This window comes from Chlorocebus sabaeus, chromosome 21 (assembly GCF_047675955.1).
Source record: "Chlorocebus sabaeus isolate Y175 chromosome 21, mChlSab1.0.hap1, whole genome shotgun sequence".
Taxonomy (NCBI): Eukaryota; Metazoa; Chordata; class Mammalia; order Primates; family Cercopithecidae; genus Chlorocebus; species Chlorocebus sabaeus.
In genome coordinates this window covers 77142560-77264793 of record NC_132924.1, presented here as the reverse complement: position 1 = coordinate 77264793, position 122234 = coordinate 77142560, and the positions used below count along the sequence as shown (strand labels likewise).

General features: G+C 37.4%; 1 protein-coding gene across 1 annotated transcript; it reads left to right on the top strand.

Moving 5' to 3' along the window:
* The first annotated feature begins 632 nt into the window (after window positions 1-632).
* Window positions 633-66742, top strand: ORC5 (origin recognition complex subunit 5). Its single transcript, XM_007982480.3, has 14 exons — window positions 633-813; window positions 4466-4558; window positions 7725-7925; window positions 9325-9399; window positions 11841-11952; window positions 18717-18847; window positions 22930-22978; window positions 23068-23158; window positions 25779-25831; window positions 27469-27581; window positions 29070-29117; window positions 33510-33620; window positions 56403-56515; window positions 66192-66742. The coding sequence occupies exons 1-14, from the start codon at window positions 742-744 to the stop codon at window positions 66235-66237; spliced, it is 1308 nt and encodes a 435-aa protein (XP_007980671.3). The 5' UTR covers window positions 633-741; the 3' UTR covers window positions 66238-66742.
* The last annotated feature ends 55492 nt before the right edge of the window (window positions 66743-122234 follow it).

The window sequence follows — 122234 nt, the reverse complement described above, 5'->3', positions numbered from 1 at the left end:
AAATACACGTGAAAGCCTAATGCTAAAAGTACCATTTTTACTATCACCCTCACCAACACACGCTACGACTTCCTCCCATTAGGAATGAGAGGCCTTCCACATCTGGTTTCAAGCTTGCACGAAAAACAGTTAATTCCAAGCTGTGCTTTTAAACCCCATTACACCCTGTTTTGTACTCAATGCCACTAATTTCCCACAACGACGTCAGGGGGAAAAAAAAAAAAAAAAACATCTTTTGACAACATTAGTCTTCTAAGTCCGCCTTCCACGTCCCTCTAAGGGGCGCAGCTCCCGGTCCGTCTTCTTAGGCACTCAAGGTGTCTAAACTTGGGGCTTCCAGCCGGGAAAACTAAAGGCACGGGGCTCACAGGTCATTGGAGGCCCACAGGACCCCCTTAACCCCTTCCACCCCTTCCCCATTCGCCCATCTCCACGTCGTCTTCTTGGCCTTTGAGTGGAAAATGCTGCAGCCCGAAATCCTCACCAAGCAGAACAATCCGCAAAGCCGCGGAGGCCACAGGACCAGCGAGAAGACGATGGTTCCGGCCGTGAGACTAGAGCGGCGGCGACGCTCGGCGTACGCGCTGTCGTCCCTCCGCAGCGGGGCAGCACCGGCTCCTCCCACGACGCTGCGGGTCCGGTTTCCGGCGGGAGAGTGGGCTGCCAGACCCGGGAAAGGGTCCCGCTTGTGCTAGGGACCTGTGGGCTGGCTGCACTGGCCACTGCGGGGTGCCCGCCAGAATGTCCCACTTGGAAAACGTGGTGCTTTGTCGCGAGTCTCAAGTGTCCACCTTGCAGTCCTTGTTTGGAGAGGTATTGTAGTTAAACTGTCTTCCAGATCCTGGAGGCAGACGTTTCGGTAGTCTTACGACCTGTTCCAATATTTTTTTTTTTTTTCGTGTTTGGATTGAGAGCCAAAAGGCCGTTTTTACGTTAAATAGGGGTGTTGTGGTTCTGTACTGCACCTTCACCCACAGTCTCTTCCGATTATTGAAGAGGAGACTGTCTAAGAAGAACCGGCCTGCACTACAGAACGTTGCCTAAGACGTGGTTGACACACGCCACACTTTTGAGAAGTTTGCCCACATTAGCTCCTAGAAGTTGCTTATCTTACCCCAGCCCAATGACATTTATGTAACAGATGTGTTTGCAGAGTGTTGTTTATTCAAATATAAGTTCACACGTTTCTGTGTGGTAGTTGGAGTGAGTCAAGTGTAGAGAGGTGGTTGCTTTCAAGGCCACTAAGGGGCAAAGCAGTGCTTCAGATTTAAAAATTCACTGGCTTTTCCAGAATTGTAACAGTCCCGAAGAGGTCTAGTGTAAACTTTTCTCCTTAACTGATAGTTCACAGGATGCCCTAGAGAAGAGTTTGTCTTCTCTGGATGAACATAGTTACATAGGGAGTCCTTTCAATAGACAGAGGGTAGCATTCACCAATTCAAAATTTAACCTATTTTTGACGATTTTCTGGTGGTCTTTGATGTACTTTTTGATTCAGACTCATTAATCAGAATTGGAATTAATCAAACTTGGATCTTACCTGTGAAGAAAGTGAATGAGAATATAGAGTCATACTATATCCCCATCTTCTGGTTTGCTTTTTTAACTACAGTCATGTGTTGCTGTCACTTAGGGGGATATGTCCTGAGAAATGCATTGTTAGGCAATTTAATCCCTGTGAATATCATAAAGTGTATTTACACAAACCTAGGTGGTGTAGCCTGCTATACACCTAGGCTGTATGGTGTAGCCTATTCCTCCTAGGCTATAAACCTCTACAGCGGTGCAACTCTACTGAATACCGTAGGCAGTTGTAACACAGTGATAAGTCTGCATCTAAATGTATCTAAACATAGAAAAGGTACAGCAAAAACAGGGTATTATAATCTTATGAGACCACTGTTGTATATGTGGTCCATCTTTGAACACGTGACAGTACTTTCATCCAACTAGAAGTACTGCATGGCAGTTTGAGGTGGCCTGTGAAGCATTAGTGGAAAAGTACTCCCCTTGTCTAAAGGGGCACATTATTAAGGGAAGTTAGAGGTCAACAACTGCATCTTCAATTAATTTTCTATTTATAATGCTTTCAATTATAGTTATATTATTACTGGAGCATTTTCTTGATTATGTTCTCTGCATTTCATCTCTGGAACGCAGAACATTCCAACCAGAAATGCTCCTGCTGAAAAAGAACAATTGGCAAATAGGGATGAGTAGTATTGACTTAGTGGTGGATCACAGAAGGGTTTTTGACCTTTGCTCTTAATGAAAATTATGTTTTACAATATTTTATTATCAGTTTTCTGCAAAGTGCTGTACATGTGGGAAATACAAAGAACTAATAGGAAAGAAATGTAAAAAATTGGTTCATGTTTTTAAGAAGACTCATTTATTTGTTCAATAAATAAATATTTACTGAGCACCTTTTCTGTGGCAGGCACTAGCTTATTGCAGTTTACGTTAGTGAGATTTATAAAGGTAAAAGGTTAAATAACAGTGGAACAGTTCAATATAATTCCAGGTCACAATAAGAAAGATGTTATAAGGTATTATTAGGCAACAACAACATGTAATGGATAGCAGAGATACTCAGCAACATGCATTTAATTCTTGAGACAGAATTTTTTGCTTTTGTTTTTTGAGACAGAGTTTGACTCTCTTTCCCAGGCTGGAGTGGCATGATCTTGGCTCACTGCAGCCTCTGCCTCCCAGGCTCAAGCAATCCTCCCACCTCAGCCTCCGAGTAGCTGGAACCACAGGTGTGTGCCACCAAGCCTGGCTATTTTTGTATTTTTCATAGAGATGGGGTTTCACTGTTTCCCAGACGAACTCCTAAACTCAAGTGATCTGCCTGCCTTGCCCTCCCAAAGTGTAGGGATCACAGGCGTGAGCCACCGCACCCTGCTGAGACAGGATTTTTGAGCCAGTTAATTTATATGATTGTTACATATAGACTTTAGAAAAGGGTTCATGTATTACATTACCTATTCATTTCCAGTAGATTTTTAGTTTATTTTTAGAAGTTGAGCTGCTTTTGCCATAGCTGTATGCCATTTAGAGTCTTTTTCCTGTGTAAATCTGAGTTCCTGATTTGTCTTGTAAAAGGAAATGTTTAACTTAGTGACTAGAATGTAATAAATGTTTGTGACTGTTGCTGTAATCGATGATAATTGAGACCCAACTTCCTCATGGAAATTGCATAATCCCATTTTCTTGTAATTATTTAAAAAAAAATGTATTATTGAAAAATAGGCCGGGCGCAGTGGCTCACACCTGTAATCCCAGCACTTTGGGAGGCCAAGGCAGGTGGATCACAAGGTCAGGAGTTCGAGACCAGCCTGACCAAAATGGTGAAACCCCATTGTAACTAAAAATACAAAAATTAGCTGGGCCCGGTGGCACGCACCTGTAATCCCAGCTACTCAGGAGGTTGAGGCAGGAGAATCACTTGAACCCAGGAGGCAGAGATTGAAGTGAGCCGAGATCGCGCCATTGCACTCCAGCCTGAATGAGAGTGAGACTCCATCTCAAAAAAAAAAGTATTATTTTTAAAAATCCAGTTTTCCTGTAATTATTTTAAAAATGTAATCCAGTTTTCCTATAATTATTTTAAAAATGTGATCCAATTTTCCTATAATTATTTAAAAATGTAGACTGTAATTTCCTCCAAAGTAGATAACGTCTTTTACTGATATTTGTACTTTTCAGTACCCCTTGGTTTTCAGCATTTAGTAGGTATCTAATGAAAGTGTTTATTTAAGTAATGAAGTATAAGTATTTGTAGTATTAACTAGACCAGAGAGACCATTGACACTGTTTACTTTTATCTAGCTGCTAACTTAATGTACTGCAGAAAGGTCTTGCTTGTATGTATTTTAAAATAAATGCTATGCAGATTTTATTAGTGTTTTATGTGATCTAATGTATGCATTTGTGCCAGCATTAGTGAGTGTGCATAGTTCAGAAGTAGTCTGTAAGTTTTCCTAAGAATGAGGACCCTTGAAATCCCTTTTAATCTTTTGATTATATGTACTTAATTTCATAGCATTAAAATGTACAGTGAAGTTGTGGCATCCCAGGAGATAAGAGTCTTTAAGAAGGAGTAATGTAAAAATGGAGTATGAACAAAATTATCCTTGAAAACTCTCTTAAATGTCCTATAAAGTTGAAAATACAAGTTTGTATATGTAAACCTGTACAATAATAAAAAATATAAATATATAGTACATAATAAAATATGCCAAATATGTTACAGAAATTTTAATTTCATAACAAAGAAAGTGCTTAGAGTTGAATTCAAGTAAGTTCAAAGTGTGTTGATGCATCCACAATATGCTCACTGTTAGGAATTTGGATTGAATATTTTACTTTTCCACATACAACTTTCTCACAAGTTGATAAGTCTTTATTTTTTATTTTGCATGTGCAGCCTCATATTTGTCTTTGTCTTTTCTCCCCTTAGAGACATCATTTTAGCTTTCCATCCATTTTTATTTATGGACATACTGCCAGTGGAAAGACCTATGTAACACAAACGTTGTTGAAAACTTTAGAGGTAAGAATAAAAATATTAAGTATTTCTTTGCCATTCTTTAATGTATAATATTGGTACTGAAGATTGTGAATCTCCACAAATACAAAATTGAACATACCACTTTTACATTGCTCTTCTTCCCATATTATCTTTCTCTATGAGTGAGCTACTGTAATTGACACAGTTGTCCAAACTTACACTTTCTTAACTGTTTCCTCATCTTCCCTCATTTAGTAAATCACATCAATAAACTTGATCTGTTGCTTCACATTCTTAAAATCGTTTCTCCATCTACCTTTAATCCTAGCCATTGCTGCTAGGATTTACATTTACCATTGTTTTTTTCCACGTATTTCTGTAAGCCTCTTATTTGCAGTCTTCACCCAGCAGCCAGGCCTTGCAAATCTTAAGATCTTCAGGACAGTGTTCAAGTAATTTGCCCAATGTATAAGACCTTTCCTGAGCTGAATTTATCTTTCATAACACAGCGGTTAAGTGGGCTGTAGAGTCTGGCAGACTCATGTTCCTTTTTGGATTCACCAGTTAGTGCTTTCTCCATCTGCAAAGTTGGCTCATAGTGACAACATCTGGGATTAAGAGAATAAAATGTTAGTACATGGAAAGTGCTTTCTGCAATACATAGCGCGTAGTAAGCACTCAATAAACGTTAGCTGCTATTACTGATGAGTATTGCCATACTCCCTTTCATATCCTAAACCAGAGATGGGCAGTATTTTTCTTAAGGGGCAGATAAGTAACATTTTGTACTTGTGGACCATGTAGTTTCTATCTCACCTACTTGACTCTGCTGTATTGTGAAAGCACCCATGGACATTCTCTGTGTGAATGGGCATGACTGTGTTTCAAAGCAACAGTATGTAGAAAAACAGGTGGCTAGCCCACAGGCTTTGGCTTGCTAACCCTGTCCTCTAGCTCTAAGGATGTGTGTTGAGGATGGCATACTGAACTGTGTATAGTTCCTGCTCTCTTACTTTCAAGCCATGGCACATGCTGGTCCCCTACTTGGAATGGGTTTCCTGTACTTGCTCTTCCTGTTACTTGGCAAATGCTTATTTATTTTGCCAGGTTTTCTTCTACTTATATTCTACAAGGTCTTTCCTGATCCTCTAGGCTGTATCAGATGCTCCCCTGTTTTGCAGCCTTAGCACCTTGTGCTTAATTCTGTCATAATATTTAGCCCTCTCAGCTATGATTTTGTGTTTGTGTTTCCCTGGCTTTAGATTGTGAGTTTCTTGAAATTATCCCCAGCACTAAGCACACTACTTGGCACATACTAATTTGTGGATTTTAGCTTATTAACTTGTGGATTTCAGCTTTTGATCCCAAAGATCAGCTGTGCATTTTAAAAGCACATATACCTGGGCTGTATACTAGACTTCAGAATCTGAGTGTACAAGGTCTTGGTCCAGGTATTTGCATTTCAGAACCCGTTGAATGAAGTGCCCCCAAAATATGTGTTGAATAAAAGCAATAAAACCCAATAAGGAAGTTTTATATTTAAGGGCTGCTTTCCATTTTTTTTTTTTAATCACATTGTAGTTTCTGCTGCTACTTAATCAGTATAATATATGATTATTGTTACTACTTCTGATACAGGGACTCAGACAGGCACTTAGAATATGCTGCCTTTAAAGGTCATGGATAGCACAAATGTCGTAAGCGAGACACTATTCATAACAGAGATATTGTGGACTGTTGTTTGTAAAGAAGTGAGAGTGAAGTGAGTTAGCAAATGCTGGTGAAACTGTCCCCAAGTAAGTTTAATGTGGCTTTAGTGACACTGTTATTCAGAGAACGAAAAGCTTCCTTATTGGATACAAGTTTATAAAATCACTAAAAATAGTTACAAATTCCATTATTTGTGCCAAATGCCACAAGTTATCTTCCTCAGAATGAATCTGCTTTTGTGATCTTATTTTGAGGATAGACTGTATTTGTGAGCAAATCTCGTTTGTGTCCTTATTACTTCTGGAGTTACCTCATTTTGATATTTTGATAGTTTTTTAAATGAAGGGCTAGTTGTTTGTTTGTTTGTTTGTTTTTTGAAATGGAGTCTTGCTCTATTGCCCAAGTTGGAGTACAGTGGTATGATCACAGCTCATTGCAGCCGTGAATTCCTGGGCTCAAGTGATACTCCCACCTCAGCCTCCCAAGTAGCTGGGACTTACAGACATACTCCACCAGGCCTGTCTAATTTTTTTTATTTTTTGAAGACGGAGTCTCACTGTGTTTCCCAGGCTGATCTTGAACTCATGGGGTCAAGTGATCCTCCCACCCCTCCTAAAGCACTGAGATTACAGGCAGGAGCAATATGCCTAGTAAAGAGCTAGTGCTTACAGTCCTTATAGGAGGATTGCTATGGTTTCTAACTCTTAAAATTCTTTTTTTTTTTTTGACTTGTTTATTCAAGGATATTATATTAAAGTTACAAGTGTGAAATTCCTATTAAGAATTTTAACATTCAAATATACTTAGATTTCTTTTTTTTTAAAACGAAGACAGAGTCTCGCTATATTGCCCAGGCTGGTCTTGAACTCTTGACCTCAAAGCCTTGGGATTACAGACATGAGCCACCATTCCTGGCTGATTTCTTTATAAGAATTCTTTATAGGATAAAGTGCAAGTTTGCTTTGAATTTCCATAAGAAAGAAATGGCAAACTGAAAGAAATAATTGAAGACAGTTTAATGAAGAGACAATTTTATAAAGGTTGAGGACATTTTATGGGAATCACTAAGGGATGATGGTACACCAGGGCCTTTACCACCTCTAGGCCTGAAGGGACCATAGAAAGGAACTGTTACTGGAACCCTACAAGAGGTGTAACCTTAGAAGAGGGGCTGTCCAACTTGATCTTTGGTAAAAGAGTATCGACTGCCAAGCTAGGGCCACTGAGGGGTCATGGTGGGAGTCAAGGAAATCAATATCCAGACTTCTGTCCCACCATTCTCCCTTAGTCTCCTGCTGGTTCTTTCTATTGGCTTCTCCATCCACAGCCAGAAAGTAAGAGAGTCTGGGTGATGTAATTCTGTAGCTGTCAGGCTCTTGGGGCATGGGGTGGGTTTGGTGGGATGTAGATTTAGAAAGGCAAATGGAGAATATCAGCAGAGCCATTATTGTGTCTGTGTTTTCTTCTTTTCTTATACTGTTTTGGTTTTCGTTTTCAGCTCCCACATGTCTTTGTGAATTGCGTTGAATGCTTTACCTTGAGGCTGCTTTTGGAACAAATTTTAAACAAATTGAATCATCTTAGTTCTTCAGAGGATGGATGTTCTACTGAAATAACCTGTGAAACATTTAATGATTTTGTTCGCTTGTTTAAACAAGTAACCGCAGCTGAAAATCTCAAGGATCAGACTGTATATATTGTAAGTAATTTCATTTGATTAGATCATCTCTTATGTTGAAAACCAATAATTTATTAGATCAATTTTAATGTATTTGTTTTGAGTCTCATTATGTACAGTGCTCTGTGCCAGATGCTTTTGTATACAGAAATGTGTTAAACATATTCCTTATCCAAGGGAAGCTTCATTTAATAGAAAAGGTATGACACATACATGTGACTACATGTAGAATGTGATAAGTGATTGTCACCAGATGCAAAGTATTGACTGTGTGTATCCAATACAGCTTCATGAGGTATTAGCATTTGAGACAGACCTAAATGAATCAGAGTATTCTAGGAAAAAATTGAAGTAGAGGATTTTCAGAGAGAATTATATAAGTAAAGGCATGCAGCTGAAAATGGAGACCAGAGAATACCAAATAGTCTAGTTTTAGTGGGTTATAAAGTATGAAAGAAGAAAAAGAAGACTGGAAGATGTGTTGGGGCAGATCATGGAAGGTCTAGAAAACTATGCTAAAGCATTTTATTTAATTTCTTAGGGAGTGGATAGAAGGTAGTGAAGACTTTAGAGCAACAAATATGCCTGATTACTCTGAAGATATGTTAAAATGATCATCTTTGGAATTGGATAAGAACTAACCAAGACTGGATAGTTTATAAAGGAAAGAGGTTAATTGGCTTACAGTTCAGGATGGCTGGGGAGGCCTCAGGAAACTTATAATCAGCAGAAAGCAAAGGGGAAGCAAGGCGTCTGCTTCACAAAGTGGGAGGAAGGAGAAGCTCCTTATAAAATCGTCAGATCTCATGATAACTCACTATCACAAGAACAGTATGGGGGAACCACCCCCATGATTCATTTACCTCCACCTGGTCTCTCCCTTAACACATGGGGATTATGGAGATTACAATTTAAGATGAGATTTGGATGGGGACACAAAGCCTGACCACACCATTCCACCCTTGGCCCCTCCCAAATCTCATGTCGGTTTCACATTTCAAAGCCAGTTGTGCTGGGTAATTTATAAAGAAAAGACATTTATTTCTCACAGTTCTGGAGGTTAGGAAGTCAAAGGTTGAGGTCCCCACATCTGGCAAGGTCCTTCTTGCTGCCTCCTCTCATGATGAATGGTAGAAGTACAAGAGAGGACAAGGGTGAGAGCAAGAGGTGGCAGAAGTCCCTTTTATAACAAAGCCATTCTTTCAATAAGCCATTCCTTTGATAACAATATTAATTCATTGATGAGGACAGAGCCCTCATGACTTAATTGTCTTTTATGCAGCTCTACTTCCCAATACTGCCGCACTGGGGATTAAGTTCCAACACATGAACTTTGGGGGACATAATCAAATTATGTCATTTTGTAAAGGCTCTGTAAATGCATTTCTTCTTCTTTTTTTTTTTTTTTTTTTTTTTAAAGGTTCTAGATAAAGCAGAGTATCTAAGAGATATGGAAGCAAATCTTTTGCCTGGATTTCTTAGATTACAAGAATTGGTAAGTAATGTGAGAGAGTGCTTTTTCCCCACAACTTAATCAATGGGTTGTGTTGTAAAATTTTTTCATTTTGCTATATGATAGGTGAGAATTAGTATTTTAATATAATTGTAGTTTGCATTTCTCTTATCAGTAAAGCTCAGTATTTTTTTCATAGTAAAATCAGTTAGTGATTTCATAGCATTTATTCTTCAATTATTTTAGCTTTTCCTCTCTACTTATGAAGCTACTGCTTTCTATTAAAAGTTTTTAGATCTTGCTAGAATAAATGGCAGAGGGCCAGACTTTAAAATCTCAAGGATTTTAAAATTTTCTTTGCATTTCAAAATAAGGATAATCTAAAATAAGAATAGCATGGCTATTCTGGCTCATCTGGATTTGTATCTTATAACCTCAATGTCAGAGTTTACTTTTGTATTTCAGTTTACTCTTGTGTTGGCTTCACAAAGTACAGTAAGTCTTCACTTAACATCTCAGGAGATTCTTGGAAACTGCGACTTTAAGTGAAACAGCCTACAATAGGTTCTTCCTTACCTTCAGCATCATTTCATTATAACATTGTTGAGGAAAAAAATTGGTTTCATTATATGTTGCGCTTAAAGTCAGTTTCCCAGAACCTATCAACAACATTAAGTGAAGGGTTACTAATTAATACTGCTGTGATTGTCGTGGCCCAATAAGAAAAGAATAGGGGCGGACTTACTAGGCATTTGCGTCAGGTGAAAGCCAAATAATATCACAGATAAAACAGGGTTTTGTAATAGTTTGAATAAGGACAATTGGTGAGAGAAATAGCTGTGGTTGTTTCCAGGTGGAACCATATTCACTGTATTCACAAAGGGAATAAAGATTTAGTTTGAGCGAAACAATACTGTTCAATATATTCAGTTAATATTAATTTAAATTTTATTGGTTTTATGGTTTGTATTTATAAATTTATTTTGGTTTTATAATTTTATAAGTGCTTTGAGCATAAGCAGTTTATACCTACCTAATTTTATGTTTGTATGTGTTAAAGTATTAAGTAATATTATAATAAATACTTGGGAAGAAGTGCTTAAAGCATATCTACCTTTCAAAGTTAAATACATTATTCAAATTTGAGAATCTGCTAGAAGTTTAGAGAGGCCACTGAAATCATTGTGTGCCCAAGGCCGACTCCTGAAGTTTACTTTTAGTAATAGTTGAGGGGGGGGAGGTATAGAGAGGACAGGATAATAAGCGTAGCTATTGGTGGCCTATTCTGGAAGTTAACCTCACACAGTCTTGCTTTTCTTGGTTTCATTAACTCGACATTTTATTACTGAGACTCAAGACCTGTCTTCTTTGAGTAGATGTCTCCTATTTCCTTTCCTTTTATTTGTTTGTTTCATTTGTATTTGCGGGTTTTTGCATATGCATCCACTATTTCCTGTTGCTTTGCTCTAGAACTCACCATCTAGTATCCAGAGTGCATTGTTGTCTTCTTGCCTTGTCAGTATAGATCACCCTATTTTTTCCTCCTTATGTCTAGTAATGGTGGTCATACATCCCTTCACAACAATTAGGACTTTTGACCATTTTTTAGTTTCAATTATAGAAATTATTTGAAGAAAATTAAAAGATTTAATCTCAGCTGAACTGGGAAAGAGAATTGTTTTGACATTTCTGGAACCATGCTTGATTTTTAAAAATGTATTTCATTTAAGAGAAATCTGGCAAAAGCATTTCTCGTTTTTTTATATTAAGTATTTAAGTAAAAGGAAGTTTAAAATATGATGAATATCATATATACTGAAAGTACTTATCAGATGAATAGATAAGAACATTACCAATTCAAAATCTTTCAGGTCGATAAATATCCTCTTCTTTTTAGCCTCTCAATGTATTTAAACTGATTTTGTAAAATGCTTTTAGGTAATCATATTTTTATAGCAAAAACAATTCAGTAATTTGTTATCAGGATTGTGATTAGTCCATGTTATTTTACCGCTATAGAAATAAATTCAGAGATTCTTAAAAAAATCAGACCCAATGTGATGGCTAATGCCTGTAATTTCAGCTCTTTGAGAGGCTGAGGCAGGAAGATCACTTGAGTCCAGGAGTTCAAGAGCAGCCTGGGTAACTTACAGAGACCGTGTCTTTACAAAAGATACAGAATTTAGTCAGGTATGGTGGCACATGTCTCAGCTACTTGAGAGGTATAGGAGGATCGCTTATGCCTGGGAGGTTGAGGCCACAGTGAGCTGTGATTATGCCACTGCACTCCAGCTTGGGTGTGTGACAGTTTGCAAATGGATGAGCTCCTTGATTAGGTTTTCTAAATAAGGTTTATTAATATGCAAATAATTTGTTATAGGTTAGAACTTTGGGGGATTTATTTGAAAGAAAAATCCAAATGGAAATACTGCTCTGATTAAGATTTTTAAATGCAAAGTTACTTTTATTTCTTTCTTTTACAGGCTGACAGAAATGTGACTGTTCTCTTTCTCAGTGAAATTGTTTGGGAAAAGTTTCGTCCAAATACTGGATGCTTTGAGCCATTTGTCTTGTATTTCCCTGATTACAGCATAGGTAAACCTTAAAACATTGTTTTGGCAAATGTTATGCAGGAGAATAGTTTTTGTTGTTTGAAAGATTAAACTAGCATATTCAAATGGAAATACTTTGATATTCAAAGTATTTTGATATTCAAAGTATTTGAATATCAAATGGGAATATCAAAGTTATATTAAACTGTTAAAGTTTGCTGCCAATCTCAAATAAGATGTTTGTATTTCTGCACTTATAAAATTTACTTTGGAACTGTGAGAGATTATTGTATAATTACTAATTTTTTTTGGATGAGCAACTCTTGTATCTGTGCTAATGTATCTTCATTTTTTTAGTCAGTACATTAAGATGTATATGTAGTGTGATTATGACATCTGTACGAATAATCAGACTAGACTTGTAAAGCATACTAAGAGTGTGTTGAAATCTTCATTTACTGTATACTTGGGTTAAGTACCATGTTGCACTTACATCTTTTGATTTTATAAATCTCATTTTCTTTACTGTAACTCATACGGTACCAATTACTAGCCCTTGTGTTTCTTAGTTTCTTGGGGACTGCATTTAATCTTAAATTTCATAGATGCTGATGCTTTTGGTCTTTGAAAGAACACAGTAGCTTTTTGTGTTGCTGAATAGCTTTGTGGATTAATACTGGGCTGTCATACAGAGATGATACTTGGGATTCAGAGATTATAACTGTGAAGTATAAGATGGTTAGCAGTCTATAAAAAAATAGCATTCCATGACCTTGGCCTCATTAACACTATCCCTCTGAACTAATCAGCTGTAAACATACATTAAGATTAACACATTTTTGTGTTTTCACCAGAACAGCAGTCAAATAACACCTTCTGTCTTAGCTAATTAGCTGAATTTTTTTTTTTTAAACAGCAACCCAAAATAGATGGAGTCCTTATTGTCATTCATTTCTCATCCTTAAAAATCCCAAAATAAAGGATAGGAGGAAAAGTGATAAAGGATTTTATTTAAAAAAAAAAAAAAAATTCTGTACCTATGTCAGCCCTGTTCTTCATAGTTCAGTTTTTTAATGACCCGTTTTAAGTACTGAAAAACTATTTAGAATTTAAGAAAATTATTTAAAAAGTTGATTTTATACATTTTAGTCAAGTTGAATTAATAATGTAAGTAATTATAGAATTAAATTTTAAAAATTCTATAATTTAAATTTATAGATTTAAAAATTTAAAAAGTAAAGATACAAAGCAGCATAGATAGAGGGTTTGAAGACAAAAGTAAATAAAATGATCTTAGTAATTTTAGTGAGTATAGGATAATAGATTTTTGCAAAGTATATAATAATGGAGCCAAGTTAAATTCTGATTATTAAATTGTAGGGCCTTTTTCATATTCAGTTTTTTTTTGTTTTTAAAGCAGAAACACTGTAGTCAGACAAAAAGCCATTCAGAAGGGGAACGTTAATAGATAAGTTGAAATTATGGTTAAGTGTGGAACCAGGGCAAAGAGATTATCTAAGTGGTTAGTGTTATCCTGTCACAATAACTTGAAACATGTCATTTTCAGGAATATGGTGTCTGATTTTAAGGACAACTGTCCTCTTAACAGTTATGGCTAGGAGCCCAGTTTGGAAGTCTTGTTTTCTGGTCTTTACCTCATGCAGACTACTCATCTTTTGGTGGATATTTTTTCTTTAGAGAGATTATAATGTACTTGATTAGGTTTTTGGTTTAGTTATTGTGTCAGTTTGGATAGATTAAGTTATGTTCTGATAACAATCTGAAATTTCAGTGATTACAGTTTCCTACCTAAGAACATTTGTACTGCTGTTGTCTTACATTTTACTTCTATATTTATTATAAACCGTGTAATACTATATTATAAACCTCAACTATTATTATAAACCTCAGATGTTAAATATTATTATTTTGGCTTTAAAAAAATAACAGGACAAGAAAGAAAATAACTTTTATTGTTTATCCTGCTGAGGATTTGTTGAGTTCTTAAGTCTGTGGGTGTATAGTTTCATCAGCTTTGGAAAAATTTCAGACAGTATTTCTTCAAATATTTTGTCTGCCCCCTCACCTTTTCTTCTCTATCTTTTTTGTGTGGGATTGTATTATAGGTATGTTAGAGCACTTTATATTGTCCTACTGAAAGTCTGTTTATTTAAATTTTAAATCTTTGTGTGTGTGTGTGTGTGTTTTATTTGGGTTTTTTTTTGTTTGTATGTCTTTCAGTTCACTGGCTTTTTTTTTTTTTTTTAACAAGTGTCTAGTGGGCAGCCAATCTCATCCTGTAGAATTTTCATTACTGATCTCATTATGCTTTTGTTTTCTTTTATATCCTTGAGCATATGAGCATATTTATAACAGTTGTTTTAATTTTCTTGTTTACTAATTCAATTACCTCTTTTGTTTTGGGTTTGTTCCCTCCAACTAATTTTTCTCCATCTTGGGTATCCATTATGCTTCTTCATGTGTCTAGTAGTTTTTTATTGAATTATAGACATTGTGTTTTTTATTGTGTTTTGGACTTTTTTCTTATTAGCATATTTAATTACTTACAGATACAGTTGACTCTTTTAAGGCTATTTTTAAACTTTTTTTGGAGAGATGATCCAGAGTAGCCATTATACCAGGGCTAATTTTAGCTCTACTTCTAAGACATAGTTTTTCTGGAAATCTCTACTGAATGCCTTGTGTGTTTAGCATGGTCTCTGCCTTCTGACTAGTGGCAATATGAAAAACTCACAGCCCTGTGTGAATTCTGGGAATTGACATATAGCTCTCCAATGATTGTTTTTTCCCTAAAAATTGTTCTTGCATGGCTTTATAGGGTTTTACCCTATGCATACACAGATTGGTATTAAGCTAAGACTTGAGGGGAACCCCTGTACAGATTTCTGGAGCTCTTTTTTGGCACAGCTTCCTCGTCTCAGATACGCTGCCCTGCAAATTATATCTATCTCAGCTCCCTCGGCCCTGGTCTCTGTCTCCTCAACTCAGTAGGATAAATGAGCTCCTTTTGGAAGTCTCCTTGCACCACAGTCTTAAAATTACCTCTTGTTAGAAGGCTTGGCTGATGGTAGGACTCACCTTATTTGTTTACCTTTTCTAAGGTATACGGTCCGTTACTGCCATTTGTTTGATATTTGAAAATAGTTGTTTTCTATAGTGTGTCCAGTTTTTAATTGATTATTAGAGGAGGGTATTTCTGGATGCTCCTACTCCCTCACAACTGGAAGCAGAAGTCTCTCTGCAAGTTAGGAATGGCTTTTCTTTGCACATTAGCCTATACTTGGAGAGTGAAATTTTAAGACCCAAGGAGACCAACCAGTGGGTTTCTCCTACCGTTTGTTTACTACCCAATGATATACTGTTTTCAGCTTTCTGATATAGATGGGATTTTTTTTTTTTTCATGAATTTGAATAGTCCTAGACTGTTAGAGCTGGCATGACTTGCTTATTATAGAGTTATACTCTTAAGAGTTTTGTCTGCAGTCTATAAACAAGTTGCTAGGTTACTTTTACAGCAACACAGTGAGGATTCCGATTCTTATAAGACTTTCATCAGGGCTGAAATGGGCCAGTGATAACGTCTAATCAACTTTCTTGTGGGATACAGAGGGCTACCTATAAGGAATAACATCTAATCAACTTTCTTATGGGATACAGAGGGCTACCTATAAGGAAGATAGAGATGTTCAGGGGGTACTTAGAAGTGCAATCTGAGCTGGAGACTCAACTTGTTTTCCAAATTTTTTTACCCATTCATTTATGGAAGTTTTTTCTTGTTGTTGTTGTTTGTTTCCCCCCCCCCCCCCCCCCCCCGCTTGTTCATCTCTGTGATCATTTATCTCTTCCCTCTGTCTCTCTTTTCTTACATCCATCCAGTTATTTGGTAGGTTTTATAGGTAGATATCTTTGTTTCTAAGTTTTTTGGTACCTTTTAGAAATTTTCAATATATTAGCTATTTCCCCATGCCTAGTTAAAATAACTTAGTAACATTGTATTTCAAGTTTGCTGTTAGAATGTAAAAGTACATAGACTCCAAAGGGAAGTTTTGGCTTTTATTTTTATTTTTTCAGCAGTTTTGAAATAAAAAAGCAAATTCAGTAACAGTGTTTCATCTAGTATCCATTCGGGATAATATTCTAAGTATAAAACTAGGCTTTGAAGTTTTTTTTTTGTCAACTTCTGTGTTTAAATATTCCTTAATAGAGCTATTTTTAAACTTCTGTTTGTAAATTTTCAGATAGTTTACATATATTTTTTGATCTTGTACCTGTGTCTAATTGATTTGCAGGCGCAAAAGTGATTAAAATCAATGGTAAATGGCCTTACTAAAAATACTAACTTATTGGGAACCTTAAACAAAAGGAAATTGACATGATTAGAATATCCTGGAAGAGTTTTTACCTGTAATTTTTGCAAAAAACATGAGCCTTCTGAAGTAGGTTTAAAGTTCTAGTCATATGCAGAGAGCTCTTAACTAAGAAGTCTAAGGAGACCATTGCACCAAGAAGTCAGAGGATCTTACGATAAGGAATGAATGTCTAATTGATTCCTGTATTATGACTGGGAAATTTTGAATAATATATGGTGGTTTCCCTTTAAATTTTACTGTGTTTCTAAAATATGATTATTTCCAGCAGGGTTAAGTATAAGGTTAGTACTCTTAACGTGATATTTTATAAAGAGCCTGAGATATAACAGAAGTAGAGTAAAGATATCAAAGTTGTAGGGAGAAAACATGTTTTATAAAAGGGGGAATAACAAAGTAAGGACTAGGATCAGGTGATGATTATTGTAAAAAAATTATTTTCATTTTACAAAACATGAGCATTTTCTAGTTTGTTGGCAGTTTATGTACTATCCCCTTTTTTTTCTTGTTGATTTACTTAATAGGAAGAAAAACGAGAATCTACAGTATTTTTTCCCTTGTTACTGATTTTGCCAGTCCTGAGATTCTTGAGATTTTCTTTAGCTGTCATCATTTTCTATTTGTCTTAATATTTAATAATTTTTTTTTACAGTCAGTTTCAAAATTTCGATTACATTTTCAGAATTATTTTTACTCAAAACACTTCTGACACCAAATGTGTAGGGTATTTTTGTTCACCCAACAACAAATTCTTCAGTTCTCTCGATATCAAGTGGGTGTCCTAAAATTCAATTCACTTCTGACACTAACTACCAGAAGTTAGTGCAGACCTCACAAATTAAGGACTTAGTCCTACAAGAATATTAGCACTTCAGACACCAGTCTAAGTCCCAGGTTTCTACCTGTACTCCTGAAAACTGGTTATAAATTGGGGTTTCACATGACCCCTCCTCAGGTTTGATAATTTGCTAGAAAGGCTCACCAAACTCAAGAAAACAACTTTACTTATTCCGTTTATTGTAAAGGATACAAATGAACAGCCAGATGAACAGGTACACAGGACAAGAACCAGTGGGGTCCCAAGCCTAGGAGCTTCTGTCCCTGTGGGGCTGGTGTGTGCTACCCTCTCAGCATGCGGATATATTTACTATCCTGGAAACTCTCAGAACCTCATCATTTAGGATTTTTTATGGAGGTGCCATTATATAGTCATGATTTGATTAAATCGTTGGTCATTGGTCGTGGATTCGATCTTTAGCCCTTCTCCTTTTCCCAAGGACAGGAAGTGGGGCCTTGATATGGTTTGGCTTTGTGTCCCCACCCACATCTCATCTTGAATTGTAATCCCATAATCCCCACATGTCATGGAGGGGCCTGGTGGAAGGTAATTGAATCATGGGGGCGGTTCCTCCATGCTGTTCTCAAGACGCTGAGTTCTCACGAGAGCTGTTGGTTGTATAAGTGTCTGGCATTTCCCCTGCTGGCACTCATTCTCTCTCCTACTGCACTGTTAAGAGTGCCTTCCACCATGATTATAAGTTTCCTGAGGCCGCCCTAGCCATGCAGAACTGTGAGTCAATTAAACCTCTTTTCTTTATAAATTACCCAGTCATGGGTATTTCTTCATTGTAGTGTATGTGAGAATACAGGCCTCTAATCACTTGGTTGGTTCCTCTGACAACCAGTCCCCATCCTGAAGCTATCTAGGGGCCCACTGTATTAGTCCATTCTCACACTGCTATAAACATACCTGAGACTGGGTAATTTGTAAATTTATAAAGAAAAGAGGTTTAATAGACTCAGTCTGTGGGCTGTACAGGCTTCTGCTTCTGGGGAGGCCTCAGGAAACTTGTAGTCATGTTGGAAGGTGAAAGGGAAGCAAACACATCTTCACAAAGTCAGCAGGAGAGAGAGCGTGAAGGGGGAATTGCTGCACACTTTGAAACAACCAGATCTCATGAGAACTCTATCAGAAGAACAGCGAGGGGGAAGTCTGCTCCACGAGTCAATCACCTCCTACCAGGCCCCTCCTCCAACACTGAAAATTTCAAATGAGATATGAGTGGGGACACAGAGCCAAACCATATCACCCATCAAGAAACACCTCATTAGTATAAATCGAGGTATGTTTTAAAAGGGCTTATTATGAGTAACAAAAGATACTCCTCTTATCCTTCTCATTCAGGAAATTATGAGGGCTTTTAGAAGCTCTGTGCCAGGAACCGGGGTGAAGATCAAATACATATTTTTTATTATATCACAAATCACACTTTCCTATTCTAATCTTGTAATAGTTTTATAATTACTTGATTATTGCTGGGTTTGTTTTTTTTTTTTAATACCTTTGTTATAAAATGCTTGAAGATATGATTAGGGTACTGTGTTAATTATTACGAGTTATTTTGTGTCCTGTGAACAGGCAACCTTCAAAAGATCCTGTCCCATGATCATCCTCCAGAGTATTCAGCTGATTTCTATGCTGCCTACATTAACATTCTTCTTGGAGTTTTCTACACTGTTTGTCGAGATTTGAAAGAGCTCAGACATCTGGTAAATGAATATTTTGCTTGTATATATATATGTGTGTGTGTGTGTGTGTGTGTATGTGTGTATAAATATATGTGTATATATATCTTTCAATATTTTCCATGTAGAAATGGTGTGAGATAGGTTAGAAACTGAAAATTTATTCTGGGAATTCGCATATGGCCTCTTGAGGCTAACATACCATAAGAAGGTAGATGTTTGTGAGTTAGTACAAACTTTGCTTGTTCTGATCAGAAAAATGTCATTCTCAGATCTTCTCACTCTTCCTTGTTTTTTCTCTAATTACAGAAAATGCAGAACTCCATTATAATCAAAATGAGGAATAACAGAAAAGAGATGTAAAAATTTGAGCAGTTTTACAACTCTGTTAATATTTTGTAACAGATTTTGTTCAAGTTTTATGTATGCAGTGATTGAGGTCTAGAATCTAGATGGATTTGAGTATGGTCAGAAGCTTTCATTGCAGGTCTTTCATTAACCACTGACCCTGAGCTGGTAATCTTTGTATAGATGGTTCTTTTTAATTTTTTTTTTTAAACAATTAGAATAGCTGTTTATATATCATAGACAGTTTGGAAAATGTTGATGTTGAATTTTTCTTTGACCTTTTTGTTTAATTGTGGGGATGGGAAAGGAAGGAGACAAGAATTTCTAGTTTCCCTTTTAGAAATCCTTAATAATTAAGATCTTAGCTCCATTTAACAGAAAACAGTAATATATCTGAGGCTGGAAAACAGTCACTTTGAAAGTAACAGATTCTATGTCTCTTAGCACATTTTCTTCACTTTGTTCTTTTTCTCTTTCTGCCCTGAAAAGTGTTACTTAGGTTCAGTGTGTGTTTGAGACAGAACATAGAAGGCAACTATTTAAAATTACGCTCACATTTAGTATGTTTTTGAAAGTTTCAGATTTCAGGGCTCCTCTGATTTGCATGTAGATTTCAGACATCTTCTCAGTTAGGAAAAAACAAAACGGTTTTTCCAGTTCCAGTTTATCACTAACATTCCTCTAGAAGTTGGATGTCTTGGGATCCCTGGCTTCTGAGGGAAATGATAACACAAGAGACAGAGAGGAGAGGGTCAGGAAAACGCACCTGGGTGAGATGGACTTAGGAGCAAATAATCCTCCTCTGTCTTTACTGGAAAGTAACTTGCAGTTACCACTGTTTAGCACTCGGATCCTGTGGGAATCTGTGCTGGCAGCCATTTCAAAGTAGATTATAAAGTATAAGAAGAAAAAATTTAGGGAAAATATTTATGGGAAAATAAAATGTAAAGAGAAAAATATATATTTAAATATAGTATTTTTAAAAGTTCTTCGGGTTTCATTGAGGAATGATTTTATTTAGGGTAAGGTTACAGCTTTCTTAAAAATCATATTCATAAATGTGAAGTATGGTTTAAGTCTTATACTACTATTGGTAATAATAAATACAGAAAAGGGTCCTTAAACATTAGAGAAAAATAGCACAGTGTTCTTAGTTTTCTCTATATATAGAACATAGAAAAATAAAGATACTCATTTTCCTTTTTTCTTCAGATATATAGTGTTGTTTGTGTTTGTCTCAAAGTTTGTAAGTGGCATATTTCTTGAAAGTTTGTTAAATCGCCTGAAAAATATTCTTTTCAGGGATCTTTTCTGGAAAGATGCTTTATGAACTGATATTTCTGTATTTCTTAGAGGCTAGTTCTATAGGTAGCTTAAGATAGGAGAAAATAAAGTACTACTTTGATATTCATTTAGGTTTGTTTTCTCTGACAAACCTTATGATACTGTCTTTTTAACTGTTATTCATAAATTCTTAAACATATTTTAGTGTTTCAACCAAAAAGAAAATCAGTACAGTTGCCCCTTAGTATACTTGGGGGATTGGTTCCAGGACCAGTCCCCATGTATATCAAAATCTGAGCACACTCAACCCTGCAATCAACTCTGCAGAACCTGAGTGTACAAAAGTTAGCCCTCCATATACATGGGTTTTGCATTCCCTGAATACTATGTTTTTGATCTGTGTTTGTGATCTGCATTTGGTTGAAAAAAAAAATCTGTGGACAAGTGGACCTTCACAGTTCAAACCTATGTTGTTCAAGGGCCAATTGTTTATTTTGATAAGCCAAACTGTGTACCAGTAGCTGTTAACATTGTGACACTTTAGTGTTATTAAACTATGCTTAGATCTGAAAATCTAAAATGACGGTAAGGAAGTTTGGCTGAAGCGAATAATGTCTTCTTTATTCTACTTCTCTACCCTTAATATTAGCCAAATTTGGAAGATTTTTCTACTTTAAATAATTGTTTTTTATGAAGTAGAATAGGAAGAAATTAATGATTTGGTTCTTAGTTTTCTGTTATCTACTTATATAGTTACACATTTATATATATCTTTTTTCTATGCCTCATTGAATTATTTTGATACGAAATACTTGGGAACAAACATATATATATATATATGTATATATATATATATTTTTTTTTTTAATAAATGGAAGCAGTATGTTTTTAACCAGTTTGCTTAAACTACTGTTCAGTAGAATTCCAATGTTGATTCATAGAAAACTAATAAGTAGTTCTAATTAGTTAATTAGTACTCCTCAAACTTTAGAATACATAGAATTTCTAGAGAGATCGTTAAACATAGATTCCTGGGTCTCATCCTCAGAGATTCTGATTTGGTATGCCTGAGATGATGCCAAGAACTTAGATTTATGACAATCTCAGGTAGTGCGGCCAATCCAAATACTTTGAGTCATATGAAACTCGATGATGTTTAATTGATGAGAATGTTCGGACGTTAGAAAATAACAGTTAATTATTTGGGCTTGAGGTTTTTCATTATATGTTTTATGGTTCTGTATGACATAAATATAACCTAAAAGAACAAATTATGCTTTGTTACTGTAGGGAAGTTCATATTTTTACCCTCCAGTTTTGGTAATTTGAATCTATAAAACAAACTAATAATAGATTCATGGGAAAAAAAGGCATACAAATTTATTTTTTAATTTTAATTTAATTTTATATTGAGTTCCAGGATACATGTGCAGGACGTGCAGGTTTGTTACATAGGTAAAATGTGTGCCATGGTGGTTTGCTGCACCTATCAACCCCTCACCTAGGTATGAAGTCCTGCATACATTAGCTATTGCATACAAATTTATTAATATGCATATGGGCACAGGAGCCTTACACAAAATATAAGACTCAAAAGGTGGGGGGCAGAAAGGGGGGCCAACTGATTCAAATTTTTATACCATCCTGAGGCTATAGAAAGAAAATGGGCTTGGAGCATGGCATAACAGGTTATTGGAGGGAGAGGAGGAAAGACATGGTTAGGGAAGGCACTCTTGTTGTGCAAATGAAACCTCATAGGTAGCAACTTCCAGAAAGAATAGATGGTAGCCTGTGCTAAGTTTCTCTTAGACCTTCAAAGGTGTCAGACATTCAAAGGTGTCAGACCCTCAAATCTCTTTCTTGAGAGTTAGTCTTTCCTAGATCCAGGATGGGAGATGATCAGAGAAAGCCTGCTTGCATCTGCTGTTTTCTTATTTCCTCTACAGATGCAAATCTCCCTCACAAAAAGCAGCTTTTCAGGGCTATTCTTGTGCTTGCAACCCTTCTGATTAGCCATATCAAAATATACCAAAGAAGTGTATTTTTGGTGAGACACTCCATTCTCCTAATTTTGTATACAGAGGCAGAATTTAGCCAATTAAAGAATATTTTGTGTTGTGCTGTCATTATTGGTATTTTTGCTGTTTTGTTATAGTAATAAGCTACAATTACTTTTTTTTTAAAGAAAGAATCAGGGTCTTGCCATGTTGTCCAGGCTGGAGTGCAATGGCTGTTTACAGGGGCAGTCACAGCACACTACAGTCTCGATCTCCTGGGCTCAAGTGATCCCCCTGCCTCAACCTGAGTAGCTGGGATTACAGGCGCATGCCACTGCGTATAATTACATTTGACTTGAGCAAATGCGTTTAAGTAAAATTTCCTGAATATTAATACAGATTTTACTTGAAAAATAAATGTCTAATTGTGATCGATCAGTGCTTTTTTCTTCCCTTTTTTTTTTTCTTTACTTACAGGCAGTACTTAATTTTCCTAAATATTGTGAACCTGTGGTTAAAGGAGAAGGTAACTGTGTAATTTTACTCATTAATATTTATTTTGAGAAAGGTTTTTACAAGATATAAATTACTGAAATTTTCTTCCCTTTGGGGTAGCAAGTGAACGTGATACTCGCAAACTGTGGAGAAATATTGAACCTCATTTGAAGAAAGCCATGCAGACTGTTTATCTCAGGGAAGTATCAAGGTAATTTTCTATTTAGTATGCATACTATTTTTTATATCTTTATTCAGGATATATACTCTCTCAACTGAAATAACAGAGAGAGGGACTCTAAAAGAAAACGATACCTGTTTGAGAATTGGCATTGCAATGGGAAAGCACATGCTGTCGTAAACTCTGCATCTTCAGGGAGGTAAAGGAAGATAAGGTTTTTAAAGGAAGAATGAAGTGAATTACATAATTGTTTTGAGATAATTATTCTTCACTACAAGGATCTGTTATGGTTCAGAGCTGGACAGGCAGTTGCTAGGCAGATGTCCTCATGGAGCTATTTTTTTGTGTAAGATTGCATTAGCCTTTATACAAGGTTATGTTTTTTTTCTGTCTTTTGTAATAGTTCGTTTTATCAGGCATTATGCATGAGAAGCCTTCATGGCCTTTCTTGGCTCTTGTTTGTCAGGATTTTTAACACGTGACTCCATTTTGATTCTGACAACTTTTACTTTTTCCCCTTTTAATCAAGATTTTTCTCCAAAAGCATTGCTCATCAGTCATCCTGTATTTAGGTTTTTATTGTCCCTTGGTGCCAGAACGGACCTGTCCTGGGTTGTTGTCTGGTCACCTGTTGAAGGGAGTGAATGGTGGCTAGGAGTCAGTGTCAGAACCCTTTTAACCACGAGGGAGGTTTGAAGGGAGTGGCTAAGTCTACCTAGAGTCCGTTGTTAAGTTTAATTTTGTCTGTTCCATAGGTGTTGGCTATCATTGCAAAGTGCTTGGGCCAGCGTTGTTCTGTTAGGAGTTGTACTTCTGTAGAAATTATTTTTTGAGACAGAGTTTCACTCTGTTGCCTAGGCTGGAGTGCAATGGCGCAGTCTTGGCTTACTGCATCCCCTGCCTCCCGGGGTCAAGCAAGTCTCCTGTCTCAGCCTCTTGAGTAGCTGGGATTACAGGCATGCACCACCATGCCTTACTAATTTTTGTATTTTTAGTAGAGACGGGGTTTCACCATGTTGGCCAGGCTGATCTCAAACTCCTGACCTCAGGTGATCCACCTGCCTCGGCCTCCCAAAGTGCTGGCATTACAGACGTGAGCCACCGCACTTGGCCACTGCAGAAATTTGACGGGCAACAAGTACAAAGTTTACAAAAGAAAATACAAAGTAAAATGTATAGTAATATGACAATCCTAGTTTGTATAGTGCTTTTGAACTATAAAATAATATAAATAAATAATATATAATAATTTATTATATATTATATAATATATTATATAATAATATATTATTTTAAATAATAAAATAATTTAAATATATTATTTATATATTTCAAAATAAGTCAAAGAAACATTTTGGGGTAAAATACTTTGATTTCCTTTATTGTCTGCTGTCATGTGAGTCTGTATCAGAGTCCAGCTGGAATTTAGTTTATTTACACAGAATCTGTTTTGTCACTCTTATGATCACTATGCTTTAATGTTAATGATGGTCAGTTGTGCCTAAGCTCCAAAAGGGAGGGGCTATAATGGATGTGTCTAGCCTCCCTTTCCCTCAAGGCCAGGAATAGAGTTTTTCAGGTTTCTGTAGGGTCCCCTTTGCCCAGGAGTCCATTTAGTTGGTTAGGGAGCTTAGGATTTTATTTTTTATGTACAGTAGTTCAATACTTTTATGAGTAAACAATTCATTTTTTCGAAGTCATGCAACTAAAACTGTCCTAGGGCATTCTTTACTCATTATACTATAGTGTGTTGCCTTATAAAAATTTGTCATGTCGTAATCACTTCATATTCTTAATAGTGTTTTGGTTGTTTACCAGTTTTAATTGTAAGTAAGGCCAGGATGGGGCAATTAAAATACCTTGAACTCTGCAAGCATCCTACAAGGATTTGACTCGTAGTCCAGTATTGACTGAATAAATGTCCTTGGGTGACTTAACCTTTGAGCCTCAGTTTTCTGCTGTGATACCTACTTTGAGGGATTCCTATAGAGTTTAGAAATAGTATATGACAACTGTATCTAATATGGTAACTAGAACATTGGGAGTTTTACTGAATGGTAGGTGGTAGTATTTATTGGTTTTTTTTTTTTTTTTAAAAGTCAGAGGCTCACCCTCAACCAGGCTGGAGTGCAGTGGCACAATCTCAGCTCGCTGCAACGTCCACCTCCCAGGTTCAAGTGATTCTCGTGCCTCAGCCACCCAAGTAGCTGGGAATACAGGCATGCACCACCATACCCAGCTAATTTTTGTATTTTTAGTAGAGATGGGGTTTCAGCATGTTGCCTAGGCTGGACTTGAACTCCTGGCCTCATGTGATGCTCCTGCCTTGGACTTCGAAAGTGCTAGGATTACAGGCATGAGCCACCACACCCGGCTTGGGTGAAGTTTTTTGATAGCTACAACAGTGATCATAGTAAAAGAGATTATTAAATAGTTAATATCTAGATATTGCTTTATAAATTTATGCCATTCTAATATATACATTAAATTATTTTGTACAGGTACAAACATGTTTATTGCATGTAAATATTTTTCTTTTCTATTTTGTTAATAAATAAAAAAATTTAGTTTTTCTAGGGCTCTGTTTTAAGTACAGCATATTGATTTTATATATTTTTAATTCATTTTTGCTCTTGTATTTTTTTTTCAGTTCCCAATGGGAAAAGCTACAGAAAGATGACACAGATCCCGGGCAACTGAAAGGTATCAAAGGAAGTATTGAGACAGTTACCAGAGATACTTCTTTAGCCAATTATCAAGATACTAAGTTAATACTAAAGAGCATTTAGTCAGGAAACAATGTTATAAAAGAGAATTTACTTTTCAAGCTATAATGCTATTTTGATTAATGAATTTTCTTTAACTGAAGCTCTAATTTAATGGGAGGAAATAAAGTTTGAATACCAGCTTTCTATTTTCTAAATATTGGATTATATCATGAAAATCAAGCAGTTTCTATTGCTTTAAATGCTTTTATTAAAGCAATCTAATTATATGACAGTTTTATCTCATGTTTATATTTCATGAGTTTTGTGGAATAAAATGTAATTTTATGTTAATCAGTTTAGGGTATGCACTTTGGTGATTATGTTTTGAAAGCTTTGTGCTTTTGTTTTCTTTAAGAAAACTGCTACTTTGGATTCATCCCAAATATTAAATAGAACTAATTTTACTTTAAAAAATAAGCAAATATTGAAAATGTTATTTTTTTTAAAATGTCAGTGGCTGATGGTTAAAGAAAATGGTATGAAATAGTGATGTTAAGATGTTGCTTTGTGTTTTTTTGGTTGTTATATGCTCCAGATGCTTTACAAGTGACTTCTAGTTGTATGTTTTTAGGAAAAGGGATAGATGCCAGTTAGAACAAATCTGTAGTAATTGATTTGCACTACTTTCTGTCTGTTTGACCTTGAACCCAGCTCAATTTTTTATTTGTAAAATGGGAAGAATATTTAGCATTGTTACTGCAAAGATTCAAAGTGATGCTTAAGTAAAGCACCTAACACAGTGTCTGACACATAGTAGATTTTCAGTAAATATCAGATTTCTTCCCTTCCCTTAAGAATCAGTGCTACTTGACTGACCCTACTGTTTTATTTATCCATTCATCAGTTATTTCCTATGTGCAAGGCAGTATAGGAATACAAAAAAAATTAGACAAATAGTTTGTCATATAGGAATACAAAAAAATATTAGACAAATAGCTCCTTCAACAAATAGTTTTGTTTACTAAGGGGTATGATTTATGTACAGATTAAGCATTCTGAATCCAAAACTTCCAAATAGAAAATGCTCCAAAATTTTCTGAGTGCTGACATGAGCTCAGAGGAAATGCTCGTTTTCTTTGATTTTTTAGAATTTAGGGATGTTCAACTGGTATATACAAGTATTCTAACATCTGAAAAAATCCAAAACACTTCTGGTCCCAAGCATTTCAGATGAAGTATACGCAACCTGTACAGTTAACTGTTAATATAAGGCATCACGTTATGTGGGAATACTCAAAGTAGGAATTCATAGTTAGAAATACGTTTTTCTATTGGTGTGGTAGGGGGGCATCAGGGGCTTAAGGGAGAGCGTGGCCTTGAAGGGAAGAATGAGTAGGATTTAGACTTCAGAATGAGAAGAATCAAGCAAAAATAATAGATTGAGTAAAACCTGTCATTAATGATAATGTTAATCACCACCACGACCATCATTATCATGACACTGTTTAAGATAAGGAAATAGGTCGTTTTGACTAGGGAATACCATATGGAAATCAAAAGTTAAGTGAGAAGAGATACTTAAAACCCAATGGTAGCCTGATAAGTACTTCATCAAAGTGTTTTGTTATATAGGCCTCTCAGCGCATACTCATGTGGAACTTCCATATTACTCTAAGTTCATTCTAATTGCTGCATACCTTGCTTCATACAATCCAGCAAGAACTGACAAGAGGTTTTTTCTTAAGGTAATAATAACATACTTTTTTTCATTTTATTTTTTAAGATCCCAGGAATATTTTGAAATTTCTTAGCACTTGTAAATTTCTAAGGGGAAGAGATTAGAATAAGATTGCCAAATACTTATTTAGGACTCATTCTTTAAAGGCTTTACATTAATGTCACAATCTGCAATTTGAGAAAAGGTAGGCAGTTTCATAGAAAAGAGGAAATCGGGTATACTCTAGGTAATAATTCAGATTTTAAAAATACATAGGGTTTTGTTTAAAGTATGGAGGATGTTCTAAAACTCTCACTAGAGTGAATTATTATCCAGCACACTGAAGGAGCCTCTCCTGTACATTCATTAGTTAGAGAAATCCCAGTTTAGAGTTGTTTTTTTCTTCTTCTTCACCCTCTATGTTCTTGTCACTTTAGCCTTTTTCTTTCCGCAAAACATTCTAATCTCTTTCCTACCTTAAGGTCTTTGTCTGTATGTTCTTTCTGGAAAGCTTCTTCTCTACTCCTTACTCTTCAGGCTTCAGTTTAAATGTTGCCTTCTCAAAGCAGTTCTCCCTGTACAACCTATCTTAAAATAGGTCCTCTTTATTGTTTCCTATGTTTGCTTTCTTCTTTGGACTTACAACAATATTTATTTATTTATTTATTTATTTATTTAATTTATTTATTTGTTTTGTGCTACTCTCCAGAACTTTTATTTTTTATTTTTTTGAGACAGAGTCTCACTCTGTCACCTAGGCCTGAGTGCAGTGATGTGATCTCGGCTCACTGCAGCCTCCGCCTCCCGGCTCAAGTGATTCTCATGCCTCAGTCTCCCAAGTAGCTGAGATTACAGGTGTGCGCCACCACACCTGGCTAAGTTTTATGTTTTTGGTAGAGACAGGGTTTTGCCATGTTGGCCAGGCAGGTCCCAAATTCCTGGCCTCAAGTCATCCTCCCACCCCGGCCTCCCAAAGTGCTAGGATTACAGGCGTGCACCACTGTACCTGGCCCTCTTTAGTTTCTAGAGGGCAAGGACCGCATCTATTGTTTTCTCCCACTATTGAATCCTGAGTGCCTTACTAAAATGCTCTCCGTCAGTGTTTATTATGTGAATTGTGCCTTACTAAAATGCTCTCTGTCAGCGTTTATTATGTGAATTGCCAGACTTGTTTATGGGATGAATAAAAATCCATATCTCTTTGGAAATTTCACTTTTATAGCAATGTATATGCTGTACTAAATCAATATAATAAGTTCTTTTAGGAAATGTCATTATTTTATTTTAGAAATTCTTTTTTTACATGCAAAAGTAATCTTACATCCAATCCAAGTCTAAATGAAATTGGCCTAAAATATGTTGAAGTCTAATATATATACAAGGTGATAAGAATAACTATTTAGAAACCTAAGGTATATAGATTAGTATTTTGTGTGCCATGTTTTAAATAAATAATGTTTTCTGGTTTTGTGGAATACTATCTTTTCAACTTAAAATTTATTTTCCTTAATTGCAGCATCATGGAAAAATCAAGAAAACCAACTTTCTAAAAAAACACGAAAAGGTATTTACATTTTAATTTCTCTAATGGAAGAAACTTAAGAAATGAAGATAATATAGGGAATAGATACATCTATAATTGTATTTGTCATTTGGATATAGGAACTTATTTGTGTAGATATGGTACTGTTATACTGTAACGGTACAGTATATGTACCGTTTTTGTATATATACTGTACAAAACAGTGTATGTACTGTTATGTTATGTTGAATACAGTGTTTGAAGGCACATTTAAGTGAGCTGGTGCTGGAGATTAAAACTGAGTTGACAAAGTTTTTTTAGTGTCTTAGTAGATGAAGCAGTTTACCCTGGATTATTTAGTTAAATACAGCCAATTGAATACAGGCATTTTCCTCTTTTCTTTCCCCTTTGAAGCACCCATGACAATGACATTGAAGAAATAAAAAAGGTAAACTCATAAATACTAAGCAGATGAGAGATCCCTGGAAATTGGAATTGCGTGGTAGGTAGATATTGAGGTGACCAAGCAGATTGGAGAAAATGCTAAAACCTAAGCCTCAAACTTAGCTGATTAGGCCTTAGGAATCTGGAAAAAGCTTAGGGATTAGAAGCACTAAGTACTTTTGAAGGTGGGGTCAGGTAAGGTTGAAACTGGTGAAAGCAGCATTTAGACCATTCAGATCATTTCTTCCACTTTGTTTTTTGTTTTTTTTTTTTTTTGAGACGGAGTCTTGCTCTGTCACCCAGGCTGGAGTGCAGTTGCCGGATCTCAGCTCACTGCAAGCTCCACCTCCCAGGTTTACGCCATTCTCCTACCTCAGCCTCCCGAGTAGCTGGGACTACAGGCGCCCGCCATGTCGCCCGGCTAGTTTTTTGTATTTTTTAGTAGAGACGAGGTTTCACCGTGTTAGCCAGGATGGTCTCGATCTCCTGACCTCGTGATCCACCCGTCTCGGCCTCCCAAAGTGCTGGGATTACAGGCTTGAGCCACCGCGCCCGGCCATTTCTTCCACTTTGTATGTCCAAACCACTGTTGCTTCTCTTGTCAGAAGATGGAGAATTTTGAACTATAAACTCTGCACTATAGAAACTGCAAATTTTGTTTCCCTTATTCTTAGAGGCAGTTTTGCTCAATTCCAGGACTTCCTGACTCCAGAGCCTATGATGATGTTTACCACTGTTCTTGAACTCCTGCAACAGACAAATGGTTAACGTTTAGAATTTTTATTATTTACCTGTTTTTGAGGCAGGATCTCACTCTGTCACCCATGCTGCAGTGCAGTGGCGTGATCATGGCTCACTGCAGCCTCCACCTCCTGGGCTTAAGTGATCCTCCTATCTCAGCCTCCCTAGTAGCTGGGACTACAGGCACACACCACCATGCCTGGCTAATTTTTGTAGAGACAGGGTTTCACCCAAGACTCATCTAAGCTCAAGAGTTCGAGGCTGGTCTCAAATGATCCACTCCCCTCAGCCTTCCAAACTCCTGGGATTACAGGCATGAGCTACCATGTCTGACCTAATGTCTCGAATTTTTAAAGACTCATTACAAACCAATAAGAAAAAGACAAAAATTCAATAGCAAAATGGATAAATGATACAGTAAGGAACCTGAATGTCTAATAATCATGACATGATTATCAGCCTTATTCACTAATGAGAGAAAAAGTTAGAACAACAGTGAGATATTTCATTCTCTTGGTTTGACAAAACTAAAAAAGTCTGTGATTTCAAGTGCTGGTGATAATGTAGAAGAGTGAGAGTCTGCCTAGTCTGCAGGTTGACAATATCTGCTGAAGTTAATATGTTAATATTAGGATAGACTGGTTATTCTTGTAGTAAAAAGCAAACCTCGCCCAGGCGCAGTGCTCATGCGTGTAATCCCAGCACTTTGAGAGGCCAAGGCGGGTGGATCACGAGGTCAGGAGATCGAGACCATCCTGGCTAACATGGTGAAACCCCATCTCTACTAAAAATACAAAAACAAAGATTAGCCGGGCATGATGGCGGGCGCCTGTAGTCCCAGCTGCTCGGGAGGCTGAGGCGGGAGAATGGCATGAACCTGCGAGGCGTAGCCTGCAGTGAGCTGAGATCATGCCGCTGCACTCCAGCCTGGGCAACAGAGCAAGACTCTGTCTCAAACAAACAAATAAAACCCCCAAACCCATGGTGGCTTTATACAACAGAAGTTTTTTTGTTGCTTACAGCATAACTGAATATGAATTGAGTGGCCCTCTTTCATCTTACAGTGATATGAAGTGAAACATTTTGGCTTCTGAAGTTGCCACTAAAGGGAAGGAAGGTGCAAGACCAGGCTTGGAAGTAGCTTACATCACTTCTATTCATATTTCATTGGCCCAGCAGAACCCAGTTACATGATCTCTATCTAACTGCACGAGAGACTGAGAAATGTAGTCTTCTTGTATGTCAGAGAAGAAACAGTGTTGGCAAACACTGACTCTGCCTTGTACTTTAATCCAGCAGTCCTACTTAGAGAAACACACATTTGCACAAGGAGAAATGTACAAGATTATCAGTCACAGGGTTATTTGTAATAATAATGAATCTTTTTAAGTAGTCGTAAAATGGAATTCTGTAAGGCAATTTAAAAATGAACTAGAGCTACATGTATCTATATGGATAAATCTCAGAAAACAATTGGTAGAGAGGTATGTTCAAAATGATATCATTTATATAAAATTTTAAACCATGCAAACAATGCTGTATATTGTTTGTGGATACATATGCAGTAGTATAAAACCTTCATGAGAATACATCAAATTCTAGATAGTGGAATTTTTCTAGAGAAGGAAAGGGAGAATAGGATGGGAGAGGGGTCAAGGAAGCTTCAGCTTATCTGTAATGTGATCTAATGTTTTATTTCTCTGCACGTATTGCATAGTATATTTGATAAAATTGAGTGGTGAGTCCATTGGTATTCGTTATATTCACTTCTGTACACTTTTATATATTTGAAGTATTTAATAACAAAAGCATACAAAATTTAAGACCTGGAAAATAATTTCTAACTGAGGTTAAAAACTTCATTGTATAATTCTGAGTAGGTATTCTTCTTTACATTCATTCTTCTTTTAAATAAATAGTTACTCTCATGCATGTAAATATAGTTTCCAATTTTATTTGCCATTGCTAATATAAAGTACTTATTTGTGGCTGGGTGCACAGGCGCACGCCTGTAATTCTAGCACTTTGGGAGGCCAAGGTGTGTGGATTACTTCAGGTCAGGAGTTCGAGACTAGCCTGTCCTACATGGCAAAACTAAAAATACAAAAGTTAGCCATGTGTGGTAGTGCATGCCTGTAATCCCAGCTACTTGGGTGGCTGAGGTACGAGAATCACTTGAACCTGGGAGGTGGAGTTTTCAGTGAGCCAAGATCATGTCACTGTACTCCAGCCTGGGTGACAGAGTGAAGCTCTGTCTCAAAAAAGGAAATAAATATTTATTGACTATTAAAATTATCTGCTAATAGAATGGAACTTGAGCATTGTCTCATTTCTGATGACATGAATTATACTATATGAGTTCATATACAAGTATGAACATTTTACAATCTTGAAAAATTTTTTTAAATTCTACATTGTTTTAGGCTGATAGCTCATTTGCTTTATAAAGTATTTTATTAGTTTTCTAAGTTAAGCTACGACTTACTGTAATTGATCCTTTTAGAGCTACTAATGTTGAACAAATAAATTTTCCTGGCAGTGGTACAAAGAGGAATTGTGAGAAATAAGTAGTAAGCTCTAGTCTACGATTTAGGAATCTGGTTTGGTTATTATCTTGGATTTGGCGAAATCACTCAACACCTGGTTATAACAGCAAAATAAGAGGCATATTTAGGACTAGACCAGATGATTGTGAGTTCTTTAGTTAATATTTGTTGATACTAAGTCAGAAATCTTGAGGAATATGTTAAAAGATAAATCATGGCTGAGTATGGTGGCTCAGGCCTGTAATTCTAGCACTTTGGGAGGCCAACGTGGGGAGGATTGCTTGAGGCCAAGAGTTTAAGACCAGTCTGGGCAACATAGTGAGACCCTATCTTTACAAAATAATTTGTAAAAGTACCCAAACATTGTGGTGTGTGCCTAGAGTCCTAGCTACTCAAGAGGAGAGTCTAAGGTGGGAAGATGGCTTGAACCCAGGAATTCAAGGCTGTAGTGAGCCATGATTGCACTGCCACTGCTTTCCAGCCTGGGTGACAGTGGACCTTGTCTCTCAACAAAACAAACTTAAAGGATAAATCATGATCGTATCAGGTAAACTTTTAACTTACAGATTGCAGATTAGATTTGTTAGCATTTTTAGGGGAACTATAAAAAACATAAATACATTGTTACTGCCAGTTTTGTAGTATAGAAAGTGAGTGCTCTGGTATAAGAAGAAAATCCATGTTTTTGTTTTGTTTTTTATAGACGAGCAATCATCTCCTTGGACCAAAACCATTTCCACTAGACAGATTATTAGCAATATTATACAGTATCGTGGACAGCAGAGTTGCTCCAACAGCAAATATTTTTTCCCAGGTAAGCTTAATCATAGGTTATTATCTGTCATCTTTGTGGGATTCTTCAGAAAGTAGAGTCGATAGAATTCCAGGTGTTCACTGTTTTGTTCCATATATGTTATTGTTTTAACTATATAATGAACCATGTTTTTGATAAGTAATTGAAAATTACGTCTACAGAATCTTTGGGGGTATCACTCTCACTAAATTTGCATATGTTTACAAGTATAACCTCATGGCAAATAATTTAATTTGGCTCTTTTTCAATAAAGGAATTTTTAAAATTAAATAATCATAATTATCTTGCTAATTAAACAAGTGGCTTGATGACTAAGTTGATGAATTGTAATTTAATGAAAATAAAATTTAAAAAAATTTTTGTAAGAGAGTAATCTACAGTGTCCTTATTCCTCATCTATGTACTTTGCAGATGGATGTGCTTTTATTTAAAAATGCAATTTTCCAGAATAATTAAGTTCTCAGAATTTCACTAGGTGGCAGCAAAAGCATAAAAATAGAAAATATGACTTTAAAAAAAACAAGTAGTTACGGTTTGTTTTTTAGTTGACATTTTAAGAAAAAACAATTTGTTAAAATTATAATAGATTTCTTAAATGATCCAGAAAAACAATGCTTAGCACATGGTACAAGTGGATAGAAGAAAAAGCGAAATGATGTAACTAGTATTTATTTGAAAGCAAAGTCATGTCAGATATTGCAGTGAGTATTTTGTTTTCTCTATGCATTTTTAGGTTGAGAAATATGTAAATAATATTTACATTTTAATTAATTCACTGAATAAATCTGGCCCCAGAATAGCTGTCAGACTTTGTAATCTAATGTGTGCTGGTAACTTGTAATTTTTCATTTAGAGAAGAGTTTGAGTAACAAATACAGTCTCAATTTTCTCAACATTGAAGTTAGATAATTTTTATAAATGTCTCCATGTATAGAAAATTGTATCTGCATTTATTGTGTTCTTGAAGAAACTCAGTTCACTCAGTTACTAGGCTACATAAATAGCTGGCTAGATAGGTAGATAGCTAGCTAGACAGGTAGGTAGATCACTAAAGCTGATAACTTTTAAAAAGTTACGGGGATTTTTCCCATATATATTTTTAAAAAGCTTGGTCTGAAATTGGTTTTTAATCAAACTTTACATTTTATTAATAGCTTTTTACATACAACATAGGAATTTTTTGTTTTGTGTTTACTGGTACAGTAACTCTAGATTAGCAGGTATTTTGAATTATCAGGTCTTTATTATAAGCAATGGAGCCTTACGTTAGGTCGGAGAGATTAAACAACTTTTGCAATATGATGCAGTGAGTAAAACTTTGAGATGTAAAGCCTAGGGAAGTGAGACAGACAGTGCTTTTGAACAGAGCAGAAACATGTTTGCATCACATGTGACTGTACTTCTCAGGTGCCCACAAATTACCTGTGTGAGGGGCACAATGAAGGATAGTACATGTTTTTTCTTTCAATTAGCTTATAATTTATTCTAGGGCATTAAAATGTATACATAAAAATACTTTCTTAAGGCTGTAAATGAATGCTAGATAGTGCTCCTGAGGAGTTTAGAGCAGAAAGAGATCACTTCTAGATTGGGCAGGATGAAAGAATTCATAGAAGATGAAAAATGAGGCTTGGCTGTGGAGAATGAGTAAAAGTTTTTGTTTTTTAAATATTTCTAATTTACATTAGTGATACATGTTTATTACACAGAAATGTGTAAATGGGTAAATAGAGAAATAGTAGGTTATAATCAACTGATACCTTATTTCCAAAGGATAGAGTTTAGGTTAGAGATTCAGAAAGAAAGGTTAATATGATCTGAAGAAAGGTATCCGAAGAAAAGTGTGTGAACTTGTGAACTGTCACCCTGGTTTGGTTGGAATTGAATGGCGTTATATTGTAGTAGTAGTAGTAGTAGTCATTGTAGTTGTGATTTTAGCAGTAGCAGTCATGGTAACACTACTGCCACCACATGTCACACCTCACTATTGGTACCTTACATATTGTACTTTACATTCATAGAGCATTTTCTGTTTTTAGAAATAAACTCTTCAGCAGTTTTATCCTCTGGGGAAAAAATATAGCAATTAAAAACAATGGGAGGCTTCTGGTTTAGAGATTTACTAGCTGCTCTGATCCTTTGACTGTGTTGAACAATGTCAGCAGTCTTCGTGGTTATAGCAGTGTGAGTAATATTACATAATTAAGAAAACAACTTGGCCCAAAATGCATCTTTGTCTGTTAATGAAGTTAAATTTTTTTCAAACTTGACAATTGTAGTTGCTGATTTTTTTATTCTTTATCTCTTCTAATTAACATTTTGTAATCAAAACGATAAATTTGTATATTTAAAGTATTATTATACATGAATTTAGGTTAATTTAATAGCAAGTCATTTAGGAATACGATCTTAGTTATTCTCATTGGGTATACAAAGGGTCCGGGAGTACGTAGGGATAGATGCAACTAGTTCTATGGAGTTGATCTTTACTTTTGCTTGGTCAGTAAAGTATCCAAGAAAATCTAATAACATATGTATTGTGTTCAAGAACAAAATGTGGCAGGACTCTCATCCAAAGAGTATTTCTCCCACATGCCTTGTATTTTCTTCTTCCCATTGACTCCCAGTGACCTTTTCTATTTTTCTTCTTTCTCCTTTTATTCTTCTATCAAAATTATACTCTTAACCATGGGAATGGCAGTTTATATTTAACCTACATGCGCTTAATTTTTTAAGTGAAAAACAGAAACACATTTGTTTTGAAAGTGCTTATTTGGTACGAACACTAGATGGCAGTGTTTTGGCATTCTAGCTTTAAGATGAGCCAGACAAACAGACCTTTTACCTGTTAATACTGTCTCTGACATCTAGAGAAATTTGTTAACACACTGAGTCATTTGAATGGAAATAAAATTGCTGAAAAATGTAATTATAAGCACGTATGTGTGTATTTATACTTTTATGAAAATGTAAATAAAATTGGCAGTGAATTATATTTTGTACCTGGAAGTAAATTGCTTTATATTAGTTATAATGTGTCTATATGAGATGATCATATATTATTTTTGTATTCACCTGTTTTAAGAATTTATTTTATAGTGATATGTTATTTTTATATCTGGATTTACTGCTTAAATAATTGTTTAAACTTCTTTCGTGTATAAATTGATCATGTATGATATAGACATTCAGAATTCTCCTGAAGCAAAAGTTTATTTCCATTGTATTTCATTTAAATCTAATCTATTCTATAATAAAGTTATAAAAATAGTAACTCAAGGACTCTTTAAAGTTTGTTAAAATTCTGGTTGAGAATAATAAATTTATAATAGTACTAGCAGCAATATTGTATTGTAGTTGACATTATTCTGAATTTTTTTATTCTCTATTGAATTTTAAATAAAATTCTATTCATTAACTCTTTAGTCTCCCAAGTAAGTAAAGAGAATAGTAGCACATTTAACATTTTATGTTAATGTTCAGATTTATTGAACTTAAATATGACTTAAAATTTTTTTTTCAGATTATTATTTTAATCTTACCTGGTTTTTACCTTTAGTACAACTTTGCAGTCATTATCTTGGGTCATTTTTAAAATTTTCATTCCAATAAGATAAATGTAGCCCTTCTATATATGCCTGAACTTCACGGGTGACAAAGCATTAATTCTGGTATTTATTCTTTTCTCCTTTCCTTTCTGCTCTCATCATAAGATAGAATGGAATACGTGCAGTAAGTGGGTAAAGTTTTTAGGTATTCTTTCTAAATTTTTAATTTGATCAGATACGGTTTTGAAGACCATTTGTCAGCTTTTAAATAAATACTATTGTCTTTTTTTCCAGAAATATATTAAAGCTAGGTTATGCTTTTTAATTTTATCTTTTTTTCTTAAAAGAAAAAACTATGGGAATTTCTGAATTATCTGTTTCATTCTTTTTATAGTTCTATATCTTTTCTTACTCATTCTTACCTCCCCCACCCCAATACTGTTGAGTTAGGTAAGAGCAATAGGAGTACCGTTCTTTAAGGTTGTCAGAGATATCATTTATACCAAGAAACAGCTGAAAGATAAGAAAATGAGCATAGTTCTTTTTAAAAAACAGTTCTGTGTACCATATTGACAAGTTGCATTTTTCCATAATTAATACCTAATTTCTGAGTGGTTTCGTACTTAGTTGTACATAATAAAAAATTTAGAGTTTTTTCAAATTTATTTTCATGTATAAGAACGTAAACATTTCATAGCATAGTTTAATATACAAATATATATTTTTTCTGTTTGTACCTTTTCTGCTTATGAACTCATGTCATGATACTATGGATACACTTGGAGATATTTGTTATATCAATTTAACTTTTTGGTCATGAATCAACAATCGTTTCTTACAGAGGTTTTATTTATTGTAATAGCATTTAGACAACCTTACTACCTATTTAGGTGTTGTTTTATAAGATATATAGGATATGTCCAAACCAATTGTTTTTCCCAAATGAATTTATCATCAATCAGAAAGCAGAATGATAATTTAGTTGTTTTATCTATGAAAATTTTTTTTGCAAATACTTCATCTGTAATTCACCATAACTGTAGGAAGATGTTTTTGCTATACTGTACTTGTTAAGGTAGCTAACGTTTTATTACGCCAAGAATAGATTTTGGCATATTTCTTCAGATACAGGTAGATATGTCGTAAATTTATATAGTTTTCAGTTTTCTAAAGAGGAGATGTTGTTAATTTTTATTTAATTCTAAAACATTTATAAATAAAAATATTTTAATCTAATTCACATTTGAAGTTCAAAGTCAGTATTTATTTTTTTCATGGTTGGAATTAAATGTATCTTTCTCTGCTTAAAATTTCATTTAACAAATATTTACTAAGTGTCTGCTATGTTTGAGACATTATCTTGGATAAAGAGAATACAGAAATGAAGATGTGTCTGTGGATTCCACAGCCCTTCATTTGTACTGGTACAGCCACCAGATTCTATTTTATACGTTTAGAGTTAATGGTGTATATATGTATTTACTGTGAGGACATATATATGCTGAAGGAACTAATACTTAAATACTTAAAGTGAATACTAATAAGTACTTAAAGTGAATAGTTTTTACTTACGTAGTTCTTAATATTTGATAACTTAGATATTTAAGTGTCTTCTACTGAGTCATAACAAACCTGTTTGTTGAATATTTCCTTCTGACATGCCTTGAACTTAGTGTTTGAAGCAGTGATTGTTTGATATTTATAACTAAATTTTGTTAATACCCAATTAAATTTAGTTATGACATTGGTGTCAGACAATCTCAAGACTTGGAACTTAAGTTATGGACAAGTAATCAATATATTATATATGGTCTAGTATATACAGTCTGAGTAGATTTTCTTAAAAAGTTATATGGCTATATTTGAAATATTCATAATAGAAAATTGTACTCATGTCCTTTTTTAATATACATTATTTCAAACTACTTTTATAGATTTTTAACCAAAAGCACCTTAAATAAATTTTATGAAGACTTTATCATTATCAAATGTCTTTACCTTGAAAGTTAATTTGCATATTACATAACATTTTGTTTATATTTCTACAAAAAGTAGTTATATTCATGAAACGCTAGTCAGATAACACTAGAAATCTAGTAGATAAAAATATCTAATCTATTTATTAATCAGATGACAATTTGAGTCTTATAAACATGAAGAGTAACATCCTAAAATCTAGCTGTAAGATATTTATATAAATTGATTTCAGTGTGGACATTATCTTTATAGACATTAAACTTGGTGACTAAAAGTGACAGTTTTCCTTAAAATTCCATGGATACTAAAGTATTAGAAATGTGAAGAGCTCTTCCTGTGCAATTTCTCTGCATTTCGTTTGTCCTGTACGAGCATTCCAGTGTTTCTGTAATATTTGACTCTAATACTTGATGCTATTAAGGTAAATTATGTAAATCATAGAAAATAGCTTGAATGCTAACATTTCCTAATAATCTTACTATGTTTTTTTCTTAACAACAACTGAGATTGTGAGGCATTCCATTCCAAGGATGGTAAAGGAGCCTTACTTAATGCCTACTTCGCTGATGAATAGGTCAGCAGGGATGCTGTTTGATAGAGGCCGGCTCTTTTCTAGATACTAAGAGCGTCACTGCCATGATGCTCAGTCTCCACTGGTGCGGTAAATGAGATTCTCAAACACTGCTACCCCTGGTGTGGACATATTACTGTTCTGCCATCAGACCACTCTGCATAGATGCCTACTTCAGGAGATTTTTTAAAAAACTGTTTTGGGATGTTTCATGTTTGCAAAGAGTAAAGTTAACCTATGATTTTTACTAGCTGTACTACTGTTGTAAGGAATACCAATATTAATTATTACTAAGGATACTAAAAAGCACAGCATATTTTATTTTACTGCCCAGGGATGAAAGATTGTTTTTCTTGTTCTCATCTGTAAAAGAACAGTGTTTTCCCCTGCTATTTTCTTATCTTCTCTAAATCTGCTGTTAAATTTCTTAGTATAATCTCTCTTTGCCTTTGTGAAAGTATCAGTCCGGCAGTAGGCATTTTTACTGAACTCTAGAAAAATGAAACCAGTGCCTAAGGGTGACATGTAAAAAAACTGCCTAAGGGGTTTAAAAATTTGCATAAATTATGCTTTCTGCTCTTGTATAAAATAATACATTGGTACTTTTTTTGTGTGGGTAATATTTTATAATCACCTTTCTCAAAGCTTAGTGTTACTTCCAATAAGTTTACTAAATGTATATCCTTTATTCACATTTTTGGGGGAAATATATTAAACCCCAATAAATTTTATTTAACTTGGCAGATTTTTAGCTGACAACACACAAAAAAGTTTGTATGGATATGTGTTTGCAAATGCATGTTTAAGAGATTCCATACTACTAATATATAGTGGCTGTATAGGCAGATTTGTGCATTAGATAGAACTTAATGACTAGATTGCTTAAATGAGAAGAGTTTTAATAGGAACAGATTAGGAGATAAATGATTTAGAAAAAAATCTTCATTATGGAAATGTGTGGTACTTTTAAAAATACTTCTGGCTAGGCACAATGGCTCATGCCTATAATCCTAGCACTTTGGGAGACTGGGGTAGGAGGATCATTTGCGCCCAGGAGTTCGAGACCTGCCTGGGCAACATAGTATGAGACCCTGTATCTACAATAAATAAATTAGCTGCGTGTGGTGGTGCGCGATTGTAATCCCAGCCACTCTGAAGGCTGAGGTGGGAGGATCACTTGAGTCAGGAGGTCAAGACTGCAATGGACTGATTGCACCACTGCACTCCAGCCTGGGTGATAGAGCAAGACTCCACCCCCCCAAAAAACAAAATCTATAGAAGATGATTAAAAGACATGTTGGTACTTAAAGAGGGTTTCCAGTAAGAAATTGTCTTGATTCCTTGTCAGCACACAATGAATTGGAGATTTTTGAAGGAGACTGGCCACACCTGCCCATCTGTAGACATACTGCAGTAGCTGGTGCTGCAGAGAAGTCTTTATCTTTTCTCCTCAATGAAAAATTAGGGTTCTTAGGCCCAGGTAGCCTTTAGAACCTGAGTGCTCCCTCACCTTTGGTCACTCCGAATGGTGGTGGTTAATTGAATTCTTAGAATCAAAAGTAATCATGCCTCCATAGTTAACAAGAAAGGGAACTAGGTTTACCCAGAGCTGTCTTATCTACTCCCTTGGGGTTAAATGCTGTGTGTATGTTGGTGGCTTTTGAAATACATATTTCTAGTGCTTATTCTCTAGTTCTCCATCCAAATTGCCAGCTGAACCTGAACTGTACCTAGATGACCCATATATGTCACACACTGGTGTGCACCGAACCAAATCATTCCCTAAATCTTTCCCTGGGTTTTCAGCCTTACCTAGATTTCAAAACTAACCATTTGTTAATTCATCCATTACTAAGCACCTACGATGTAGTATACACATTATTAGGTGCTAGAAAAACCAAGATAATATACAGTTTCTAGTTTTTAGTTTAGCTAAATGGAGAAATTATCTCTGAACCGTCAAATTTTCTCCCCTTCATTTACTTGGTCAAGTCCAGTCTATTTTTCCTCCTAAATACAAATGTCTCTTAAACATATTCCTTTTTTTCCACCCTCACTGACATTACCTTAAATTGGTAGCTTCCTTATTAGGCAGTTGCACCAGCTTTCTATCTGTTCTCCTTGTCACTAGGCACTTGCTGGTTCATCATCCATAGAGTCATCAGCATAAATCTTGAAAAATCAATGTAGTCTTTCTTTTCTGGTTACACTTTTTTTGATGAGTTACATTATCTACAGAACCAAGTCTACATTCAGTAGCATTTATTGCAAGGTCCTTCATAATTTGGCCCCAATTTCTACTCCTTCCTTCGTTCACCATATATACCATTCACAATAAGCTGTTTCCTCTCTGAAAACACACTAACTTTAAATGTTTTTATATTGTTGCATATACTCTCCCCTTACAACTATTGAGCTCTCTTTTTACACATCATGGTCCATCTCCCAAATGTCATTTCTCAGTGAATCTGCACTTTGCCTACCTCCCTTTTAGTTCATTTTCTTCTCTATAATCAGATAATTATGTTTATGCATATTATAATACTAACATAGCACTCATTTTATGTCATTTCCATTTTATGTGTTTGTCTCCAACTACCCTGATGTTTGAGGGCATAGACGATGTCTGTTCATTTTTGTATCTCTTGCACAATGCCATCCATGAACATGAGAGTCATTCATTGAATGACCTCCCATTCTCCTTACATGTAGTTATGGTCTTTGTGGTTGCTAAAGATTTGCAGTCAGTTTGCATGCTAAAAAGTTCCAGAGATTAGAGGCTTTATCTTCAGTTGCTCTATGTATAAACATACATGCTACTCTTTGTTTATCTGAGCCTATTTGAAGACTAGCAAACCACTCTCCCTTTTTTTTTTTTTTTTGAAATGAAAAATCATGGTGGTGATTTAAAGTTGAACTGCTTTGGTGATATTTGCCTATTTCTGCCCTGTGCTGCATTTACCACCTCTGCTTTGTGTGTGTAAAAATGTCAGTTGAGCTCTCTTGATATATGCCATGAACCATCAAGTCTCCTGAATTCAGATCAAATGTGGTGCTTGTTGGGTTGTGTGGAACTCATACACTGACATTTCATGTGTTAAGTTCATTTATTTAAATAATTTAGTATGTTTCAGATTGTGAAGCTCCTCCAGGACAAGCAGGATAGGATATTTCATAAGTCAGTGGACATATAACAACCTGTGAACGTATAAAAATAATGAGCATGTTAAAAATTAATTACAGTTGTAAATTGATTTTCTTTTGTTGGCAGAAAGAACAGTTTATTAGCCCAAGAACAGGTTCACACTGTTTTTACATCAAGCATTTCCAGCTGAAGCTTGTTAGTGGCTGCCTCTCAGATTAAGGAAAAAAAAATCCTCACTGTGGTACATGAACTCCTATTGTTATGACATAAATAATCAGCTCATCCCCTACGCAGATGAGAACAAAGGACATAATAGTACACAGAGCAAAGATTAAACAAATATCGTATAACCCCATTTAAGATGTAAATCTACAAATATTGTACACATAAAGAGATTATCATTTTTCATTTTTCTTTGTGAATGCCTCAGTCACAATGTAAGACCTAGTCAAAGGAAGGAATATATACTGTGGCTTTTGAGTCAGATAGATTGATTATTTTAAGCTAAGGTGAAATAACATACGTTAAGCAGTGTCAGAATGCTGCTAATGTGTGAAAGCTAGGGAAGTACTATTCTCTCTGATGACAAGATGCTTCAGATTTTTAGGGGATTTGTTTAAACTGAGGAGGACAAAATAACAATTTTTATTTTGAGGAAAAACATCAGTGGAAAACATGACTAAAAACTTAGTAGTAAAACCACTGACTTTTAATACAATTTTTTAAAAACAAAAACAAAACTTTGTTCTGTATTTTCTAACATGAAATCTAAATCCTGACTTTGAAAAAGAGAACCCACTCCCTAGGCTACTTTTTTTATTCATTTGAGTTGTATTCATTTGACTTTGAGCTTGACAAAATGGACAAGAAAAGCAGCTGTGGAAAGCAGTATATAATCCCCTAAAATCTGAACATTACTGACAATAGAATATATCTTCATAGGGTGTAGAAACTCAGAAAGGGAGTTATAATTTTCCCACAAAATTTAAATTTACCTAAATAATTAAGATGACTTTGCTTGAAAATGATTCTAGGGTTTCAGAAAAAGACCTTTTCATTACCCTTGCTTTTAATGTATTTAATATTTTATGAGTTGTAGTTGTGAATGTAAAGAAACTGCTTTGGGATACCATCTTCAATGTAATCTAAAAATTTCTGAATTTAAGAAATCATGCTTTCCCCCAACCTTAAATTTACCTTTTTTTTTTTTTTTTTTTTTTTTTTTTTTGAGACAGAGTCTTACTCTGTCGCCCAGGTGGGAGTGCAGTGGCACAGTCTGCTCACTACAACCTCTCTCTCCCAGGTTCAAGTGATTCTCCTGCTTCAGCCTCCCAAGTAGCTGGGACTACAGGCATGCACCACCACACCCAGCTAATTTTTGTATTTTTAATAGACCTGGGGTGTCACCATGTTGGCCAGGCTGGTCTTGAACTCCTGACCTCAAGTGATCCGCCTGCCTCGGCCTCCCAAAGTGCTGAGGTTACAGGTGTGAGCCACCGTCCTTGGCCAATATTTACCTTTTAAAAGTTAAACCTTAAAAACAGCAATTTAATGTTTAATGTAATATATAATCTGACTTAGGAAAAATTAACCTGTCATTAGGTTAAATCAGTTCCACATTAATGTTTTACTTTTGTGACATCAAACTCACACATCTAACAATTTTGTTCACAGTATTGTTAATTGTTACTTCTCAAGGTTATTCTATATCCCTGTGGCAGGACGTTTGCCTATACTGTATTGAGATACTTCTTTGTCCTTATTGCTACAATTTCATTTAAAGCTTTTTCTCTATTTTACTTGCATTGCCTGCTCTCCTGGGTTTCTTACTTCTCCAACATACTAATAGTTGTCGCCTTCACTATAGAAAGCAAGCTGGAGTTGTCATTTCCTTCTTCCATAAAGCTTTCCTAATCTCTTCCAACAAAATTATCTCTTTGTATTCTACAGCTCCTTGTTTGGGGTAGTATAAGGAATATGGGCTTTGGATTCAGATAGTATTCAAACCCAGTGCTGTTCTTAACCATTGTTAGCTTCGTGACCTTGAGCAATTTACTAACCTCTCTGAGGTGGTGTCCTCATCTGGAAAAGAGAGATTTATTTATAGTAATCATGGGAGGATTTTTGTGAGAACTGAGGATGCACAATGTCTGTCATTGTAGATACAATAATAAATTCCAGTCCATATACCACTAATTACCATGATCATTAATAGTACTAATTAGTTCCTATAGCTGTCTTTCCCTGACCCCTGCCCCTCAAGTTTTGTCCATATCCTCTGCTAGAACCTGAAGGAAGGAGTGAATGCCAAAATACATAGGTGTCGTTCTCAGGAATTTTGAAAAACAGCAGAAGAAAAGATAAAAGCACATAGACAGTAGCAGTAGTCTTGGCAAACCATTTTCTAATCATCAACACCCAATGTGAAGTATTATTTTGGCTAAATGTTTTTAATATGTTAAGTATTCTTAAAATGAGTGCTTAATTTAAAATTTGTTGTTACAGCTCTAAAATGTTTTCTAGTAAACCTTTAGCACGACATATGTGTTGTATTATTTTTCATTAGGCCTTGTGGATTAAATATTTGGGAACATTCATTTGTGTGGGTGACTGACTAGGGACTGATAATGCCAGTTGTCCTTTTATGATGTCTCTTTCCTCATCTGTTAAGTGAGTTATTGATCTCCAAAGTTTCAAGTCCTGATGGGCAAGCTCAGAATTTTATTGTGCAATTATTTTTATGTTGAAAATTTTATATTTAATACATTTGAAGTGCAGTTGGCTTTTATAGCCCCAAAACAAATAAAAACAACTTTTATCATCAAAAAAATATATAAAGTAAGAATTTGGAAAAATAGAACACTCAGGTTGGGATTTATAGAGTAATACTTTTGCTATAATCTTCCTTTGCTGTAGAGGAAGTAGTAAGTTTTACTAGTCACAGGTTTGTGGCAACTTTGTAAGGACCTTTATGGACTCACAGCATGAAACCAGTAGCTACAAATCTTCCTTGAGTCTGAGCCCCAAGTCATAACTAATCATCTGCCTTTAAGTAGGAAAGATTTAAAAATACTTACAAATAAGGGTTAAAAAGTGTTTTTATTTTTGTAAGTAGATTTTTGTAGCTTCATAGCTGCTTAAAACATTTTGAGATAAAATTTATTCTGAAAGTTTACAAGGTATTTCTCCAAGTCGTCTGTATTTTGAGTACGTTATTAGTGTTTTATTTTTTAATTAAGCTTTTTTGAGATAATTATGGATTCACACACAGTTGTAAAACATAATATGTACTGTCTCTTCCTTTGTGTCCTTTACTGGTTCCCAACAATGGTAACATCTGGCAAAGCTATAGTAAAATATCACAACCAGGAAATTGACATTAATGCAATCTACTGATCTCAGTATTCTATATGTATTCTTTTGTGTACATCTATATATATTTGGTTATATGAAATTTTATCCTGTGTATAGTTTTGTTAATTCACCACCACAGTGAAGACCGGTTCCATTATCACAAGGATTCTCCGTGTTACTCATTGATGACCATACCTTCCTGTCTCCCTCACCTTCCCCAATTCCTGTTAACTGCTAATTGCTATCTCTAGAATTTTGTCATTTCAAGAATTTGTTTAAGCATAATCATGTAGTATATAATACTTGGGAATTAACTTTTTTGAGTCAGGATAATTCCTCAGATTCATCCCAATTTTTGCATGCATTATAGTTCATTCCTTTTAATTACTGAGGAGTATTCTATGGTGTAGATGTACCACAGTTTGTTTAACCATTCACCTGTTGAAGGATATCTGGGTTCTTTCCCGTGTTTTGGCTTACAATTAAAGCTGTTGGGAACATTTATGTACTGGTTTTTATGTGAACATGCAGTTCTCTGGGATAAATGCATAAGTGCAATTGCAGGGTAATACGGTAATTGCCTGCTTAGTTTTATAAGGCATATGTGTTTTACCACTTGAAGTGAAGTATGGAAACCATACTTTAACTTTCCCACTTTTTCAGATACTGTCTTGCGTATCAAAAGATGTTAAAATGTTTAATCAAATGTGATTCAGAAAACTCATGAGGAGATATTCTCTTGTATTTATCCAGAAATCTGCTGTTTCCACTGTTCGTTCTTTCACTTTTATTATTTTCTTTTGTTTGAAGAACTTCCTTTTGCTCTTCTTTGAAGATCAACTGCTAGTGACAAATTCTCTAGTTTTACCTAGTTCGAGCATGTCTTTATTTCCACTTTATTCCTGAAGGATAGTTTTGCTAGATATAGAATTGCCAGTTCTTTGGTCAGGATTCCTCTTTAATCCAGGGGAGGAATGAGCCTACCTGGGTAGCCTTTTGTTGCTCAGTTGTGGATTGGGAAGTGCTAGGCTTGGTTCACCTTTCGCTCTTGGTTGGGGAATTCTAAGACTCCCACCCTCTATATTGTTTTTGTAGCCCTAGGGTCCGTAAGCAGCCCACCTACTTCTTTCTACCTTTCAGAGTCCTCTTTTGGTCGCCTCTTATATTATTTCCAGGATTTATAGTTGTACTTAGCAGGAAAGAATAACAAATATGAATCTATGCATCATCCTGTCTGGGTGGGAAATTCTTCTGTATTTATCTTTTTTCTAACCCTCTGTCTAGGCTGTTTGTTCATGTTTGTTCTTAAAATGTGTTCCATGGTAATTCAAAGCTCAATTGAACAAGAAGCCTTCTGTAAATTAGTGCTAAAGAAAGATTACAGAATGTTTTACCATTATTATTTACAGAGCTTTTTTTCCAACAGAGATTAAGTCCTTCTAAATCATTAATTTATTTACTGCAAAGTATTTCAATTTATTATTCCATGCTGGAACTAGAGACTTTGTGTAAATCACTCCCTGCATTCGGGGACCTAACAACAGGCATGACTGCTGTGTATCTCTTTTCTGTAAGTCACAGATGTGTCACTGAATAAAAAGGGTCAAAGTTAATATACTTAGCCATAGAAGACTATGTTAACTCTTTTCTGTGTATCTCCCATTCATTAAAATTGTCAGGCGTACTCTCATTATGGATTTCTACAAGTTTCCAAACTAAGAAGGCTATTTGTCTTATCTTGGCTTTCAGCAATATTTACTTTCCCCCAAAGATCCCTGTATCCCTTGGTTGCCCATCCTGTTCTGTGTCTTTTTCCTTTATAGTACAGGTCTCAGGCAGTTAGATGGGAAAGGCTCTGCCCCACCTCTCCCTTATTTATACATATACATTCATACACATGAAACTGAGACACCACGATGAATCTGAGTACTCACTGTCTAGAGACTTTTTGTCAGGTCCACGCTGACCATATCAGACTATGTAGGTATTAATACTAGCCTGGAGATTTGAGTTCATCATATGGTCATGAACATTTAAAGTAGAGCAAGGAAGTAAATAAATATTTTCTCTGATCCTATTCATTATTTATTTATGAGACAGAGCCTCGTTCTGTTGCCCAGGGTGGAATACAGTGGCATGATCTTTGCTCACTGCAACCTCCACCTCCCAAGTTCAAGCGATTCTCCTGCCTCAACCTCCTGAATAGGTGGGATTACAGGCACATGCCACCACGACCAGCTAATTTTTTGTATTTTTAGTAAACACAGGATTTTGCCCTGTTGGCCAGGCTCGTCTCGAACTCCTGAGCTCAGATAATCTGCCTGCCTCAGCCTCCCAGTGTGCTGGGATTACAGGTGTGAGCTACTGCACCCAGCCTTATTTTTAAATGCACAGTACCTAGAGTAAGTCCTTAAGAGTTTCATGGATATGTAGTTGGAAATAAAAATTAGCTAATTTAAAGATTGGATAATAGAGAGGAAGGTGAATATTCTGCTATTTATGCATGTATAGAAATAATTTTTAAAGTTTTATATGTATTTTTCCAGAAGTTTTCATTTAGTAAGTTAATAAACTAATACGTTTGAGATTCAAAATGTTGACTCCACTAATTAATCTTTGTGCTTGATTTTGTTTTCAATTTTACTCTAGCAAAATTTTAATAAACTGGGAAAGTACCTTTAAATATTTAGTACATTTGTTCACTCCTTTTTATTATTATTTTTTTATTTTTGTTTTTGAGACAGAGTCTTGCTCTGTCACCCATGCTGGAGTGCAGTGGTGCGATCTCAGCTCACTGCAACCTCCACTCCCTGAGTTCAAGCAGTTCTCATGCCTCAACCTCCCAAGTAGCTGGGATTAAAGGCGCGTGCCACCATGCCTGGATAATTTTTGTATTTTTAGTAGAGATGAGGTTTCACCACGTTGACCAGGCTGATCTAAAACTCCTGGCCTCAAGTGATCGACCTGCCTCTGCCTCCACTTCCCAAAGTTCTGGGATTACAGGTGTGAGCCACTACGCCTGGCCTGTTCACTGCTTTCTGTAATAGATATTCTCCTGAATATCTGAATAACAAAAGACTGAAATGAGTTTTTTTTAATGTGAAAAATCACATTCTAATTTAATTGCTTTTTTTAGGTTTAGTTCTTTTAATGTATTAGCTTTTCCTAAATTAGCCCTACCCATAAAAAAACTGATCAGTCATCTTATTAATATTCTGGAAGTGCCTTTTAGCTGCTACATCTTCAGCTGAAGTGATATTATATCCTTTGCACAATTTACATGATTAATTTAGCCATGGAATCCTGGTAGAACTGAAAGTGACTTCAAGGACCTGTTGTTCCAACTTTCTGCCTTTGGACATTTGTTATAACTAATGTGCTAAAAGTAACAAACTGTTAAGACCTAACTTAACTATATTAAAGACACATTTTTTGTTTTTCTGTGAAAAAATTGTGGAAAAAGTAATTTAGCATACAGTTTCAATTAAAGAATCTAAATATGTGAGTGTTTGACTTAACAGGAAAGTATCAGTTATGAGAAATATTATAAGGAAATGTCAGTGGCAAAGTACAAGGTAATTAATGTTTTCTTCTGTATTAAAAAAAGTACTAAGGAGAACTGTCTTTAAATTAAAGAGTTCAATGCATGATTTTTCAAATAGCTGTTACTAACCTATTTTAGCAAATGAATCCCTCACAGAAAAATAGAAAGCATTGAAGTTAATATACTTAGCAATAGAAGACTGTGTTCACTCTTTACTACATATCTTCCTGTTCATTAAAATTTCAGGTCTACTGTCTATTATAGATTTCTACCTGTTTCCAAACTGGGAAGGCTATTGAATTCGTCTTGTCTTGGGTTTTAGCAATACTTACTCTCCCCAGAAGACTTCTGGATCCCTTGGCTGTCCATCCTGTTCTATGTCTCTTCTCTTCATAATACAGATCTCAAGCAGTTAATCTTGTAAGAGATATGAGCTCAGGGCCTGCATTTTATCATTATTAAGTGAACCTTTCTTTAAACCTCATTTCATGTCTGTTTTGTCTGATGTTTAACATATTTTCATCATTGTTCTTTTTATTAGAATTTGTGTGACATATCTCAATTTTGTCCTTGACCTTTAACTTTCACATATGCTTCCATTTTATATGTATCTTTTTTAAACAAAATGCAGTTTGATTTTTTCAGTCTTTTTATTTGAAGCATTTCGTTTACTTTTAATACAATTGCTAATATAATTTTGTTTCTGTTACCTTGTTTATGCCATTTGATGTACCTTATTTTTTTTTCTCCCATTCTGTAGATTGCCTTGTCATTTTATTGGTTGTTTCCTTTGCTGTGAAGAAGCTGTTAAGTTTGATGTAGTCTCATTTGTTTATTTTTGCTTTTGTTTCCTGTGCTTTTGGCAGCCTATCGAAAAAATCATTGCCAAGACTAATGTCAGAAAATTTTTTTCTCTATGTTTACTTTTAGGAATTTTATTGTTTCATGTCTTACATTTAAGTCTTTAATCCATTTGAATTAATTTTTGTGTATGGTGTAAGATAAGAGTTCATTTTTATTTTTTGTGCATGTGGATATCCAATATTTCCAATACCATTTATTGAAGAGACTATCCTTTTCCCATAGTGTATTTTTGGTACCCTTGTTAAAGATTAATTGACCTTATATGTGTGGTTTCATTTCCGGACTTTCTGTTCTGTGGATCTGTGTGTCCATTTTTATGCCATTACCATACTGTTTTGATTGCTATAGTTTTGTATTAATAATATACTTTGAAATCAGGAATTGTGATACTTCCAGCTGTGAAAAATGCCATTGGAATTTTGATGGAGATTGCATTGAATCTGTAGATTGCATTGGTAGTATGGATATTTTAATAATAATAATTCTCCCAGTCCTTGAACACAGGTATCTTTTCACTTATTTGTGTCTTCTTGAATTTCTTTCATCAATGTTTTTTCGTTTTTAGTGTATAAATAATTCACCTTCTTGATTAAATTTATTCTTACATGTTTTATTCTTTTTGATGCTGTTGTAAATGAGATTTTTTTAAATATTCTTTTTTGATAGTTCATTGTAAGTGTATAGACATGTTTGTTGATTTTTGTATTCTGCAATTTTACTGAAAACATTTATTCTAACAGTTTTTTGGTGCTCATTTATAGTTATAAATATTTAGAACATCCCTGTGTGGCTGAAAGATTATTATGATGATTTTTAGTTTTGAAAATTGAGGTCTACATTGTTTAACTGACCAATCTGAAGTCTACTGCTAGCAAGTGGCAAAAGATAGATCTTACTAACTTTGAATGTTTTTTTTCTCTTAAACTATGTTCTCTCTCTTCTGAAAATAGAAGATTAAGTATGGAATCCAAATGGGCCCAGTGGTGAGAATGGGAATGAGATAATTGGATGATCTTAATACCTTAAGTGACAGCCAGACAGCTCCACCTCTACAGTGGATGCAAACTTGTAGCATATAGCAGATATCTAAGTTAATGGGCAAAGAGTCTTGCATCTTAGTACTAGAGGCATACTATTGGGTTTATTCTATTGAATTCTCCCTCTATGACTATTTTGCAGATCATCCTAATTCTTTTAGAACACACTCTTTTCAGGCAAGAGTATAATACATCTGTTAGATGTGCACTCTCTTAGCTGTGATCACAACTTAGGCATGTTTTTAAAAAGTTTTGGAGTTGGAGTTAGGAGATTTAAGTTCTAGTCAAGTGAGTTTCTGGCACCATCCAGTAATGATCACTTTGAGCAAGTTACTAAACTTCTTAGTTTTAATGTTAGTTAAATTAACAATGTGAATCTAGCAATCTTCTAATGCAGAGGTCAGCAAACCTTTTCAGTAAAGGGATACATAGTAAATATTTTAGACTTTGCAGGCTAAGAGGCAAAATGTAGGATATTATGCAGATACCTTAATAAGTAAGAGAAAAAACTCTTGTTACCCTGCACCTCATTTGCCTGGGGTAAGTCATCCCACATGGTGGGCATGCTCTGGGCTCTGCCATCATCAACTGGAGACATTCTTGGAATAAAGCAAGAAGGGGCCTGGTGGGCGTAACAGACAAGGTGGCCACCATGATCCTTTTCAGTCTGTCACAGTGACACCCAGGTTCCTATGCACCTTTCTTTCCTCCCAGAGAACCTAGTGGCCTCAACAAATTTCAGAGGATTGCTAGTGTGCAGATCACCTTCTGTGATCCTCCGAAAACAAAACAAAAAACTGGAAAAACTCTGTAAGTTGGAAATAAAGGAGGACTTCCAAACTAGCAGAAGAGCCAAAAAAGAAATCAAAATGGACATTCAAATTAAAAGGACTATAGAACTACTTACAAAGTAGTAAAAGTAAAAAGAGATAAGAAAATATAATTACAACAAAAGGTAAGAAAGGAATGAGAAAAAGGAAAGGACAAATAGGTCAATATAAAGGTAGAAAAAAATTTTTAGAAAATCGTTAGCTATATTAAAAACAAATGGGCCGGGCGCGGTGGGTCAAGCCTGTAATCCCAGCACTTTGGGAGGCCGAGACGGGTGGATCACGAAGTCAGGAGATCGAGACCATCCTGGCTAACACGGTGAAACCCCGTCTCTACTAAAAAATACAAAAAAAAAAAAAAAAAAAAAAACTAGCCGGGCAAGGTGGCAGGCACCTGTAGTCCCAGCTACTCAGGAGGCTGAGGCAGGAGAATGGCGTAAACCCAGGAGGCAGAGCTTGCAGTAAGCTGAGATCCGGCCACTGCACTCCAGCCTGGGCGACAGAGCAAGACTCTGTCTCAAAAAAAAAATAATAATAAATGGAGTCTATGGTCCTAATGAAAGGTAAAAGTTGTCAGAGTGACTATAAAAACAAAATCCCACTATATGTTATTTACATGAGAACTGTTTTAAATTGAGAAAACATGAACCTTGAAAGTAGAATCATGAAAAGTAACATAAGAAAAAGGCAGAGCACATAAAGGAATGCTAATATAGCTATATTAAGATTAGAAAAAAATACATCGTAAGCTAAGACATTACTGGAGAAAAAAAGGGTTATTATAATGAAAAGGTTTGTCAACAAAACGTAATTTTAAATCTGTATGTACGTTACCTAGTAACGTAGCTTAAAAAATACAAAGCAGAAAAAGATTCTGTGATAACGGAAGAATTTTAATACCTGTGTCAGTTTTGATCAGGCAGATTTTAAAAATGGTATATGTAAGATTTAACCATACAAATAATGTCTGTTACATATGTGTCTTGTGTAATAGACGTATATGTAACAAAGCAATAGACATGTAACAAAGCACGTAACAGTTGCAAAATACATATTCTTTTCAACACACACACAGAATATTTGTAAGATATTTCAAGATGTAACCTAATTATTGATACTGAATTAGAAATTAAAGTCTTAGCCTTTTGAATGCAGAGCTTTGTATTTTGATGTATTAACATAAATTGCTTTTCCAGTTGAAATAATGTTTCATATTTACTGAATATAGGATTTTCTCTACATAAGATACTCTATATATTTATTATCTGTTCACCCTTTGATTTGTTAGTAAAGTAATCGCAGACTGAATACTGCATGACAATTTTCCCTTCAAAATGGTAATGGGAAATGTAGTATAGTAAGATAATCATGGATTCTTGAATTCTTGCTAAGCCAGTAGATCTGGAATATGGGGAAAGTTACTTAAGATCTCTAAAGCTCATTTATTTAAAAAAAAAAAAAAAAGTATAATAATGTCCACCTTGTGGACATGAGGGTAATGAGGAATAACATGAGATAGTGTGTATAGAGTACTTAGTACCAAGCAAATTACTACTGCTATTAGTGTTTTTATTATTCATAGGATGTTTACTTAGCATCTGTAAAGTATTAGTCCCAAATTAAGTGAGCATTTTAATTCCTAAGACATATGATTAGGTATTACACATCGCGTAACCTAAAACTCTTACTCATATTGCCACTGAACAATTACAGGTAACTAAGTCTCCAAATGTTATCTTACTGCCATTGCTGACTCTTTTTCCTGCTGGCCTATGGGAGATAAAAATAAGAAATTAGGAGAAGACAATGGGCACTCAAAGAATTTCACTTCTTGGATCAGCTTCCTTTCTTAGATTTCAAGGAACTTAATATTTTAGTTGGCCTTATGAATGTTAAGTGATTTTGTACTTTAATTTTGACCTATCAAAATACACTTTTGCTTTTACTAATAATCCTTCTGGTATTTTCCTGAGTACATGATCAGCAGTAAGTTTTAAAGCAGTGGTTGGGTGCGGCGGCTCACGTCTGTAATCTCAACACTTAGGAGGCTAGGTAGGTGCATCACTTGAGCCCAGGAGCTCAAGAGCAGCCTGGGCAACATGGCAAAACCCCATGTCTACAACAAGTACAAAAAATTAGCTGGGTGTGGTGGCATGTGCCTATAGTACCAGCTACTCAGGAGCCTGCTGTGGGAGGATCACTTGAGTCTGGGGAGGTTGAGGCTGCAGTTAGCCATGATTGTGCCACTGCAATCCAGAATGGATAATGGAGTGAGACCCTGCCTCAGGAAAAAAAAAAAAAAAAAAAAAAGAAGGTTTTAAACCAAGACTAAGCCCAGTTCTGAAGGATGTATTTCTTATCTTTTATCTAACCAGCTACCCAACTCTTAAAAAGGCCTAAATCCATATTATAATTGTTTTATTCCCAAAGGAGTATAGATTTTGTATTCTGAGTTATTTAGATAGAAATTCTGTAAAATGTTTAGAGAAGGAATGTGCTTTATTTGCAGCTTTTAAAGGTTTGGCAGTCATGTGTCTGAGTCACTAATGAAACAAAGCTGTCTCTAGTAGAATTCTTAAGGACTGATGGTTTGAATCAGTTGTTAAACTAGGACTCTTGGTTGGGCTGAGTGCAGTGACTCACACCAGGAATCCCAGTGAAACAGGAAAAGTTCCCTCGTCCCCCTCGCAGGGGTAGTGGCTCGCCTCTTCAGTGTCCTGCTGCTCAAACCTCTAATGGGAGCATGCTCACGGACAGGTTGTGGGGCTCTGACCCCACAGCAGCATCTAGGGATGAATGCTTACAGCTCCTGAAGCCCCAGTGGGCGTGTGTTACAGTGTGCTCTTTTAGTTTTGCCATCTGTAGGTGGCTTGTGTTAGCTCAGTTAGACCCTCTGCCCTATCGGAAGGAGAGAGGGCTTTCTGTATCCCGAGTTCTTGCCTTGGTGTACCGAAAAATCAGATCAAATGTGGGCTTGGAGAATGAGTGCGAGGTTTTACTGAATAGTGGAAGTAGCTCTCAGCAGATGGATAGGGAGCCCGAAGGGGGATAGAGTGGGAAGGTGGTTTTCCCCTGAAGTCTAGCCGTTCTTGGCCAAACTCTGTGTCGTCCCACCATAGATGGCCTGCTGGCATCTGCAGGTGTCTGCCGGTATGTTCCTGTCGCTGTCCAGCCGCTTGTGTGTTCTTCCGCCGATGTATTCCTCTTAATGTCCAGCCGCTTGTATCTCTACCTGCTAGGGTCTGGGGGTTGTTATAGGCTCAGGATGGGGGCGTGGCTGCCAAGGTGGTCTTGGAAAATGTAACATTTAGGCACGAAAACTGAAATGCCAGTCCTTACCTAGGTCTGTGGGCACAGACTTGGGGGTGGAGCACTAGCCAGGGATCACGCCCTTCTCTACCCAGCACTTCCCTGCCTTCCCCTCCTGTATCACCGACCCTTTGGGAGGCCAAGGCAGGAGAATCACAAAGCCAGGAGTTCAAGACCAGCCAGGACAACACAGTGAGACCCTGTCTCTACAAAACAATAAAAAAATTAGGTGTGGTGGGCATGTGCCTGTAGTCCCAGCCACTTGGGAAGGCTGAGTTGAGAGCACCACTTGAGCCCAGGAATTTGAAACTCCAATAAACTGTGATCAAGCCATGGCACTGTAGCCTGGGTAACAGAGCGAGACCATATCTCTAAAAAAAAAAAAAAAAAAAAAAAAAAAACGAGGACTCTGACAACTAGTCCTAGTTGTCAGACTAGTAAACATGTACAAATTTGTGTTTACAGATTGCAAAGTAGTCATTTTCTTTGCAGATGTTTTTTGTGATTCACTTATGTATCTTTATCAAACTATAAGATGTTTCAGAAACAAAAGTATTACATAATCTTATTAAAACAGTTTCTTATAAAAATGTTCTCTTTTAGATTACATCTCTAGTGACCCTTCAGCTGTTAACCCTGGTTGGCCATGACGATCAGCTTGATGGACCAAAATATAAATGCACAGTGTCTCTAGACTTCATCAGAGCTATTGCAAGGTAAAATGTCTTGAATTATGTAAATGAGGTACTAAATATAAAAATTAGTGTTTTCCTAATGTAATGTCATTAGTCATGACATTTAAACATGAAAAAAATCATGTATTTAAGTGCCAAGAATGAATAACCGCTACTATAGAATGAACTTTCTCAAATTTACAAATGACATATAATTGGGAGAAATAGCTAATATGTTAGAGGACAAAAATCAAGATTCTGAAAGACCTTAATAGGCTGAAATAAATGATCCCATAGTAGCAAGGTAAGATTTAATGGACAGTTGGCTACAGAAAACTCTCTTGTATTGAAATAAGATGGGAGAAAGCTGACTTAAGTCCTAAATTTTTTAGCTGACTACAAGGCTTTAAAAATCCTGACTTAGGTAACACTGATAGAAATATAGTGTCCAGGTCAGGGGACATAATCATTCTATTGTGTGTTGTCACAGGCAGATCAAATCTGGTGTGCTGTGCTGTGTTTAGAGCTTTCAGAGAGACAAATGGATACATGCTGAAGGGGCACGAGGAGAGTGGTAGAATGAGGAATTGTGTCACGTCCCTGACTGAAGGACAGAGTGTGAGAGAAAAGCCTTAGGAAGGACATGTGAACTGTCTTAAGTATTTCAGGGGTCTGTCATGTGCAAAATGGATGAAACTAATTCTGAGTAATTCTAGAGTGTTAGAAGTTCTGGGGAAGAAAGTATATTTGTCAAAATGAAAGCTGTCTAAAAATACGAGTTTCCTTACAAAGAAGTGTACTTAGTGTTATGGAAAATGTTCAGACCATTTATATGAATAAGTGACTTCATCATACGGTTGCAGCTGGATAACAATCTGTCAGGACTGTAATGGAAGAGGTGATGAGTGTGTAGACTGGCAGGTTGAACAGGGCATTCCATAGACAGTGTGTTCCTAATCTTTTTGAATATGAAGATTCCATTTTAGCATCCTTTAAAAATTAGTCATAAAAGTATTTACATATATTTCAAAATTAACAGTATATAGGCATGAGACATTTTATTTTTCAGCCTAAAACAGTGCTTGATATCAGTACAGATTTGCAGATCCCCTCTGATGATTAATTTTACAGCTTCTTGAGATTCTAAAGTCCATAGGTTGGCAGCTTCTCCCTGAAGCCTCTTCTGAATTAAAAGTGCTCTGAAAAATAAATAAATAATAAATTAGTGAATGAATGGCCAGATGCAGTGGCTCACACCTGTATTCCCAACAGTTTGGGAGGCTGAGGTGGGAGGATTGCTTGAGGCCAGAAGTTCAAGATGAGCCACAACGTAGTGAGACCCCCGTCTACAAAAAAATGTTTTTGAGTTCTGTGATAATATGATGCAGGTATTTACCACATTTTTGTGGCATATAGGCTCTAAAACATGAAGTCAAGGGTTTTAATGTTTCATTTTAATAAAACCAGGCAAACTTTTACACAGAAAATTGAGCAGAAACTTATTTTTTAGTGTGTTAAGTATGATCACAAAGCAATTACTTCCTTTTAAAAAGCAATTATATTGGAACTTCTGTATCTAAGAGCCTCTATCCAAGGCATAAATTTGGAGGGAAGCCTGTTTATTTCAGGGATTTTATTATTACTCTGAATGTGTTAGGTTGTGCCCCAACATAATCATATGCAAAACAGAAGTTTGTGGGTTCCTAATATAGTGAATCTCCATTGAATCAGACTTAATTTGACGTTCCTTTAGTGCAGAGCATCACACTGATGGATGCTAAACACTTCCAGAGACATGCACTTTCATTTACCACCTTGCAAGCAAGAACTTTAGACCTGGAATCTTGGCATAGAACTTGGGGACTCTGTAACTTTCTTTTGTTTTCTTTACTGTTCTCTACTTCCCATGGGCAATATCCGTAGAATGAGCACCCGCTCCTCCCCACACCTGCCTTCTTCCATTCTCTCATCGCCATGTTTTGTACTTCTTTTTTGCTGACTTTACCTTTCATTCTTTCCCTCCCTCCCATGTGCCCCATTCTTCTAATAGTCTTCCTCATTGCCTTAGCTGAAACCTGATTCCTTCTCTGGGATGCTGCTTCCCCTGGACTTATCTCTAGTTGTAGCTATGTATTTTCTCAAACCCTAATCCCTCAGGGTTGGAGGTCATTTCAGTGCCATCCTTCCTGTTGCCACTTCCAGACTGTTACTGCCCCCAACTTCTTATAAAAATGTGGACTTCCTTGAGACCCATGCAACCTGGCTCTATTTTCCTATTCTCCTTAAGACTGATTTTTGTCTCCCCAGCCATTCCACTTCATGTGTTGAAATAATAGGGAACCTGGTATCCAGACTTCTTTTCTACCTGAATTTTTTTTTTCTTTTTCTTTTTTTTTTTTTTTTAGATGGAGTGTCTGGCTCTGTCGCCCAGGCTGGAGTACAGTGGTGTGATCTTGGCTCACTGCAACCTCTGCCTCCCAGGTTCAAGCAATTCTCCTGCTTCAGCCTCCCATGTGGCTGGGATCACAGGCACACACCACCAGTCCTGGCTAATTTTTAGCAGAGACAGAGTTTCACCATGTTGGCCAGGCTGGTCTTGAACTCCTGACCTCAAGTTGATCTGCCTGTATCAGCTTCCCGAAGTGCTGGGATTACAGGCATGAGCCACCGCGCCCAGCCTCCATCTAAATTCTTGACTCTGTTTAAACCACAAATTCTAATGTCTGCGTTCATTCTGTTCAGTCTTCACTCTGTTTCACAGAACAAAGCTGAAACCCTCAATTGAGAATTGAGCTACCTGTGTTGGTGTCCATCTTCTCTTACTTTCCTTTTTCAGCAGGATGGGTTTCCTCTTCCTAAGGTGGATTCTTTTACCTATGCTCTGAATTCCATCTCCTCCACTATCCCAGAACCTCTGTTAGTCTCTGCTGTTTGTCCTCTCAGTTGCACCTAACACTGTTGGCTACTGTGTCTTTCTTAAAACTCTCTTCTGTTAGACATGATTCCACAGTATTCTGGTGTTCCTCTTTGTTCTTTGGTTGTTTTTACTAACAAAGGTTATCTTTACCACCTGACCTTTAAATATAGCTGTTCCTTGAGGCTTGGCCCTAGGCTCTTTTCTCATATTACATTTTTTTCCCTAGGCAACTTGAGCCACACCTGTGACTTCGACAATCATCTGTGTATTAATAATGTCCCTATTTTTAAAGACTAGATCTATTTTTTATAATATTCTTGACCCATCGCTTCTCGGCCTTTTGGCTAAGATCAAGTGTACAATATTCTTGACCTTTATTGTTGTTTCCCAGCTATATTAATACATTTCCAAAACTGAACTTAGGAATTCTAACCTCTGCTTCAACCCGCCAACAAAAAGTGAAATATCTGGCTTTCCTCCAGTGTTTCTTATTTCGGTGATAAGCACTGCAGTCTGCTCTGTTGCCCAGGCCTGAAATTTGAGAGTCCTTCTTGACATCACTCTCTCCCCCACTCGTAATATTCAACCATTTGGCCTATTGAGCTTACAAAGCCCCTCTTATTTGTCTCAATTTCATTCACTTGTTATCATGATACTTTTATCACTCTAGATCAAGCCACCATCATCTCTTCTCTGGCAGTCTAATTGATCTTCTGTCTACTCTTATCCTCTTATAATTTATTATCCATGCTGTAGCCAGAATGATTTTATAAAAATTTAATGTCACCCTGCTCCTTAAAAAAATTCAGTAGTTTCCCATAGCTCTTGAGATAAATAACAGAATCTTTTCAATAACTTACAAGGCCCAAATGATCTGGCTCCTACCTGTGCCTAGCCCCATCTAGCACATACACCTTCTTTCCTCGGTATCTGCACTGTAACCACTGTGGCTTTTTTCCATTTTTTATATTCACCATTCTGCTTCCCATCCTTGTATATACAGCATTTTCCAGCTTCTCTTCTCCTTCACCTAGCTAACTGCTACATAACCTTTAGATTTCAGTTTAAATGTTTGCTCCTTAAAGACGCCTTCTCACAAATACCACAGCCACCATCATCACCCCTGCCCCATGCCACACACACACACACACACACACACACACACAATTTGGAAGTTCCCATTTTGTTCTTCATTATACTTAACAAGTTTTACTTAAATAATTGAATAATTAGAGTTCGTCTTTCTTTCTAGAATATAAGCTCATAAGCTCAAAGCAGACTGTGTTTATGTCTGTCACTCCCTTATCCTCAAACCTAGCACAGTGCTTAAAACTTAGTATGTACTAAATAAATATTGCATGTTTTCCTACAGTGATTAGCAGTAAAAATTCAGATGAAGGGGAACCATATGAATTTGTTTTGGGGGACAGCAAGAAGGAAGCTCAGAGACAGTCTCATTCCAAATCAAGGCTTGATGGGAGAGGAAGTCCCAAGGATAGTTACCAAAAAAAAGGAAGGTTGGCCTCATTCCAAACACCTGTGGCAGAGAACAAATGAGATAATAAGAATCACAGGATATAACCTAAATGTCTAAAATGGCAGTCAATCAATAGCATTATGTATTTTTATACAGTTACTGAACATCACATTTTGAAGGATAGTAACATGAGAAAGTAACTCATGATGTGAGCTTAAGTGCATATAACAGTTCATATAAAGTTGTATATAAAGGAAAACTAGGAAACTATAAGGGAAGGGAGTAATTGTCAAAAGTCAATTGTCACCAAGAAATCAAGCAGAATTCTCTGATTTACTGATAAAGCAGTCATTTATAGCTTTATCCAGAACACTTTCAGTAGTATGATGAAGTAGAAGTCATATTGTAGTACTTATGAGAAAGTAGATGTAGCAAAGAGAATGTTTTTCATTCATTTAACATTTGTTGTGTTGCCCATTATAAACAAAACACTGTGGTAGGCTTTGGGGAGATACAGCAACAAATATAACATAGCTATATCCTATTTTTATTAACCTATATTCTACGATTTATTTATTTATTTATTTATTTGCTATAAAGGAGAGAGAGGATTTTTTTTTCCTTTTTTTTTTTTTTTTTTGAGACAGAATCTCACTCTGTCACCCAGGCTGGAGTGCAGTGGCATGATCTCCACTCACTGCAACCTCTGCCTCCAAGGTTCAAGTGATTCTCCTGCCTCAGCCTCCTGAGTAGCTGGAATTACAGTTGCGTGCCACAACGCCCGGAAAATTTTTGTATTTTTAGTAGAGATGGGGTTTTGCCATGTTGGCCAGGCTTGTCTCACACCCCTGACCTCAGGTGATCCACTGGCTTCAGCCTCCCAAAGTGCTAGGTTTACAGGCATCAGCCACTGTGTCTGGCCGAGAGAGAGGATTATAACTGCTAAAGGGGTTGTATGGTTGAGAGAGGGTTATTATTTATTTTTTAAAGATTTGAGCATATTTAAATGCTGACAGGGAAGAACAGATAGAGAAGGAGAGTTAATGATACAAAAGCAAGAAAGATTAATTTAAAGCACGCAATTACTGAAATGTTATATAAGCATGGGATTTAGAATTTAAGTTGCAAGAGCCGTGGATGAGAGAGTGGATCTTGCATTATAACAAGAGAAAAAGATAGATTCTGATGGAGCTGAATTTGGAGGTTTGGTGCAAAAAGTTGAGGGAGTTCTGATCTGATGACTTCTATATTCTCTGAGAAGGAGGAGACAAAATTGAGACTAAGGGCAGAAGTAGTAGCAGTTGAGAGAAATCTGAAGCATTTGAAATAGCTGCCATGGGGAATGGAAGAAACTGTTGAAAGGAAAGCAGTTTGTTGGGAGTGTTGAGGTTCTTGACCTTGAATTTACAGTGGCACCAATCTGTGAGACTTGTGGTGTTCTCCAACACCAATCTATATGCTAGAGACTGGGACAGCTAATAATTATAATTGAAGTCACATCGTATTGGGGTTTTGCCAGGTAAGTTCAGTGGATTCCAGCAAGTAACCACATGATCTGATGAATCATGGAGTCTAAGCTAGGAAGGCCAGGAAGGAAGTAAAGCCAGTCGGGGGCTAGTAGTTCAGTGCCTAGCACATAGATACTCAGTTAATGTTTGTAGCTCAGGAAAAAATGAAGGCATTTGTGAACTGATTGTCCCAACATGTTCCAGATAGCAAAAAAGGAAGAAATTGGGGATCATAAGGTAGAATGTCTGAATTTATTTCTTTAGAAGTAGAGCATTTCTGAGTGTGATTATGAGAGTAGAAAAGGTTATTGGAGGTAAGAAATATATAGTGAAGTCACTAAGCTGACGCAGGACTTGGGTTGGAAAGGAAGACTGAACTGTATGCTAAATTACTCAGTGGCTAAGGGATAGCGACAAAGAGGATGGGGATGGTGAGCAGAATGGTCTTAATCTCAGAGTAGCAGAGCTTTTTGCACAGGACACCAGCCCCACCTGAGAGAACTGTCTGGGGGTACAGTAGAGAGTTAAACATTCATTGGAAGGAGCTGAAGAAAAGACTATGTCCTTTGCGGGGAGCCCAGTTTCAGTTAAGCCTGGAAGGGGAAAATTAACCATTCCTTGAAGAGAGAGAGGATATAGAGACTACAGCGGAAAGGTTTAGACAGAGAAGCTGTAGGAAACTGATTCTAGAAAGGGAGCATAGAATTTGGAGCTAGAGTATGAGAGAAGGCAGATAACAGATGACTGAGAAGCTTACTAAATATTGTTCTTGGATTGTTCTTAATGTGAATGGTAGTTACACATTTTCAATTGTTTTTCTTCCACAGTCAGTGGGAAGGCACTATAAGATAAATTGAGGTTACAACTTAAAGTTTTATGGTTGCAAGTTGTCAGAAAAAAAATTTTAAAAAAAACTCAAACTCAAACTGCCCACAAAAGTAAAAGGAAACAAAATAGTATTCTAAAAGAAAATATTTTAATGAATCAACAAAATGAAATAGAGGGATAAAGGCAAAATTAAATCCTTAAATATATGCCATATAATTAACTTGTATTAACGTATTCTAAATTCTGATTTAGGAATTACTCCTAGGAAAATTGCCACCACACTATTTGTGTTTACTGTATTTCTTTCCAGCTGATTACTTTAGCAAATAATTCATTTATGTTCTGTGGAAGAATCTCCCATAGTATGTTGAAAGTTATCCAAAGTTTAAAATTGTACTTACATTACTCTAATATGCATCTGTGGCCATGGAAAGCTAGGGAACATCCATGCAAATTACACAATTCTCTTGTAAGTTATACCTTTCTTTAAAGAGGATTGTTTGTCTTCAAGTACCTTAAAGCACAACGTTATCTTTGGTATGTGTGGCATATTTTTTTTATGTTGCCACTGTGGTTATTCTAACAAATTTTGCCATGTCTTAAAATAATATATGTGAGATCAATTGGCAAGTTACGTATTTATATTGGGGGTGGAGGAATGGTAGAGATAGTGACACATCTTGGAAAGTAAATGTTTTTTAAAGGAATGATCTTATATTCAATTCCTGATTGATTTTTTTTTTAATCTAAAACTCTTACTATATGATTCAGTTTGCATGAATACTTACCACCGACAAAGCACAGAAAGGGAATATAGTGGAAGTTTTATGAACATTTAAGTTGCTTAGTGTTTTTAAGTCACTCCATTCATTCTGTTAAATCTGTTCTATTATTACTTTTGTTGTACAAACTATGCTAATACTGTAGTAACACAAATAGATTTCTCAAAAAATAGAGAAGTCCTGCAAACATCACAATATTTTCATTTGTTTGTGCTCTCTTCTAGTACTAGTCCATTAGACAAACATTTCCCTGCAGCCTTTACAACTTATTTGCAATTCTTTCTTCTCTCTTTCTCCCTTAATATTGCTGGTATATCTTCATATTGATCATTTTGTATGGGTGTATAATATTTCATCAAATAATGTATTGTAATTTATGGATTCTCCTAGTATTGGAATTTAAGTTGTTTTAATCTTACCTGCTTCAAAAATTTCATTTTCACCCAAGTCCAGGCAAAAAAAAAAAAAAAGCAACACAACATTAAGTCCATTTTACTATATCAGTTTTGGTTTATAACCTAAGACTCAAAGTCATTGTGGAGAAATGTGCCTGGAGAGATGTACAAATACCACTTGCCTTTTTTGTCCATGGTTAAAAGTAGTCTATTCATTTCCTTTCTATGGTCCTCTAAATAAGATCTTTTCAATCAGTATCATGATTTTTTAAAAATCGTGTGTTGGCCGGGCGCGGTGGCTCATGCTTATAATCCCGGCACTTTGGGAGGCCAAGGCGGGCAGATCACCTGAGGTCAGGAGTTCGAGACCAGCCTGGCCAACATGGTGAAACTCCATCTCTACTAAAAACACAAAAATTAGCCAGGCAGGTTGGCACATGCCTGTAGTTCCAGCTACTTGGGAGGCTGAGGCAGGAGAATTGCTTGAACCAGGGAGGCGGAGGTTGCAGTGAGCCGAGATCACGCTATTGCACTCCAGCCTGGGTGACAGAGCAAGACTCCACCTCAGAAACAAACAAACAAAATCATGTGTCAAAAGTCCTTTGGTGCCCATAAATTTGGGTGTTTCTACAGTTGAATGAAAGAAAAACATAAAGTAACGTTATGATTTAATAACCATACTTTTTGCATCTTTATGCATAAGATTTTTTTTTAACTATTTTTAGTTCTACAGGATTGTTTGGCAGTATTTTTATACCATTTGGAAAGGCTTAGTATTCTTCAGAGAGACACTATTACAATGAAGTAAGGTATTCTTCAGTCCAACATTAGGTGCCACAATAGCCATAGCATCTCTTTTTAGCTATTTTTAAATGTGTTTTCATAAGCAGTATCTATAGTTCCCCATTCCACATTTTGAAAAATATGTCAGTCATTTGCTTAGAAACTTTTTTAGAAAGTATATTGCAAAATGATAGACAAAAACATTAATTGATGATGGTTTAATAAGTAAGAGCATGCAATTAGTGAATCTCTAAAAGGCTGTTCTCACATGGATGATTATTTTTGCAGAATTGAATACTTAAGGCTTTAATTTTATACTTATTGCTAGATCATTATATCCAATTATTTTGACCATTTATTCAAATAATAAACCTCCAAGTCTGAATATTTATAGTGAAGAATGAGTTTGGTGAAAGGAGAATAATTATATGTCTCTCTCTCTGCTATTTTATTCTGCCTGCCATCAGAGTACAAAAATATACATTCAGATCGTCTGTTTGTTGTATCGTATTCTTGGATCATACAGATTTAGTTACAATACACACACAGGTCAGCCAGCGTTAAAAGACTGAAAAGAATGAAAACTACAAATGAGGACAGATGAGCTGTGCATTATGTAATGATAAAACAGGTGTCTCGGAAGATAAACAACGTTCAGAAGCAAAGAAGATTTAAATACTTTTGAATCTCTAATTACTTTATTCTGGATATTAGACAAAAAGCAAATAGCTTTCAAATGAAGTCTAAACTTTATGTAGTACAATTGAAGTACAGAATGTTGAATAGCTCTAGCTTCGTTTACTTTTTTTTTTAGAAAGGCAAACTTTGTGCATGACAAAAAACTTTAAAAACTTGTGTTCGTAATAACATTTTAAAGAATTAAGGTCAGTCCTATCAGGGTGCATTTAATAGTACTATAGGATTTTTAGCATTAGTCATGAATTATTTTGTATGTGCTTTCCAGAATCATACAAAGCTGAGCAATCTAGGGGCGAGAATGCTAACATATTATCTGTTTTTGTGTTTAGGACGGTGAACTTTGACATAATAAAATACTTGTATGATTTCTTGTGAAAACAAGCTTCAAAGCCATATGGACACTGTGACAATGACTAAGCCAAGCTGTGTTCATCCAACTACTTAGCTGGCCAAGGAGAGGAGTTCTTTGGCTCTACTGGATTTGTCCAAACAGGTGCTGGCCCAGCATGGAATCTGATGAAAATATTCTGATTGGTCTGGTTGGATGTGAGCAGAAGACTATTTACCAGGGACCCTGGAGTATTTGGAAGCAACGTGTTAATTATAAACAGCAGGGTTTGAGCACAATCTGTTCTACTCTTAATGATGTTATCTTAACACTGAAATTGCCTGAAACCCATTTACTTAGGACTACATTTTGCTCTGTGAACTATCCCCTGCGCTTTGAACGTGCCAGCAGCCCTTGTTTATATGCCCATTCTTTTCACTTCCTCTCCACAGGAGCCTCTGCAGTCGCTTGCCAAAGCAGATTTTCCTAAGGCCACTGTTTTAAAAGATCATAGTTGCAAAATATAATAAATACAAGCTTTTTAAAATCCAAGCTTGTATGTGCTTATCTTTTCACTTTTTTCAAAAGGCAAGGTACTTTGATCAGAAACAGACCACTTTCCCTCTTTCAGCCTACTTGATAACTGTGGTATGCTTGTATAAGGTTTATCTGGTCACTTTCTTAAAATTAGCTACCCAACCCAGTTTTTTTTTTTTTTTTTTTTTTTAAATCAGTATCATGATTTTATTTTCTTTCTTTCTCTTTTCTAAAATCACTGACCTTTAAGAGTTCCACAATACATTTTTTTCCTGTTATATCACTTGTGAACTTTGGTTTTGATTTTCTTGTCCATATTTTTGAAGTTTTCTTTTACCATTTGAATACTTGAAAATTATTTTAAGCAGACTTAAAGTTCTTAATTATAAAGCCTAGTGTAAATTTCAGTGGCATTTTATTTCAGTTTTTTGAAGAAAAATTCTCACAATAGGCACTTTTAGTGTAACTATCTGGTTCAAAGAAAGCAAGTAGTTATCTACTATTTAGAGAGAATGAGTTAGGGAGAAAAGGAATGGAATTCCTTTTGCCTCCCTACATAAATAAGACAGACTTTCTTGCCCAAAGATTGACATCCACAGCAAGTGTTAGAGCATCCTCACTCTAAGTCTCTTGTCCCACAGAAAATGAAGTTTGTGTTTCACAAGATGTTTGGAGATGCCAGGATCAGGGAAAAGCCATGTGTAATGTGGATTCTGGCTTAGTTTCCTGCATGCAGAAATCCATGTCATCAAGGTGTAGAAAACAGTTTGGGTAGCTGATTGAAGAAGGAGCAACACTGCCTAGGATAGCTTTCAGCCCCTCATATTTTGTTTTGCAGATGCATGTCTGCTGTTCAGCCTGTCACGGATAGGTGGAACCAGTCTGTATTTTGAGGGAAGAACTCTGGGATATCAGAGGAGGGGAGAAGTTATCAAATAGAAAACTGGGGAGAAGGATGGAAAGGAGGTGAAGTTTCCTATAAGTGACTATGCATGCATCCTCATACAGCTGGTCACCTCTCCCCTGCCCAGCGCATTTCCTCTCCTGTACTGCCCCAGCTTGTTACCATCCCCAGATGTGGTTTCCCTGCATAACATGTGTAACCAGATTTTCCCTGCCCCTGACTGGGTCATCAGAACTTTCCTGTTTTGTAATTTACTTTCTAATGGCTTGCTAAATGACTCACTAGCTAATTTGATTAATTTATTTAAATGAATACTAACAGAGCTTAATATGGATGCTGGCATTTTAACAAGGGTCATCTGCAAGTGGAATTCTCTAATTGGAAGATATGAATCTCCAATTACAGGAGGGAATCCAATAATGAGAATTATGCTGGCCAGTGGGCCTGAAATTTCTGTTGAGAGGAGGCACTTAAATTATACTCAGCATCTACTCTACCTAGGTCTAAAAGTAATTTAGGTGGTAGCAGAAGAAAGTTACTAAGCTGTAGGTTTTTAGATTATACATAGGTGGGCCTCCATTTTACAAATGCCTTCTTTCAATTACCGTGAGCCAGGTATACGTAGGTGGAGATGTTACTCCCTCTTCCTTCTTACTTTCAAGTCATTTTCTTTTCTTTTTTTTTTTGAGAGGGAGTCTCGCGGTGTCACCCAGGCTGGAGTGCGGTGGCGCGATCTCCGCTCACTGCAAGCTCCGTCTCCCGGGTTCACGCCATTCTCCTGCCTCAGCCTCCCTAGAAGCTGGGACTACAGGCGCCCGCCACCACGCCCGGCTAATTTTTTTTTTTTGTATTTTTAGTAGAGACGGGGTTTCACCATGTTCGCCAGTATGGTCTCAATCTCCTGACCGCATGATCCGCCCGCCTCAGTCTCCCAAAGTGCTGGGATTACAGGCATGAGCCACCGATACCGGCCTTTTTTTTTTTTTTTTTTTTTTTGAGACGGGGTCTCGCTCTGTCGCCCAGGCTGGAGTGCAGTGGCACAATCTCAGCTCACTGCAAGCTCCGCCTCCCAGGTTCACGCCATTCTCCTGCCTCAGCCTCCCGAGTAGCTGGGACTACAGGCTCCCGCCACCTCGCCCGGCTAGTTTTTTGTATTTTTAGTAGAGACGGGGTTTCACTGTGTTAGCCAGGATGGTCTTGATCTTCTGTCAAGTCATTTTCAAGCCCATTTCAAGCTTTCATTAATGCAGCAATTCCTTTCAACAACTCTGGAAGGGATTCTGATCTACCAAGCCTCATTTCATTAGTCATAAAGTGGTCAAAGTCTTGATACCAAGATAGCAGTTGAGACTCCAGGCTCTGGAATCCTTGGATCAAATACCAGCTGTATTGCTACTGGCTGGCTGGCCTTCGGCAAGTTATTTAACCTATCTATGTGACTGTTCTCACCTGTACAATGGAAAGTAGAATTTACCTCATAGCATTTTTACAGGATTAAATAAATTAATATATCTAAGGCAGTAGTTTTCAACTAGGGAAATTTTGCCCACAGCAAACATTTAGTAATTTCTGGAGACATTTTTGGTTGTCACAATTACGTGTAGGGTGGGGAAGGGTAAAGGCTAGGGATGCTGCTAAATACAGTATGCCCTGCTTATCCATGGTTTTGCTTTCCTTGAGTTTAGTTACCCTCTGTCATCCTCAGACTATGGTCTGAAAATATTAAATGGAAAATACCAGAAATAAACAGCTCATAAGTTTTAAACTGCATGCTTTTCTGAGTAGTGTGACGAACTCTCATGCTGTCCTGCCTAGGATGTGAATCATCCCTTTGCCCAGGCTGTCCATGCTGTCTATACCACCCGCCAGTGAGTTGCTTAGTAGTTGTCTAGGTTATCAGATTGACTCTTGCAGCACCTCAGTGCTTGCATTCAAGTAACTCTTATTTTACTTAATAATGGCCCCAAAGTGCAAGAGTAGTAATGCTGACAATTTGGATATGTCAAAGAGAAGCTGTAAAGTGCTTCCTTTAAGTGAAAAGGTGTAAGTTCTCAATAAGAAAAGAAAAACATCATATGCTGAAGTTGCTAAGAATGTGGTAAGAATGAATCTCCGATCTGTGAAATTGTAAAGAAGAAAACAAAATCATGCTAGTTTTTCTGTCGTATCTCAAACTGCAGGAGTTGTGGCCACAGTGCATGATAAGTGCTTAGTCAAGATGGAAAAGGCAGGTGTGAAGCAAAATGTGTTCAAATTATGGTAATCAGGTTCAGTACTGTTAGAGGTTTTAGCCATCCACTGGAGGTCTTGGAACTTACTGCTCCTGTGGATAAAGGGGGACCACATCCCATAACAGAATAATCTGACCCTCAAATGTCACTTGTGCAGAGGTTGAGAAACCCTGATCTAAGTAAGGTACCTGGCACAGAGTAATTGTTCAATAAAGCTATTATTATCCTGAAATGTGTATTTGTGGCCTAGAAAGGAGGTAAACGAGGGAATGTGACATTCTTACTAGAAAGAGGCACATCCCCTTTTTACTGTAATCTTACCTCATTAGAAAAATATTTCTTGTGTAAATTTTGGAGTTACTCAAATGGACACAATACCTTGAATTTTAATTTTTAGAACTGAAGTGTTATCTACTGGGTTCTAATCTGTACACAGATTTCATTACTTACTTTTCAATATCCTGTGGGATAGGTCAAAGGTATAGCTGAGAATAATCAAGTAAGAGAGCAGGTGACTGAGGACTTAACATTTTTTGCCCTCAAGGTGTACTAGTTGAACAATTAGTGGTATACCTCCAATGGATGTACTTCACCAACAACTGATTAATGTAATTAAGATGGTCTGGAGCATGAAAAACTCAGACTGTAAAAAGCCTACTCAGTCTCTCCCAAGTATGCATCACTGTGCTTGTACATTCCAAAGAAAAGTCAGGGGCTAAGTCCAGGAATAACGCATCTCCTATCACATTAAGTACTCAATAAGTATCAAATATAGCAGATGAAATTCAGTAACTGTCTCATGTATAATCAGAGCTGTAATAGTGTCCTCCATTGCTGCCTGAAGTCTCACACTATTGTGTACCATAATTGTTTGCATTTTATGCCTTCAGCCATAGGCAGAGGCTTGGAGTTAATTTGACCAGAGGTTGATATTATTCAGCTTCATCTCCTACATTTAGAAAGCTTCATCTACTACAAAGTATGACTGCCTATCATGTGAATAGTTTAGATAATTTTGCATATAATTTCACTCTGCTGACACACTTTGCTTTCAGAAATGCTTAGTAGAGCTCAACAAAATCTTTCCTATAAAGATAACATTTCACTCAAGTTTGTCATTAAATGCCCTGAATACACAGTTAATGTTCATTTTCCAGCAGTGGCACACATTCATGAGACACAGTATGAGAAGTAGAAATTTGGTAGAGCAGAGGAAATTATAATCAATTCATTCATAACTGCATGTTGATGCACAGTAATGATGGGAATTTTAGAAAGCATTCAACTGTTCAAGTAAATAGTCGTAGCTTTGGCATGATGGAAAGAGCCTGGGTTTTAGAGGCATTGGAGATTTGCTTGGGTGTTAGATAAAACAATCCATTTCATTTTTCTTTCAAGGAGTTGAGGGTTCGATTTAATGGCAGTTTCCCTAAAAGTGTTTAATTCAACAGATTCTAAATACTAGTTATGTGCCAGGCATTTTGTTAGGTGAATGGGATACATGACTTATACAGAATGAGAGATTTCTGGCCTGGATTATAGGTACTATCAGCATTGGTAGAGTCATTCTCTGAAATAGAAAATCTTGGGGGAGGCCTAGGTCTGTAGGGGTGGAGAAGATTATGAGTTCAGTTGCCATTAAAGTGCTTGTGAGAAATCCAAGTGGAAATATGAAACAGGTAGTTGGATCTAGATTGGAGATAAGAGTTGCTGCAAGTATAAATGTAGGCATCATGAGGATAGAGATGGTTATTTGGTGATTTAGAGGTCTTAGTCCTTAAAATAGTATCCATCACTTGGTGAGGGAGAAACCATGTTGAAGTGAGTTTAGGAAAATATATAGAAAGTGGTCATCACCATTGTTCTTCAAGAACTACAAGTTGTAATTTTTTTTTTTTCAAATAACAGTTCTCCACTATTCATATAACCCTGATTCTCTTCAGCATGTGAAGTGGCAGTAGGAGACATGGCTAAATCTTATTTAGTATCTAGCTCAGGAAGGAAAAATCAAATCCTTTTAGAGTCTTAGTTCTATGGGGAATGTTAGATCACATGGGCTTTCTATGTGCTCTCTCCACTTCCTCGTGTCATGGTGACTAGGTTCTGAGGCCAGCATCCCAAGAGAAACAGCAGATGCTGCATGGGCTTTTCTAACCTAGCCTCAGAAGTCACACAGCATCACTTTTGCACCATTCTGTTTGTTGAGGCGGTGATAAAGGCCTGCCTATACTTAAAAGGAAGAGAATTAGACCCACCTGATGTTCAAGAACTTGGAGACATGCTTTAAATCACCACACAGAACATAGAAGGCTGAAAATAATACTATGGGATGCAGATCTCAAAATTCGAATCGGTACGGCAGAGACCGCTGGTTGTCCATGCCTATCCTTCCCCCAAGTATCTTGCCTATCTGCTTCCAAAACACAGGAATTCTGACTGCAAGAAGGCCAGTGTGATCAGAACACAGGAAACAAGGGTAATTGTGGTAGCAGATGGGATCAGAAGTGATGGGGGGCCAGGTCGTGTGGGGCAGGTCATTGAAAGACTTTGGTTCTTATTCTGTGTGAGTTGAGAAGCACTGGAGATATTTAAGCAGAGGGGGTCAAATCATCTGGCTTAGATTTTGAAGAGGATTACTGAATGCTATATTGAGAATAGGCTATAGGGAGTCAAAGGAGAAAGCAGGAAGATCAGCTAGAAGGCTATTAAAATAATGCAGGTGAGAAATAATGGCACAGATAAGGGTATTAGCAGTGCAGGTGGTGAGAAGTTGTCAGATTCTGGATATAATTTGAAAGAAACTTATATAGGACCTGCTAATTAATTGAATATCAGTTGTGAAAGAAGAAAGTCAAGGATGACTTTGGGGTTTTTAACCTGATCATCTGGAAGGGTGGGGTTGACCCTAGGTGAGATGAAGACTGGGGTAAGAGGGATAGAATCAGGGCTTTGGGTATGGACAGAGCAAGTTGGAGATATCTATTAGGTATCTGCTATGTTTTGAATGTTTGTGTCCTTCAGAAATTCATATGTTGAAACTTAATCACCAATATAATAGTATTACATGAAGGTGGGGCCTTTCGGGGGTGATTAGGTCATGAAGGCTCTGCCCTCATGAGTGGATTAGTGACCTTGTAAAAGAAGTGTGAGGGAGCTCTTCACTCCTTTTTGCCCTTCCATTTCCTGTGCCATGTAAGGACACAACATTCATCCCTTTTGCTGCTTTGCCCTTCTGACCTTCTGCCATGTGAGGAAATAGTGTTCCTCCCCTGCAGTGGACACAGCAAGGTGTCATCTTGGAAGCAGAGAACAGCCCTCACCAGGCATTAGATCTGCTGGTGCCCTGATCTTGGACTTCCAAGCCTCCAGAACTGTGAGAAATAATTTTTTATTATTTATAAATTATCCAGTCTCAGGTATTTTGTTATAGCACCATGAATGCGCTAACACGGTGTCTAAATGGAGATACTCAAGGAGGCAGTTAGATAAGTCGAGTTTAAGATATAAACTTGAGGGTTGTCAGTACCTAAATGGAACTATATAAGGGAGATCTGTGTGTGTGTGTGTGTGTGTGTGTGTGTGTGTGTCTGGCTCCTCTGGGTTACAAAACTCCACCTATTCACTGGAAAAAGCTGAGCTTCTGCACAAGTGCACTCAGCTCCTCTAGAAAGTGTACCTCCGTCCCTGGGGAGTCACTTCTAAACTGTAAGGACTCTTTGTTAGTCTTTTCTATGAAGAAGTAGGATTAATGATACAATTGAAGTTTTTTTAAAATACTAAAATTTCAAAAACCGAGTTACTAACTTGTATTACTAAAATTTCAAATGAGAGCCGGGCACAGTGGCTCACACCTGTAATCCCAGCACTTTGGGAGGCCGAGGGGGGGCAAATCACCTGAGGTCAGGAGTTTGAGACCAGCCTGGTGAACCTGGCAAAACCCCATCTCTACTAAAAATACAAAAAAATGAGCTGGGTGTGGTGGCATGCACCTGTAATCCTAGCTACTTGGGAGTCTGAGGCAGGAGAATCACTTGAACCGTGGAGGTTGCAGTGAGCTAAGATTGCACCACTGCACTCCAACTTGGGTGACAGAGTGAGACTCTGTCACCCAAATAAATAAATAATAAATGAAATTTCAAATGGCCCTTGCAATATTAAGATAAAGGAAAATGGCAGGAGAGAAGTGGGTGGGTCACAGATTTAGTTATATCAATATATACATGGCCAGCCCAGACAAAATTACTTCATAATACTTCACTTACAGATTAAATGTGCTAATTAAATTCCAAAAGCTTATTGTTTTAAAGTGATTCTTATTACCAAGCATTGACTTTATCATTTCTGAAGTATAAAAAATATGCTGAGTTTATCCATTAAGTATAAAGGTTCCCTCTAGGTAGAGGTAAGTAGAGAATATTTGGTTATTAGTTCTTAACATTTTTTTCCTGAAAATATCTATATTTTGTGAGATTTTGCCATAATCATGATGAATCATAGATCACACTCAGCAGAGTATGTGCTTCAAGTTATGGCTCCAGATTTTGGATTGATTTGCACTGATTCTCTTTCTTCATGTCCATTGTGGTCAATGAGATTCAGGAGGTTGAACAAAGTGAGACTGACAGGCCTATCTAATAATTAATACAATAAAAACCAAATAGCTAGAAATCTAAGGCAAGATGGATGACTGAAAATCAAAGAAAGATAGGATATGAGCATTTACTTACCTGGGGCAGCACTGGGTGTGATATAGGCTGGTAAGAATTTAGCTAAAAAATGTTTGGTAGATTTGGTAACTACCAAATATTTGGAAATTAGACAGTATGCTTCTAAATAGCCCATTGGCCAAAGAGATTGCCTCAAGAAAAATTTAAAAGTACTTTGAACTAAATGAAAATGAGAATGGAACATATTAAACTTTGTGAGAAGCTGCTAAACCAATGCTTAGTGGGAAATTTATAATATTAAATGCAAATATTAAGAAAAGAGAAAAGGCTAAACTCAAGTTTCTCCCTTAAGAAACCAAAGAAAGAAGAGCAAATTAAATTTTAAAAAAGTAGGAGGAAGGAAATAATATTCAAGTAGAAATTAATGAAATTAAAACAAAAACAGAGAAAATCAATAAAACCAAAAGCTAGTTATTCAAAAAGATCAATAAAATTGATAAATCTCTAGTCAGGCTAACCAAGAAAAAAGACACAAATTACCGATATTAGGAATGATAGAAAGGGCATAACCACTGACCCCACAGACATTAAAAGGATAAAAGGGAAGATCATAGACAATTCTATGCTCATAAATTTCATAACAAAACAAAACAAAAAATGCACTTGAATGTTTATAGTGTTTTTTAACCGTAATAGCAAAAATCTGGAAATGACCCATCAGCCGGTAAACAGAAACTGGTACATTCATACAATGGAATATTACTAAGCAAAAAAAGAACAAACTACCAATACATGGATAAAACTAAAATGCATTATGCTAAGTGTAAGAAAGTCAGATTCGTGCTGTATTATTCCATTTTCTGACACTTTGGAAAAGGCAAGGCTATAGGGATAGAACACAGATCAGTTGTTGCCAAGTCCTAGGGATGGAAGATTGGATGGCAGAGTCACTAGGGAACTTTTTGTGGGGATTGAGATGTTCTGTGTCTTGATTGTGGTGGAAATAAGTGACTGTGCATTTATCAAAATTCAAAGAACTGTGCATAAAAACAGATGAATTGTATGTAAATTTTATCTCATACAACTAGATTTTTAAAGAAAGAGCAAATATACGCTGATTCCAAGGAACACCATTTAAATATAAATGCACAGATAAACAGAAAGTGAAATGTTGGAAAGATATATCATGGAAACACTAACCAAATAAAAAGATAGGCTGGCTTTACTAATATCAAAGTAGACTTGCTTTAAGCCAAGCAATGAAAAAGGGACATTTCATAATGAATAAAGAAGGTAATTCTAAATCTACAATAATTGTTTGAGTTTGTAGTATCCTCTCAGCAACTCATAAAACAAGCACGCACACACACACAAATCAGTAAATGTACAGAAGATTTAAACAACACATAACCTGACCTAACTGAAGTTTATAGAACATTATATTCAACAGTTGCAGAATGCACACTCTTTTCAAGTGCACCGGGAATATTGACCAAAATAGAGCACAGTAAGTCTCACAAATTCTAAAGTATTGTATGATGTATATTCTCTACCTGCTGCAGGATTAAACTAGGAAGCAATAATAGATAACTAGCAACCCCCAATTGTTTAATCAAAACCTTCTAAGTAATCCATAGGTCAAAAAAAGAAATCACAATGGAAATTAGAAAATACTTTAAACTTTAATTAAAATACAACATAAAATTCAAGAGATTTGGCTAAAGTAGTGCTTAGAGAAAAATTGAGATCTTTAAATATATACAATTAAAAAGAAGATTTTAAATCAGTGATCTAAACTTTCATCTCAAGAAGCTGGCAAAGAACAGTGATTTAAGCCAAATAAGTAGAATGACAAAATAAAAAGTAGAAATAAATAAAATAGAAAACAAATGGGAAATAGAGAAAAATCAACAGAAGACAAAGGGAGTCTTTGAAAAGATTAAGAAAATTGATAAATGTCTAGCAAAGTAATAAAAAGAGAAGAAATACAAATCAGTAATATTAGAAATGAAAATGGGACAATACTATAGACTCCACATACCTCAAAAATGTAAGAAGAGCATATCATTAAAAATGCCAAGAAATTTGGCAACTTAAATGAACTGAAGAAACTCTTTAAAAATCACTTTCCAAAACTGGCACAAGAATAAATAAGAAAAAAATACAACCACTCCAATATCTGTTGATCAAATCAATTTCATAAATAGGTCCTCCAACAAAGTACATTCCAAGATTAGACAGCTTCACTACCATATTCTACTAAACGCTTAAGGAAAAAGTAATACCGACATTTCACAATAAGGCAAGAAAAATAAATGAAAGGCAGAAATATTAGAAATGAGGAGTAAAGTTATCTTTGTGTATGTAGAAAATCCAAAAGAATATACAGACAAAATATAAGAACCAATATTGTGTTTCCATATAGTAGCAACAAACCGTTGGAAATTAAAAGTATTTATTTATTGGATCATCAAAATAAATAGAGGTACTTAAGATATGCAATACCTTTACACTGTAAAAAAATTACAAAATATTTCTGACAGATATTTTTAAATACTTAAATGAATGTTCATGGATTGGAAGACTCACTATTGTTATGTTAACTATTATCAAACTGATTTATCTTGTCAATGCCATCCCACTCAGAATTCCAGTAGGTTTTTTGTGGAAATCGACAAGCTGATTTGATAATTTGTGTGGAAAGTGAAGGAACTAAAATTGACAAAACAATTTTGAAAAAGGAAAACTAAATTGGAAGACTGACACTGCCTAATTTCAGAGCCTATTATAAAGCTATAGTAATCCAGATGGTGTAGTACTAATGTAAGAGTAAACATATAGATTAACGGAATGAAATAGTGTCCAGTAATAAGTCTATACATTTACAACCACTGGATTGATTACATAGGCACTAAAGCAATTTAATGGGGAAAGAATTATCTTTCAATAAAGAACTTGAGCAAATCTTGACACCTCTCTCATACCATACACAAAAAAATAATTCTAGATTATTTTAGAGCTAAACAAGGAGGTAAAGATTCTAGGGGAAGAAATGAGAGAAAGTATCTTTATAATCTTGATGTAGATAAAATTTTCTTTCCACAAGTACTAACTATAAAGGAAAGGAGTGATAAATTGGACAAAGTTAAACTTAGGAAGTACTATTTATCCAAGATATTAAGAGAGTGAAAAAGCAAGCCATAGAATGGGAGATAATTTTGTATTACATATATCTGACGAAGACCTACTATCCAGAATACTTAATGCCTATAATTAATAACAAAAAGTCAGCCCAATTTTTAAAATGGCCAAGAACTTTAAGAGACACATCATACAAAAGAATTTCTGAATGGATAATTAACATATGAAAAGATGCCCAACATTATTATTCATCAAGAAAAGGCAAATCAAAACCACAATGAGATAACACTACACACTCTCCAGAATAGCAAAAATTAAAATGCCACGTTGAGTGCAGCAATTGCAAGTCCTATACATTGCTGATGGGAATGTGGTAAGCTATTTTAGGAAACTGGCAGTTTCCTTGAAAGATCAACTTATGCCTACCTCCTGATCCAGCAATTTCAGTCCTGGGTTATGCTTAAAAGTTATGAATGTTTTTGCCTACCAAAAGATGTATACAAGAATGTTTCACAGTGGCACAAACTGGAAACAAGCAAATATTGAGCAATAGAATAAAAATTGTGTGTTCTTATAATGAAAACCAATACAACAACATGTATAAATCTCACAGACATTATGTTGAGCGAAGTAGGCCAGAAACAGGAGAAACTAATCAATCCATGGTTATCCTAATAGTGGTTACCTCAAAGTGTGGTGGTAGTGGTGGCATAGCTAACTGAAAGGGGATATGATAGAGCTCTTTGGAGTGATGAAAATATTGTATATCTTGATCTGAGTGGTGGTTACACTGATGTATATGAAAATTCAGTTGAGCTATACACTTCAGATTTATGCAATTTATGCATTCTATTACATGGATTTTTTTATACCTCAAAAACAAACCCATCAAACGTAGCAGTGATTCTGTGCTCTAGATCCTATGTAACCTCTTCCATGAGTCAGTATCACTGGCTTAGCAGTAAAGGAAAAAATAATAATAATTTTCTTTTTTGAGACAGAATTCTGCTCTATCACCCAGGCTAGAGTACAGTGGTGCAATCTCGGCTCACTGCAACCTTTGCCTCCCGGGTTCAAGTGATTTTCCTGCCTCAGCCTCCCGAGTAGCTGGGACTACAGGCACGTGCCACCATGACCGGCTTTTTAAAAAAATTATTATTATTATTATTATTATTATTATTATTATTATTTTATTTTTAGTAGAGACGGGGTTTCACCATGTTAGCCAGGATGGTCTCAATCTCCTGACCTCGTGATCCATCTGTCTAATAAATTGTTTTTAATGTAAAACAAAGGCAAAAACAGGGGTAAAGGACACCCTAAATTTAAATTTTTCACTTTGAAAAATTCTGCTACATTTTCAACCGCCCTGCAAAGGATATACTATGCTTCCTTTTAATGAATGAGGAAACTGAAGTCTGGTAGGGTCTAAGGCTTAGCTAAGTAAGATGTGGAGCCAGGATTCGAAACCAAACCCTACTTTACCCCATTATATCACAAGTAGTTTTGGTAAGGCCAGGTTAATCAGTGTATTGTCAATACTGTGTTCCTTAGAAACAACAGACATTCTAAGTTGAATCACATATATATATATATATATATTTTTTTTTTTTTTTTTTTTTTTTTTTGGTAGAGACGGAGACTCACTTTGTCTGCACAGGCTGGTCTCAGACTCCTGGCCTCAAGTGATCCTCTTACCTCAGCCTTCCAGCTGGGATTACAGATACAAGCTGTTGAATCCTTGAGAGAAACTTTAGAATCCTAGTTAGTGGCAGCGTAAACACCATGGACATAAATTCATCGTCTACCTTTGCCAAATGCATAGTCAGCGTATTTGCATTATACATTAATCTAAGGGGCCCCAAGATGTTTGTCATAAGCAGCTGGTCTGCTTCTCATTTGAAGCCTTGCCCTTGTTGAGTTCAGAGAGGGAGTACCATAAGGAATTTCATGTATGGAGAAGAGGCAAGCAGTACTGACAGGTTTAACCCAGGCCTATGTCTTCTTTCCCGCTGGAAATGTTCTTGGATTATGGTGAGGGGCCTTAGCTGAAGCTTGAAACCCTGCAACCAATCTCAGCTGGGTTTTTAGTCTTCTAGTAAGTCATGAGCAGCCAATGGGGACCCTGTGGGGTTCAGCTGTCATGGGAATCTGACTATTTCAAATGCTAACAGTGAGAGGAAGAAAATGCATTGAGCATAACACACTACTTTAAACTATGACTTGTGATGCTGAGAAAATGTAAGGGACTTATTAAGAACACAGCAGGGTTTGAAAATTACTTCTGAAATATCATAACATATCTGTAGATTCACAAACCTAATGAACAAGAAAAATCACTAGATATCTATATTAAAAATTATCTGAAAAAGCCTCTCCCAAACTAATTCTTATAAATTATATAAGAAAAAGTATATTGATTAACATATTAAACCCATAAAGGGCAGTTCAATAGTAACACACTAAATGGTGAGGGAGAGCTCAGAGGAGGCTGAGGTTTAGGTTAGTACTCTCACGTGACCTAGGTTTGTAAATATGCTTCATGGGATAAACAGTGTATTAATGACATTTAATCATTATCCTGGCTGCAAATCAAGCATCAGCACTAGTAATATTAAATTATAAATGGATATTATATGTATATATACATACATAATTAAGACAAAAAATATATTAAAATATTCAACACAAAATTAAATTATAAATGGATAGAACAATATATATGTAAATGTATACATAATCAAGACAAATGACAACCAAGATGAGCATTAAAAATCTAAAAAGCGAAAACAAACTAAGAAACAAACAGACAATGCTACTATCACAGAGTGTGTCTCTATCTGAGAGAGTGACTTACTTTAAGGATCATCCAGACAACTGCTTGATGAATTCAAGGATATTGCTTATAGACAGTCTCTTTATAACCAAGTTCTGTTGAATATTTATTTGTTGAATGTAAGAAGCCCCCACAAGACCGTAATTCCAAAATATGTGTTGGGTGATGGGGAACAGGTAATTGGCCTTACCATCCTACAGCGGCATGGTAGCTGTCTAAGAGGGTTATGCTTAGGGCAGGAGTCTGGGATTTTGCATCGAAGACATGTAATTGTTCCAGCTGATTCTATTCCTTCAGAATTTTCCTCCATCTATTCTCACATCAGGTGAAGAGGTGACTGCATTTCTGGCTCGTTGTTTGATGAAGGATTTTTGAAATGAGAATGCTTACTTATAGTTGTCATTTATACCCACAGAAGCCAAAACAAGATACAGAATTTAAGCAGTCAATTTCAGTGGAAAGTTAATGACTATTTTGAAAAATCAGTGTTATCTACATCCTTGTTAGGTGACAAGGCCAGAAAACCATTTAACTTTATCAAACGAGTTCAGGCCTCATGATTTATTATTTTGTGTTGTTCAAGATTATGCTACCTAAGTTATGCTTATGCCTATCACTCTCAGTCATCTTTAAGATGATGAGTATCTCTGGAGCAATTCTGAACTAGAGACAAATTTGAGAGTCATCAGTTTATGGGTGGCAACTGAAGCCCTGACCATAGGTGAGATTCTACAAAAAGCAATGGTGAAAAGAGAGGAAGGCCAAGGTAGACACCAGGGACGTTTGGGTCATCAATGCCAAATAAGACAGTTTCAACTTCAGCAAAGTCTCAAGGTAAAAAATCAATGTACAAAAATCACTAGCATTCCTATACACCAACAGTCAAGCCTGAGAGCCAAATCAGGAGTGCAATCCCATTCACAATTGCCGCAAAAAGAATAAAATACCTAGGAATACAGCTAACCAGGGAGGTAAAAGATCTCTACGAGGAAGACTACAAAACACTGCTCAAAGAAATTAGAGATGACACAAACAAATGGAAAAACATTCCATGTTCTTGGATAGGAATAATTAATATTGTTAAAATGGCTACTGCCTAAAGCAATTAATAGATTCAATGCTATTCTTATTAAACTAAACAATGACATTCTTCACAGAACTATTATTAGGAAAAAAAAAACTATCTTAAAATTCATACAGAACCAAAAAGGAACCCTAACAGCCAAGGCAATCCTAAGCCAAAAGAACAAAGCCCAGAGGCATCACACTACCTGACTTCAAACTGTACTATAGGGCTATTGTAACCAAAACATCATAGTGGTGGTACAAAAACAGACACAAAGACCAATGAATAGAAGAGAGAGCCAAGAAATAAGGTCACACACCTATAACTATCTGATATTTGATGAAGCTGACAAAAACAAGCAATGAGCAAAGGACTCCCTATTCAATAAATGGTGCTGGGATAACTGGCTAGCCATGTGCAGAAGATGAACAGAAACTGGACCCCTTCTTTACATCATATACAAAAATCAACCCAAGATGGATTAAACTCTTAAATGCAAAACCCAAAACTATAAAAACCTTGGAAGTCAACCTAGACAATACCATTCTAGACATAGGACTTGGCAAAGATTTCACGACAAAAATGACCAAAGTAATCACAACAAAAGCAAAAATTGATCTAATTAAACTAAAGGGCTTCTGCACAGCAAAAGAAACTCTCAACAGAGTAAACAGACAACCCACAGAATGGGAGAAAAATTTTGTGAACAATGCATCTGACAGAGGTCTAATATCCAGCATTATAAGGAACTTAAACAAATTTACAAGAAAAAACCCCATTAAGGTGGGCCAAGGACATGAACAGACACTTTTTAAAAGAAGATGTACATGGGGCCAATGAGCATATGAAAAGAGCTCAATATCACTGATAATTAGATAAATGCAAATCAAAATCATGATGAGATACCATCTCACACCAGTCAGAATGGCTATTAATAAAAAGTCAGAAAATAATAGGCTAGGTGCAGTGGCTCATACCTATAATCCCAGCACTTTGGGGGCCTGAGGCAGGCAGATCTCTTGAGCTCAGGAGTTTGAGATCAGCCTGGGTAACATAGTGAAACCCTGTCTCTACCAAAAATACAAAAAAATAAATAAATTTAGTCAGGCTTGGTGGTGTGCGCCTGTAGTCCCAGCTACTCAAGAGGCTGAGGTGGGAGGATTGCTTGAGCCTGGGAGGCAGAAGTTTCAGTGAGCCGAGATGGGGCCACTGCACTCTGGCCTGGGCAACAAAGTGAGACCCTGTCTCAAACAAATAACAACAAAGTCAAAAAAATAACAGATGCAGGCAAGGTTGCAGAGAAAAAGGAATGCTTACACACTGTTAATGGGAGTGTAAATTAATTCAGCCATTGTGGAAAACAGTGTGGCGATTCCTTAAAGACCTGAAAACAGAAATACCATTTCACCCAGCAATCCCATTACTGGGTATATACCCAAAGGAATATAAATTGTTCTATCATAAAGACACATACACATGTATGTTCACTGCAGCACTATTCACAATAGTAAAGACATGGAATCAACCTAAATGTCCATCAATGGTAGACTGGTAAAGAAAATGTGGTACACATACACCAAGAGAAACTATGCAGCCATAAAAAAGAACAAGATCATGTCCTTTGCAGGGACATGGACGGAACTGCAGGCCATTATCCTTAGCAAACTAACACAGGGAAAGAAAACCAAATACCACATATTATCACTTATAAGTGGTAGCTAAATGAGAACACATGGACACATAGAGGGAAACAATACACACTGGGGCCTATTAGAGGGTGGGAGGAGACAGAGTATCAGGAAAAATAACGAGAGGGCACTAGGCTTAATACCTGGGTGACAAAATAATCTGTACAACAAACTCCCATGGCACAAGTTACCTATATAACAAACCCGCACATGTACCTCTGAACTTGAAATAAAAACAACAAACAAGAGAATTTCACTGGAAAGAGTATCAACTCTTTTAAATCACAATATTAATAAAGTAAATAAGGATACAAATGTTATCTATGGTACTTGACAATTAGCATAAGTGACTTGATTAAAAGCATTCCCATTGGAGTTTAAGTTGGGTAAAAGGCAGACTGCAACGACTTGAAGGGTAAATCTCAGGCAAGAGAATAGGCAGTCAATGTTGGTTTCACTTTCCAGAATCTTGACTCAGAGAAGATCATTGTTATGGGTTGAATTGTGTCCCCCAAAAAGTCGTATGTTGAAGTCCTAACACCCAGCACCTCAGAATGTGATCTTATTTTGAAATGGGGTCATTGCAGATATAATTAGTTAAGATGAGGTCATTAGGGTAGGCCCTAATCCAACATGACTTGCATCCTTATAAAAAGGGAAATTGAGGTACCGACGCACATTCAGGGAGAACACCACATGAACGTGAAGATGGCCATCTACAAGCCAAAGGGAGAGGGCTGGAACAGGCTCTGCCTCAAACCCACAGAAAGAACTCATCCTGCTGACACCTGGATTTTGGACTTCCAGCCTTCAGAACTGTATGACAATAAATCTGTGTTGTTTAGGCCACCCAGTTTGTGGCACATTGTTATGGCATCCTTGGGAAACGAATACAGTAGTGTAGATGCCATATAGAAAAAATGCAGGGTTGAGGAAAGCTATTCTCTTCAAAGTGAGGGAAAATTGAATGTGTTTTTATGCTTAAGAGAAAAGAACATAGAGGACAGGTAAAGGACAATAGATGGGGCAAGATATGAAGGAGATGGGCTTTAGGAAGACATTTTGCAAACTCTTAGCAACCTGTGATAAGAAATGCATTTTACAGCATGACTCAGTATACATGTGCATGCACATAATTTAAATAAAACTTCCCTTACCCTTACTACTTATAAGTAACAATAAAGTAAAAATGTGAACTAAATACCAAATATTATTTATTACTATTTAAATACTACTTAGAAAAATAACCTAATACAGACCATACAAAATCAAAATGAAAGATGAAAAGGTTGGTTGTAATAAATTAGAGTTGTCAACAATGTTTTAACGGACAGCCCCAGAGGACAAGGCAGAGATGAGGCTTGGGCAGAAGAAAGGACCTTGTGTTTCACTGAAGAAGGCATTGAGGAAGGGTGCCTGTGGGTGAAGCTAGGTTTATATAATGTAAAAAGCTGAGTGTTATCAGCTGCTGGGCACGTTCTCTGGATGAGGAGAGAAGGCCATCTGCTGGAAAGAGAGTGGAGAAGACAAGAGTAGACAAAAAAGGCTGAGAGGAGAATATGACAAAAATGTGTCATAGCTGTGGCTGGGAATAATAAAGGGAGCAAAAAAAAAAAAAAAAATAGATACATGTCAACAAATATGTGTTCTGGTTTCTCAGGAACTGTTGGCCAGAGAACTGTCATCCTACTGGGAGGAATCAGACCAGCCTTATGATTGCTGCTCCTGTCCGGTCTCTTGCCTCTTTCTGTTTTCCTCAGTCACCAATCCTTGGTTCCAAGCACTCTTGGCTTGACCCTACCTGCTCTAGGTTGTACCAGGCATAAATACAGGATTATGTCTCACTTTCCTTTTATGCCCCCATATAGCTAGAAAGTTGCTAGACCTCAAAACATACACGCTGTCTGATTATCTTCCCCTAGAACCTGTTTACTCAAAGTGAGGTTTATCACAGCATCAGCATCACCTGGGAGCTTGGGGTAAATGGAAAGCTCAGGGCCCACTCCAAACCTTCTGAATCAAAATCTGCATTTAACAAGATACACACCTGATTCAAAACATTAAAATTTAGGAAGCCCTGTCCTAGATCACCGGTTCTCAACCTTGACCACATATCAGAATTATCTGAAAATTTACAAGAAAATGATGTCCAGACTGAGTTAGAAGCTCTTGGAGTGGAGCTCAAGACTTGGAGTTCTACTGCACAGCCGGAGCTGAATGCCTGTGCTCTACAATCTTGTTGCTCATAGTCGATTTAGTTATAAATGGTTGGCATAAATGTCCTCCAAGGTCTCTTATAACTAAATCGGTTATATGATTTAGTTATGAGACCTTGATTGAGCTATCCAATGGGTGAATCTACACTCAGTCTGCTCAGGAGTTGACTAGGCATGGTCTGACTGCCTCATTCATAGTCACCCACCTACCTATATAATCCATTTCCCCTCTGGCCGGATCTATCACAAATTACATCTTCTATTGAACCACATGTTTTTCTCCCTTTAACCTGCACATGCTGATTCATATTCTATCCATGTGGGATCATGCAAAAGTAACCTCTGCAACTGGGGTATTAATTTTGGAAATGCTTCTGATAGTTTTCCTCTCTGTCCTGGGACAGAGGAGGAAGATGACACTCAGAAAGTGGAAGATTATGATGTAGAGGAGTTTCTTGACTTCCTCTCCTATTATAAAAAGAGAATACATGAGGGTGAGGTAGGTGAGTTAATAGGGGGTGAGAATGGGTGCCATGGGGTTAGGTGGTGGTTGAGAAGGACAGAGGGGAAGTAAAAGGCAAGAAATCCAAGGTGGGTTTCTTAGTCCTTCCTCTCATCCTCTCAATTTCATGAAGGAAATCTTCAGGGGATGGTGGGGTATGAGTGAGAAACAAACGGGGACTTTTAGGAAAATCCTAGAGTGGGAGGAGGGACTTCCTTCCTTTCTTCCTCCTCTCAGTCCTTCTCTTTCTCCCCACCTCCCTCCTTTCCTTTCTTTCACCAAACCATAGCTTTATGTTTTGAAGAATTTCCGAGGACATAGCAAAGTGGTCAACACCTGTGAAAGAGCTGATCCACATGGGCTTCCTATAGGTAGGTTCAAAGTGACAAGAAAACTGTCTGAGGGAGTGGGCACAAGTGTAGCCTTGCAGACCGTGCTCTCATTCCAGGATGGTATGGAGACAGCAGATGAGAGGTGCACAGCTCCAAGGAGACCCAGAAATCTGTGGCAAATAGAGTGGCTGTTGAGCCTGGGGGCTTCAAGACTGAGGATATAACAGGCACCACAAACTTCACAGGATATGAATGTCTGGTGAACAAAGACAAAGGTCATCTTTAGGACAGGGAGGACCCAGAGGAGAGCAGAGGAACCAGAAAGGATATCAGACCTCCCCTCCTGGATGCCACATTTACCTGTGAGCCCTCCCATTCAAATTTGCTAACTCCTGGCAGAAGGGCGAAGGGAGGTGTAAGGAAAATGGCTTCACTTTAGTCAGGAGTAGGCCAAGGCTGCCTTCCGGTGCTGCATGATTCAGTGGGTTTGGAGTTCAGGCGCACAACCCCTCATGTTATGTAACCACGCCATGTGAAGCCCATTAGATGATCACCCACGTGAGCTCGTGCTTGGCTTGAGCCACTATTGTCTGTAAAAGGTATAATTACCCTGCTAACACTATACATATGGCTCACTTAAGCCCAGGGAGAGTAAAGCCATGTCAAAACTGTGTATGATTCCTCAAGTGTCTTTCCAGCCACCCGCCACTCGCCCACTGACTCCCCTTGGACCTCAGTTAGAACCCTGACAGGAGGGAGATCATGCAGATTTGACTGAGGCTCAATTCTGAAATGATTTTCCTCTCCCTAACCATTCAGCCAGAGTGAATCTTTCTAGCAAGGAAGATATTATTGCTATCATTTAAATGAAGAAGCCGACCCTCACAGCCAGGTGCAGTGGAGCTGGGTTTGTAACCATAGCCATCTAAAGCTCATGGTCATAATATTTTCCCTAGACTGGTGACCAAGGCAGTGGCACAGACACCAGGGACTAAGGTTGTGAGGGGTGGAAGAGCTCCGAGTTACTGGTGGTGAATACAGATCTGCAGCAACCTCAATTCTTGCCTCCTCAGAAGAAAGAATTCGACTGAGGGGCATAAGACAGAAGAAGAGATCGAGGTAAGTTTCATAGCAGGAGTGGAAATATATTTAAAAATCTTGGAACAGTAAGAAAAGGAAGGGAAGGAAAGCAAAGAAAGTACAACTTGGAAGAGGGCAATGCAAGCAACTTAAAAAGCCAAGTGCGCAGCCTGACCTCTTGACTTGGGGTTTTATACGCTGGCATACTTCTGCGATCTTATTGGGAATCTGCTATCCAATTTCAGGCGTTTTCTTCTCATGTGGAGCCTGCCTTCCCCTGGTGCCGGCTGTGACCAATTATTACTTTTGAGAAGCAGTTAACAACCGCCTGACCATCACGTGATGGTCGCCCAACACTCCTCTCCTGCCCTGCTCATACCTGACTAGCTACCTACTGTAACAAGGCCAGTCAGAGAACAATTTGCTGAGCTGGAGGGCAGACAAATGGGTAGCCATTACTCTGAGGTAGAGTCCTGAAATCCCTCCTACCTTTCCCAGTGGAACCAGGTATTTAAGACCATGGGTCTTTGTAGTCAGATTGTCTACGTTCAAATCTCAACTCTACTGCTTACCATCTATGAGCAAAGTTACCTTTCTTATCAATTTCCCCTCTATTAAAAAAGAATAGGCCAGGTGTGGTGGCTCACATCTGTAATCCCAACACTTTGGAAGGCCGAGGCAGGAGGATTGCTTGAGCCCAGGAGTTTAAGACCAGCCTGGGCAACATGGTGAAATTCCGTCTCTACAAAACATACAAATATTATCCAGACATGACAGTGCACACTTGTAGTCCCAGCTACTTAGGAGGCTGAAGTGGGAGGATTGCTTGAGCTAGAAAGGTTGAGGCTGCAGTGAGCTGTGATCATGCCATTGCACACCCCCTGGGTGACAGAGTGAGACCCTGCCTGAAAGAAACAAAAAGGAATAATAGCAGCCACCTCATGGAACTGCTTGAGGATTGAGTTATTACTCACAAAGTGCTTAGAATAGTGCATAGCAATAGTAAATAGCAAAGGGTATCTGTTTTCATTATCTAAGAACAAGAGGTTCAGATGAGTTTGAGGTTCTAGGTGATAAAAACAAATGACAACAAAAACTTTCCTCAGTGCAAGGGAAGTTGATGCAGAGCGATGTTTTTCAACTTTGGCTTACTATTAGACTCACTTGGGAAACTTAAAAAAACCCAAGCCCAAACTATACCCTGGTCCAATTAAATGAGAATCTCTGAGACAGCAATATTTTAAAGCTTTCCAGGCAATTTCAACATACTGCCAATACTGAGAACCCCTGTGTGAAGGCTGACAGCCAGGCACCTGAGTGAGGGACCCGACCGGTGCACCTACTTTCCAAAGCTGCCTGTGGGCTTGAGTTTTGAATAGTTCTTTCCTTCTAGGCAATGTACCTGGTAGTGGCTTCATTCATTCCATATAGGTGTCCAGCGCCCACTGTGAGCAAGGCACTGTGCTGAGCCTGGAGACGCAGCACCAAATCAGACTTGGAACGTATGCCCACAAGGCGCACACTCCAGCAGGAAAGAGGGCCACTGGACAGGCAGGAATGATCAATGGTGATGGGACTCAGGGAGTGCCAGGAGCATGCTGAGTCTGTGAGAGCTGCCTTGACAGACAGATAGTGCGGAGGAGGTGCCCAGCTCCTCTGCAGAAAACTGCTTGCTCCCTGGCACCTCCACAGGCTGCCCTAGGAAGGTTCCACCTCTGCCCAGACTCAGGATACACAGTGTAAAAACATTTCTGTGTTTATCAATGTATTAAATAAAAACAATTCATTATCGAATATAGGCTTTCCTTAAGTGGTACTTTCCTCCCTTGAGGAAAACCTTGGTCCCTATGATGGTAGGGTGGGAAGTGGCTTCTGCTTCTGTGGAGATATTTATTTATTTATTTATTTATTTATTTATTTATTTATTTGAGACAGGGTCTTGCTCTATTGCCCAGGCTGGAGTGCAGTGGCATGATCTTGGCTCACTGCAACCTCTGCCTCCTGGGTTCAAGCGATTCTCTTACCTCAGCCTGCATCCTGAGTAGCTGGGATTATAGGCACCCACCACCATGACCAGCTAATTTGTATTTTTTGTAAAGATGGAGTTTCATCATGTTGGTCAGGTTGGTCTTGAACTCCTGACCTCAAAGCAATCCACCCACCTCGACCTCCCAAAGTGCATGAGCCACCTCGCACAGCCTGTGGACACATTTAGAAAGACGTAGAACATCCTCATTGTTTAAAGGGCAATCATGGACTTCAAAATGGTGCTCCTTGAGGCTGCCCTAGGGCTCAAGTGGCCCAAAGAGAGAGGCTTCTGGCAGCTGAAGGGCAGTCAGGGAATATTACTCGACTATTGCTGCTGTAACAAATCACAAAGCTAGTGGCTTAAAGCAATACACAGCTGTGATATTACGGCTCTGGAGATAAGAAGTCTGGAATGGGTTTCACTGAGCTGAAGATCAATGTGTTGGTAGGCCTGAGTTCCTTCTGGAGGCTCTAGGGGAGATGGTTTCCTTGACTTTTCCAGCTTCTAGGAGCTGTCTGCATTCCCTGCTTTAGCCCCTTCCTTCATCTACAAACACAGGAGCATAGCGTCTTCAAATCCCTGTCTCTGGTCCCACTTCTGTTGTCTTCTGCCTCTTCTGCCTCTTCCTTTCCTTGTAAGAACCTTGTAATTACATTGGGCCCACCAGGATAATCCCCCTGTTTCAAAATACTTAATCACATCTGCGAAGTCGCTCTTGCCGTTCGTGGCAACACATTTACAGGTTTGGGAGAATAGGAGGTGGATGTTTTTTGGGGGGCTATTGTTATGCCTAACATACAGACTCTCTTCTTTGTTAAGGAGAAAAGTAACTAGATTCTAATACACCCAAGTTCATCAGGCACCCACCTTGGCCAGGCTCTGTGCAGGGGATACATAAATGCATGAGACCCTATCCTTGGCTGTCGGTGCTTCCTCTAGTGAAGGAGATGGACCAGGATGCACACAGCCATGTTGTGTCATGACCAAGGAAGTGCTGAGGGGGTTCAGGAAAGGAGAAGGCCATCCCCACTAGAGGTTCTGGGGAGGCTTGATTGCAGCTGGTTGGGATGAGTGCTGTGATAGAGGCACACAGGGTGGAGGAGTGGGAAGGCCTAGAAGAAACATGGTGACTTGTGACCTAGGCACTGAAGAACTGGTATGATTTGAAGGGAAAATGGTAAGCAAAAACTGGAGGGGGCAATAAACACTTTCTTCTTCAGGAAGAGGGAGGGTCAGGTCTGGTTGGCAGAGGAGCCTCAGCTAAGTGGGATTCTACCACTCATGTAGCAAGATAACTTTGTCCCCTGGTTTCGATCCTACTGTACTGTTAAAGCCTTCCCTCACTCGGCTCCAGGTTAAACTGTACTCATGGATCATTCCTGAATCCTCTCTTGGCTCCTTTTACTCTTGCATTAGTCTGTTCTCACGCTGCTAATAAATATATACCCAAGACTGGGTAATTTATAAAGAAAAAGGTTTAATAAACTCACGGTTCCCCATGGCTAGGGGAGGCCTCACAATGATGGCAGATGGAGAAGGAGGAACAAAGGCACGTCTTATGTGGCGGCAGGCAAGAGAGCATGTGCAGGGGAACTGCCCTTTATAAAAGCATCAGATCTCATGAGACTTATTCACTATTACCAGAACAGCATGGGAAGAATCTGCCCCCATGATTCAATTACCTCCCACCAGGTCCCTCCCATGACACATGGGGATTCTGGAGGCTACAGTTCAAGATGAGGTTTGGGTAGGGGCACAGCCCAACCGCATCAGCTCTCTCTTAATTTTCCCTGTTATTTCTTCTCTCATCTCTGCCCGCACTGTGCTGGAACTTGGTCTTGTAAAGCTCAAGTTGCTGGGATACTTCAGTCCCTGTCTGTAGGTAAGAGGCACTCCTGCATTCAGGCATTCTGTTTTCTGGGTAACTGCCCCAGTCACTGTTAGCCCAGTATTTGGTAAGGGACACTGGGTATTATCAAGTGAAAGGGGCTTATTCCCAGCTGTAACCAGATATAAGGAATTCAGGGAAGCCACCATTATATATTTATTAGCCCTTAAGTAAGTGTTGGTGCAGTGCTCCGAGTCCGACATTTCCAAGGAGGTGGCTTTTCAAATCAGCAGAATCAAAAAGAAATGGCCATGAAAGTAAAAAGGGGTGGCAAAGGAGCAAGAGAAAAAAACTGGTTGTTAGGGATCTATATTTATAGTTTGTAGCTGTGTTGTCCAACATGGCAGCCACTAGCCACGTGGATATTTAAACTTAAATAAATTGAAATTAAATTAAATTAGAAATTTAGTTCCTCAGTCTTGCCACAATTCAAGTCCTTGTACAACCTGTGGCTAGCAGCTACCTGTTGGAGGGGTAATTTCAGTGCATTTTCATCCTTGCATGGAGTTCTATGGAACAGCACTGATCGATAGCAATGCTCTAAACTCACCAACACCGTCTCATAAAACCCAGACTCCATCACAGCCAATCACCATGGCTTTCAAGAAGATGATGTCTGCTGAGGGTTTATGGGACAGCTGTGGAGGTGCTCCTGGCCTTTAACAGGTGGGGTCAGGAACGCCAGCTGTTACACAATGCTCAGAAGTCTCACACAATGAAAAATTGTCCTAGGTCCAGCAAGACTTTTGAAAGTCCTATTAATTATGATCTGAGCCTAGATCCTAACTCCATTTTACACATAAAGACAAATTTTTATAAGGTTTTACCACAAACTGAATTATCCCAGGATACAACATTTGAATTGTTTCTATCATTTAATTATTACAAATGAAACTTCTATAAGCATCTCTATAAATAAATAAATAAATAAATAGGCCATTGGGAAATATTAGTTATCTAAAGGGGGCCTTGGTTTCATAGAGTTGGGAACCCTCATGAGGTCCTGCAAAGATGGGCTCTTGGCTCCTCCCTCACTTCCCTTCCTGCCACCTTCCACCTGCTCCCTGTGCTCCATCACACTGGTCTCCTGCTCTTTCTCAAACTCAGCAAACAGGCGTGGGCGTTGTTCCTTTGCTCTAGCTCTCTCCTGGTCTGGAACACTCTTCCTGGTGGCCCATTTCCTCCTTTCACTTAGGTCTCAGTCCAAACATCAAAGAGGCCTTCCCTGATTCCCCTGACTGTAATGACACCCCCACGTTGCTCTCTAGTCCTAAGTGTTTTATTTTTCCCCAGTCTTTCTCATTGTCCACCTATTCTGTATCTGACGAGTTGCTTATCTGTCCCCCTGGCTCACTCAGTGGCAGCTGGGACTTTGTCTTGTTCACCACTGTACCCAGTACAGCCATGGGGCTCAATAAATCACCCTTGCAGGAAGGAAGTAATATTGAATTTCTCAAAGCACTCAGGGCATTGTGAACACACAGAGCTTGGGTAGGTTTAGGTGTTTTTTTTTTTTTTTGAGACAGAGTCTCACTCTGTCGTCCAGGCTGGAGTGCAGTGGCGCAATCTCGGCTCACGCCACTGGGTTCACGCCATTCTCCTGCCTCAGCTGCCTGAGTAGCTGGGTCTACAGGCTCCCGCCCCCATGTCTGGCTAATTTTTTTGTACTTTTAGTAGAGACGGGGTTTCACTGTGTTAGCCAGGATGGTCTCGATCTCCTGACCTTGTGATCCGCCCGCCTCGGCCTCCCAAAGTGCTGGGATTACAGGCGTGAGCTACTGCGCCTGGCCAGGATTTTTTTTTTTTTTCTAAATTTGGGAAACCATTTTCTATATATTCAGAATGCATTCTAAAAATATGATTCCTACCACTATCAACTTTCCTTTTGTTAGACTAAACAACCGAATTTTTTGAGTTACTTGTTCTCCTTGGAATTTATCTCCAGTGAAGCTGCTAAAAAAGCTTTGGGTTTCCATACGTTGGGTCCCAATAACAGTTTGACAGTCTCCTTACTGCTTATAACTTGCAGTTCCCTACAGAGGCCTCCTCTTCACCACAGTCTCTGCCAAGTGGTTGTCATAGCATTAATTAAACTGGAAGAATAAAGGCATTGCATGTCATTTTCTATATTGGATGCCTTCATGTTATGGACATATCTCCATGGAGAATCCTGTACATAAACTGAAAACAAATGCTTGGCAACATCACACATCGTCAGTCAGGATATTTTTCAGAGAAGAAATTATAACATGCTAAAATGTCTTTTTGCATGTATCATATTTTTAAAATGTCTAGAGAAATATGAGTTTACTACTTTCTTATTTCCAAATTCTATTTCAACTTCCTCCCCCAAAACATTAAATGGTCACATCTTTTTTATGGATACAATTCTTCTTATTACTGTATCCAGGCAATAGACTCAACTGCTGTGAGATAAGAGAAATACATTGTTCACTTCATTCATACATATTAATAAAATTCTAGATTTATTTTTAGATGTCCCCAGATATTATACATACAAGCTGTATTAAGCTTGTTACATTTTAAGAAATATGTTTCTTAGTAAGAGTGAATACAATAACATATAAAATAAAGAGAAGAAATAAGCAACTTTGGAGAGCTAAGGCTTTATCCTCACATTCCGAAGGTCAACTCACTGGGCTTCTGAAAAACTAGAATTTGCAAGAATCCAAAGGAAGGCTCTCGAAGTCTCCTCCAGAAAGACACTGTGGACAGAACAATTAGCAAAGTGCATAGGACAACCCTGTTAAATTGAGGGCATGAGAGGGCGGTATTGACAGTCTGGTAAGGGCACAATTGAAGCGTGAGCTCCAAAGTCAAGACTGGACATGCTCCTCAATGTGTTTCTCCAGCTGTCATTACTCGCCCACCATGCCATAAGAAAAGAAATTGAAAGTGTTCCAAATTTGTATGGTAGTTTGACAGAGTAGTTACATTACTACTGAACCTAATACACATACATTATGTATTATCATTAATTATTTTTGTATGTGTATTTTTAAATTTTGGTTTTCTAGAAATTCATCATTATTGTAACATATAAAAGTCTTGCTTCATGGCAGATTGAATTTTTTAAATTTCTTCACCACAGATAATTTTAGGAGTACTGGTCGAAATTGAGTTGAACTTTGTAAATAAATCAATTGCCAAGAAGCCCATTCTTTGCATACCTGAATTTAGAGCACATGAGTATAGATTGTCCTTGGTTTGTATATTAGACGCATCCTGAAAAATCTGAGGTATCAAGTTGGAGATCAGATTATTTCTAAGGTATCTTTCTATCCTGGTTATGTGATTAATTTATTCATTTAATAAATATGTGTTGTTAAGTGTTCCCAGTGATTAGAATAGACTAGTGAATAAAATAACAAAAATGGAGTTTACATTCTAGTGGAAGGGAACAAAGAACAAACAATAACCATAATGGAAAGTAAATCACACAGATGTAGAGCAGTAAGTCAATAATGGAAATATAAAAGTTAAGAGTATCAGAGCACCAGAGTTGGGGTGGTGTGTGGGGGGGGTTGATGATTTAAAATACTGTGGTAAAGGTAAGCCTCATTGCGACAATTGAATAAAAGTTTAAAGATCAAGAGACATTAGTCACGTGGCTTTATGGAGGAAGGATGGTCCACGCTAAGAGGAGAACTGGTGCAAATGTCCTGGGGTAGTGTAGCTGAGAGGATGGGGGATCTGAGAGCAGTAAGGAGGTCAGTGGAGTAAAACAGAGTGGTCAAGGCAAGGTGAGAGATGAGGCCAGAAAGGGAATATGAGCTCAGATCTCATATTGTGAGGACTTAGATTTTTACTCCTAGTGAGCATAAGGCCTTGAATGTAGGAGTGGTGCTATTTAAAAGAATCACTGGACTGCTGTGTCTAGAATAGAGTATAGTGGGGGGCCTAGTTAGGAGGCTATTCCCAGTGAGAGATGATGATGGCATCGTCTTGAGTGGTAGCAGGAGGGGTAGTGAGAAGTAGATAGAGTCCAGTCATATTTTCAGGGTAGAGCTAAGAGGATTTCCTTATGTAGCATATAAGAAAAAAAAAAGGGAAATCAATTGTTTTGGCCTCACATCTTATTTTCTACTATAACTTCAAAGATGTTCTTCCTTGAAGAAACTTTTCCATCACATGTGAAAACCGCACTGAGGAGCCTGGATTTCAAATACTAGATTGTGGCCGCCTTTGGAATAGGCACTGTGTATTTTCCCGTCTCTAACTACAACACAAGGCATGGCTCCAGGTATAAATAAATACTTTATGGCATAAGAAGGATATTGCACTTTCATTCACACACAAGATACACATGTAATTCTCTCATATATCCTTTAAGACACTAATCAGCAAATAACCTCAGTACCCTATCATCACTTATACTCTATTAAATATCTCTATCAATATCTATAGGGTATTGATTTTTTTTTTTTTTTTTTTTTTTTGAGATGGAGTCTCACTCTGCTGGAGTACAGTGGTGTGATCTCGGCTCACTGCAACCTCTGCCTCCCAGGTTCAAGCCATTCTCCTGCTTTAGCCTCCTGAGTAGCTGGGATTACAGGTGTGCACCACCACGTCTGGCTAATTTTTGTATTTTTAGTACAGATGGGGTTTCACCACGTTGGTTGGGCTGGTCTCAAACTCCCAACCTCAGGTGATCCACCTGCCTCAGCCTCCCAAAGTGCTGGGATTACAAGGGTGAGCCACCGCGACTGGCCAGGGTATTGCTTCTTATTCAACGGTTTTTATCTTAGAATGGGACTTGGATATTTGAGCTGCCATATTTGTTAAGTTGTTTTTTCTGATTTTATTGGAATTCTCAACTCAAAGAAGCACAAAGAACCTCTTTAGGAAGTTCCAGACATCATAAATCAAGCTTTCCTTGTATTTAACAATAAGCACCTTAGGTCTCTAAATGAACTCGCAGCCAGTCTATTATCCAAGACTTGGATACTGAGGTAGGATCATTGATCCTCACACAGAACCTACATGTTGAAGAGTTGATGGGATCAGTAGGCCTTTGATCTGGCACTCCATAAGATGTATTAATTCACAAGCAAATTGGAGATTTAAAATTTTAGTTTCAACCATGCCTCTTGTGAAATCTGACCTCCAAAATGCTTTTTATCACAGAGCACTGACATTGGCAAACCCTGGCATTTTACACCAGAGGATCCTCTGGTTTTAAAACAGAATCCTCTCCAAGAGCTATAAAGACACAACTCATGGAGAGAACTGTGCCAAGCACCTGGATCTCACTGATTACAGCTCACCACCTTTGAGGCCTGCGCTACCACCCCAAATGACAGACAGAATAGGCTTCAAGGTCCCCCAGCCAGTTGATACAGCCAGGATTTAAACTCAGATTGTTTGATGCAAAGCTCTTGGATGTTCCCCATCTCACTACTCTGCCTCTTAATATTACGTAACACTTGCCGAATGATGGTCACTTTCTGTCCCTTGAAACTCCAACATCCCCTTATGGAAAAATCCCATGAAAAGAGGTACTAGGGCTATCTCTTCCAATTTCTGTAGTTTACCCACCCTGGGCATTCATCTTGTCTGGATTGAACTTCAGCCAGTGTATTTTCAGCCAAGTCTCCAATTTAGGCAGCCAATGGGTAAGATACAAAAACCACCCTGTCGGAATCAGATGAAAAAGAAATACAGGCTGGGGATTCTTGGCATAATGATGAAACAAGATCCCTTGCTGGTGTTTTAAATGGTCTCCTATTGACACTGAACAGAGAGCATCCCTCTGGCAGGGGACACAAGAGCAGCGTCTTCTCAGTGGACAAGCAATCACCACAAACCACCTTTTGGGTTCTCAAAGAGAAAGATGGATTTGCTGGAGCCAAAGCAAAACAACAGAGTAAAACCACATCCACTCCACCTTGACATCTGAAATTGAATAGTACTTGGTGGTGGTACAAAGAGTACAAAAAATATTAAATCGGTGAAACTCAGTTCCATTGACTGAAGGACTCAAAGTGGAACACCAAAAAGAATTGGTTGAAATGGTTTTGCTTGTCCTCTCTGTCCATCCTCCACCCACATCTATCCTTCCTTTTATCCGTTCTTTCCACCTGCTCAACCCTCGGCTGCCAGAAGTGCCATGGGCCCACTACCCATAAGAAAACTCAGTGGGTAGGCAAGTAGGTAGAGCCTGTGGGCAGCACAGCTGTAGAGGCTTAGAGCTCCTGTCTCTTCTCACCCTGGAAGCAAGGACTGGTCAGAAAGAAAGATCTAGGGCAGTTGTGGGAGGAGGATCTCCAGATTCTGATAGGAGGGAGACCAAGGAAGAGGGGAGAGGGAGGAAAATTGAGAGAAGAGAAAGGGGGAGTAGAGGAGGTCAAGGGTGTGGAAAAACTAAAAAAGGAAGAATGAAAATGACCCAGAAAAAAGGAGGAAAAAAGAGGATCCCAGCAACAACCCAGGAAGGCCCTCCAGAATGATTTCGTCCAACCAATTCCATATCTTCCTATTCTTTATTCAAGTCCTTAGAGAACTTCAAGGCATATAATAGGTATCAGGGTGGGCGTCTCGGTAGTCTTTCCTATCCACCTTGTGAGCCCCTGTGGGACTGAGCCCTGTCTCCTCGAGCCCCACTGTCTTCCTTCGCAGAACCTCTAACACTTACCTGTCCCCATCTGTGTCTATGTCGGGCATCCTGCTGGACTGAAAGATTATCAAGGGTGGGGACTGTATGTGTTAACTCTTTGTAGTCCCTTCCCTTAATATCATTCCTGCCTCATGGCAGATACTTAATAGATAATAAATTTTAAAAACCTAAGAACCATAAAATACAAATCACTGGCCAGACACAAAAGAATACACCCTGTGTGATTGTGTGTACACAAAGTTCCAAAACAGGCAAAACTATTCTGGGGACAGGAGTCAGGATTACTTTTGAGCAAGGGTAGTAAATGGGAGTTGCATGAGGGGGCCTCTGAGGAATTGTGATGTTCTTTTGCTTAATATGTGGGAGGCCCTTTTCTTTGTGTTTTCTTTGTGAAAATTATTGAACAGTATGATTGTGAATTGTGCTCTTTTCTGTATGTATACTATGTATGCTTTAACAAAAAGATTACTGAAGAAAAATCAAATAATTACTTCAGACAGATAACCTATCAAAAGAAATTAAGGTAGATAAGAGATTCTAATTACACAGGGAGCTGCTGCTTCTTTGTTTCTTTTGCTGAGTATGAATAAAAATAGCTTGTAGGCCAGGTGCGGTGGCTCACGCCTGTAATCCCAGCACTTCGGGAGGCCAAGGCGGGCAGATCACAAGGTCAAGAGATCGAGACCATCCTGGCCAACATGGTGAAACCCCATCTCTACTAAAAATACAAAAATTAGCTGGACGTGGTGGCACGCGCCTGTAGTCCCACATATTTGGGAGACTGAGGCAGGAGAATCACTTGAACCTAGGAGGCAGAGGTTGCAGTGAGCAGACATCATGCCATTGCACTCCAGCCTGGTGACAGGGTGAGACTCCATCTCAAAAAAAAAAAAGCTTGTAAATTATGTGATAAGTCTTACTAGCTCTTTCTAAACATCATTACTCAGTAGTTGGCTGGGTGCGGTGGCTCATGCATGTAATCCCAGCACTTTGGGAGGCTAAGGCGGGAGGATGGCTTGAGCCTGGGAAATCAAGGCTGCAGTGAGCTATGACCGTACCATTGCACTCCAGCCTGAGCAACAGAATGAGACCCTGTCTCAAACAAAACAAAACCAAACAACAAAAAAACTCATTAGCATATCTTTTTTCACTGCTGGTCAATTGTTGATCCTTAACAGGTCAATGCATTTGTACATATGTACAAATCTAATTAAAGAAATCTGTAGAACTATGTTCTGTATCACTGATTCCAAAAAATATCCCTACACTGGAGATAAGCAAAAAGACTTCTGCATCAGTAAGTGTTCGGGATGTCAGATGCTAAAAAGTGAATTGTGTCTCTGATTAATTGACTTTAATAATAATAATTTTATTCATATAGAGACCTTGCCAAGGCATTCAGGGAGCTGTAAAGCAAGCCATAATCCATGATTAAAGCATTATACAAGCAATATATAACAAGCCTCCCTCCTAAAGTAAAACAAAGGGAAGAAGAGATGGATGGGGCTGAGATATGAGGGTGCAGGAGAGGGCATGGGTTGTAGATTCAGTGTGGAGATGGTGATAAATGCTTCATTAGGGAAAGACGGGAGTTTCCTGGGATTGGCGAAGGAGTGTAATTTAATAGAGTTGCATTGAAATAGTGGTCTATGGGGAGGCAGTCCTAGCCCTGCAGAGACATGTGCATTTCCTCCTCTCTGCGCCTGATGGTGGGAACACAGATAATAATCACATCTTTCCTGCCAGCTACATCCTATCTATGAGAGAGATTTTTCATAATGATCCAAACAGCAGAAGTTAAGGAAATACTTCTAAATTATTCCTCACTTCTTGACATTGGCAAAAGACCTAGGTTGGTTGTTTGTTTTAATCAGCCCTTATGAAGTCCTGGAAAATATAAACATATATTTGAAAGTGACTATGAAGGTGTACCCAAGTATGAAAGTTTTGAACAAACAACAACAGGAGTTGAGGATTAGGTATCATTAGTCAGAACTTGTTTCCTCTGTAGACCCCTCCCCACCCTACCTGCACTCCTTCCCCCTTCCCCAGCACCCTACCTCCCCTACCATCCATCTGCTCTGCCAGCAAAATGACCTCTCTCCTTGCCATGGTTCCTTGGCTAGGCTTTTTATGTTTTTATTTTCATTTACTATGACTTACAACCAATGTATAGACATTACCAAAAATCTAAAAAGCAGAGAAAAATGTAAAGAAGTGGAGAAAAATTATTTCTAATCACTCAATGGCAACTACTTTTGAGATTTCCTAAAATATTGCATTAATATGTGTGAGGCATATATGCATATATATATATATATGTATATATATAAAATGTCTCCATGACTATATACCAAAGTGTTTTCAGTGGTTATGTCTAGGGGGCAAAATAATAGTTGATTTTCACTTTTATTTTTACACCACTATATAATGTTAGAAAAAAAAATATGGATATCTATTAATTAAAATCATGGGAAAAAAACAATAAAGCAAAAAGACCAAATAGGTTAATTCTCTTTTTGAGCTTTGTCCACCTGATATTAAAGTTATCTAGCCAATATTTTTAGGTGGAATAATATAATTAAGTATGGATTCCAAAAAGATAATATGGCAAATGCTGAAACAACATGTTTTGAACAGGAAGCTGATGATATACTTCTACTCCACTCTGAGTTACAGGTTTTTTATTTAGTTTGGGTGTCTGAGTAACAATAAAAGAAGGATTCATTGTAGAAAAAGGAAAAGCAATTAACAAAATTCACAAGTGGTAAGATGGAAGATTAAAAATAACACAGCCTCACTAGCAAGGTCCGTATATGTACAGTCAAACAGAAAGGCCATAACTACTAAAGGGACTTTTCCTCCAGCAAGAGCAGGGGCAGGGAATTCCCTATTGCTCAATTAATTTCACCTAATCCCTGGGTAAACCAAATAAAATCTTTATCTTATGCTGAGTTGATACAGCAGATAATATCTACCCAATAGAATTCTATGTTGTCTGCAATGAAATAAACTTAAAAAAAAACAAAACCCCTTCCTTTGTTTTGTGTTGTTCTTGTCTATGTTGGCTATGTAATCATGTGCCTTTGTTTGATGAAAGCTGAAAAGATGTTCTGGCAGGGGAGGAAGGGGAGCCAGAGTTTACTGGGAATCCTTGGGCGTTGAGTGATTGATTAGTGGGTGAGGAGTCAAGTGAGAGCTAGTGCCCAGGACTGAATAAAAGAGCTTCCATTATTCAGAGAGTGCTAGACAAGAATGGGGAGAGACTGCATGGAAGGCTGCCATGAGTCTAACAGAAAAGCAACTTTCTGGGAAAGAAAGCAGACATTAGGGTAAAGAAGGCAACTGTATTCTACCCACTGAGCAAAAAAAAATTGGCATTAGGGAGGACGGAGGATAAAAAGACTAGAGAGAGAGAGAGACTGTAAACTGTTATATGCTATTTGTGTTTTGCTTTTTTGGGACTCTTTCTTTTTCAATATTTGCCCTTCTCTTGATTGCTGATTACATAACCACCAATTTTATAGAACGTTATGTTGCAGAGGAGGATTTTTTTAAAAAAGCCTGTGACTGATATTACTATAGGATTGCTGTCTTATCTCTTTGCATATTTGTATTTACCTGTGGAAGGTGGCATGTGAGATTATTACAGAAGAAGAAAAATAGAAAAGAATGCAAGGCTTAGAGGTTACTCAAAATGGGGTAGCGTCTCATTCAAAGCTAGGGTTATCAGGGGACAAACTAAGATCCTATTCTTGCATTACTCTGTTGTGATAAGACTGTCTTTTCTCTGAACAATGTTGATCAAACTGCAGGTTGGGAACCATTATTGAGCTGTGACATCAGCAGCTAGGTAGATTACCCAGCATCTTTACAAAAGGAAAGAAATAGAATAGAAAATATCAGCATGCATGCATGTGGTAAGGGTGAATACTGTTTCATAAAACTTTTGTTGTTTGACATACCACACACACAAACACACACCTGTGTGTGTGTAGTGAGTTGCAAGGTAAAATGGATTTTTTATGTGGGCCATAATCAAAAACAGTTTCAAAGCTATTGTTATGGAGTGTGTTCTTTAATAATACCAAGTTACAAATTAAGAAAAATATAGAAGCCTTAAAATACCAATTATTTGCGAAAGTATACTATTGTAATAAAATTTCCACAAGGGTTTTGTGGCAAGGAGAGTCCAAGGAGAGGTGTGAGTTTTTTCAAATCAGACTAAACAAGGATATTCTCAGAAACACACCTAACTAACAGATTAAATCTTTCAGTAACACCAGTGATGGTGAATGTATCTGTGGGTAAATGGGTATTTAACTGAACGTGTTACCGTTTTTTTTTTTGTTTGTTTTTTGAGACGGAGTCTCACTCTGTCGCCCAGGCTGGAGTGCAGTGGTGCAATCTTGGCTCACTGCAAGCTCTGCCTCCCGGGTTCACGCCATTCTCCTGCCTCAGCCTCCTGAGTAGCTGGGACTACAGGTGCCCGCCACCACGCCTGGCCATTTTTTTTGTATTTTTAGCAGAGACAGGGTTTCACCGTGTTAGCCAGGATGGTCTCGATCTCCTGACCTCGTGATCCGCCCGCCTCGGCCTCCCAAAGTGCTGGGATTACAGGTGTGAGTCACTTTTTTTTTTTTTTTTTTTGAGACGGAGTCTTGTTCTGTTGCCCAGGCTGGAGTGCAGTGGCGAGATATCAGCTTACGGCCACCTCCGCCTCCCAGGTTCAAACAATTCTCCTGCCTTAGCCTCCTGAGTAGCTGGGATTATGGACGTGCATCACCATGCCCGACTAATTTTTGTATTTTTAGTAGAGACCAGGTTTCACTGTGTTGACCAGGCTGGTCTCGAACTCCTCACCTCAAGTGATCTGCCTGGCTCGGCCTCCCAAAGTGCTGGGATTACAGGTGTGAGCCACAGCACCCAGCCAAATGTGTTACCTTTTAAAGAAAGCCCAAACATGTTAAATCTCCGTGTGTTAAACTTTTGGTAATTTAGGATAATACATGGGAGGCTAGTGGGTCAGAGAATTCAAAATAATAGATAAGAAAAAAAAATCACATATTCGTTTTGGAAAATGCTACTTTTTTTTTTTAGATTTATTCCGCTATTTATATTTCATATACAGTTATATTAAAAGGACTTTTCTTCTCTGAACATAGATTCTCTGATGGTGTAGGAAGGTGGCTGATTCAGAAGCGAACCAAGTACGCCAAAGTTGCCACCATGGAATTAAAATTTTCCTCATATAATCCATGAAGTGGCCATCTGATAAGACATCTTACAGCTGGCAAAATTCACATTTATGACGCATATATTTAAGTGTTATTTCCTTTATAGAATAGTGTTTGTCATAGAGAAAAATTTGTCTCTTCAATCTTGAGTCCTATTGAAGAAAAATTTGTCTTAGAAGTACCAAAACATTTTGTTAGGAAATGTTACACCTAAATCTGTCTTGCTGGAGAGTCAGTGGACAGATAGCATCACGTTTTGACATACATCAGCATGCTCATCCAAACTGATCCCCATATTCCCCAGCCAGGACCCTGGCACTTTTGCAGGATGTTAATCAGTTGGCAGTGATCTTGATGTAGAAAAAATTATGTAAGTAACAATGTATTTTCACTATATTTTAACATACTTTTTATTTAATTATGTATTTGTTTACTTTTTGAGACGTCTTACTCTGTCGCTCAGGGTGGAGTACAGTGGGATCATGGCTCACTGCAACTTCTGCCTCCTGGGTTCAGGTGATTCTCCTGCCTCAGCCTCCGGGGTAGCTGGGATTACAGGTGTGCACCACCACACCCGGCTAATTTCTGTATTTTTAGTGGAGTCAGGGTTTCGCCATGTTGGCCAGGCTGGTCTTGAACTCCTGACCTCAAGTGGTCTCCCTGCCTCAAGCTCCCAAAGTGCTAGGATTACAGGCATGAGACACCACGAACAGCCTAAAATACTTTTTAAAATCTAAACATGAAATTCCAAAAAAAGAAAAAAGAGAGGCCTCAAGGAGGAGGAATTGGAGGTAAGCGATAAAGAGGCATTGAGGAGAAGAAAGAGCAGTAGGGGAAAAAAAATCACTTGCAAGGGTTAGGCATGCAAACTCATAAGAGGAAGCATTGTGAGATATTTTTCTTTGACAGTATTACTAACTGAAATCCCAGGCAATCAGACTTCCATAAAGGGGCATTTGAAGAGCCTACCCCAACAGATTGAAGTGCGGTTGTTGCTTTTTGAATTCTCATTCACTGAAAATTCATCTTTCAATCTGTTCCTCACTTTCTTAGTGCTTAGAGCTATGTAGTACTCTTTTTAATAATTAGCAATCAGATTTCTTTAAAAGCAAAAAAACTCTTGCAAAATTATCTTTAAAAAAAGTTGCTGATTAGAGAGCACTGGTTCTTGCTAAGAGTGCTGTAGATTACTCGGCAGCACACATCTTTATTCATGAACACCCTTTGAAATTCAGTTTTGCATGTATTTAATGTAATTTTTCTTCAAAATGAATGAAGTTATTTAAAAATGATAATAAATACCCCATATTTAGTCGTTTGGAACAATTAAAATAGTTAAAAGTGACTGTCCTTGAAAAACTTCTTCGCTTAGAAAAGCTTATTGACTATTACCTAAAAGCCACTCTTTGTAAGTTAAAAAAATTATTAAACACAATCCCTATCAAAGTCTTAGCTATCTATTTTGCAGGAATTGATAAACTGATCTTAATATTCATATGGAAATACATGCAACCCAGAATAGCAAAAACAATCTTAAAAAGAAGAGCAAAGTTGGAGAACACATACTTACCAATTTCAAAACTTACTGCAAAGCTACAGTAATCAAGACCAGCATAAATATGGCATAAGTATAGACATATGGATCAGTGGAATAGAAATGAGATCCCAGAAATAAATCCACAGGTATATGGTCAGCTGATTCTGACAAGGGTGTCAAGACAATTCAATGGAGAAAGAATAATCTTTTCAGTAAGTGGTACTGGGATAACTGGGTATTTATGTGGAAAAAAATTAAGTTGGATCCCTACTTTACACCTTACACAAAAATTCATTCAAAGTTGACTGTAGACCTAAATGTAAGCATTAAAACTGTAAAACTCTTAGAAGAAAACAGGAGTAAATTTCATGACCTTGGATTAGACAATTATTTCTTAGGCAATGATACCAAAAGAACAAATCACAAAAGAAAAAACAGAAGGACTGAACTTCATCAAAATGTAAAACTTTTATGTTGTGTGTGTGCGTGCCATATTTGCTTTCTTTTTTTAAAATTATACTTTAAGTTTTGGGATACATGTGTGGAACGTGCAGGTTTGTAACATAGGTATACACTTGCCATGGTGGTTTGCTGCACCCATCAACCCGTCATCTACATTAGGTATTTCTCCTAATGCTATCCCTCCCCTAGCCCCCCACACCAACAGGCCCTGGTGTGTGATGTCCCCCTCCATGTGTCCGTGTGTTCTCATTGTTCAACTCCTACTTCTGAGTGAGAACATGTGGTGTTTGGTTTCCTGTTCCTGTGTTAGTTTGCTGAGAATGATGGTTTCCAGCTTCATCCACATCCCTGCAAAGGATATGAATTCATTCTTTTTTATGGCTGCATAGTATTCCATGATGTATATGTGCCACATTTTCTTTATCCAGTCTATCATTGATGGGCATTTGGGTTGGTTCCAAGTCTTTGCTATTGTGAATAGTGCTGCAATAAACATATGTGTGCATGTGTCTTTATAGTAGAATGATTTATAATCCTTTGGGTATATACCCAGTAATGGGATTGCCGGGCCAAATGGTATTTCTAGCTCTAAATCCTTGAGGAATCACCACACTGTCTTCCACAATGGTTGAACTAATTTACACTCCTACCAACAGTGTAAAAGCATTCCTATTTCTCCACATCCTCTCCAGCATCTGTTGTTTCCTGACTGTTTAATGATCACCATTCTAACTGGCATGAGATGGTATCTCATTGTGGTTTTGATCTGCATTTCTCTAATGACCAGTGATGATGAGCATTTTTTCATGGTTTTTGGCTGCATATATGTCTTTTGCGAAATGTCTGTTCATATCCTTTGCCCACTTTTTGTTGGGGTGTTTTTTTTTTCTTGTAAATTTGTTTAAGTTCCTTGTAGATTCTATATATTAGACCTTTGTCAGATGGATAGATTGCAAAATTTTTTTCCCATTCTGCAGGTTGGCTGTTCACTCTGATGATAGTTTCTTTTGCTGTGCAGAAGCTCTTTAGTTTAATTAGATCCCATTTGTCAATTTTAACTTTTGTTACCATTGCTTTTGGTGTTTTAGTCATGCAGGCTTTGCCCATGTCTATGTCTAGATGGCTTCAATAAAGTAAAAATACAACTCACAGAATGGGAGAAAATATTTGCAAATCATATATCCAATAAGGGTTTGATATCCAGAATATATAAAGAACCTTTACAACTCAACAATAAAAGACAACCTAATTTTATTTTATTATTATTTTTTAATACTGTGAAGTTCTTTTCAACTTTTAATTTCTTGGGCACATGTGCAGGATGCACAGGTTTGTTACATAGGTAAACATGTGCCATGATGGTCTACTACACAGATCAACCCATCCCCTTGGTATTAAGCCCAGCATCCACCAGCTATTCTTCCTGATGCTCTCCCTCCTCCCATCCTTCCTCCTGACAGGCCCCCATGTGTGTTGTTCCCCCAATGTGTGCATGTGGTTTCATCATTCAGCTCCCACATGGAGTGTTCGTTTTGCTGAGGATAACAGCTTCCAGCTCCATCCATGTCCCTGAAAAGGACATGATCTCATTCCTTTTTATGGCTGCATAGTATTCCATAGTGTATATGTACCACATTTTCTTTATCCAGTCTGTCCTCGATGGGCATTTGGGTTGATTCCATTTCTTTGCTATTGTGAATCATGCATTAATGAACATACACATGCATGTATCTTTATTTTTTATTTATTTTTATTTTTATTTTTATTTTTTTTTACCTGTACATGAATTTTAATAATAGCTTTAAAGTGGAAAAATAAATGTTTTTCAACAGGTGAATTAACCAATTGTGATACATCCATACAATGGAATACTATTCAGTAATAAAAAAGGAATGAATTAAGCATATGTAAACAACATGAATGAACCTCAAATACTTATGTGAAATGAAAGAGGCTAATCTAAAAAGCTACATTCACAGACCTTTACACCAAAACAAATGTGAATTTTACTCTATGTAAATTTAAAAATAAATGAAAAACAGTGTCTGCTAAGACTGAATACACACACACACACACTCACACACACATATACATACATACATACATATTCCAGAACCCCATCATCTTATTCCTTGGTTTAGCATGTATCTTTATAATAGAATCATTTATATTCCTTTGGGCATATAGCCAGTAATGGGATTGCTAAGTCAAATGGTATTTCTGCCTCTAGATCTTTGAGGAATCATTACACTGTCTTCCACAATAGTTAAACTAATTTACACTCCCATCAACAGTGTAAAAGCATTCCTTTTTCTCCACAACCTTGCCAGCATCTGTTGTTTCTGGACTTTTTAATAATCACCATTCTGACTGGCATGAGATGCTGTCTCATTGTGGTTTTGATTTTCATTTCTCGGTTGATCAGTGATGTTGAGCTTTTTTTCATATATTTGTGGCTGCATGAATGTCTTCTTTTGAGAAGTGTCTCTTTATGTTCTTTGCCCACTTTTTAATGGGGTTGCTTTTTTCTTGTAAATTTAAGTTCCTTGTTGACTGTGGATATTAGGCCTTTGTCAGTTGAACAGATTGCAAAAATTTTCTCTCATTCTGTAGGTTGTCTGTTCACTCTGATGATAGTTTCTTTTTCTGTGCAGAAGCTCTTTCATTGAATTAGATCCCATTTGTCAATTTTTGCTTTTGATGTTTACATCATACAATCTTTGCCCGTGCCTATGTCCTGAATGTTATTATCTAGATTTTCTCCTAGGGATTTTACAGTGTTGGGGTTTACTTTTTTTTTTTTTTTTTTTTTTTTTGGCTATACATTTCTTTCTTTTTTTTTTTTTTTTTTTTTTAAATTTATTTATTATTATTAAACTTCAAGTTGTAGGGTACATGTGCACAACGTGCAGGTTTGCTACATATGTATACTTGTGCCATGTTGGTGTGCTGCACCCATCAACTCGTCATTTACATCAGGTATAACTCCCAATGCAATCCCTCCCCCCTCCCCCCTCCCCATGATAGGCCCCGGTGTGTGATGTTCCCCTTCCCGAGTCCAAGTGATCTCATTGTTCAGTTCCCACCTACGAGTGAGAACATGCGGTGTTTGGTTTTCTGTTCTTATGATAGTTTGCTAAGAATGATGGTTTCCAGCTGCATCCATGTCCCTACAAAGGACACAAACTCATCCTTTTTTATGGCTGCATAGTATTCCATGGTGTATATGTGCCACATTTTCTTAATCCAATCTGTCACTGATGGACATTTGGGTTGATTCCAAGTCTTTGCTATTGTGAATAGTGCTGCAATAAACATACGTGTGCATGTGTCCTTATAGCAGCATAATTTATAATCCTTTGGGTATATACCCAGTAATGGGATGGCTGGGTCATATGGTACATCTAGTTCTAGATCCTTGAGGAATCGCCATACTGTTTTCCATAATGGTTGAACTAGTTTACAATCCCACCAACAGTGTAAAAGTGTTCCTATTTCTCCACATCCTCTCCAGCACCTGTTGTTTCCTGACTTTTGAATGATCGCCATTCTAACTGGTGTGAGATGGTATCTCATTGTGGTTTTGATTTGCATTTCTCTGATGGCCAGTGATGATGAGCATTTTTTCATGTGTCTGTTGGCTGTATGAATGTCTTCTTTTGAGAAATGTCTGTTCATATCCTTTGCCCACTTTTGGATGGGGTTGTTTGTTTTTTTCTTGTAAATTTGTTTGAGTTCTTTGTAGGTTCTGGATATTAGCCCTTTGTCAGATGAGTAGATTGCAAAAATTTTCTCCCATTCTGTAGGTTGCCTGCTCACTCTGATGGTAGTTTCTTTTGCTGTGCAGAAGCTCTTTAGTTTGATGAGATCCCATTTGTCAATTTTGGCTTTTGCTGCCGTTGCTTTTGGTGTTTTAGACATGAAGTCTTTGCCTATGTCCTGAATGGTACTACCTAGGTTTTCCTCTAGGATTTTTATGGTATTAGGTCTAACATTTAAGTCTCTAATCCATCTTGAATTAATTTTCGTATAAGGAGTAAGGAAAGGATCCAGTTTCAGCTTTCTACTTATGGCTAGCCAGTTTTCCCAGCACCATTTATTAAATAGGGAATCCTTTCCCCATTTCTTGTTTCTCTCAGGTTTGTCAAAGATCAGATGGCTGTAGATGTGTGGTATTATTTCTGAGGACTCTGTTCTGTTCCATTGGTCTATATCTCTGTTTTGGTACCAGTACCATGCTGTTTTGGTTACTGTAGCCTTGTAGTATAGTTTGAAGTCAGGTAGCGTGATGCCTCCAGCTTTGTTCTTTTGACTTAGGATTGTCTTGGAGATGCGGGCTCTTTTTTGGTTCCATATGAACTTTAAAGCAGTTTTTTCCAATTCTGTGAAGAAGCTCATTGGTAGCTTGATGGGGATGGCATTGAATCTATAAATTACCTTGGGCAGTATGGCCATTTTCACGATATTGATTCTTCCTATCCATGAGCATGGTATGTTCTTCCATTTGTTTGTGTCCTCTTTGATTTCACTGAGCAGTGGTTTGTAGTTCTCCTTGAAGAGGTCCTTTACATCCCTTGTAAGTTGGATTCCTAGGTATTTTATTCTCTTTGAAGCAATTGTGAATGGAAGTTCATTCCTGATTTGGCTCTCTGTTTGACTGTCACTGGTGTATAAGAATGCTTGTGATTTTTACACTCCACTGTCAACATTAGACAGATCAACGAGACAGAAAGTTAACAAGGATATCCAGGAATTGAACTCATCTCTGCAGCAAGCAGACCTAATAGACATCTATAGAACTCTCCACCCCAAATCAACAGAATATACATTCTTCTCAGCACCACATCGTACTTACTCCAAAATTGACCACGTAATTGGAAGTAAAGCACTCCTCAGCAAATGTACAAGAACAGAAATTATAACAAACTGTCTCTCAGACCACAGTGCAATCAAATTAGAACTCAGGACTAAGAAACTCAATCAAAACCGCTCAACTACATGGAAACTGAACAACCTGCTCCTGAATGACTACTGGGTACATAACGAAATGAAGGCAGAAATAAAGATGTTCTTTGAAACCAATGAGAACAAAGATACAACATACCAGAATCTCTGGGACACATTTAAAGCAGTGTGTAGAGGGAAATTTATAGCACTAAATGCCCACAAGAGAAAGCAGGAAAGATCTAAAATTGACACTCTAACATCGCAATTAAAAGAACTAGAGAAGCAAGAGCAAACACATTCGAAAGCTAGCAGAAGGCAAGAAATAACTAAGATCAGAGCGGAACTGAAGGAGATAGAGACACAAAAAACCCTCCAAAAAATCAATGAATCCAGGTGTTGGTTTTTTGAAAAGATCAACAAAATTGACAGACCACTAGCAAGACTAATAAAGAAGAAAAGAGAGAAGAATCAAATTGACGCAATTAAAAATGATAAAGGGGATATCACCACCGACCCCACAGAAATACAAACTACCATCAGAGAATACTATAAACACCTCTACGCAAATAAACTGGAAAATCTAGAAGAAATGGATAATTTCCTGGACACTTACACTCTTCCAAGACTAAACCAGGAAGAAGTTGAATCCCTGAATAGACCAATAGTAGGCTCTGAAATTGAGGCAATAATTAATAGCCTACCAACCAAAAAAAGTCCAGGACCAGATGGATTCACAGCTGAATTCTACCAGAGGTACAAGGAGGAGCTGGTACCATTCCTTCTGAAACTATTCCAATCAATAGAAAAAGAGGGAATACTCCCTAACTCATTTTATGAGGCCAACATCATCCTGATACCAAAGCCTGGCAGAGACACAACAAAAAAAGAGAATTTTAGACCAATATCCCTGATGAACATCGATGCAAAAATCCTCAATAAAATACTGGCAAACCGGATTCAGCAGCACATCAAAAAGCTTATCCACCATGATCAAGTGGGCTTCATCCCTGGGATGCAAGGCTGGTTCAACATTCGCAAATCAATAAACATAATCCAGCATATAAACAGAACCAAAGACAAGAACCACATCATTATCTCAATAGATGCAGAAAAGGCTTTTGACAAAATTCAACAGCCCTTCATGCTAAAAACGATCAATAAATTCGGTATTGATGGAACGTACCTCAAAATAATAAGAGCTATTTATGACAAACCCACAGCCAATATCATACTGAATGGGCAAAAACTGGAAAAATTCCCTTTGAAAACTGGCACAAGACAGGGATGCCCTCTCTCACCACTCCTATTCAACATAGTGTTGGAAGTTCTGGCTAGGGCAATCAGGCAAGAGAAAGAAATCAAGGGGATTCAGTTAGGAAAAGAAGAAGTCAAATTGTCCCTGTTTGCAGACGACATGATTGTATATTTAGAAAACCCCATTGTCTCAGCCCAAAATCTCCTTAAGCTGATCAGCAACTTCAGCAAAGTCTGGGGTTTACATTTAAGTCTTTAATTCATCTTGAGTTATTGTATAAAGTGTAAGAAAGTGGTCCAGTTTCAATTTTCTGCATATGGCTAGCAAGTTCTCCCAGCACCATTTATTAAATAGGAATTCCTTCCCCTTTTCTTGTTTTTGTCAGGTTTGTTGAAAATCAGATGGTTGTAGGTGTGCAGTCTTATTTCTGAGTCCTCTATTCTGTTCCATTCATCTATGTGTCAGTTTTTGTACCAGTACCATGCTGTTTTGTTTTCTGTAGCCTTATAGTATAGTTTGAAGCCAGGTAATGTGATGCCTCCAGCTTTGTTCTTTTTGCTTAGGATTGTCTTGGCTATTTGGGCTATTTTTTGAAATTTTAAAATTGTTTCTTCTAATTCTGTGAAGAATGTCAGTGGCAGTTTAATGGGAATAGCATTGAACCTATAAATTACTTTGGGCAGTATGGCCATTTTCATGTTATCTATGAGCATGGAATGTTTTTCCATTTATGTCCTCTCTGATTTCATTTCCCTTGTTAGTTGTATTCCTAGGTATTTTATTCCTTTTGTAGTAGTTGTAAATGTGAGTGCATTTATGACCTGGCTCTCTGCTTGCCTGTTGTTGGTGTAGAGGAATGCTAATGATTTTGTGTCTTGAGACTTTGCTAAAGTTGCTTAACAGCTTAAGAAGTTTTTAGGCTGAGATGATGGGATTTTCTAAGCGTAAAATCAAGGCAATCTCATTTTAAAATAAGCAAAGGATTTGAATAGACTTTCTCTAAAGAAAGTATATAAATGGTCAGTGAGTACATGAAACAATTCTCAGCTTCATTTATCATTAGGAAAATTCATATCAAAACCATAATGAGATATTACTTTATACCATTATGATGGCAATAATAATAAAGATACCATAACATGTGTTCGTGAAGATATGAAGAAACTGTAACCCTCTCTTTTTTATGATTTCATTTGATTTTTATTTATTTTTTAAAATATTTCCATAGATTTTTGGGAAAGAAGTGGTATTTGATTATATGAGTAAGTTCTTTAGTTGTTATTTATGAGATTTTGGTGCACCCATAACCCGAGCAGTATACACTGAACCCAGATAAATTGGAACTGTCATACATTGCTGGTGGGTGTGTAAAATGATGCAGCCATTTGAAAAAACCCTTGGCACTTCATTAAAATATTAAACATGGAGTTACCATATGTCCCAAAAATTTCACTTCCAGATATATGTATATTCAAGAGTTGAAAACATGTGTCCACACAAAAATTTGTACATGAATGTTCATAGCAATGGGATCAATTCAAATTTTCTGCCAACTAATGAATGGATAAAGAAAATATGGTATAGCCATGAAATGGAATTTTATTCAGCCATAACAGAATTGGAGTGCTATTAGGTTGGTGTAAAAGTATTTGCACTTTTTGCCATTACTTTTAGTGGCAAAATACATTCTACAATATGGATGAACCTTGGAAACATTATGTTCAGTGACAGAAGCCAGACATAAAGGACATATATTGTATGGTTCCATTTATATGAAATGTACAGAATAAGAAAGTCCACAGAGATGGAAAGTAAATTAGTAATTGGCAGGGGCTGAGGGGAGGAGGGAATGAAGAGTGACTGCTAATGAGTGGGTAAAGATGTCCTTGGGTGATGAAAATGTTCTGGAATTAGATAGTGGCCATGGAGTATACTAACACCAGTAAATTTTATACTTTGAAAGGGTGTCCATTACAGTATGTGAATTGTGTCTCAATTAAAACAAAAAAGAACGTTGGAAGACAATTGAAGCAATTTAGATATGGATTAAATATTAGATGATGTTAGGGAATAAGCGCCAATTTTCTTATGGTAAAAATGAAATTATCAATATAAAAAAGTCATTATTTTAAATTGATGCATTATGAAATATTTAGGGATAATATTTATGATATTTGCAACTTAATTACAAATGGTTCAGCAAAAAAGAAATATTTTAATATATGTACAGGTAAAGCAAAGTTAGCAAAATATTGGCAAGAGTTCAGTTTAGGTGATGGGTACCTGGGTGTCTAATGTTCTTTTCTTTCAATTTTACTGCATTTGAAATTTTTCATAAAAAAATTGGAGAAAAATATTAGAAAAATCTAAAGTTTCATTATTTGTCTTATAGTGAATTCCTTCCTTATTTCCCTTATGGGTTGGTTGTGAGACTTAATTTGTAAAATGCTATACAGATGTTAATGATTACTATTTAAAAATTCTGCATTTCTAGGACTTGAAGCATCTCTCACCAATAAATTGTGAGAAATGCAAAACCATTATTTTAGGATGAATCAAATTTCTACCCTCATTCTTTTATTTTATAAGTTTAAGACATGCTTTACTGCCCAATCTGAATCTTTTTAGAAAAATTTCAGGGCCACTTAGGATTAGATGATGAATTGTTGAGACCTATTATTTTGATAGCTAGCTTTGTTTTCCAAGCTTCTGGTGAAAAAATGCATCAGAGCAGTCTTCGGAGATTAAGAAGAGAAACATCAGACCTAGCTGGAAATTCATACCATGGGATTCTTGAGAGGAACAGCATGTAAGTATTAGACATCTTGTAAATAGGATTGATGGGCTTACTGAATCAGGAACTAGTGAGAATAGAGAGTTTATGTGAAGTATTGCATAGACAAACCTCCTTACCACTGATGAAGGGGCTCTCTCGGTGCTTTAGGCTAGTGGACTGTTTACCTGAACTCTGTCATCCTGCCAGTCCATCTATCCCTGGTAGCCTCCTTCTGGCTCATCCAATCACAAAGCTTTCTCCTGGAGGATGAAGCTTTGTGTCTCTGTGGAACTCTTATCAGTATGACAAAGAGAAGTTTTCAACAAAGGCGTTTTATCCCTTTCAAGGAGTGAAAAGGGCCTTATAGACTTTGTAATGTCCTGACAGCATCTGCGGTATCTGAAAACACAAACACACATCCATTCAGTGCTTCACCCATTTACCTATGCACTGACTGGTATTGCACATAAGCTGCGTGAGGACAAGAGTCCCATCTATCTTGTTCACCACTCTGTCCTACCTGGCATCTTGCAGTTGCTCAATAAATATTGGTGATTATTATTGAGTGCTACCTATGTGTCATACCCTGTGTCAGGTATTGGGGTTACTAGGATGAATAAGACACGATCCCAGCATTTCAGGAACTTCCAAACTCTTGGGGAAAATAGCTATAAACAAATCATAATCCTTTAGTGCAAACTAAAGGATGTGTACTGGGTATTATGAGATCACAGATGAAGGGAGATTTAGGAAAACTTTTCACAGCCACAATCCACAGCTATATTAGTACTTTCAGTGACAGCGAGAACAGTTTGTTCCATTGAAGAGTTGCCACTTCTCTAACAGGGTAATTGAGGCCCATATAACCAATGTCTACCCTCATGTGTACATGTTGGGTAGTGTTTTTGTTTTTTGTTTTTTGTTTTTTTTTTTTAAATTCCTGGAAGCCAGGAGTGGTGGCTCACACCTGTAATCCCAACAGTTTGGGAGGCCAAGACAGGAGAATTGCTTGAGGCCAAGAGTTCAAGACGAGCCTGGGCAACACAGCAAGACTTCTTCTTTACCAAAAAAAAAAAAAAAAAAAAAAAAAAAAAATCCTAGGAATGGCTTCTCCTTTTTATCTGACATTAGCTTCTGATGGGGCTCTGATCTCTTCTGAAGGAAGTCTTCTGTAATCAATCCTGCTCAGATTCAACTTTCACTTATATACAGTGCCTCTATTTTATTCATTTGTACCATCAGACACATTGCTTTACATTATTGTTGTTTTCTATGTTACAGGATTTTTCTTACTGTATTATCAAAGGACAGGGACAACTAGTTTTATTTCTATTTCATTTTGCTCTTCTTCCTTCACCACCTTCAAATAGAACATTGCCCCAAATAGTTACTCCATTACAGTTGATCAAATATGTTGGCTTATGACCTAACTAGGTGTTACCAACCTGTGGGGGGAAAGGGGATGTGATTTCCTCTTAACCACAAAATTCTTCCCAATTCTTCCTGTGGAATAGTTGAGGGCTTTCTGGTTCCCTTTGGGAACGGGTGACTGAGTGGTCCAGCAAAAGACTGATGAGTCAGAGCCAGCACTGCAAAGCAGGATTCGGGACAACTTAGGTTTGTTCTAAGCTCCTGCCCTTGTCTCTCTTCCCAAGTTTTCTAATTCTGTTCTAATTCTCTCCATTTCTAAAAGTTACTCGCGGGATAGGATCTGAAACTCATTCACAATAAGATACAAGAAACTGATAAGATTTAAGATGTCTTCCTTCCTTAGATTACTTGCAATTTAATAACCTAGGAAAGTCTTAAACTAAGGAGTGAAACCCACACCATGGAATTGTAGATACTATCCAGCACAAGCAGGAGCTATTTTCTGGCTAGCTTGGTTTCCTCACCCATCCCAGCACCCAACTTAATTTATGTCTAAAGCCAGCATGCTTCCTGGAAGTCACCAGTTCATATCTGAAGTTGGCACTGGTTCTTGCCTTCTTGGTGACTGCTTGATATTTATGTGAAATGAAGTGGTAATTTCATTTCTGTTTCTTGCACCAAGATGCCCAATGCACAGACTTCATCTAACAAGTTTCTACTGATAATTAGCACTCTGTAGGAAATCAGACACAGGGGATTGAACAGCCCAGAGGAAGAAACCTCTCTCCCCTAAGTGTTTATTTATTTATTTTTTTAAATAAAAAAAATAAAAAGAAAGTTGATACTTATTGTTCCTTCAGCAAGGAGGGCTGAGAGGAAAGACAGGAAAGACTTAATGTACAACTTTTCAACCTCTGCTGGGGATAAATTGGGTAAGCATTGGATTCCCCAGAATCTGATTTTCTGATCATCTCAAGAAAGCAGTTTATGAGTTTAACTTTAATTTAGAGATATCTTGCAAGGAGAACCAGGCAGCGCAAGTGTCTTTCTGATTTACAGCTGCAATAGCAGAACCTACATGCATTTCAGATGATGGGATCATACACTGTCAACGTCTCTAGTGTGAACTCTGTGTAGATCATTTACTGACTCTCCTGATAATAAAAACATCAGAATATGAATATATCTTTCTTTAGAAGCATAACAGAGAGAGACTTTTTTTTTGCAGCTCTGTGGCTATGTAAGCCAAAATACTGTTTAACAGTCATTCATGATAACTGAGGCCACTATATGGGTTAATTTGGGTTCAGGTAATAAATGGAAATATTTAAAGGCAGAAAATGTAAAATATAGGTTAAAAGTACCCAATGCCATGGGGATAGTTTTTCAAAGTTTCTTTATGAGATATTACTGTGTAAAGAAAATCCACATCTCAGAAGTTATTCAGTCATAATAACATGGCAACTTCCTATGTTAATTTATTCCAAATAATAGTAATAATTTACATACATATAGTAGTGAGAGGTGACAACGTGTTAGCAGCCCTCGCACTCGGTGCCTCCTCAGCCTTGGCGTCCACTCTGGTGGCGCTTGAGGAGCTCTTCAGCCCACCCCTGCACTGTGGGAGCCCCTCTCTGGGCTCGCCGAGTACGGAGCCAGTTCCCTCTGCTTGTGCAGAGGTGTGGAGGGAGAGGTGCAGGCGGGAACCAGAGGCGCGGGCGGGAACCAGAGCTGCGGGTGGCGCTCATGAGCCAGCACGAATGCCGGGTTGGCCAGGCTCGGCAGGCCCCACACTCGGAGCAGCCAGCCAGCAGCCCCAGGCAGTGAGGGGCTTAGCATCCGGGTCAGCAGCCGCGGAGGGTGTGTCAGGTCCCCCAGCACTGCCGGCCTGCCAGCACGGCACTCGAATACTCGCCGAGACTCATCTGCCTCCCCGCAGGGCAGGCCTGGGGAACTGCAACCTGCCTTGCCTGAGGTTCCTCACTCAGGAACCTCCCTTTGTAGGTTTTTAAGAACAATTTTGGTCTTATGTACTTGGGATAGAGTTGAGAAGGCTAGGAGGATATGTGGTGTATATGAGAGATTAGGGAACAAAAGGAAGGAGGGGAAGATGTTTGTGAGCTTAGTATCAAGGCAGAGTTGGTTTGTTTCAGCTCTGCCATTGCTTGGAACCCAAGTCTCTTGTGAACTGGAGTCCTCACCTTACGATACAATCTCCATATAACTGGTTCCCTGCACATCTATTACCTGTATCAGTGGCTGGTCTGGTCGTTAGCTTACTGGCATTCACCAGTGTCCTACCATGTGAATAAATCAGTACTCCTAGACTCTTGCTGCAGAATACCTCATCTCTGACATGAGCATCTTTTTTGTTAGGATCCCATCCTAGCAGCCTCATTTTAACTCACTCACCTCTTTAAAGACCTTGTTATAAAATATAGCTATTTCTTCTTGATAATTTTGGTTCTTTGTGTCTTCAGACATTAATCCCTTGTTGGTTTAAGGTCTTGCAAAAAACCTTTTCCAGTCTGTCACCTCCTCTGTGGGAAACTTGATTTATACTGTCCTTCATTAAACAGAAATCTTTTCTGTCGTAATAAAATCTATCCATTTTCCTCTTATGGTTTTGGTTTCATATGTTTCATTTCTGAAATTCAACCCCTAGTATTACAAAGATATTTTCATAAATTTTACAAGTGTCTTCTACATTTATTTTCTTAGCTTTTTTTTTTTTTTTTTTTTTTGAGACGGAGTCTGGCTCTGCCGCCCAGGCTGGAGTGCAGTGGCCAGATCTCAGCTCACTGCAAGCTCCGCCTCCCGGGTTCACGCCATTCTCCTGCCTCAGCCTTCCGAGTAGCTGGGACTACAGGCGCCCGCCACCTCGCCGGGCTAGTTTTTTTTTTGTATTTTTTAGTAGAGACGAGGTTTCACCGGGTTAGCCAGGATGGTCTCGATCTCCTGACCTTGTGATCCGCCCGTCTCGGCCTCCCAAAGTGCTGGGATTACAGGCTTGAGCCACCGCGCCCGGCCTTCTTAGCTTTATATTATTTAATTGGCTCTATGATTGTACCTCTCGTATTTAGGTCTTTAACCAATTTGGAGCTTATAACCTCAGTTTTTAGATTAATATATTACTGCCCATAATAAAGACTTATTTCCTGGACTCTCTTACAGCTAGGTGAGGCCATTTTACTTAATTGTCGTTTATTTGATATAAACAAAAGTATGCATAAAACCCTTGGGAAGATTCTTTTTTTTTTTTTTTTGAAAGAAGCATAATCAAGCATAATCAATAAAGAAGCTTTATTCGTGTGAATCTGTGGGATAAGGGAAAAGAAAATGCAATACAATACAAGTATAATTGTGCCACTCACAAGCTGAAGTTCTTTCTGCTGGTTTTCCATTCCCATTGCTCAAGGATATGGCAGAGAAGGCCCCAGTGTGCATCCTGAACTTGGACACATGCACATTACCCCAGCTACATTGAACTTCTCAACATCCCCTGAATACTCCACACTTTTCTAATGACCACACCAGTGAATGTGCTATTTCTTCCAACTAGCAGTTAATTTTTCTCTTTGTAGGTGAACTCTTACTCATACTTGAAGACACAGCCTAACTATGACCTCCTGTATAGAGCCTTCCCTAACACACAGGGTCCTTTTCTGTGCCTACATCACCTACCAGACATTTACTACACTGAATTGTAATTACTGTTTGTGCCTGCATTCTGAACAACAACAATAATAGCTAACATTTCTGTGGCCAGGAAGTGGACCAAGAACTTTATTGTATTCAGACTTCACAGCAACTCTCTGAAATATGTACTATAGTTATTCCTGGGAAGATTCTTTAAAATGGAGAATATAAGTTCCTCCTTCTCTCTCCTTGATTCTTTTTACTACCAACCTAGACTGCTGAAATAATGTCTGGAGGATCAGCAACCATCTTGGGCCATGGAAGGACCTTGAGGATGGGTGCTATATGCTGAGTGTGGCTGAGCAGAAAGATGGGAAGGATTCGATGACACTATAGAGTTACAATTCCAGCCCTAAATCCTACCTCTGTGCTTCTCTTACAGGAGAGAGAAATAAGCTTCTCCCTTGTTTATGCCATTGCCACTTTTTTTGTTGTTAAATGTATATAAACCCAATTCTAATTAATATAGTTCAACACAGAGAGCATCCTTGTTTTTCTCTATGTAATGAAATAACATCTACTAAATTATTCTTAAGCTATCACTTTTCTGTATATATTCCAACTCCATCTACTAAATGATTCTTGCTTTTTTACTACTTATAATGTTATCACTACTGTGTATAGAGATTTTATATATTCGCGGATTGATTGCTAGAATCTCTGTTCTGTTTTATTTGTGTTGCTCCTACATCAGAAAATATAGGTAAAGTTTATCAAATGATTTTCCCCATTTATTAAAATTATCTCTTTTTTTCTCATTTAACCGTATCTGAAGTCAACTTATTTTTCTTCTTTTTGTGTGTGTATCAGTGGAAACTGAATCTGAGGTTAATTTAAACTGATTTGTTGGCAAAGCATGGTGGTTCACATCTATAATCCCAGCACTTTGTGAGGCTGAGACAGGGGGATCACCTGTGGCCAGGAGTTTGAGACCAGCCTGGCCAACATGGTGAAACCCTGTCTCTACTAAAAATACAGAAATTAGCCAGGCATGGTGGTCCATGCCTGTAGTTCCAGCTACTCAGGAGGCTGAGGCAGGAGAATCACTTGAACCTGGGAGGTGGAGGTTGCAGTGAGCCAAGATCAATCTACTGTACTCTAGCCTGGGTGACAGAGTGAGACTACATCTCATAAATAAATAAATAAATGTGTCTGTAACAATTTATTACTGGATTTACCCCTAAATCCAATCTAAAAATCTGCAATTAGTTTGCTCCCTTTACATAGATTTCTGATTTACAAAAATTATTTTTTTGTTGTTTCCTGTCTTCTATTGGATAGATTACAATTGCCTTCTTGTGTTTGAACATTAACAATCTATTACTATTCTTGAATGATGGCTACTAGAGGCCAGAAAAGGTAATGGGGAGGTTAAAGAGGGGATGGTAAGTGGGTACAAAAATACAGTTAGATAGAAAAAATAAGATCTAGCATGCAGAAGCACAATAGGTAACTATAGTTAACAATAACTTACTGTATATTTCAAATTAGCTTTAAAAAGTGGAATTGGAATATTCTTAACACAAAGAAATAAATTCTTGAGGTGATGGATATCCAAATTGCTCTGATTTTATTATTGATATTGTTTGGCTGTGTCCCCACTCAAATCTCAACTTGAATTGTATCTCCCAGAATTCCCCCTTGTCGTGGGAGGGACCCTGGGAGAGGTAATTGAATCATGGGGGCCGGTCTTTCCTGTGCTATTCTTGTGATAGTGAATAAGTCTCACGAGATCTGATGGGTTTATCAGGGGCTTCCGCTTTTGCTTACTCCTAATTTTCTCTTGCTGCTGCCGTGTAAGAAGTGCCTTTCACCTCCTGCCATGATTCTGAGGCCTCCCCAGCCATGTGGAATGGTAAATCCAGTTAAACCTCTATTTCTTCTCAGTATCAGGTATGTCTTTATCAGCAGCATGAAAATGGAGTAATACAATTATTATACATTGTGTGTAGCAAAGTATCACATATACTCTATAAATATGTACAACTAAAATGTAGCCATGGTTAAAAAATAAAAGATGATTACTATTCTCAAGATAGTTAATGCTAATTTATTAAATTCTCTTTTATGCTTATCTTTTATCCATTGATATCAAAGATAGTCAGAAACTATGGTTCCTCCCAAGGAAGTCAGGAAGTTTAGCATATTGTCATTCCCTTCTCTTTGATACCTTCCCATGCACATCCCCACCATATGAGTGTCAGCTACCATTTTACTTCTGGATAATTATGGATATAGTTTTTTTGTTTGTCTTGGCCAAGGCAATCTAAACAAAAATAAATCTTACTATATCTTTATTTATCCTTTCTTTCCATATTTTGTTGCCTCCTTCTGTACTAATTTCTCTTGTTGCTAGAATACATACTCAAAGTGTTTTGTGAAAGACAGTGTTGGTGTAGTAAACTTTCTGAGACATGTATACCTGATAATATTTTTATCTCATTACATTTAAGTAATAGATTAGCTGATTATAAAATTCAAGGTTGAAAGTTGTTTTCCTTTGATACTTTAAAAAGATTATATACGTGTCTTCTGTTCAGTTTTGCAGTTGAGAAATCTGATTTTTTTTCTTTAATGTTTTACAATTTCACTTTAATGCATTTAGGGTGAGTTTTTTTTTTCTCTGCCCTTTTTAGCACTGTAAATCCTGCCTTTCTAGAGTTTGTGATGTTTATTCAATTCTGGGAGACTCTTGATTATTATATCTTAAAATGTATTTTGTTTCTTTAGTTGTAATCTGCATCTGGGGCTTCCACCAGATAGATACTAACTTTTCTCCAATATTTCATTCTCTTCATCTTGTTATACTTTCCCAGCACCTTCTGGAGGAGTTCCTTGGCCTAATCTAGTTCATTAATTTGTTCTTTGACTGTATCTATTCTGCTGTTAAATCCATTTGTTGTGTTAATTTCCATGCCAAATGTCCTATTGGCTATTTTTCATCATTGCTTTTTTTCCACCTTGTGTTTCTGATATTCCTCCTTATCCCTAAATTTTCTGATTTAT

What these genes read in the sequence shown, in the direction of transcription:
- ORC5 (XM_007982480.3), top strand. Translation starts at nt 742, where the DNA reads ATGTCCCACTTGGAAAACGTGGTGCTTTGTCGCGAGTCTCAAGTGTCC. An exon ending in TGCAGTCCTTGTTTGGAGAG is followed by an intron (nt 814 to 4,465) that starts GTATTGTAGTTA and finishes TTCTCCCCTTAG; the next exon opens with AGACATCATTTTAGCTTTCC. An exon ending in AGGATCAGACTGTATATATT is followed by an intron (nt 7,926 to 9,324) that starts GTAAGTAATTTC and finishes TTTTTTTTAAAG; the next exon opens with GTTCTAGATAAAGCAGAGTA.